This window comes from Python bivittatus, unplaced genomic scaffold, assembly GCF_059951505.1.
Source record: "Python bivittatus isolate LINGU-HERP-01145 unplaced genomic scaffold, Pbiv_v1 ctg000700_np1212, whole genome shotgun sequence".
NCBI classification, from domain to species: domain Eukaryota; kingdom Metazoa; phylum Chordata; class Lepidosauria; order Squamata; family Pythonidae; genus Python; species Python bivittatus.
Window position 1 is genome coordinate 63,046,197 of NW_028277098.1, and position 108,017 is coordinate 63,154,213.

General features: G+C 39.1%; 3 protein-coding genes and 1 long non-coding RNA gene across 9 annotated transcripts; 1 reads left to right on the plus strand and 3 right to left on the minus strand.

The window, feature by feature from the left end:
* Positions 1-14,721: 14,721 nt before the first annotated feature.
* On the minus strand, positions 14,722-39,582 carry RAB7B (RAB7B, member RAS oncogene family). 2 transcript variants are annotated; one of them, XM_025176436.2, is made up of 7 exons: positions 39,452-39,582; positions 33,973-34,036; positions 26,892-26,953; positions 22,994-23,120; positions 21,524-21,739; positions 20,027-20,152; positions 14,722-16,644 (listed from the first exon to the last, which is right to left on the minus strand). In XM_025176436.2, exons 3-7 carry the CDS (start codon positions 26,942-26,944, stop codon positions 16,564-16,566), a joined length of 603 nt encoding a protein of 200 aa, XP_025032204.1. In that variant the 5' UTR covers positions 26,945-26,953; positions 33,973-34,036; positions 39,452-39,582; the 3' UTR covers positions 14,722-16,563. The 2 variants fall into 2 exon arrangements, with proteins under 2 accessions (XP_025032204.1, XP_007422207.1); XM_007422145.3 differs by lacking the exon at positions 33,973-34,036 and having other exon boundaries at positions 39,452-39,581.
* A 97-nt stretch (positions 39,583-39,679) lies between these two features.
* Positions 39,680-54,600, plus strand: LOC148214232 (uncharacterized). 3 transcript variants are annotated; one of them, XR_015798588.1, is made up of 4 exons: positions 39,680-39,814; positions 41,568-41,639; positions 50,330-50,410; positions 52,665-52,803. It is a non-coding gene; the product is annotated as an uncharacterized LOC148214232 (long non-coding RNA). The 3 variants fall into 3 exon arrangements; XR_015798589.1 differs by lacking the exons at positions 50,330-50,410; positions 52,665-52,803 and adding an exon at positions 53,881-54,600; XR_015798590.1 differs by lacking the exon at positions 50,330-50,410 and having other exon boundaries at positions 52,665-52,802.
* On the minus strand, positions 48,952-60,020 carry CTSE (cathepsin E). Of its 3 annotated transcripts, none has more exons than XM_025174272.2 (9): positions 59,820-60,020; positions 58,987-59,176; positions 57,533-57,650; positions 56,272-56,390; positions 54,608-54,807; positions 53,583-53,705; positions 52,609-52,750; positions 51,647-51,745; positions 48,952-49,820 (listed from the first exon to the last, which is right to left on the minus strand). In XM_025174272.2, exons 1-9 carry the CDS (start codon positions 59,873-59,875, stop codon positions 49,656-49,658), a joined length of 1,212 nt encoding a protein of 403 aa, XP_025030040.1. In that variant the 5' UTR covers positions 59,876-60,020; the 3' UTR covers positions 48,952-49,655. The 3 variants fall into 3 exon arrangements, with proteins under 3 accessions (XP_025030040.1, XP_025030042.1, XP_025030041.1); XM_025174273.2 differs by having other exon boundaries at positions 48,953-49,820; positions 58,987-59,143; positions 59,820-60,013; XM_025174274.2 differs by lacking the exon at positions 58,987-59,176 and having other exon boundaries at positions 59,820-60,015.
* A 13,673-nt stretch (positions 60,021-73,693) lies between these two features.
* On the minus strand, positions 73,694-78,189 carry AVPR1B (arginine vasopressin receptor 1B). The gene is made up of 2 exons (XM_007439993.2): positions 77,238-78,189; positions 73,694-74,031 (listed from the first exon to the last, which is right to left on the minus strand). Exons 1-2 carry the CDS (start codon positions 78,187-78,189, stop codon positions 73,712-73,714), a joined length of 1,272 nt encoding a protein of 423 aa, XP_007440055.1. The 3' UTR covers positions 73,694-73,711.
* Between the last annotated feature and the right edge of the window lie 29,828 nt (positions 78,190-108,017).

Below are 108,017 nucleotides of genomic sequence, written 5' to 3' on the forward strand. Positions count from 1 at the left end.
TTATTAGGTGTGTTTTTGCCTCACAACAGATTGGGAGGGGAGAGGGAGAGAACTCAGGTATCATAAGATTTTGGAAGAACGTCATGTATCTTCTGTTAAAATAGAAAAGAACAAAACTAAGAAAGTATGTACCCACAGTCTGGCAGATTTCGGCAGGCTACAGAAACATGGTTACATACCATATGACCAAATATTGCTGCCTTAAAATTTAAAAAGTCTACTTGGCCTTGGCCTTGGGAGACCAAAGCAAAATTCCAGAGGGGATTTATTGCATCCCACAGGGAATATTTATGCCAAGGTCAATGGTACACTTGATGCCAGAACTGACTGCTGATTTCAGCAAATCCCAAACTTGGCCAGAGAAATTGACACATCCTTATAATCCTTATTACATGCTGATTTGCAGAAATGGCATGTAAAATTGTGGTGTTAGTGTAGTCTAGTTCTTTGCTATTCCACAGCTATATGGAAATCAAAGCCTGCTGTTTTGGGCAATGTGTCAATTTGTATAGCAGAGAAAAGCCCTGCATGGAGATTTTTGCAATATACAAATTTTACTTTCAAGGCTATAAATAACTTTTAATAGTGATTACAAACTATTCTTCCTTTTCCTGATCAGGTTTGGATAAAATGGAGTACTTCTTATCAGTGGTTCTCCTGATCCAGCTCAATATGAGATTGATGAAAAAGGTGACTTCAGGAAACCAGGAACTTATCTGGTATAATGGTTATAAATTATTACAAAATGTTGATAAAATGATTATGAATGTTGATCTAGAGAGATCTGTAAATAGCTTTCAAACAAACAAAATGAGAAGACAGAATTACAAACACCAAACTCCATGCAATTCAAAGCACTTGAGATGAAGCCCATTAATCCTTTGATGCTGTGACCACTCTACTCAGGAACAATGACAGAAGAATGATCATCCCAGCTGGATGCTCGACTAGAAAAGTAATTAGAAAAGTCATTGTGTATCCAGTTGATATGGGCTTTAAGTAGCAATATGAATATTTATTGGCAGCATGAGAATATTTCAATGGGATGAGGATTAAGCATGCCACACTTTCTATTTCATCTTAGAAATGAACTACTTTGCATGTCCCCAGGATATTAATACTCATAAATCATACACAATTAACCAGCTTTCTTTGGTTCCTGAGGTTGGATAACCCTGAAGAGACAAGTAAACAAGGGAGGATCCTGATAATAGATGCTGATGAATATAAGCACCTGGTCTCAATGCACAAAAGTGGGATATCCTCTTCAGAACTCTTTACCCATAGGAGAGTGAAATCAAGCACTCTTTATTGTGCTCCTTACCTACATGGAGAGTTAACTTTCATTTATTATTGTACATACAAGTTTCATCCTGTCTGTAAGATCTTTGAGAGTGAGGATCTGTTTGCCATCTCTAAGAGCACTTCCACATCAATAATTGCATCACTTCAGGATCCACTCTGGATGTGATGAATCTCATGATATAATTTGCTTATGGTATTTGAGTTATTTCTCACTTTGATCTATTATATTTGAAACTACAGCAATGCTTGCATTTTCTTTGAAACATCACAGATCTTGTAACTTTCCCATTGGCAGGAACTCTTGCCTTCTGGAACTAAGACTCAAGTCAGCTGTTACTCTCTCAATTACTCTCCCTCTCTTCATAAAAGTTAAACATGTTTCTTCCTAGAAATTGTCTCTTCCTGTATGCATTGTTTATTTCCTTTCCTCCCCAAATCCAGACACTGTAGCAACATGTAACCATGGTCACAGCTGTGGGGAAAAACATCTGCCTGCAAAATTGCTGAGATATTCTCATTTCACTTTCACCACTCAGAGTGGCTTTTAAATAAAACAGAGGAAAGGTGGTGAATAAGCTGCAAAGCCTCTGGAGCAGTGTTTCTCAACCTTCGCTTTTTTAAGTTATGTGGACTTCAACTCCCAGAAACCCCCAGCCAGCATGGCTGGCTGGGGAATTCTGGGAGTTGAAGTCCACATATCTTAAAGTGGCCAAGGTTCAGATACAGTGCTCTGGAGGATTTAAGTGTCTGTCTGTCTGTCTGTCTGTCTGTCTGTCTGTCTGTCTGTCTGTCTGTCTGTCTGTCTATCTATCTATCTATCTATCTATCTATCTATCTATCTATCTATCTATCTATCTATCTATCTATCTATTAAATTTGTATGCCGCCCATCTCCCCTGGAGGGTGAGTGTTCATTTTTTACAATCAATGTTACCATACAGAGTTTCCCATCATAGCAACTTCAGATATTTTGGCAAACTAAGAGATAAATGCATGCAAATGCATGCAGAGAAAACAACGAAGAGCAGAGGGAAGCAAGTCTAGCAACTTTTATTGTGAGTAGAATAGGAATGAGGGGAATTTTGTTACTACATGACTTATGGTAGCTAGGGGTGGGGGTGGGACACTGATTGGACCATATTCTTTGCCCTTTTCTCCTGGCCAGCTGGAGGAAAGAGGATGAGCACTGATTAGCTTATGGGGTTTTCTGTGTTACGAGGTTGTAGTACAGTTATGGGATCAGGAGATGGAAATGCTGGTTCTGTGGAAGCAAAGGCATCTGTGGCTAGCCAGAATGATGCCAAAATGTGCATTGCATAAACAAGCTCTGTCCTTTTGTACTTGTATCACATCATCACACACAACTATTGTATGTCAGGGGCACAGTTTGTGACATGGCAACATATATTTTGTTACTTGTCTGAAGGTTGGTAATAGAGGCTAAGGAGCTTTAAAATCAGAATGGGATTTCTTGGTCACCGTAAAGTTCAATTCACAGTTGTTTGGATAGGATTTCAAATCTTTAAATACCTCAGAAGTATTTTATGCTGTTTCGTATCATCCTAAAATCCTTGGCTCCAGGGTTGAATTTACTTGGAATATCAGCAATTTTCTCCATATAGGGTATAGTAAAAAAAAAAAAAAAAGGCAAGATGGGGGTCATCATGGTGTGATTGAAGGTCCACCCGGTGCAACATACCATCGTGGCTGCCATTTTGTCCTTTTTGAGCACTCCTGATTTTAAGAATGGGGCCATTCATGACTTTAATAAAATCTACTCCTTGCCTGAAGCATGCTTTTTTCCCTCCCCTGAAATCTTTTTGGTTTTTCCTGAAAGAATCAGGACAGGAGAGATGGCAGAAGTGTGTGCTTTTGAGGAAAAAATATTTGAAACTAATTTAACAAATGTATTGGCCTAATGTAGATTTTATAATCCCAGATAAAGCATGTCCTGGCATCGGAGAGAATGAAGCTGCCTCTTTTGATGTGAAAATCTTATCAGCATTAGAGCCATGCAAAGCCATAATTTTGACAAAAGTATTAACCTGCAGAGCTCTATGTAAAAAATGTGTAATGGGCTTAATAAATTAGCGAAGCATCTAGGCAGTGTATATTAATCCTTTATAAGCAATTTATACATTACTGGAACATTTCCAGGGGTGGCTGCTTGCCTTTTGGAATGACGGTTACATTCTTTTGAGATGAATATTGCATTCTTTCCTTGAATCTCAAACGCATAATTCATTTTTTTCTCTTTGATCTATGCAAAAATAAAATGTTCCATATAAGACTTATATTACAGTATTAAACTAACAGTTTCAAATCCACAAAACATACAAGGGAAGTATGTACTTGCACTTAAGTCATTATGAATAGTCAAGGCTTCCCTTTTTTGCAGCCTTTGAGTCCTCTTCTGCTCCTTCTGTCTGATGCTACCTGCTTTCCTATCCTTCCCAAGTGAGTAAACAGAGAGAGGAATAAGGACAAAAAACAGTTATATCCACATACACTCTTCATTCCCTGATATTCCTGTTGAGTCCAGAATCCTGAACACAAGACGGTTAATTTACTACACAATGAAACATGTGAAGTGTTACACAATAACATCTAAAGCAGTCTTCTCCAGCCTGGCCCCCTTCACATGTGTTGGGATACTTTTAGTATCTAGAATGGTCCATAAGTCTAGAGTATACAATTACCTTACTACTGTCATTGATAACACCTTTAGTAACTGTTACTGAAATTACTTATAGTATGTATATAACAACTTTTCATGTAGGAAATGTTAGAATTATGGTAAGCATGCAAGGGACATATATAAACAAATCAATTCTCCCTACAATTCAACATTTAAAAAATTAATATTAATAATATCAATGTGATTATTAAGTTATTATTAACTAAATTAAGTTGATTAACATTGAATTAATGTAATATTTAAAAGCAATAAATTAAAATTGGTTTATTTAATTGGCATTTAATTAATTGGTTATTAAAATTAAATTAATTAATAAATATTTATTAACATAACTCAGTATTATTGCTATTATAAATTAACTTAATATAGCACCTGGTTTGGAATGTAAGGAGAGTAAATGGTAACAAACGTGAATAACAATTCATGAAATGAAATGAAATGAAATGAAAGAAAGAAAAATAGATGTTGCATATTTGTGAAACTAACTAAAAGGGAAAGGATCAATAGATCTAAATGCAGGTGATCTGACTTGTGGCGTGGAGTTGATTAATACATGAAAAGGTGTAGAAAAAGTGACTGAGCCATTTGGAAATGCAAGAATTAGTGAGAATGGTGACTAGGGAATATCTGCTTAGAAAAAGTTATGCTTCAGATACATGGTTTAAGCATAAACTTGTTCATATTTATACATGGCAAACAAATGAATACAAATATAAAAGCATGAATTACTTACTTACTTATGACGAAAGACTCAGAGAATTAATGGAAGATACAAGGATGATGAGAAGTACTGCATGTGGAACAGACGATATTTTGGGGGTGTCAGGAGTAGATCCTGACATGGAAAGAAAGAAGAGAAAAGGTCAGAGTAAAAGTAGCAAGACTGCAGAGAGAGAGAAAGTACTAATCCTGTAAATTTATGCTTTCCATTTTATAAAATGGAAGTAAAAGAAATAAAAGAAATAAGAGTGAAAACGTATTAGAAGATGGATTAATCTCCCAAGAGAATGAATACATGTGAATGTGAGGAAAGAGGATGAGAAAACTGCCTGGAAAATAATTATTAGAATTCAGTTACTGAGTGACACAGAAGTCCGTGGAGTTAGACTAATGGGAAATATGAAAAAAGTTCCTTGGTAGAATGATGAAGTGAAAGAAGCTATGGATGAGAAACACATGCATATAAAATGATGATTGCTACAAAAATGAGGATGAGAGAAAGATTGTGAAATATTATATAATGGAACAAAGAGACCAAAGACTGTTGTGACCAAAAGAGGAAAAGAAAATTCAGAGTGATTTTGAAAAAAATAAAAGTGCTTACTATTTCTTCCTCAGTTTCTAAACTCTGCATTATTATTACTTACTCTGAAAGAGAATAGTGTGATATGTATGTATGTACTATATGTATGACATAACTTAATATTGATGTTCTTATAACAAAGAATGTATATTTATGTGTACGTTCATATGCTTTTACTGTTGTCATTTAACATAGTTAAATGACTGAAGCCTAACAATTGATTCACATATATATCCTGCAATTCTCCTTTGACTTTATTATACTGCATTTTATATTATATTAGGATGTTAGGGTTATATAAGTCTTCAAAGAGACTAGTTCTGGAAGGTCTAGAGAACTCAGTAAATAATCACTTGATGGTAGAAGGTAAGATTCTCTGTCCTCAGCAGGGAACAAAGATGTAGGAATGGGATAATTAAAAAAATATTTATTTATTCATTAGATTTATCATCTGTCTTTCCACCAGGAGCTCGAAGTACTGCATGTGCCTCTCCCACCTCCATTTTTTTCTCATAACAATGATATTGTAGAGTAGGTTGGACTGAGAAAGAGTGACTGGCCCAAAGACATCCAGTGAGCTTCCAAAGCTAAGACTTGAACATATTTAACACTTTAATTACTCTACCACTCCTATATCTATCTTGTATCAATTCTTTATCTTTGCATCTTCATTTTGCAACAAATGGAATTTGAATGGAATGAGTTGCTTAGTTCAGTTTTTTGTTTATTATGAAATAAATGCATTGTGTTATATTACAGTACTATTAGGAAGGGCCATTAATGTTCTAGTGAAGAACATCTAATAAGAAAGGCCTAAAGACAACCCTTTCAAAGGAACACCTAGTTATTTATGCAAACACTGTCCTATTGGAAACTGAATAGGATAGAGGCATATACAGAATAAGAATGGGAATGGGAATGGGAAACCTGGCCAACTAAGGATCTTCCTGTCCTTGTGTAGCCAAGTATACTTGGGATGAGTCAGCTGTGAATGAACTACACCTTCAAACTTGAACCAAACACATATTGATTCAAAAGTATTTCCAGAGGTTGTGGCATAACCAATAGAATGGAGCATGTCCCACAGTCTTTCTTTGCTCCTTCACATGGTTATAATTAAATAGCTGGAGTGCAATGTACAAATTCCCTACAAGTTTCCTGTATCTAGGGAAATGTGGATTGATGGAGGGAGGGGAATCAGAGCTGCTGCAAAGACACAAGTTGGAATACATGCATTTTATCTCCAAGGACTTTCTTAATTAGTTTGGACCCCTTGAACTCTATGTTAAGTTGGGCTGTCCTACGTGGAACATTGAAGATAACGGTAGACACTATTTTTGTAACCAGGGTCTCATTTAATATTTTTGGGGATGTCAAGGGCCACAGAAGATGGGGCCAGTGATAGGCCCAAGATTCTTTTTACAACTGATCAGAATTTGAGGTAACTTTAGTAAGGATTTGAGGGTTTATGCAACTCTCTCTCTCTCTTCTCGCTCTCTCTCTCTGTGCAATTTCTGAATTTTTGTGCAAAAGGTACTGCACTTTTCAGCAGTTGTGTTCCAGGGACTTAGAGACTGTACGCAGACCTGATGTCTCAGATTGACTCCTGATTTAGACACAACTTCTGGGCAAGGAACTGGGCAACTAGTATTTGGAACAGAAAGCAAATAATAGAACTGTTTGGAATGCATGATACAGTTCCAGGAGTATTCTTTCCAGGTCACATGGAACAAGTCTATACTGCTATGCAAGATAATGAAAATTCTGATTGGTGCCAATATGCAGAAAGGCATTGATGAAGCTGATGCTGGCCAAAGAGACTTAAGTAGGGTGCCATACAGATGTGTGCTTACTCAAACTAATTATACATCTGTCTTCATCTACAAAGTGTATCTCATGTTAATAGTGGTTCTTGGCTTTGTGGCAGTTGTTATTCTGCTGGAGGACATTCCCCAGCCCCTTTGTGGTGAAAAATGTAGTGTTAGGAGAGTAGTTGTATAAGGTTACCAAATCCAGGCTGCAAAAATCTATCTAACTATTAGATGGCAGCAAAGAGATTAATACAACTCTTTTCACTGCTGTCTAGTAGTTTTCTGGATTTGGACAATTCAGATACAGTAGCCCTAAGTTATGTTGCTCATTAACAATGATTGGTCAAGGTATAGTTATAATAGACATTCAGGGATGTTCTCTTCCACCAAGAACAGGGACCAAGTTTTATGAAAGAACTAAAAAAAATTATATATAAGGACAGCAGAAGTCATTTACCATTGGCAGAAGCTCAAAAGGGCAGGCCATGATTAATTTCCAATTCTGCAAGCTCTAAAGAATCAATGATACAGCATAGGCTATTCCTTTGCATTTACTTCTCCTAAGTTGGAAACAAAACTGCAAATGATCAGGGCTGGCATTAAGTTATGGCATCCTCTAAAGTCAATCAATTATGCCAACATATAGCTCCACTACTAGCAGGATGAGTTCACACTAACTGGCTGCTTAGTCTTAATTATACCTGTTAGTTTAGAATGGACTGACCTATTTGAAAACACTTTTTATGAGCTGTCTTTAAAGATGTTTTCTAAACTTCATTTAATATAGAATGCATTAAGAAGGTTGTAGGGAAAGTGGTCACACCATTTACTACAGTGTTGTCCAAACTTGGCCACTTTAAGATGAGCATGGCTGGCTGGGGAATTCTGGGAGTTGAAGTCCACTCATCTTAAAGTGGCCAAGTTTGGACAACACTGATTTACTATCTATGCTGTGAACTCAACTACAGAGCCTGCTTAGGGCAGTGCAAAGGAGCCCTGCTTACCATTTGCTGAGGATATGTTCTCTTCACAATGGAGCCTCTGCCTTATAAGTATGAAGCTGGACCCAGCTGGTATGTCATGAAAGTAATGTTTGCCCTGGGAAAACAAAAGAAGACTTCCTGTCTGGACAATCCATGATGTGTGGATGAAGAAGCTTGAGGTGATGTGGTCAGGGATAGCAAGTTGCTCAGCTACAACTGGATTGCTGTGGCCTACTCCCTTCTGCCCTCTCCCTGGGCCTGTTCTGTAATGCTGTTTGGGCTGTGAGGATGACCAGAACCCTGACTTCCATTGCTACTTCTCTCCTCACTTTCTTTTTAAAAAGCTTGGTTGACCAATCCAAGGAGACAGTACAAACTGGGAACCTTGTGCAAAGCTTGAAAGGATTTGGCTGCTTCTATAGCTTCTATAGCTTTCTGGAGAGCTGCTGTTCTCAGGAAAGCCCTTCTCCTCACAGAACGTTCTTTTAAAGAACATTCCCTGTATCACAGAATGGAACCTGGTACAGATACAGCTTCAACATGCAGCCACATTTTTTTCTTCTCTACCCTTTTGGATGGTAGAGATGTAGGTGTGTGATTTCTCAAACTCCAGCTCTTCTACAACTCTTAAGCGGAGCTGCAGCACAGCAGCATGAATCTGGCAACCATTAGCCCAGCCAAGAGACACAAAAACTTCTAAGTTTTTATTGCCACTGAGTAGTCACTAGTGCTTGGTTGACCAGTCAATAGGTCAGTTATCGTTCTGGATAAGTTAGGTGGATATATCCAAGAGCATTCCACAGCTGAACATGTCTCTCATATACCAAAGCTCCTTTCTTGAACTCTGGATCCAATACTTATGTAGCAGTTACATCTGGGTTGCACAAATCCAGGTGACTGGTGTTGTTAAGTAAGATAAGCACTTTATGGCCAGCTAATAGCCATTAGATAATTTTTTTTTTGGAAAAAAGAACAAAATTGATTGATTGCCCAGACCTTACAAGCACTATACCAGCAGGCATTTTATGTAGTAGTTCATGGCAGCTCTTCCTGAAGTTGGTAGCATTTGAATTTCAGCCAGGGAAAATTGCCAATAATTGTAATTACAGTGTCACGTGGAGAAGCCATCCAGCATAGCCCCATTCCAGATGCTCATTAAGATGCTGTGCAGGCAGTGTAATTTATGCTGACATAAGTTTTCACAGCTCTGGGATGGGAGGAAAGCACAATGAAGTGCCCGTGCGGATGAGATCCTTCCACCCTTATCCTTTAAAGCTAGATATTTTGGAACTTGTTAGTTATTAATCACTTGCATTCTGCACATAATCAGATGAAATGTATGTATGTATGTATGTATGTATGTATGTATGTATGTATGTATGTATGTATGTATTCTTACTTTGCAGGTTCCAGGACAGCATGCTGAAATGGGATATATTACTGGGAATAGCCATGCTAAGCCATGGAGAGTCAGCAGGGGGCAATTTCCAAAAAGCATCAGGGGGGCATATCAAGACCATGATTAGAACTGCCCATACACCACTAATGCCAATTCCTTGACTGGGTTTCAGGAATAGGGTAGTACCATATAATATCTTACTCTGTGATGAACTTTTGCAGTTTAGAGCGTGCAGTTTTGGTTAATTGTAACATTAGCATTCTAGAAATTATTTCCTTCCATGTATTAAGTAAACAGCACCACTTTTTTGTGTCTTCTACGTGACTAGTTATTTCCTGAAAAATGGCAACTGTTAACCTGAAGATTTCCTGTAACAAATTAGATAGCTGATAAAAATGACCTAATTTGCATTTCCTTTTGCTTCCTTAGAAAATGGGCTTTTCTTATTATTCTTTGGACAAAGTTTCCTGGTCTTTCCTTCTCAGAAAAAGAAGACAGAAAGGCACTGGGGTGAACATTCAAAGCTCAGCAATCCCTTTAAAACTTGCATCTTTTCCTTGTTGCTACACCAAGGGAAACCAAAACAGAAAAAGGTGGGAGGATTAAGTGTTTTCAGTAATCCAGCCATGGAGTTTCTTGTATTACCATTTCCAGATTAGACAAGCTGACAAGTCACTCTCACAGCTAACCCTGTGACATGGGATCAAAGCAAATCCACAGTTGTTTTTAAAAAATGAAAGGCCAAACAACCCATTACCTCATTGTTCCAAGTGATTTAGGATCAGAATGTAAGATCAGGCTTTCTACGCAGCTATTTGAGGGTGGGCATGGAGCCTGCTTTACAGAGAACAGCTTTCTGTCTATCTTAGGGCAGATCTGCTTGGCCCATTGCCAGCATGGGAAATCCAGGGCTTTCTGATGACGTCTCCATCCTCCCACACCCAGATGATTGCAAATGCACTCCACACCCACGTTTTCCGGCTTAGATTTAACATGGTTGTTTTCCAACCAGAATCATCTTAAGCCATTTATAGAGGATGGTTTCCAGTGCTTAGTTCCAATAGTGCAGTGTTTCTCAACCTTGGCAGCTTGAAGATGTGTGGACTTCAACCCCCAGGATTCCCCAGCCAGCGTGCTGGTTGGGGAATTCTGGGAGTTGAAGTCCTCACATCTTCAAGTTGCCAAGGTTGAGAAACATTGCAATAGTGTATAGTAGCAGCTCCAATTGGCTACAGCATTGGACATGCCCCTCCCCTTTAGTGGCTGGTCCCTGCCCTGTGCAGCCATTCTGTCCTGAGCTGCTGGGTTCCTATCTTCTTCATCTTTTTTTATTTTACAACGTTGCTGTTGATCCACTGATGACCCATTAAGTCTTGAATTATCCTAACCCTTAGAAGCTCATGCTCCACTCAACCCTCCCAATGGACACCTTTCTGGTTTCTACCCAGGCTGCCAAAGGGGGACAGAATGCAGTAATAGACTTAAACACTGAGGCTGCTGTCCCTGAGAGGGGCCCGCCCTGTCTCCCACCATACCTTCTCATGCCTGTCGCCACTGCAGCGCCCTCCCCTACCATCTCCCCTCTCTCACCACCCCACCCACCCCACATCTTCTACCTCCAGCTGAAGGGACACACCCACAAACACAAACAACAGGAGGTAAAATGTTAAATGTTAAAGGAGGGAATGTGGGAAAGCATCCATGTGTGCAAACTTCTGGGACTAGTAAGGAGGGAATGATCCGTAAAAAGGAAAGTCAGACACTGGTAGACTAGTCCACACATGAGCTATCCAGTGAGGCTTGTCTTCCCTGCACAGATGGGAAGGGCAAGAAGCAAGGAACAGTCTGTCTGGTCCAGTGGTGACCATAGTCTGGGCAGAGCACCAGCCCAGTGCTGCTACCAACCCATTGCAATACAGACTGGAATTTCTGACATTGGCTTAAGAAACAGCTGGAAACATTGTGTCAAGAATATTAAAATGAGAGTTGCAGCAAATTTGAAGTCGTCCAACATCAGTGTGCACCTGTTACAATAAGGCACAGTGGATTCTTCTGCATTGTGGAGAGATGGACTATTTTCTCTTTAAAATATAGTAAAAGGTTATGCAAATCAATGCTTTCTTCTCTGTGTGTGGTGGTTTTTTTGGTGATGCCTGATTAGGTAGTGCCACAATATGCAATTTAATCCCATTAACCACTCAAGAAGAGTCCAATGGTGCCCATTCATGACAATTCCTCCTGAGCGTAGGTCAAAGACATCTGGCTGTTTCATGCTGAGTCCAAATGATACCTCTCCAGGCCTCCTAGGGCCAACACTTCATAAAGTCTGATTGCATAAATTCAGACAACACGAAGTTCTTGCATGTCTCTTTTCCCCATAACTGTGCCATCTAAAATAGGTTTCCACACTCCTGACTGGCAGGGCTGGCCTCGTTCCTCCTCAGTATTCAGCAGTGCTAAATCATGTTTTCATGTCAAGATAAATGTCTGCAGCCTAGTATCTGACAGGTTATTGAGTCTAACCCAGGAGAATATGGTACTACCAAGCCAAAAGTAAAAAATTGGTTGGGGAATACTGATGTACTCAGTAAGCACAAGATGTCTTTTAATAACAACTTGCATAATTTATACCACATGTGATCATGTGCATACTGGTTTAGAACTGCAGAAATTTGGGGGGGGGGGTGTTACAATCTGGAGAGTGCTATGTTACAGAAAGGCTAATGTTATTACTCAAAGGGCCAAATCGCTCAGGTTCCCAGGTCAATAGGAATGATTTTAGATTTGGAACCTCTTCCTTGCCTGCAAAGTCAACTTATCTCCGAAGGCGATAAACAGGAGATAGAACTAAAGTTGGTACTACAGCCTTTTTCTATGGAGCCCAATCTGGGTTACCTGGAGTCATGCAAGGCACTAATCTTCTTGCCATCTTAAGTGAATTTTATTTAGGGGCCAGAGGGCTTGCATCTCACTGATGTTTCCATTTTTCCTGATGAAATAAAGAATGATAGGATCCACAAAGCTTCCAACCATTCTTACCCTATGCAGTTAAGAAAAATAGAGTTACACTGGAAGAGTTACTAGTAGTAACAGCAGGACAAAAATCTTTTATGGAAGCCTACTATTGGTTCTCAAAAGGAAGAGGCTAAGTACCAATTCATGAAGGACAATTGCGTTATTAATGGCCAAGCACTATATGCCTGCCTTTTCTTTGATGGTGGGTAAGCCATGAAGATGTGAGCTATTATTGACCTTATGACTGCTATTATATTTCAGTACAAATAATGCACATAGGAGGTCTGGGTGCTGGTAAAATCTCCATAACCCCACTTGACAGTTCTAATCCAACGTGGGTCTTCTGGCACAAGCTATTGGTCACATCCCCAATGCCAAATTCTGATAAAGTCATTCAAGTGCAATGCTAATTTCCTTTTCCCACAGCCCTAAAATTAAAATTTATTAAAGATCTGCATGCTGTTAGTCCAGATTTTGGGCAATAATGGCATGTCCTGGTTGCCCACTGGTTGGGGAAGGAAGGGAAAGAGAAGAGGGGTGGCTTTACTCACTTTGAGGATATGGTCCTTGAGAGGAAAAGGGTTCTCCACCCTGCCAGAGAGCTACCAAAGATCAGACCTGGATACCCTCCAGAAGTGATGCAAGGTGTTTGTATTTAGGCAGACATTTAGTGGTTGGGGATAAGTAAGGGTTGGCATTATATTGTATATGTATTCCAGAAATATCCATCCAGCCTGTATACTGTTTTAAACTTACAGTTGCCTAAACTGACCTTGACTAGAAAGGCAGTTGAGAAACCAAGCAAATCAGTGTTGAAAATATTACTGTCACTGCATTCACTAGCCATCAGCTTTGCTGCCTTCATGATTGGATTTACTTTTGCTGAGCTACAGCTGTACCACAGATGGACCCTTAGATCTAATAACCATGATTAAATAAATGCAATTGCCTTGTTTTGTATAATACACTAAGCCCTAAACCTTGGGTGGGCATCCTGCAACTGAAATGGAACCCAGAATCTCCTCTTTGCAGTCCTGAACTCTTCTTACCAAATTCACATTAAAGCGAAAAACTCACAGCAGTGTTCTGCTATTCTGAGGCAGAAAACACACAAAAAATCTAAGTCTGAAACAGTTTTAAAAAATGAAAACTAACAAGCATCGAGGAAAAAAAAAAGGTAAATTGCAGTTCTGCCCCCTTACATGATGTGGCCCTGCCACTGTGACTGCTGACCTACTCAAATTCAAATTATGTGCTGCCCGTAGTCTCAAAAAGGTTGCCATTCCCACTACAAACCACAGATCACAAATAGCAGTGGCAGGATTCACATAAGATAAGCCACAATCAAACCACATTATGTGAACTTAACACTGACTCTGGAGCTCATCCCTGAGCAGCTTTTCTTTTGTAGTAAATACTGAATACAGTGTTAATTGGTTAATCAAACTGAATACACATTTTATAGAATAATTGTTAGTGGGACAAAGAAATATGCTTGTATGTGCCACTTTTATGAGCTACTCTCCCACAACTGACTTTTTAAAAATGTTTAAGAAAATCTTTTTAAGAAAAACTATTTTTACATGTTCATACCTTTGACCACATGTATTACACAATCTACATTCTGGCTAACTCACTTGTAGTTGCCCACCAAATCTCCAACTTGCAGACATTTATGGATGATTTCAGTATGGGGAACTTTAAAGTACACCATTCCATTCAGCTGACCTGGAAAGCTCTACTCTGTAGTTCAGTATACAGTATGCAGAATATATCAAGTTCACAGAAATATAGACATGGAAGGAGGCATTCAGGCCACTGAGCCCAATCTCCCACTTTTGCTCCCACCCCTGCTCAGTGCAGGAATCCAAATAAAAAATCCCTGATAGATCCAGCCCTACTTGAACACATCCAGTGATATGGGGCTCACCCCTTCTCCTGATAAGTGTTCTTGCCGTTAGGTTTTTTCCTAATGATCAGTTAGACCTGTAATATTCAATGTGGAATATAATAACTGCTATTTATGATTTATTAATGCAGTCCCAAAATACACATTTTGAGACTGCATCAATACTGCTAATATATATACACAATCACACTTATATACAATTTGTATGCTCAATTAAAATTCTAGGATTCATTCACACACACCACCACCAGGTGCAACCATCCTACAATTGTGCATTTGATTTCTTTCTTCCAAATGAACAATTTCACATCTCTGTTAAATTCAATTTTAATTGAGTTGGCAGCACAATATCCAAAAATGAATTTGGCTCTGTCCTCACCAGCCAAACCTGAATTCCAAGGTGTTCAAGAAGTACAGTCAACAAAATATTTCCAGAACAGATTCACAAGATCATGTTTCCCTGCCCAGTTCATTCTGGCTTGCAATGAGATATCAGTTCAGACTCCATTTGGTTCTTTTTATTCTCTCAATAAAAATCCTTCCATTAACTGCATTAACTAATAATTTTATTACAATTGCGGTCTGCACTGGCCGAGCTATATAGTTATTTTAAATATTAGTCTAGCCTCTTTTGTTTGTTTGTTTGAAAGAAGATGACACATTCACTCAATATATGAGCAAGGAACGGATGTTTACATCAGCTAGTCCTGACCTGATCTTTATCTCGTGTGCCAGTTTACTCTGTTCTTCAATCCATATATATGCATCATTAACTTTTATAAGAAGAAAGTATTTTTCCCTAATACCTGCAACTTTCCTTCTTGTAAGTACTGTATATCCAACAAAGAAGTAGACGGCAGGCAGGGAGGGTGCTAATTGGCCTGATTATGCTCCCAGTTTCCACACTGATTCAATGTGAGAACATCTTTTCTGAAAATGGCTTCAGTCTATTATATAAATACAATTCACATCAGGGACTCTTTTCAGTGAAAAACAAGGTCCTTGAACAGCGGCAATAAAATACTAGCCATCCAATGTTTTAAAAAAGAGATCCCTTTTTCAAATGTCTGCTATATATTTCCATGTACAAATTGATTCCATTATATTCCCTTTTTCAATATTTCATTTTTCTTCCATATTTTAAAAAAATTCTCCGCAGAACTGCTTTTTAAGTAAGCGCTATCCCTTTTATAAAGATAAAGACACTGAAGATGGAGTCTACATTTATAGTTTTACAGTATTTTCTTTGTTCAAGGGCATTTGTTTTTATGCAAAAATTGTCATAAATATCTATGTGATATTAGCTTCCAATTCTGTGTAATATTAGTGAACCAATATTAAAAGTTTTGCATTTCTGTTGCAAAATCAATATTCTTAGATTAACATTGTATTTTCAAGGTCAGGAATTGAGAGGGGTAACCCACTGGGTTTGGTCTAGGGGTTCAGTGTTAGACCTAGACTATGCAGACTTATATTCTAGTCAACTCCCTACCATGGAAGTTCACTGGATGATTTGAGGCAAGTTACTCTCTCTCAGCTCAACATACCTCATACAGTGGTTGCTGTGGGAATAAAATGAGGGATAGGCATCTAAGTATCTGGAATGTACCACATATGTATATTATTTAAGCAGCAGTGCCTGAACTATCTAGGTCAGCTTTTCCCAACCCACTCTAGAGCCTTTATCCTTCAGCTGTGCTATCTGGGAATTCCAGGAGTTTAAGCTGTATCATATCTAGAAAACCCCAAGCTGGACCAAGATGATCCAGAGCTTATCTATGCAGTTTTACCAATAGAACATGACAAAATATAGGAGACAGCTTCAAAATAAGATCAAGTCATTCCATGGAGTATTCTGGAACATGGATCTGAACTTCGAAGTGGCATCTTAGAGGGGTCTGACTGATACAGTAAGGTTATCTCTTTCAGCTGGTTAAACATTATCCCGATTCTTGATGCTGATTCCTGAATGTCTGTGTGTTCAGTAACCAGCAGTCTGTTCCATCTTTGCTAGGATGCCAGAGGGCAATACGGTATCAGTTCATCCTCTGCCCCGATGGGCTGAATTCCCAAGCAGCAACAGCTGTTCCATGCGCCAACTTTCAGACTGTGTAAATGTCAAATCATTCCAAATGGGATGTCAGCAACATTTGGTTGTGGGCTGATCTTCTGGACTGAGCTTTATAGATTCCGTTAGGTAGTTCTCAATTATCCCTTTATACTAAGAAAAAAATATAAATCAGTATGAATATAAATCTAAAATTTAAATCTCAAAAACTCTTTTGCTGGATAAGACCAAGTATTTGCTTGGCCAAGCATTTGAAAACTGTATAGACAGAGAACTCCCCTGAAAAATAGACATGTGGGGAATGACCGATGAGGGTTTTACTATGCAACTGCCTGGCTACATTCACGGAATTTATAAAATGTCAAAAATGTTTTTTAATCTACAGTCTCCACTTTGGCTCTAGTGCTGCTATTTTTCTTTTTCTTATTACAGGGAGAGAGTTTAAAACAAAACAAAACAAAAAAAACCCAAAAGGAAAGCTGACTGCGCAATGCCTTTTAATTGATAGTGTTAAGAGCCCTTTGATTGGAAATAGCTTTATTCACTCCTCATTATTTGTCATTTGGATCTTATAAATGTCCATACATTTTTCTGTAATATAGAACCACCCAAATTGGTGGTTCTATATTTCAATTCTCAAAGAAATTGAGATTTCTCTCTCAATTCAAAGCTCTTTCCTAAATGTTTAAGCAATTTGAAGGCCAGGCACTTTGTGCTGCTTGGAGGAAGACAAAACACTCAATGCAATCAAAAGTTACATGTTTAAAAAGGGATAAAACTTCCAGTACCATCACCTGTATTTTAGAAGAGTCCAAGAACATTTCAGCTCAATGTAAGCACAAGGCAAAAAGAAATGTATTATTTAATATAATACAAAATTATTAGTTGCAGGAAAAGGAAAAGGTGGCAGTTTTGGCAACGGTTCAGAGACCCTTTCTTGCCTGAAACAAAGCATCAAAGCCTTCCTACTCACTGCACCTTTTGGTCACAGATTTCTGCTTTTATGAAATCCACTAATCTGAAGCAGTCTGCTCCATGTGCCTGGTCAAAGAAAAAGCTGAGAACTGACTGTGGAAGGGAAATCCTTACATTTTATAGCAAAGTGAGCAAACAGCAACACCATGTGGTCAAACAGAGTTTTCTCAATCAACATCTTTCATTAGACAAAAAAGATTGCTTTTATTGGGCCATGAGAAAAAAAAGGAAGCTAAAATCCACAGCCAGACAATATCTTCATTAAGATCCCTGAAATGCCATAAAGAAATGCAAGCTTTCATGTTTCATACAACTTTTGATAGGGCCAGCTAGTACAAAAAGTATCCAATAAGGGAAGCAATGTACAAACTTTAAGCCAGCTTAAAGTTAATGTTAGCTTTTACATCCTCCCTTAGCTCATAATTTACATGGCAGTCTCCCCAGTTTTATCCTCATTACAATAATCCTGGGAGATATGGCTTCTCCTTTGTAACTTGTATTCTCAGATATACCTAAAGCTATAAACATGTGTAGCAATTTTATATTAAACGGCTTTCATTCCAGCTGCCTTAATTTGTATTAGAATCGGGCACTCTAGAAAAAGTAAACTAAACCATACAGTACTTGGCTTAGATCTTGCAGGTACAAAAATGCTAAAGATTTTAAGATCTACTAAAAATCATATAATAAAAATGGCTTTCTCCAACTTGGTGCGCTTCTGAGCTACAAGCTAGTTCAGTCAGTTGGGAGTTGTAAGCCAACGTATCTGGAGAACTTCAGATTGAGAGGACTACTCAAAGTCAATAAATCGCTTCCTTCTGAGGTTGTTTAAACCATCGTAAGATATTGCTATTTGCTTCACGTGTCCCATCATCATGGGAATGTCTCTGTGCTTGGGAATATACACATGCAATAGGAGAAAAATGTTATTTTCTCCATTTTAAAGCAAAACCCAGACATCAGGAATTCTTTGGTTTATTTTCTATTCTCTTAATTTGCAATTAACTAGGATAAACCTGAGCCCTTCAGGCTGCTCGGCTTCTTCTATCAGGCTAGGACTGGCCAGTTGCCAATGTATTTATGTGGGGGCAGGAGTTTCCACTAAAAATCAAAATGCAGAGTTCTCCAGAGGTTGATAATAGAGAAATACCTTTAAGGTACTACAGCATATTGATTGATTGATTGCGTGCCATCAAGTTGTTGTCGACTCTTAACAACCACAGTTAGATCTTCTTCATGATGATCTGTCCCTAACCTGGTCTTACTATGGCATATAATTCCTTGCTATTTTTTAAAATGTTTTTACATTGTTCTTTGGGTTTACTGGAGCCTTTATCAATAGTTATATCAATTGTTAGATACCTGAAAGCAGTAACACTCCAGATCAAGATGGGTAAGGAAAATCAATATGAACTTGTTGAAAGCAGGCCAAACAAGCTTTGCAAATGCCTGGCTTCCAAACACATCTATCCCTGCTGGAAATAAAGCAAATATCACTTTTTCCACCACTTCTCAATGTTCTGTCATTGCTGTATGGCTTCATCTTAAAAGGGCAATAGCATATGAACAGTCAATACAATATTATTGCCAATAAAGACTACAGATGGGACAAGGTCTTTTTTTTAGCACAGGTAATGGAATACACCATTACAGCAATGGTTGAGATTCTCAAACACCAAGTCTTAAAGAAGTACAGTGGTACCTCGGTTCACGAACTTAATTCGTTCCGCGACTCTGGTCGTGAACCGAATTGGTCGTGAACTGAATCAAATTTTCCCATAAGATTCAATGTAAATACGGTTAATCCGTTCTGACCCCTCCGAATTTGGTCGCCAACCGATTTTTGGTTGCGTCCCGAATCAAATTTCCCCATAAGGTTCAATGTAATTACGGTTAATCCGTTCTGAACCATATGTTTGTTTTTTTTTAACTGCAAAAATATGACACAAAATACAGCACGAAGAGAGAGAACGCTAACCTTGCTTGACACGACTTCTGGTGTGGAGGACAGGAAGGCGGGTGGGGAGGCGGTTATTGCTTGGAGGGAGAGTCCCCCTCCCTACAGGAAGCCGCGACCACGTGTCACGGGAGGGAAAATGGCCGCGGATCCTGTTCGTTAACCCGATCAGGCGTTCGTGAACGGAGGCAAAATTTTGCGAATGGAGCTGTTTGTGAACTGAATTGTTCGTGAACAGAAGCGTTCGTGAACCGAGGTACCACTGTACTTAGGTAGATTTAAATTTAGTTTTAAGAAGAATAAAAATGGTCTAATACCAGACTTGCACTACAGATGTTCATCTTCTAATCTTGGATGGCATTTGCAAAGAGATGAGGGTTCATAGTTATATCAGTCTTCCCTTTCTGAACCTCTTCCATTGTTTTTACTGATTTCCAGAAGTTTGTTGGAAGAAAGCAAATTAGATCTTTAGATCTTTATATGGCATATATTTTTGGAGATTACAGTCTACTATACATGAACTGTTATTCAGAATTGCACGCATGTCTTTGCTGTACAAAAGAGAACAGAATTTCTATTTCTTATAAGCAATATGCTACTTACTCTTGATAGTGCTTGCCTTGTCAGGGTCTCAAAAGCCTGCACCACATTAATATCATTCTTGGCACTAACTTCAAAATATGCAATATCCTTCTTCTTGCACCAGGATGAAGCCATCTCTTTGGACACCTAAAAATAAAAGGAATTTGATTAGCTAGTTTAAATATAATATCTACATGGAAAGTTGTTTCTTTCAAGAGTGAATGAAATGAATGCAATGAAAGTGCTGTTTATATTTGTCATCCCCAAATAAAGGAATGAGAGTTACCTTTAGCTCTTTATATTCTTGGAAGCATCAGAAATATGGACAGAGATTCTTGTTTTCCTTGGAGAAGATAAACTGATGGGTAGGGAATACATGGTACTAGCAGTATCCAAATGAATTGTTACATAGATTTATTTTTGCTTCCTTTTGCAGGTCTTGATTTAGTAGAAGACCAATTTTCATTTAAACTTTAAGAACAATTTCTTAAAAACAGTTGTATGTAAGTTCAGACTTATGCAGAAGAGATTTTTTTATTGAAGGACTTAAGCAGGGGCTGGAGAACCATCTGCTGTAGGCGTTCAACTGTCAGATTTCTTGCATTGTGCAGGAGCCGGACTCAACAGTCAACAAGATCCTATCAATTTTGAGCCAGTATCTGGCAAAAGGAGTGCACAGGAATGCAGATCTTGTGCACAAATACAGTTTAGTCCCAACATTCCAGTATTTCAGGAAAGGTCAAAAGGCATATGAGTGTGTTAAAGCTGCAAATAATTCTTTTTGTTACAGAAGTGTTAGCTTTTTTTTATCTTCACATTATTGTCCTGGAAACAAACTGAAAATTCCCTCTCCTCTCTTGCCCTCACAATCCATTCCATGTGTAATAAGCTGAGTTCTCCAAGTCAGAGAATTTTGGGTTCTAACAGAAATGGACTTGACCGATAGCTCTTATTTTGGTATCCTAATTCATGAACCCAATCACACTGTTAACCTGACTGGTATTTTCAGTTACATAGACCACCAGGAGGCACCATGTTACCAGTTTCATCCTTATTGGGGATTGTCAGACATGGCTAGCCAGCTGTTATTCTATGTGATTCAAACCCCCTACCAGGAAATAAACTCATGATCTTAACCCTTGGATGACTATATACGGTGCATTAGCTTTAGAAGGTATCTGGGTCCTGGTGCTCAGCAGTTTACAGGAAGATATATAAAGAGTCTATATATATCATTCAATAGCCACTGATAACCTAAAGGATCCTTGTTCTAAGTCAGTAGGCAAAATAGTTCATAAGTAGCTGCAGGTTTCCACTGACATTTTATTTTTCATTTTAGAAGGATGGTCAAGTGAAATCTGTGTAACACGTTAGGGAGTGTGGAAGCCATACTATGCTAGAGAGACAGAGTTGTCTAGGATCAAGAATTCTCCCCTCAGACCCTGATTGGCAGACTCTTCAGATACACAGAGAGCTCTATATCCAGCTTCCACCCCCATTTCTACTTCCACCTCTTACTTGTCGATCCTTCAGATCAATTTTATTCCCCAGCACAACCATAGGGAAGCCTTGCTCTGTAGAGTTGACCTTTTGAAGAAAATCTTCCCTCCAATCATCCAAGGACTCAAAAGAATCCATATCTGTGACATCGAAAGCCAGCATGCAGCCATCTGAACCTTTATAGAATGTGGACACAATAGACCGGAATCGTTCCTGGCCTCCAGTGTCCCAAATCTAAAGGAGGAGGAACATACAAGCATTAGTATTTACAGTGTCAAAAACTGTATAATCCCAGTCATATTCTTATTTTATCCCTCTACCTACAGTTCCCAAGGAGCCTTTCTGCACTAACAGTGGCTGCAGCAACCATTGCAGCAAGGATAGGAAACCTTTGGATGTGGGGTGCACATCTGGAAGCCTGAAAGCATGTGATAAGCATACTCATTATGTGACTACCAGAACACACTAGCCTGTTCACAAAGTGACTGCTATAATGGGGACAGACATTTTCAAGATCTCCACATATCAGAATGCAAACTAGCCCTTGGGGTGCTTTTACCATTCCAGTGGGGCTTCTGTGGGTCTCAAAGGCACTCATATAAAAATCATATGGTACCGAAGGTGGATACTTTGCTTTGCAATATGCCTCCTTCCTCCCTAATATTAAGCAAACAATACAGTCAAATGGGGAACTACCTGGGAGGCACACTGAATAACACAGTCAAAGCTGCCGCTCACCTTTCTTGATATTGAGGGAAAGTACTGAATAAGGAGCCAGACCCCAGACTTCAAGGAAGGAAAACAGAGTGTGAATGAATGAGCAGCAGGTTCCATTCCGCAGGGGACAATAATTAAGATTAAATTTGTATGGACTATCAATACTGACTTTGATGGGGTATCATCAATTCAGATTAGCAGGAGAACTGGTGCTCACTGAGATTGGCTAGCAAAAAAACTGATTTGGGACAAATTTGAAGAGGCTGTTACACAAACTGCTATACTGTGCTCACTATTGAACTGCCCCCACCCCCCACAGTCCCAATTGGTCATTGAGATATAGGAAGATGACTCCTCAAAGGAAAACCAAAACACCACTGGGATATACAACACTTTGGGAGGTGACTGTGTGAAAAATAAAGTCCCCATTTTAGTGAGAGGTGCAGTTATAAAGTGATATTCTTAAGCTCTGAAGGAGATAGCTCCTTTTCCACCTAACAAATATTATTAAAAGGCTTATGATTTTGTACGCTGCAGCTCACTTCATCAGATGCATAGCTACCAGACTCCTCCTGATTTTTGCCACCATGACTCTCTTCCTACAATGTCTTAAGCTCTGGTCTCCCTTGGAAATTTGCTGCCAACAACAATATAAACATATGTAAGTATCTCACAATATCTGTCCTTTCGTTATAGTGCATTTGACTGAGCTATAAATATTTGGCTCATCATTAGATAAGTGATCCAATTAAACATTAAAACATCTGTCACCTGCAATTTCAGTGGTGTGCGGTCTACTTCCATAACTTTGGACAAGATACTAGCTCCCAGGGTGGTGCGATAGTCTTCATAAAATGTCTTGTGTATATACTGGTGGAGGAGAGAGGTTTTTCCTACACTGGGGTGAAAGAAGAAGCACATGTACAAATTTCATTTCAGCAGATTTGAACTGAACTCTTTAAAGATTGCCCACTAATGTTTTGTTTTACTTGAACTGATGAAATTAGAGAATCCTTATCAAAGACTTAACAATTATTGCCGATAATCAAATAAATCTGTACAAATGTTAGAACTATTTAGACAGACTTTATGCAATATAGTTGATCAGTATGGCTTGTCTCAGCTCCTGTGTCCACTGCTTTACAATCTGTTCGAGAGACAAACATGAGATCATCTCCTGACTACGTTCTTGTATAATTTGTAGAAGATGCGCCTTTCTTTGCATCTAAGAATATAACGGTCTGGAAGTTTCACTCCATGTACTGATGGTGCTATCATTTAGGTTTGTTCGTTTGATGATGATCCAGGATTTAGGATCTGCACAGCAAGTATTAGATGCGCGAGTTAAATGAATTTTTCAGTACAACATATTTGACTGGCACTGGCCAACAAGAAATGCTTAGAGTTGCCATTTTAATCCCATATTCAGACTGCAACCTGTTCTTGAATTTAGCAGGCTGTCTTTATTGTAATTTTTGTAAGCAGGCACTTTCTTATTTTTACCTAATTTTCCAGAACACCATTTCTATTCTTTGGTTTGTCCCGATTTCCGCTTCTTGTGCTTATGAATTTTCTTACACAACATCCATTTACTATAATTACCCTGGCATATTCTAATTGCTTCATCTGCAAGCAATGAGCAGACAACGGAAGATCTCTGATCAATATACAAGCATTTTGAAAGAAATGTAAACTCAGATGAATACAATAATTCTCATACAGTACTAGATTAGGGGCAGCAAAGCCTATTTTCTTCCCTTGCAGCTTTCCCAACTCCAGAAGAAAAAATGGAAGCTCAAAATGTTATATGGCAAATGGTAAAATGCTGGATTATGAATGGGGAGACCTGGGTTCTAGTCCAACCTCACCCACAGAAATTTGTGGGTGACTTTGGGCCAGTCCCTTTCTCAGCCCTCTCTCCCAACAGGGTTGTTGTTGTGGGAAAAAATAGGAGGAAGAGCTACATACTAATAATATAATGTGATGAAGATGTACCAGCAAGTCTGTGTGGACTCCTAGTGACCATATAAATACATTGTCTCCAGGGAGAAATCATATTCAGTACTACTAATAAATATTTTTATTTTTTTTTCTACTTATATACCACTGCATCAATACACACTCACAGCAGTTTACAAAACAGTAAAAAAAAAATACTCATAACAGTTCATTGGGTCTGGGAATAACTCAAAATCCATTTCAAAATTGCAGTGTGATTCAATTTTTTGATTTGGTTCAACTTTTAATATCCAAATCAATCAATTGTGCCTGCATGTGTGAAATTTGAATGTCCATGTACATTGCATATGCACACATGTACTGAACTGATGTAAAGCCATCCAGTTTCACTCAATGTACCAAATCAATTTGGTGATTCAAATATTCATTTCAAAGAAGTGATTCCATTAAATTAGTTTCAGATCAAATCTTCTAAGTGAATCTTTGTATAGCACATACAGTAGTTGCAAGCATTGATATAAAATGTAATTGACAGAGCAATCCTATGGATTGTTTATTTGGAAGCAAATAGCATGTTCTATTTCCATTACATAAATATACTTATGATGTTTGCAATGTAAGGGTATGATCCATTTCAAAATTCAAAAGCTTTAAGATTCATGTATTATTTTGTCAATCAAATATATTACTGTAACTACAGATAACTTTAAAAAGGAACAAACATTCTGCCTGCCTGCCTGCCTGCCTTGTTATTTATCTGGTTGATGCTCTAGCACATCACTAACAAATTGCTAACTCAATTTGGCCATACTAGTAGCGCAAGGTGGATAGCTATAGTGTGGTATTTCTGTTAAAATCAGCAAGTAGAAATTCCATTTTCTTCTGGACTGACTGACTGTAAATCTGCAGTGAACTCACCTAAGTACTTGGATCTTTTTTTATAACAGGTCAAATACAATGGTCTTATGTCATAGGGCTTTTTTCTAAACTAATATATCTAGATAGTGAAGAAAAGGTTTTGTTTTTTTTTAAGGAGCAACTTTATTAAATCACAAAACCCATCTGTCACATCCATAATTTTGCTTTACTGTATTTATGGTGGTTCTAAAAAATTATTAGGTTTTATCGTAAAAAACCACTGGACATTTTATGATGCACAGTCAGTTGCATTTCATATATCTGTCACCAATCCTTTAAAAAATGATTGCAACAGTTATTATATATTATCTTAGAAAGAGAGAATTAGAAGAACTGAAATAGTATATTAAGTGTTCATGGACATGAAATTCCATTTTCTAAAGGTAATATATATACATTTTCCCCAAATATATGCTTATGACTCATCAATAATGAGGAAGAGAGTGCTTATGAATGAGAATTATCTGGCAGCTAGTCTGCGGAGTCCTTGAACTCCACCTGCCTATTCTTATTTAAAGTTCATCCCATTGACGGGATGCTTCTGCTTCCCCTGGAGAAAAAAATCTGGGTGAGAAAAAAATTAGCCAAGACTCTAACACAGAAACAATGGATACAGATTTGCTTATGAATATTATGCAGCAGATTCAAGCCTGGAATTTCATGTGCTTCCATTCTGCTCACAAATGCCTGAAATTTAAAACCATCAAAGTTCCTCTTCTTCCACTCTAAACTTTACACTAATTAAGTATGTGAATCTACTTTCATTTCTAGTGGAAATACTTTTTTCTCTTTCCAGTGTCAGAAAATAATTACACTATTATTCTCTACAACTTATTTTAAACTTGTTAGTTTGATCAAACTTGCAAGATTCTGTTATTATAGCCTACCTCAATAAAAGTAATTTTAACCTTCTTGTGGAGTTGATTATATTATAGCCTACCTCAATAAAAGTAATTTTAACCTTCTTGTGGAGTTGATTACTTGGTCTGGTCTACCTAGTGGAGCGGACATCAATCTTGCAAGTCCGATTATGTAGTACTCCTCCTCCTCCTTTCAGTAGGAATTAGGCAGGTGTCTGTCTGAGCTGCTTCTGAATATTTTCTGCCTGCTGTGGACTTAAAATGTGTTTAATTCCTTGTTGCCTTAGCAATGGATTTTGCATATCTCTGTCAAAGTCATCTTCCATACTCTCTATATTGCTCCATGAGGTCTAGCAGAGGGCATGTTCCAAGTCCCTTCTATTAAACAATGTCATCTTGTTGCACCCAAGAGTCATGCTTTCTTCTTGGCAGTGCCTGCCCTGGGGAACAACATTTCCCTGGAGATCCAGATGGCCCCAACTCTGTTACCTTTTGTAAGGCTTTGAAGACCTGGCTGTTTCACCAGGCATTTGGGCTAGGAGGTTAGGTGAGCGCTGCTGTTGGTGTGGTTTTACAATTGGGATGTATTATTCCAATTGGGTGTCATGGGTTATTGTTTGTAACTGTTGGTTTTAATCTTTGTATGCCACCAAGAGTCACTGCTGTGAGATGGGCAACCATCTAAAACAAATAAATAAATCAAGCAAGCAAGCAAGCATCACTTCTGGGACAGCCAGTAGAGAGCCAGAGTCAGAATGGGACACCCCAGTTCAAACCAGTCACCAGTCAGCTCTGTGACTTTCAGTCAGTCTCTGTTTTTTCTTTTCTCTGTCTCTTTAACCTATCTCACAAACTTATTATGAGAATAAAATGGGTGCTGGGGATGGGAGAGAAAAATGCATCCATAGAAAAGATTTTAAAAATATGCTTACCCCAAAGCTCCAATGATAATGATTTTCAAATCCACTCTTTTACTTGAACTCATGAATGCAACCTACAGTGTGGGGAGGAGGAGATAAACTATTATTTTGCATCTCAAGCCATCAAAATGATAGAAATCCACCAAGAAACAGATGCACAGCATAGTAGCAGTAATAATCATTAAATCCGAAGCATCTTATTGTTTTACTTACTTTGTTTTACTATAGAAAAAGTATGTTTGTTTTTGGATGAGACTTTTTAATAAACCTGCTCCTGAGGATTATGCTGTGTAGTATTTAATGTCTGTCTGTCACAAAGAGTAGATGGACAGATTTAGCAGGCCTGCTCACGTTTCCAAGCAGTGTCAGTGTCAGGGTTGGGTTTAAATCCTGCCAGCTAGGAAGGAATAAAAAGAAAGAGGGAAGAAGGGAATTTCTTGTTCATACTCATGCCTGGAGAACAACTGAGATTTCCTGAGAAGGACTTCTCTGCTTGGAAATACCCCCCCCCCAAAAAAAAAGATCCTGGAGAATGTCCTCCTTGTAGCATAATGAGACAATTGCTTCTTCCATGCTTTAAACAAGAAGTGGGGTCTGGATGGGTAACCAGTCAATTAAAAAAATTATGCAAAATTTTCTTTCTGACCTCATTCAAGTATTATTCTTTATGGTTCCATTCACCTTGTATTCACTGCCAGTGACTGTGGCTGATTCTTTGCTTCTTCCTGGCTAAGGTAGCTCCTGCTGTTGTTAAATAGCCATCAACTGCTGTGTGGTCAATATGTAACTGCACCTTATCTCAAGCTATTATACGTAGAGCATACACAGTCTGTCATACCATGTTTCCGCATTTATTTTCTGTGGGATCAAAACGCAGGACACAAATGCAGAATAATCAAGGCTTCACTGCAGTGTTTATTGAGCAGTACGTACTGGAGGGGGACCCCACCAGAAGTTAGTGGGAGGCACTCCCCTACAGGCAAAATGGATGTTCTGATATTTATACAGTTCTATAAGAAGGGGAAGGGAAAAAGAACGTATATGCATACATATTCATATGATGATGCAGGCATACATAAATAGGCAATAGTTCTCAAGTTACTCTCTGCCCCTCTGTTATCTGCTAGTAAAACAATAGTGTCACAGAGAAGAAGAAACAAATTAGTTCAAGGTGCCAAATGCCAGGAAGAAGGCATCCTCCCTCAGGGCAGATGCCCAGGTTGCTATGGGAATGTTTGTGATAAGGAGTTTACAACCGGCCTGGTTCACATCAGCTTCAAGGATGCTTCCACATGCCTTTATGTTTCAATCTTATTAAGGCGATCCCATTCATCTGAGGCCTCTAAAAACTTGTCTTTTTCACCCAAAGATTCATTTTTCTCACAATACCATGTAAAAAGTTTTCATAATCACAGTGAGGATGATGATAAATTGAAGGTCTTATGTGATTTCTGCTAATAAATAACATGGCTTACAGCTGGTGATGTACTTATTGAATGAAGAGGAACAAACAGCAGGAGACTAAACTGCTGATCTGGAGCAGGATCCCATCGTAGACCAGCTCCTCCCCAACCCTGTCCAGCCACAGCAATGTCCAGTATGGTGGACTGTATGCTTCTCAGGTAATCCACCTTTTCACCATAATAAATATGCAGCAAATAATAATAATGATAAAAAAATTCTTAGGTTCTTGGTTAGGACTTGAATTATTAAGTTTCCACCAGTCTTAGATGTGAATCTAACTGTAGATTACCTACACATAATAATAAAAATAATAATTTTTTTTTTAATCTGCGCTCAGTCATTACTGACTCTGCAGTGACTGCTTGGATGAGTCCTTGCAGTTTTCAAGGCAAGTGTTTCGGAAGTGGTTTGCCAGAGCCTCCTTCCTAGAGCAGAGCCCAGCTGGCAAGCGCAGGAGGCGGGGTTTCCGTTGCTTCACGCCCTTTTCAGGCAAGCACGGTTTCGCGCTTACCGGCAACTGCTCCCGACTCCTTTTGCAAGGCGCTGCCAGCATTTTTCCTCCCACCGGAGTGAGAGTACCCATTTATCTACTCACGTGGGTTTTCGACCTGTTGGGTTGACAGGAACTGGGGAGGAAACAGGAGCTCACCCTGTTTAACGCGAAGGCTGGACTCGAACCGCTGAAGCGTCAGCCATTTCTGGCCAGCAACTTTCAGCGTCATTAAGCCACTGCGCCACCGTGTCCCTTACAAAATAATAATAGCAGCAGCTAAATATGGCTTGAACAGGAGAATCTGTTTTGCTGATTGTACTGTTCTGCTTATAGTGGCTTATGTTGTTTGGATTAATTTATATGTATGCATTGTATGTATGTATGTATGTATGTACGTATGTTTTAAGTTGCACCAAAAAACTTGAGTATTGAATAAATAGAAATATGTATATACAAATAATAATATGCTTTCATAACTTTAATCCCACCTGCCTTTCCTGCAAATAATTCCCACATTTATGCTGTAGTTTCTGCAGCAGTGAAAGGAGAAAGAACTTGGGGCACCTTCTATATAGAGCTGACAAGGAGGTGATTGTCACTCAAAGGGCTCTAAACAAACCTACCAGTGATGCTGCTACATGCGGGAGATAGCACCACACATCGTCATTTAGCCAAGCCTTGCTCCATGAATATATTACTTCTTCTGTAATAAAAAAGTACCCTCTTGTCTCCTTGGGCTTGACTTTCTATTGGTTTGCCCTCATCCAAGGTTCAATATTGTATAGCCCTAATAAAGAGCCTCCTTTAGAAGTCCCTGTGGGTCCTTAAGTGTTTTTTATCTAATAAAATCATTTGGAGAGTATAGCTTGTTTTGGATAGTTGCAATCTAATACATCAAAATATAGCATGTGTTATACCTGAATGTTATAGTCTCTGAATTCCCATGATTGCTTCAATTGTGATTGATAAGGATTATTATTATTATCATTACTACTACTACTTCAAATTTGTATGCTGCCCATGTCCCAACCACTCTGAGCCACATTATTAGGGAATATTATTATTACTACTACTACTAATACTAGTAATAATAATAAATTACATTATATATAATATCTCATACGTTAGGATTTTAAGGTTAAATTCTTAGGGTATTCAGACACAGTATCAAACTATAGTTCACTGTCAGCTAACAGTAGAAGATTCTAATCTTATTCACAAAGGCAGGGGAAAAGAAAACAAATGAGCTCAAGGCTGCAGTTGCTCATTCTCATCATGGCAGACCATGATTTCATTCATTCATTCATTCATTCATTCATTCAATTTCTATGCCCACCCATCTCAAACAAGTGACTTTGGGTGGCAAACAATCATAAAATCAGTTAAAACCAAGTACAAACTCAACACATAAATAAATAAATATATACAGTAGTTGAGAAAAATTATAACCATAGATGCCAATATAAGGAAACAGGGCCCTTAACACACTTGGAGTCCCAGGACCAGGCACAAAACCAGGTCTTCAAGGCCTTACGAAAGGCCAACAGGGTTGGGGCCATCCTTATCTCTGGAGGAAGAATGTTCCAGAGGGCAGGGGCTATGGCAAGAAAGCACGCCTCCTAGTCTCTGCCAGACGACATTCCTGGCTGACGGGGCCCATAGCATGCCCAGCCTGCTGGACTGAATTGGACAGGTAGAAACAAACAGGAGAAGACAGTCCCTCAGGTAACCCAGTCCCAAGACATGAAGAGCTTTACAGGTGACAACTAGCGTCTTGAATTGCACCTGGAAACATACTGGCAACCAATGTAGCTCATGAAGTAGTGGTGTTACAGGTGGATTGTGGTCACATCTCAGCCAAGTCTACGTGGATTAATTTTGGAGGGATCCTTGATATATATGTAGCATATTTTTTTATTATTACTGATAAATCTCAAGCTACAATTTGGGGGTGGGTCATTGGGTCTTGGTTTGGCATGCTGAGTAAATTTCTCTGCTACACTAGAAGCATCTAAATGTTTCCCTCTGGCCTGCTCTGTTTCTCAGATATTTTCAAAATTTATGTCTTTGATCATTGCAGAATTGCTCAAATGCTGCAGTGATCCTGTTCCTTCCTATTCAATATCAAATTTGCACAGTAAAGATCTAAAAAGCTAATACAAGGAGAACATGCTTGCTGCTGCTGAACACCATCCCCAGTGTAAAATTTACCTTTTGGGTGGCTTTTCAAAAATGAAAAATTCTGATTCTCCATACTTCCTTTCTGTGTGATGGCTTATAAGGGTTGGGGAAGTGCTGAGTACAGTACAGTGACTGCTGTGTCATCAGTTCTTGTTTACATGAGAATTTATAGGGGAGACACTGGCTGGAAGTAATCTTGTATCCCGTGGAATATGTCATCAGCCCTAAGAGTGCTGACAGCTAAGAATAGCATTCTTATCATGTGTTTATTTGTATGCTGATTATCTACCTACCTACCTACCTATCTGCTATACAGCTCATGGATCTACAGTACAAAGGACCAAGAGAAATTTTAAAAAAAAGACATCTAAAGCTTGATCACAGATCATTACCAGCTGTAACAAGAGCTGGAGCCCCATCTTCCTGAGCCAGGTAGAATGAGCATGGATCAAGCTCTTCCAAGACTCAGCCAGATTTCCAGAGAAGAGTAGTAATGGTAACACGGCTGGACAGGATATACAGTGACTGTCATCCTAATTTTAAGTAAAGCTCTCTTATCCATTATATTATGCTACAACAAACACCATGTAAAATGAATGTCACCAGAGGCCCAGAGACCAAAAGTACCATACTTCCAGATCTCACGGTGAAACTTGCCCTCCAAACAAACAGCTGACTCATTTATGTACAATTTTGAAAGAAGTGAGACTCATGAATAATGAGTGGGCAGGGAAACATTTTTGCTACTATTTAATTACGCAGACAGTATTCATTCCCATCACTGCCCAGCAAAGCTGAAAGTCAAGCAAGTAAGCAATTGGCCTTGCTGCTCGGATTTCACCTACCGTCCTTCTTATACATATGATAATGATATCCTGGTCATTTATTAGGTGGGTGGTAGTTCCAACAATGTTCTCTTAAGACATAGTTGCTTGTTTGGGGTTTTCACAACACTAACCTGTTTAAATCCAAAAGGCATCAATCAGCTTTGTTGAAGGGCCTGTTCCTGTCCCTCATACAGGCCACTTCTTTGTAAGATTACCATCTCTTTTTAAAGCAAAGCTATTATGCTTTTCAAAGTTGTGTGACAAGCAGAAGGTTTTCCTTTCCACATAAAATCTGCCACCTCCCACATGATCTACTATAATTTAACCTGCAACCAAGCAACTAGACACAAGCAATTGAAATGAATGCACATTCTTTCCCTGTTTATAACTCCATGCGTTGCTCCTGAACCCGAATTTTAGACCATAAGCACTAATGGCACCATATAAATAATAATAAAAATAAATGGAGATACAATATTGAGGAAAATTTCACTTACTAATCTATTTATTCATTATGCAAGTTTCAAGTTAAAAGAATCCAGGCCAAGAAAAAAACAGCATTACAAGCTATGGAATGCATATTTAGCTTGGATTAATATTTCCAATTGTTCAAATGGTGCAAACTAAACAAAATTAAAGAGTCAAGGCTTTTAAATATGCAACACAATGAGAAAATGATTTAGTTATGCAGCAGATATAATTAAACTGGCTGCATATCCATATGTTTATTCATTTTATTATCTCCTTGTATATGGCTATATAAGTCAGGTTTAAAACTGAAGCAATGACCAGTGATACATTTCATTAAGCTGCTTCGATTTTTGCAAGATATCCCCAATGTATGCCTTAAGCAGGGGTCCCCAAACTCTTCAGATCATCCACCCCCTTCATGAAGTTTCACATTGTTCATTGACCCTCAAACATTTATTATATGAAAATAATTTAATAAATACTATTTTAACTAATAGTACTATGAATAACAACAACAACAACAACAGAGACAACTCAAGGCCACTGTCACTGGCAGCTGACCCTCCAGCCCTGGGTAACACTGTCTTGCCACTAGCCACCTCGCCTTCAGGATTAGAGACTGGCATGGAGCTCCATGGACACCCCAAAAGATTAATTGATCCCCATCAACCTTCCATCATTTATCAACCATCTATTGACTTCCAGACATTTACTGACCCTCAAGACCCCCAGCCATTTGCCGACCCCTTGGACTGTCCCACTGACCCTTGAGGGTCAATATTGATCACTTTGGGAACCCTGCTTTAAAGGAACAGCTTTTTATAATCTATAACATTTATAAAAATAATTCTATGCCTATTACAGGGACATAAGCCCCACTGAATTAAGTTTCATTTTGAAGTAAAAATACACAGTGAAAAGGTGCAGTCATTGTCTTATGTAATATCAATCAGACAGGAATGTGCTGATGGATACCCTAAACTCATATATAAACTTCTTAGAAGCCTATGGATACAGTAAATTCATCATAGTCCATACAGTTCTTTTAAGTATGGTTACATTTCAAACTGAGCCTCATTAATTTCTGGATGATTCACAACCAAGTTAAAAAACAGTATGTGAATATGCTTATTAAAGGGCCTTGGACAAAGATATTAATGTAATGAGCAAATAATAAATGATCTCAAAATCTGGGGGGACCTGGAGATGGGACTACTCTGCTCTGTGCTGTTTCTAGCTTTAAAGGGTCTCACCACCAGCTTGTTGGATGGGAACCACACAAAGGTCTGGAAATGACACTAGACAAACCACAGCAACAATCTCTTTCCCCATGATAGTGTCTACTATTATGTCTTTTAGATACCTATTGAAGATTTCACCCAGGTCTGCCCAGGGTAAATATTATGGATGAAATTCCCTCCTTTTTTAATGAATTTTTTTACATGAACTGTTTTTAACCTATTGCAATTGCACTGTTATGTTTTAATAATTTTAACTGTGCTATTTGTACATTACTTTGAGAGGATTACATAGAAACCATGTAGTATTGTGGTTAAAGTGCTGAAATTGGACTAGGGAGACTGAGGATTAGGTCCTCAGTTGACCACAGAGGTCACTGGTGACTCTGAGCCAGTCATTCTCTATCATCCTGACCTACCTCATCAATTGATTCTTGAGGGAGTAAAATGAGGGGATGCTCCCTGGTGCACTACCTTGAGCTCCTAGAGAAAAAAGATAAAAACCTAAATAAATAAATAAATATCAATATTATTTGGTCATTGATTGCATTGTAGCCAAATATGTTGTTGCTATACCTTTCCTAACTATAAAAGGAACACCATTCCTTCTTTGTTTTTATGTTCTGAGTAAGTGTGTGTGGGTGTGGGTGTGGACAGACAGACACATAGCTAGCAATAGCTTAATTACTTCTGCAGGCTTAAGAACCAAGCAGGAGAAATTAACAGTAATGCAGATGCACATTAGTTTAGCATAATGTTTCTCAACCTTGGCAACTTTAGGCTGTGTGGACTTCAACTCCCAGAATTCCCCAGCCAGTATGCACATCTTGAGAAACACTGGTTTAGCATGACATCTGAAAGCAGCCACTGTGAGAAGTCTCTTGTGAACTGAAGAAAGTTGCTATCTGGGCATGCTAACTTCTATGATTATCAAATGCTTAGTCAACATTCTTAAGTTCAGTTTCTAAAAGACTAATTAATAAAATTCAAGTTTTAGAACAATTAATTTAATTATTGGCATTTGTCTGAATGTTCATATTTCTTGGACATGACTAGAAACATTTACCACTCTTGAATTTAAGCAAATCCTTTAAAAAGTTCATTAAAAATATGGCAACCAGAGTGAGAACTCTAGTCTTCTCATTGAACCTTTTCTAAAGTGACATACATTAGCATTTTGTGCAATGAGCTCCTACAAAAACTAATATAAATTTCTCCTGCATTGACAAGCCAGGAAGAATGGCATCTGCTGCATTTAGACTACTATAGACAGAAAGCTTCCGCAAGGAAAAGAATCTGTCTACCCTGTCCACCTCTGTCCAAAGGATGGGGAAAAAAATATGCTTGCTGAAATCCTCTGAGACCAATACAGTGGTACCTTGGGTCACGAACGCTTCTGTTCACGACCAATTCGGGTCACGAACAGCTCTGTTCGCAAAATTTTGCTTCCGTTCACGAATGCCGGATCGGGTGACAAACAGGATCCGCGGCCATTTTCCCTCCCATGACACGTGGTCGTGGCTTCCTGTAGGGAGGGGGACTCTCCCTCCAAGCAATAACCGCCTCCCCACCCGCCTTCCTGTCCTCCACGCCAGAAGTCGCGTCGAGCAAGGTTAGCGTACTCTCTCTTCGTACTGTACTTTGTGTCATATTTTTGTGGTTTAAAAAAAAAACATATGGTTCAGAACGGATTAACCGTAATTACATTGAACCTTATGGGAAAATTTGATTCGGGTCACAACTAAAATCGGTTGGCAACCAAATTCGGAGGGGTCAGAACGGATTAACCGTATTTACATTGAACCTTATGGGAAAAATTGATTCAGGTTGCGACCAATTCGGGTCATGACCAGAGTCGCGGAACGAATTAAGTTCGTGAACCGAGGTACCACTGTATTCCCAGCTATCAGTAAGATTTAGATCTGTATAAACAAAAGAGACACCATCATATTTCTTACTAGCCAGCATTTTACCCAGAGCTCTGCTTTTTTTTTTGCTATGTGTATGAGAGAAAGAAGAGTGAGACATTTCTGTGTCCTGATTCCTGCACAATAAATAGAAATGAATTTTATTTAAAACAAATTTAACCCATCTTTAAGGGTATAAATCCTCTTAATGCAATTTACAGAACAAACTACACCTAACACATATGTATAAAATGAATGTAATCCATTTCAGGATGCACAATAAAGTGTAGAAGGAAGACAGTCTACCTTATAAACGTCAAGGTAGGTTCAATTCTCCCTGGCATGCTTTGCTTCAAGACAAGTTGTGGGGAGATGGGCAGCATACAAATTTAATAATAAATAAATAAATAAGTAAGTAAGTAAGTTGCTTCGGTGCCTGCCTTGCCTATAGGCAGAAGATGTCTGAAGCAGTAGAAAAGTGGCTGAAGAGAAGTTATGCAAAAGCTCTTATTTGGTAAGTCAAAACATTACTTTATCGATCTGCTTCAATAGAGTGATTTGACTGAATTTTCTTCCCATCAAATCACCCCATAAGAGCTTAGCACAGACCTAACATTTAACCCTAAATAATAAATACAATATTGATCAAAGCCAAGTACAATAAATCAATCTCAAATACTAATATCCAAATCTAAACATAGTTAATATGTATTCATATTTTAACTATCTGAATAGTTAAATAGTTAACTAACAAAGGCACATCAGTCTGGCCAGAAGAAAAACAGAAATGGGAGAATCTATCAAATTCAATTTTACTCTGCTTCTAATTTTCTGGGCCAGTTCCAATTTTCAGACATCTTCGAGGGTTACCTCACATAACATGTATTACAATAATCCAGCCTTCAGGTTACCATTTTATGAATCACTAAACTCAGTCTGCCTCTTTCATGTAAGGACACATTTGATTTCTCAGTTCAAACTTGTCACAGATTTGTACTTGTCCAGCATTTATGTTACATGTGTATCCTTGCCACTAATATTAAGTGGCTGTCCAGTATCATCTTGGATCCAAGAGGACACCAGATTGTGAATATGCTCCTTAATAGGGAATGCAACCTCACCAGAAGGTCTGGATATCTCCATGGAATCAGTAACAATTCTACCCTGTTTGAATTCAGCTTTGCCTAACTATTTTCCCATATCCAGTCCTTTACAGCCTGGACACATGGAGGCTCTGGAAACATCCAACCACGGAAACACATGAGAGAAGCGTAGCTGAGTATCATCATACTGATGACAGTTCCAAACCCGTGGATTATTATTCCCAGTGGAGTCATATAGATGTTAAATAACATGAAAGCCCCTGCAAGACTCTCAGGAAATTTCCCAAGGTGGTCTGACAGCACCCAGAGAAATAGCTGGGAACCACCACAAAACACAGCCTTAAATTCCCTGAATGCTGCAACAAGATCTTGCCATGAGATCCAGGAGTGCCGACAGGGTTCTACTCCCTTATCTTTTTCCCAGTGATGACCTCATCAGTTAGGGCGACCAAGGCCATTTACATGCCAAATCCAGGTTTGAACCACGCTAGAAAGGAGCAAAATAAGCAATTTCACCTAAGAGCTCCTGATAACTGGCTTTCCTGGATTAGGCTCAGCAGTAAATCACAAATCTCCTGACAATTCATGGTTTAGCTCAATTATTTGGCTTGACTTGGCAGAAAACTCACAGACATGGCTTAGCAAGATTAGAATCTTTACTGCAGACACAAATGAGACCATACACAACAGTCGATTGCCCATGCCACACAAAATATATAAATGCCTTTTATACTCCCGGTGATTTAAATTTGTGAGTTCTTTTTCCTATCCTTCTGAATGAATGGATACTTGCTGTGGCACCTGATGACTTTCAAGGGGGCAGATGCATCTTTACACAATGGCCTAGGAATTGCTTATATCACCCATTATACTAGGAGCTATAGCTTCACCACCTCCTCTACAGCTTGGCTAAACATGGAATGCTGGAAACAAGATGCTGGTTGTCACAACTAGTTTGGCCTGAATATGACTTCTAAAGCAAGGTCCTCATCACCACCTCCTTTAATTACTTGAGTGATCACTGGTCATCTTCGCTGAAGGCATAAGACAAACTGGGGAGGCATCTAACATGTACTTCTTCAGTAAGTAAAAAACAAAACCACTTCAGAGGGATGTTATTAGATGGTGCAGTATAGTAGTAGTGCCCAAAGAGACATCAAGTCCAATATGATCCAAATATGTCTTGTCTATAAGGAACTGCCCAAACTGTTTACAATGGAGTTCAGATATGTACATTTTATACCCACTTTACATACGGTGCACATTTCTGCAAGCAAGCTTCCCTACTGTATTTTATTTCTTTGTCCATTTTCCCCTAATGCGTGCAAACTGTTAAAATGTTACCACCAAATTCAGAAAAATGCTGATATGCTAGCAAATGCATAAACGATATTTCAGTTTGTGTGCTGGCTCAGGAAGAGCAAACTGAAAAATGAAATACAAACCCAATCAAGGGCCAGCCACCCCCATCGCTATTTGACAGTCTTTTGCAATCAGAGGCTTCAGGGGGCAGCCGCATAATAAAGCTGGCATTACTGCCGCAGCAACGAGCAGCCTCAGATGATACCTTGGGCAATTCTTTTGTTATAGCTGAAGCATACCCTGCTTTATATTATGGGCTTTTCGTCCCATGAAGCAATTTTTTATATTTCTATTCATATTCAACCTTCCTGTGTTGCTTGCATTTCTCTAAGCTACAGGTTTGGTATCCTACACAATTCATTTCCACTTTCTTAACTGCTGTGGTCCGTGCATCAGGGCAGAATGGTTATTGTTCAGTTTTATCAGGAGACAGGCTGGCATGCAAAATAAAACTACTGCTTGGTGGCCAGTTTTGTTTTTAGCAATCCTGCTTCCAAATTTTTCACAGCCATCCCAAACTGAATCCCAAACCTATCATGATCTCCCTGGGACTAGCCCATTGGAAAAGTTTAACTTGATTATAGTACAAGCTTGTAGTGTCTACTTGCACAGGAAGTCTCTGAAATCAAGTGAATTTGTTTACCTGGAAGCAGGTTCAATGAAACCTAAGTCTTTTTCTCTGAACTCCAATGGAGCTTTCCTTCGCTTAAAGCTGTACAGAATTGTGCTATAAACAAGTCAAACTTTTTCCAACTGCTTGCCTGTGTTTGCTAAGTGCACCGATATTCATTCATGGCCCACGCAGTGATCTAGGCCTACTAAGCCACTCCCAAAGGAAAAGGAGTCCAGCCTACTCTCTAAGTGGAAAACCAGATGAAATCATTCAAATGTCTCTTTTTTCCCCCCTAGCGTGTTTCTCCAAAGCTGTCCATGTCAGACATGGCCCGACCCAGCCTAACTCAAAACACGCTTCAGTGAATCATAACAGATTTCCCTTTCCCCCAGACGCATGGTTTCAAAATGAGTGCTTAGATTATGCCGGCGACTTCAGGAACTTCTTTTTCTTTTCATGGCCTAACGCTGTATCTTGTTATCTTTCTGCCAAAACCCAGTGAAGGAGCTGAAGCAGAGAAATCTCCTCTTTTCCACCCTCGCCATTACGCTTCTTGGACATACCCCTATTCCAACCTTCCCAGCCCCGCGTTCCTTCAAATGTTCCGGAGGGCGTCGCGAGCACGTCACTTGGGTCCCAGATACCGGAGCCGCCCCCAGATGGGACAGGCTGCTGATGCACACCTCTCCAGCCGCGCTCAGGGAATTTGCAAGCTAACTTTTCGCTGCCGCGGCTCTTGGCATGCCGGGACACCTCGCGTTTCGCCAGCTCTGGTTTGGATGCTAAGGCTCAAATCTGCCTCGGCCCCTGGCGAGCTCGGCTGCCACCTCCTCTGCTGCGACGTCTTCCGTCACACCTAACCCACCGGCACAGGCTACACCCGGCTCAAGGAGCCAGCCAGAAAGTAACTTACTGGCGTTGCTCCGGCTGGATGTGGAGTTTTTCTGCCAGCTTGTGCAAAACGGCTGACCGCTCCGGGCAAGTTCGGAGCAGCGCCTCGGAGCCCTCCGCTCCCGAAACCGATCGGAAAGGACCGAGCCTCAGCTAGGAACGAAAGTCAAGCGAAAGTCTGGAGCAGGATGTCACCGCCCGGCAGCTCTCCAGGAACGCGCTTTCCCCTGTTGCAAATCTTTTTTCCCCCCCAGAGTGCAGAGGGCGAGGGCGACACAAAAGACCGCCCATAGATGACGTCGCGCAGCGAGGTTGAGCGAGTTCGGCGTGCAGATTTTTTGCAGCGGGCAAAGCGGAGAGGAAGTGGAATGTTGGCGAATCGCTCGTAAGCTTCTTTATGCCGACCTCGCCGGGAATTCATTGGTTGGGAAATATGATTAGGAGCTCTGGTGCTCGAAAGTAACATTGTCTCCTAAGCGAATAGCCTGGCCCGCAAGGCTGCGACTCCGATGGCACCAGAGCCAAAGCAAAGCCCGCTCTCTGGGGCTGAGCTGATGGCCGGTTTGGGAATTTCGGCCCTTCACAGTCACGCTTTCGCCGGCTGCATTTCGGGTTTTCCTTAAATCTCGGAGGCCGCCGGAAAAGAGTTGGCAGTGCTGTTCCAAATTCTTCAAGAAGTCCGCATGCGAATTATATGCTCTTGGTCAGCATTTGCTGCTGGAGGTGCCAGGTTTGATTTCCAAAGGAATTAAGCCAACCCCATCCAGAAGGCAGCCTTACCCTCCAGTCCCAACCCCCCTATTTTTAGGTTTTCCATATTTAGGAGCCCCAAAGTGCTTGCATGACTTGCTTATTCATGGTTAACTTTCCATGGTTAGTTTAATGCAGATTCCTGGGATCTCAGGAAACACAACCACAACCTAACCATGGTGGGTTAAAACAGTTTCTACTTTCTGCTTGCTCATGTCATACAAACCCAAGGATAGAGACCATGTGCTGCAGTGACCCTAGTTCAAATGCCCAGTCATCTACAAATCTTGATGGTTGATCAGTTTGGCTCAGTTTCTAGAGTCCCATGTATTTTGCTGCCTTAACTGAGAGAGACGAGGCAGAGGGGAAGAGAATTACATATACTCCCTAGAGTTGCTTTAAGGCAGAATTTTACTGAAAAGTCTCCATTGTGCTGTAGTTTCATTTGGAGCCGCCACAATGTGATGAGGAAATCCTTACCTAGCATACAGTTTTACTTATTTGCTATAGCTTTGTCTTCCCTAATTTCATAAACAGATGGAGCAATAAAAAGACTGTTTTGGAGAAATTATTAGTTTAGAGCAACCTTTCTTCCACAACCTGGTGCTCTTCAGCTGAGATTTGGCATCCTCAAATTTCCAGCCAGCACAACAATGTTGCAGGAGACTAAGGCTGGGTTAAAGCACAATAGAATCTTTCTGTTTGTGGCTTAGTATGTTGTATGAACCCAGACATTGTGATTTGTAAACTATGGTTAATAGTTTAGTGTGTTGCAAAACCCAGCTAATTGTCTTTTATTCAATAAATAATTATTAAACTGATTATATGTAAACACAGCCTTAGAGTTATAATTCAGGAATATCTGGTAGGCCACAGATTTTCTTTTCCTGCTTTGGTAGTTTAAATAATAATGCTTATTTGCAGGATTGTTTGCATTTATAATAAAAAAATCCCTAAAGATCACATTTTTTCTTGCTCTTGCTGAAGAGATTTTCTTAAGCTTAGTGTGATAGACTTGCCAAATTGATGTGATTCAATGTATGCATCAGTTTATTCCGAGGTAACACTGAACAGGACTACAGCCCTAACACATGAAGTATGGCTATATTTGCACATTGTATGGCCTTATGTTTGCTTAATTGTGGTTTATTGTTTAAAACAAGATTAGTTCTGTGGTGTGAATCTAGCCACTCAGCTGTGAATTTAGCACTGCATTCCTGCTGCAGTCATAAACTGAAATGAGGTGGTCTGAACAGCAGATAACAGAGGTGCTGTAAGCTTCTGGGTCATTGTTTAATAGGGAAGGAAGAGGGGTGGCTTCATACATGATCATGTTGGGATGATAACAGAAGTGCAGCCTCGCCCTTGTCCTTTCTTTGCTTTGGCAGCTTCCTTTGTCAGAAATTCAGTTCCAGGAAAGCAGTGCCACGTCTCTTCCCGGTGAAGGATGGCTGGCCAAGGTATCTGGAAGAGGAAGTGTTACGTATGCCACCTTGAGCTCCTGAAGGAAAGATGAAACGTACATCTAAAAAAGAAATGAATGAGCCTTGGTTGTCTTAGTTTTTTTAACACACTTATCTGTAAATGTTGCTATACAGAATGTTCTGGTTGTGGTGATATAACATGATAGGCCACATACAAGCCACATTGTATATTGTATGAAAACTCAGAATTCTAGGCAGAAAAAAGATCCTGGATTGCCATGGCATTATAGGCTCTGAATTACTTTAATGATGGGAAGGAATCCAGCTGGTCCCATATTTCTCAATATTTCCAATATGGAAATACCATAATAGAGAAGCATGGTGATTTTCTCATCTCACATAGCCATTGTAATAGCAGAAGAGTGAAGAGGGAAAAGGGACGCAAATATGGGCCTGATCCAGTGTGCTAATTTATTGGTTTAATTCATGAATTTTAAAAGTTAGGGCCTCGGTGCTGCATAAATCTGGATAACTACTAGGTAGTAGGAAAGCAATTAAGAAACAGCTTTTTTTGATGCCATCAAGTAGTTGTCAAGACTTTTGCAGTCAAGCCATATAATGAAATATATAATTAAATGCATCTATTAAACTCTATATGAAATGTCCTTGCAAAAAAGGAACTAAGAAAGTAAGCACAGTGTTTACATATGAATCCTGTGATAAAAAAAATCATAGAAGTGAAGTGAATAAAGCAGTCAGCCTTTCAAAAAGTGTAAGTTTGGTGTAAAACTTGCAAGATTTCTAAAAGAAATAATTCTAGCTAGATTTTTATCTGGCCTTTTATGTATCATTTTGGAACCCTAATTTGGATTTGTTGTATCTGGGTACTTAAAGTGGACTGCAAAGTTAGTCTTCTTTGAGCTGAATTTGATTCCTGATGATTTCATGGCCTTACCCAGAGTCTGTTTGTCCTTGAAACACTGTGACATACATTTATTTATTTGGTTTTTTCATTATTTATTAGATTTATGTCCCATCTTTTTATTATTTGTACACCTCAAGGCAGTGTATAAAATGGCTGGGCTGTGTCAACATAGGGAGTTAAAATGAGAAATTGAATGCTGTTGGTTGACCAATCCTGTCCGTGAACCTGCTGGAATGAGAGACCTATCCAGCCTGCAGAAGGGAACTCTGTTATTGTTGCTGCTCATTTGCAGCAGAATGTTCAGCAGATCGTTCTGATGCAAATGACTCCTTTGTAGCAGTAAGGTCTCCCATTTCTTTGTAAATTATCTTGGGAATACCACTGAAGGGCAGTGTAAACATTGTTTAGCACACTGTTGATAATGTGCAGCTAATACGTGTGGACTTTCAATTTCTAAGAATATTACATTGCAAGTGTTATGAGAGATATTAACTGTATGTGTTATAAGCATTCAGAAGCATATAGAAAGTTCTTTCTGACTGCATCACATCAGAACAAATGTGGAAGGGGCATATGTTGACATTCTTCTCTGTGTGAAAAACATTTGGCATAACAAACTGAAGAAGCGACTTCTTGCTTTTATATGCTAGCTTTGCACGTACAAACTTTCTGACATACATGAAATCTAAACATGCAAAAAATTCCTAATAATTGTTATTTTTTAAAAATGCAAGAATGTCCTGTGTGAGTTTTTAAAATAATTTGGATCTGTTCAGAGACTGTGATATCACATGTTTCACTGTAATTTGCTGAGCTGCACATGTTGCCTAGGGTCAGCTGTTATGAATCATTCACTGCAACAACAGAGTTTGTGGTTGATTATTGAACAGCCATAAAAAAGACAGAAGTTGTGTTTCTGTCAGTTTTCCCTTCAGGTCATTTATCCCATCTAATAAGTTAATTTGAAAAATCTGTATTGATTTATGAATGGTTACTTGGGGAGGATAGTGGCAGAAATACTTCATTCTGTGGCACAGTTGTGTTCCTCTTGAAGAAATGTATATAATTCCATTTTGAAAAATGCCCAATACTCTCCATAATGAAATATGAAAGAGTGTTTTGCAGATTATTTTAAAACATGTTATAATGTCTACCTGCAATATGGATAGGATAGATGCAAATCAAATGTGCTAAATTTTCTTTTCACTTGGCGGACATCCTGCTTGGTGACATTGTTCTCTGATCTTTTCCTGACAAGATTCTGTGACTTGCATCCAGGGTGACTTTGTAGGCCATTCTTCTCCAATCTGGTGGTCTCTATATATGGCAGCTTACAATTCCTAGAATTCCCAACCAAACTCTTTGGAGGCATGAAGTTGGGAAAGGATTTTTTTAGATGAAAGGCAATGATGATTCTTCATATGATATTATATGTAATGAAATACATATACTTAAATGAATATATTAAACTGCTCAGCATAGTGGAATGCAGCTCCAACTCCTAATAAAAACTTGATGAGCCAAAACATTTTACCTTCCCAAATGTTGACAGTGCACATTGGAGAAGTACACTAAAAAATCCTCTGAGATGTAGCAAAGTGCCCTGCGTCCACTTCTCTTGAATATTTCATTGCTCATGTGCCTCCACTTGTAGAAGCAATGTACCATTGGAGGCAAACTCATTAAAAAAACTCTGTTCTGTTACTTGCCTTCATCTATGAATTCTGTCCTCTTCCAATACTGCACCGCTAAGTAGACTTCTCATGTGAACAGTTATGTACATAAAAAACCCAAGTAAAATTAAAATATGTGATTTCATAACTGACAAAGCCAAAATAGGCACAACCAACAGCGAAGAACAATGATTAGGTATCAACTCAGCACACAAAAGTACGTAGACACTCAAGGAAAATGGAAAGATACTAGAGCAAAATAATCCATGATTCTTCTTGGCTGGCCCTCTTGTTTATGAGGTTGTACTAATGGTGAAGTGAGGGAGAAAAAAGACTGGTATTTTCCAGTTTTCCATTCCAAGCCACCAACTCTGGAAGGATCCTTTCAGTCATGTTAGAGTGACCATTAGATGGAAGAATCCTTTCAGTCATGTTAGAGTGACCATTAGATAGAAGCTGATCTAACTGGGGACAGACAAAAAGAACAAAGTTTCCAAATAGTCCTCCGGTCCAGGTTCCATGAGATCTATAGACACATCCTTTGTTTTCCAAGTTATGTATGTGTGTTGCAAGGCTGTAAGCATACATTTTCTTAATCCTATTGGCCTACCATCTCTTATACCATCAGACTGAACATTAAGGCACTGTCATTTTAGGCTTTAGAGATCTATATTGCTTTGTTTTTTTCAATACAGCCCAAAAGTCAATTTATTAGAATTAAGCGCAAAACACTGGCTTAAAGAAACTGCTACACGTAACAAATTGGAGCCCTCCCTTTAGTTTCAAGGAATGGTACCAACAGTATATTTTTTACAATGAAGACCAATATGAGGAAAAAAATGTTTGTAAACCTACAGTTCGTGTTTTTTCACTACTTCTGGCTGAGTTTTTGCTGAGACAGAATGCCTGCCTTTGAAACTGACTCTTTTATAGAGAAAGAACTAATTCTTTAGAAGTTTGGATCCATTCATGAATGGCATTTAGTTATGTGTGATGTCTTTATCAACTTTTGCTTATCTAAAAAGATTAGGTAAAGAATCACCATATCATAAATAGAAAATGGTGGCTGCCTCAGGAAATAAATGCTGGGGGTTGGTCTGAAAACTACATGATTTGAGTCTCCCTTCTCTCTCCCCTGCCAACCCCAACATCTCAGTAACCTGTTTGGTATGGTGGAACGTGCTGTCCTGTTGTTGCTATAGTAAGATACAGCTGCTGGCCCAGTTCTGTTTTCCAGTGTCCTTCATGTCAAGGAGCATCATGTCTGGAACCGGCCTTGTTAAATTCTATACTTTGCTACCATATTTATACACTGTTCTGTGTATCGTGGTAGCTCCATCTTCCCCATTTCTTAGGTGAGGACAGTCTTCCTCAATCTAATCTTTTCACAAGTGTTGGGATTATAATTGCAGAACTCCCAGCCAGTGTGTTATTTAATAAATTTAGTTTACCAAGATCAGTAGAGAATCTGAATGAGTACCGAAGGGTCCATAGATAACATGTTAATTCTTTACCTGTTAAAGGCAAATCCCAATGTTCTCAATGTACACACACATACACACACAGAGCAATATTATCCTTTAGGATAGGGAGAGGTACATTTTTGGTACCTGGGGGCTGCATTTAACATTCTCTAGGAGAAGAGTTGCAGTGGACAGCTGCAGTATGAGTTGGTATAAAGAGGCGGAGGTGTGTAGCCAAGAGCAGGATTTTCTTGCTTTTTCCCTGGAATGTTGGGAGGAGTTGCAGATTTCTTTAATGTTTTTCAATGGTATAATTTATAGCTTTGATGTGTTTCCTTTCTTAAGGTGGCAGGAAATATTGCTGTCAGTTTTCACAGTTGTGGTCCTGGGAAGCTCCAAGGTCTTCCGGAAAGGTTCACGGTAACGATGGCTGGTGTGGGTCTACCGGGCTGTGTGGCCGTGGTCTTGAAGTTTTGTTTCCTAACGTTTCGCCAGCACCTGTGACCGGCATCTTCAGAGTGCAGAAGCACAGACAGGAGCAGTTCTCTCTGTGCCCAGGGTGAAGTGACCCTTCTGTGGGTATTTATAGAGATCTGGGGGTGTGGGTGTGGGTGGGGTTGGGTTACTAGTGGCTGCTTGTTTTGGAGTCAGCATCTGTGTGTATTTTCCTGGGGATTAGGCAGGGTTTTTTCTTCTACTGAATTGTTAACGAGGGGCTGCTGGGGGTGATTAGCAAGTTCATTGTGTGAACTGTTCACATGTCCTGGTGGTTGAGCTGAGTTCGTTGACCTTTTGCAGGCTGTATTTTTCAGGATTGGTAGCCAGGTTTTGTTGATTTTTAGACTCTCCTCTTTTTTATTGAAACTGTGCTGGTGTTTGTGAATCTCAAAGGCTTCCCGGTATAGCCTGGTATAGTGGCTGTTGGTGTTGTCCAGTATCTCTGTGTTTTCAAATAGGATTTTGTGTCCAGTGTGCTTGAGAGCATGTTCAGCTACTGCAGATTTTTCTGGTTGCTGTAGTCTGCAGTGTCTTTCGTGTTTTTTTATCCTGGTATGGATGCTGCGTTTTGTGGTCCCGATGTATACTTGTCCGCAACTGCATGGTATGCGGTATACTCCTGCAGCGGTGAGGGGATCCCTTTTGTCTTTTGCTGATTTTAGCACTTCTTGTACTTTTCTGGTGGGTCTGAAGATTGTTTGGAAATTGTGTTTTTCCATCAGTTTTCCCATGCGGTCTGTGACCCCTTTGATATAGGGCAGAAATACTTTATTGGTGGGTGGCTGTTTTTCTTCTTCAGTCGCATGTTGCTTTCTTGGTTTGATGGCTCTTTTTATTTCATTCTTGGAGTAGCCATTCGCTTGTAGGACCCAATTAAGGTGTTTAAGTTCAGAGTTTAGGAATTGGGTTTCGCAGATCCGATTGGCACGATCCATGAGGGTTTTGATAATGCCTCTTTTCTGACGTGGGTGGTGGTTGGAGTTTTTGTGTAGGTACCGGTCTGTGTGGGTGGGTTTTCTGTAGACTTTGTGTCCTAATTTGAGGTCTGGTTTGTGTATGACCAACGTGTCTAGAAATGGAATTTGGCCGTCCGCTTCTTTTTCCATGGTGAATTGTATATTGGGGTGGATGCTGTTTAGGTGGTTCAGGAATTTCTGTAGGTCTTCTTCATCCTGACTCCAAATTGCGAAGGTGTCATCCACAAATCGGAACCAGACTGTTGGGGTAACGGGTGCGGTTTCTAAAGCCCGTTTTTCTCGATGAAATGTCCTGAGTCTCTGATATGGGCTGGAGTCTGTCCCACGTGGGTCTGTAGAAGGGTGGCCAGATGTTTGGATAATTCATATGTCGGGGAGCCAATGGCGCTTACGATGGGTCTGAGTGGGATCGAGTCTTTGTGGATTTTGGGGAGTCCGTATAGTCTGGGTGTAAGGGCTTCTGTCTTGCATATGTGTTGAAGTGCGTTTCATGCACTACATGGAACATGGACGTTGGTCATACGCAAACCAGACCTCAAATTAGGACACAAAGTCTACAGAAAACCCACCCACACAGACCGGTACCTACACAAAAACTCCAACCACCACCCACGTCAGAAAAGAGGCATTATCAAAACCCTCATGGATCGTGCCAATCGGATCTGCGAAACCCAATTCCTAAACTCTGAACTTAAACACCTTAATTGGGTCCTACAAGCGAATGGCTACTCCAAGAATGAAATAAAAAGAGCCATCAAACCAAGAAAGCAACATGCGACTGAAGAAGAAAAACAGCCACCCACCAATAAAGTATTTCTGCCCTATATCAAAGGGGTCACAGACCGCATGGGAAAACTGATGGAAAAACACAATTTCTAAACAATCTTCAGACCCACCAGAAAAGTACAAGAAGTGCTAAAATCAGCAAAAGACAAAAGGGATCCCCTCACCGCTGCAGGAGTATACCGCATACCATGCAGTTGCGGACAAGTATACATCGAGACCACAAAACACAGCATCCATACCAGGATAAAAGAACACGAAAGACACTGCAGACTACAGCAACCAGAAAAATCTGCAGTAGCTGAACATGCTCTCAAGCACACTGGACACAAAATCCTATTTGAAAACACAGAGATACTGGACAACACCAACAGCCACTATACCAGGCTATACCGGGAAGCCTTTGAGATTCACAAACACCAGCACAGTTTCAATAAAAAAGAGGAGAGTCTAAAAATCAACAAAACCTGGCTACCAATCCTGAAAAATACAGCCTGCAAAAGGTCAACGAACTCAGCTCAACCACCAGGACATGTGAACAGTTCACACAATGAACTTGCTAATCACCCCCAGCAGCCCCTCGTTAACAATTCAGTAGAAGAAAAAACCCTGCCTAATCCCCAGGAAAATACACACAGATGCTGACTCCAAAACAAGCAGCCACTAGTAACCCAACCCCCCCACCCCAGATCTCTATAAATACCCACAGAAGGGTCACTTCACCCTGGGCACAGAGAGAACTGCTCCTGTCTGTGCTCCTGCACTCTGAAGATGCCGGTCATAGGTGCTGGCGAAACGTTAGGAAACAAAACTTCAAGACCACGGCCACACAGCCCGGAAGACCCACACCAGCCATCGTATGCCGGCCGTGAAAGCCTTCGACAATACGTTCACGGTAACATTTGGCACATATTAGTCTGCCCACATCTGCTTTATGGGATTGCTGATGCATTTAGAATGTTGATGCATTGTTCAACCCTTCATGATTCTTCCTTTCCAGAAAATCACACAGAGATATCAAAGCTATAGGCACAAAGTATTATTTTAGGAATACAAAAACTATTTTTATTAAGGGTTTCAGATGATTAAAAAAGATTCTCAGTTAATCATTCATCTGTTTACTTAAGTCATTAATTTTACATACATTTGCAAGTATGCCTTCTTGCTCTGTTGTTGAACAGCAGGGTCTTAAGGAGGCCTTAATCCCTCCCGTTTCCAGGCCAGAATGAGAAAAGTAAACAATTGTGCTGATCAAAGATGCAGACCTGCTTTCTTTTGCAAAGAGAAAATCTCACAATCAGGCTGGATTCACAAGGTATTCAGTCAAAATATATTTTGATTAGTGTGGATAAACAAGTTGTGTAAACCAACCAGTGTGGTTTGTAAATTACGATCAACTTAGACCAGTGCACTTTATTCAATAAATCATGGCTTAGCCAATTGTGTGAACCCAGCTCCAGTCTAGGACTATGACACTGTATTTTGAGTTTGAAGTACTCAAATTTACTTGACAAGAGAAGACAAAATCAGCATAGCTCTTGATACTGAGAACTGACATACCTAAACAGCCCTTCTCCCGGAATCTCAAGGGATTTACATTTGTAGATAAAAGTCATAATCTTGATTGCATTTCACATGGAAAACAAAGAAACAGATAGGGAGTATGATTTTGCTGCTGAAAGGAAGATAAGAATAGGACCTTGGGGCTTACATTTTTCTATTCTCTAAGCCTCTTAAGAGACAACTGGAGCTAATCCCACTCTGTTATTCCCACGATCAAAGACAGAGTAGTACTGGCCAATAAAAACATCTCCCAGAATCCAGAGTGGCCCAGTTGCAGTGTCTATATCTAAACCTTGAAAGCCGCTGGTGCACAGGTTCATCCCATCGCTATTGGCCTATGGGAAAGAGGATGTGTAAACTTGAATTATGAGAACCAATCATGTTCAGATTTGTATGCCAACATTTATGCACATGCAAGAGCAGTTTTAAACACAGAAATTAAAATGCTAGAAGTTGAAGTCCCTATATCTGGAGGATGACCAGGCTGGGGAAGATTGTTGTAGATCTTCCAACACGCAGCTAAGGACTGAGATAGAAGGAAGAAGACAATGACTGGACACTCAGCCAATCACTTTAGCGTAAATTAGAAAAATTCTAATGGTGGCTTGAGGGTATGGAGGAGTCATGGAATCTCTAGCCTGAGGACATGACATGTAACAACTTGTGAGTTTAAAATAAAAATGATGGCAGCACTAGTCCAATGTTTTTGAAGACACCATGTTAAGGAAGAGTATGTTCTTCAGCCTTCCATTTAGTCACCTTCTTGTATCTAAATATTACAGACTCTTCCCATTCATCTCTTTTTCTCCTTTCATGTGCTGATCTATAAAACTGAACCTCAAAGAATGTGAGCAGGGGAGAAGCAGACTTTCTGCACTGCCATCTCCGAAGGATTCTTGTGTCAGTATGAAAAGACAGACTCCTGGTATGCTGCCAACTATATAAGTAATGAAATTAGCTTCACTATAATACATTTTGTAGTACAATAATAGCATCATAAATCAGAGTAATTTCCTACCCTAAAAAGGAAGGAATGCCTGAAAGGTACATGTAAGAATATATATGGGTGCCTTCAAGTCAGTGTTATATGTGTGTATGTTCTTTATGAACTTTGCATATATGTCTTCTCATAATGACTAAGATGTTTGGCAAGAGGGAGTAGCTTGCTTTATTGTGTGGGGTGGGATCACACCCCCAAGATAAAATGCATTGCAAAAAAGAGAAAAAAGGCCACAGATTTATGAATGCTAATATATATGTATAGATGAAGGTTTGTTAAAATGAAAATGTTAGACCTCACAGTTGAATCACCTGACCTAATCTTTTGGATTAGCCCCAGTTTGTTGTGATACCTAATGAAAAGTTCTGGAGAATTCAAAGACTCTGGACCTTTTTATGTCGTAGTCATTTATTCTAATTAGGCTTATAGGGAGGTGGAGGCTTGGGGAACCCATTCTTCTTAAACATTCTTTTACTCCATAAATTGACTTAGCAAGATCAAATAAGCTTCCCCCTATTTTTTGTTGCACCTTAACTTTTAGGTTAGCCACAAAATTAATTCTAATAAAGATTTTGATCTAGTATCTAGGGTTTTTTTTCCCCCCTTCTGGACAAACAAGGCTGTCATTGTGGTAAATATTCCTTTCCCCACTGCACCTTTTCAGCAGCAATAGAACTTGGCAAACACATACGCATTTGCACAACTCCTTCCTTCCTTCCTTCCTTCCTTCCTTCCTTCCTTCCTTCCTTCCTTCCTTCCTTCCTTCCTTCCTTCCTTCCTTCCTTCCTTCCTTCCTCTCCACTTGCCCATAAGCAGTGTATGTTATCAAACGGAATGAAGAAAATCTGTCCTTTCCTCTTTCTTTAGTTTTGTTTATTATGATGATAATTAAAGGTGTTAATAGCTGGCTAATTCTCATTAAGCAACCTTAATATGCATTCTTAGGAAGCCTGCTCTGACCTTTATCTAGCTTGTCTTTTCTGAATCTTAGGCACAAAACACCAGCTGAGCATCTGAACGGGGAAACTCTTACTAATACAACAGTGCTCTTTCCCCATGCCCCATTACCCAGTGCAAAGCTAAAGATAGTACCCCATGCTTTCCCAAGAATGACACATGTTCTGCCATACTGCATAGGAGGAAATGAGTAACAGCACTTACCATGAGGGTATAAGCCTCTGGAGTAAGAGGATAAGGATTTCCATTGATTGTGAAAGTGACAAGAGGCATCGCATTGAGATTGTTGCATTCCACAGTGTACTGCAGAACAATTGATATATGTTTGCAATAGTACAAATCCAGTATTTCAATTTAAAAAACAACCCTAGACAAGAAGATGGACAATATCTATTTTTCACTCCAAACGTTTTCTTTTAAACTCTGTTTCCCTTGTGAGATATTACATGCATATCTGAATCGATGTTTTCAAATATGCTAAGGCATTGAGCCAGGTTTCAGTCCAGAAATAGATATCATGGTATGGTATGGGTTAAGTACCCCCTTTCTTCCTTTACGTATGCTTTGCTCAATCTGTCTCCCTCCAAATGCTGCTTTTTATTTAAGAAAATTTCTGTGAAGGCTGCTTGTGAATATCCTAACACGCAATCTCAGAGTGCTTAAAAAAGACTGATTGCTTGAGGTGGGAAGAGGATCCAGGGCTAACCCCTCTCCCTTGCTCCATGCACTGCCTTCCACGTGTTTCTGCCCAGCAGCAACAGCATCATTTCTCATTCTCTGGCCAGCACCCAACAATTGCTTTAGGGGGTCATATCTATAGGGCAGCTAAAGGACTGGCAGGCCACTCTCAAAAGTTACACAACTTTGAGAGCAAAAGGCAGCTGCTTCAGAAGCTAAGTCAGGAGAGGAACGGGAGGAGGGGTTGGCCCAAATTCACTGCCTCTCCTAAGCCCCCCTTTAAAGCATCTGCTTCACATTTTGCCAAATGGTAGCTTTAGTTTTCTTTAAAGTTTAAAGAAATAGGATGTAACGAAATAGAAAGAAACAAAAAGAGGAAACAAAAGAAAGGATAAACTAGGAATGTAAAGAGACAGCTTTAGATTTAGATTTGTCCTAGATCAGCACCAGTCTTAGGAGGCTGTTACGGTTTCCAAATTGGGACCTACCTCATCATCCATTGGTTGTGCCCCAATTAATGTCTGCATTCGCTTTGTGTCTTCAGAAGGGCCCGTGATGAGAGAAGTTCCTGTGTCCACAATAGCCTGACATCCTTCTGCACAAAATGCAACTATCCCACCAACCTGGATACTGGAAAGAAAGAAGATGAGATAAACTTGAGATTTTTTTTTTCTTTGTTGGTGCTAAGGCAAGGAATCGCCTCTCCGTGATATTTACAGTGGTACCTCTTCTGCCAGCATTATAATAGGATGACTTGATCCTAACACTGTTTTCTTATTTTTGTTTTAATGTCTGCCACTTCTTTACTTGTTCCCCTTCGCAAAGATCTGTGCCTTGTATAGGTGATAGAGGTCAGAAGATTTTAAAGGGTAAATCAGATGCTATGTGTTGTACAACATTTTGGGTTGTGGCATGGGAGAAAAATATCTTTGTTTCCTAAAATGTGGACAGTGGTTGCAAAGCTGAAGAAACTTAGACAATATTCTAAACATCTCTACTTTGCTTTTCCATATATAAAAGAGGTGGGGGGGGGAGGAGAAGGGGGAATAGTCAAGTAATAAGACAGAATTTGTTTCATCCACAAGGAATTATTTACAACATCTGGAGGGCATCACATTGGAAAATACTGTTGTAGAACGATTATTTTCTTTTCTGTTACAGATGATATTTTTAATATACTGTACATCATCACCCAAATCACTTTCCTGGTTTTTAAATCTGTGAAGAATAGCTCTTTAACCTAAAGGATAAATGCATACCACATCCAGCCAAATAGTAAAGAGATGATTACAACTCATTGTAACAGTGGAAGGCTAGGACTCATGAAAAAGATGTGGTGCTTCTGTGAACGATTGGCAAGTCTGAGCCCTAAATGCACAATTACCCTGAATTCTAGCATTCATCAGTGTTAGAAAAGTTGCTATTATCTCAGAGAATCCCCCCCCCAAAACAAGATACGTACTTATCCAGTTGGATCTGCCAATATCCTTGCTTAGTGACTGGAATCCAGTTGAGGTTTCCACTGAAATGAGCTTCATCATAGCCACCAAAAATCAGTTCCCCTCCTACAGAAGAATCAGGGTTTCTGAAGAGAGAAAGAAGAAATAATTCTATTGAACATGTGCCTTTTCTTTGTGAGCTTTTCTATTACTGTATTCACTCTCTTCAAAATTCTAAACTTGAAGGACATAATCAGTGCCCCACGTTCTCTGAAGTAAAACTCCCAGGCTTCTCATGACAATCTTCTGGACTCTCTCCAGATCGTGCTTGTACGTTGGCTGAGTCGGAGAAAGGAAAGTGCACCCATGTAACTAATTAGCCTATCCTGTCCAGCCAGAAATGGTCGACACTTCAGTGGTTCGAGCCCAGCCTTCACATTAGCAGAGTGCTCCTGTTTCCTCCCCCAGTTCCTGTCAACCCAACGGTTCGAAAACTCATGTGAGTAGATAAATGGGTACTCTCCGGTGGGAGGAAAAATGCTGGCGGCACCTTGCAAAAAGGAGTCAGGAGCAGTTGCCAGTAGCGTGGAAGCCGCGCTTGCCCGAAAAAAAAAAAAAGTGCGAAGCAATGGAAACCCCGCCTCCTGCGCTCACCAGCTGGGCTCTGCTCTAGGAAGGAGGCACTGGCAAACCACTTCCGAAACACCTTGCCTTGAAAACTGCAAAGGATTCGTCCAAAAGCAGTCACTGCAGAGTCGGTAACGACTGAGTGCAGAGTTTAAAAAAAAAAAACCCTAAACAAAAATCAGGGTATATCCATAACTTGGCTCACTTTGGACTCTGGTCCCAACTATTCCAATCCTGGGATAAGGAGCCTTTGACTAACTTATACAGAAAGGAAAAGGCTTTCCTGCTGTACAATTGTTTTTTAAATAGCCAACCATGTGCTTGCCTTTGGTATTAGTTTTTACTGATTTTATGTAAAGCAGGCAGTGGTCTGGAAGGAAAAGTTACTAACTATTTGGCATGAAGAATCAACTTCTTCTACCTGTTCATGTAGACTGAGAATATTGGTAGGTCCACCAGGTTTTGGGCCATCATATTATCAAATACGGGGGTGACACCATCCACAGCCAGGGATGGATAGGCCAGACCAAGTATCCCATCAAATTCTGCGTCCAAAAAGGTGTTACCAGGCTCAGAGACACTTTCTGCGAACTGTTGATTGATTATAGTGAGTCCTTCAACCTGAAGAACAAAAGTCCCAGATATAAATTTTGTGGCAAGAAACCAGTCATACTAATGGTCCGTGGAATTCTTTTAAAAGGGAAAGCCAGCTAGCCTGCCTGCCTGCCTGCCTGCCTGCCTGCCTGCCTGCCTTCCCATGAAAAAAGACTGGAATTTGTATTTCACCATGGAGATTTTGGACAGCTAATGCTAGTTTGAATAAACTGTACTGAGATAGATGGAACAGTATTCTGGTTCAAGGTCAGGTTGAATTATATATTCAAAGTATAGGACCTTTCCCCACGATTGAGTTGAAGTGTTCTTTACCCATCCTCAAACTGGCAGAAAATCATACTGGTGTGTAATTTTCTGCCCCCATTCCCAACCCTATCCAGCTTCTGTTCCCAGTCACTGCAGTCAATTGACTTCCCTTCAAAATAATGGGTGACAAAGCTTAACATATTTTGCAAATGTTGGTGCTGCCTTGGATGGTACTGGAATACAAGATAAAATGCTACTTTCACAATGGTACTGCTAAGGGCAATTTAAGGCTATCTCATTGATGGGCTGGGGATGAGATGAAGACAATATGGGTGCAGAAGGAAAAAGATATTGCCAGAGCATGCTTGTGCTCTGGCTAAGTGGCAGTGTGGACATGACTATTGTAAGACTTAGTATATACAAAGTAAAAAAAAAAAAATCTAAACAAACTTCAAAGGTAGTCTGTCATTCTTTCTTGTTCTAAAACAGCCTTTCTCATCTGGGGTTCTGTGGAACTCTAGGGTTCTGCGAGAGGTCGCTAGGGATTCTACAAGAGATGATTGAAAAAGAAGGGGGGGGTGTTAAATTTTGCGCACTGTGCAATGCTAGCTATAAATAACATAATTTTTATGCAGAAGCTCCCTGAGACCTGAAAAACGTTTCAGTGGTTCCTCCAGGGTAAAAGGTTGAGAGAGGCTGTTCTAGAAGAAAGGAAGAACACACGGGAAACAAAGAACATTGTCCAGATAGCCCTTTCCATGATGGGACAGGGACAATTCTCCCTTGCCGCTCCATGCATATCTTTAAAACCTGCTTCAAGGGGTTGGGGGAATGCCCCCTGTGTTCATGTGTGGGGCATGGAAGACCACAGGAGGAAAGAGGGAAAGGGAAGGCCAGTTGCTCAAGTGGAAGATAGATTTAATCAGAGTTCTACTAATGAATTATATGGACACACATAGAAAATGAAAGCAAAGCCTATTAGTGATAACTTGCAACCTGGGTGCATACCACCAAAATATCTTATGGTCCAGTTTTGTAATGTGATGATCACTTTCCCTGAAAGGACATTGAAGCTATAAAGAACTGTGTATTTAGAACTCAGTGATAAACATATATACTGTAGTCCTCTACAGGCTGGATAATGTCTTACTGTAACAGAGAATAATTGGTTAAAGGATAAAGCATCACATTCTTTTTAAAATCACAATAGGATATTTCACTTACAATCACTTGATCCATTCCAATTATTCCTGTCAAGCTACCAGTGCCATAGTGAATGGAAAAAGAAGTACCCACTTCAGTGTAGGTGTTGGACTCTGATGGGTGAAATCTGGAATGTTCAACTGTAATTGAAAAAATAAAAAAGCTGAATGCTTGTATCTCTGACACCCCTTAATTGGCCTATGGACTTTTGCAGTCCATCCCTATGCATATTTACTCAAGTATGTTCAAGATTACAGCCTTATGAATCCACACAGCTATATACAATGAATGGAAAAATAAGTCTATTCTTAGACATAATAAATTATTTAAAATAAAGCAATATAAATGTTCTACTTATAGCATTGGTTACAAGATGACCATTTTGCACATGAGAGTTGCCATCTGATGCCACAGTGATCCGGTAATGAAAATATACTTCATGACTGTAACTATGCTAACCTAAGTTATACAAGCATTCCATATGCTATATGGTCTTATCTCATGTGCATATTTTTTCAAAAATAAGTTGTTTGGCATGCAATAGAGAATACTCATGAAAAAGTATGCAAAGGACAAGAACCTTGGGTTGCCATCCACGCTGTCTTATATTTTATAGTGAAACTTCCTTCTGAATAAACATACTTAGCATTGTGCTGCTAAATTATTATTACAAATCTTAACTTATCCAATTACTTTCAGGTAGGAGTTTCTACCTTTTTTTCATAACAAATCTTTTTTTCTGAATGCAATCTTATTTTAGCATTTATCACTGTAAATGTGTCCCCAAGTGGCGAGATTTGGTTTCTGTTTTGCAGAGTGGACAAAATGTTAGGATCCTACAGTTCAGTACCTAGACTGGAACTACAACAGAATGGTAGCTTACAGTGTTATACTTCTCCTCAATAACTGGATTTACAGTGTTGCACATAAAAAATGTGCTATGCCATGACTATTATGTGCAATTGTTTACCAGGAAATCAGATTACTGCAAATTGCTATACATATGGATTTACTGGAAGCATGAAGAACATTTACTGATATGCATAGTGCTAAGTTCTACAAGTACCTCTAACATTAAAAAATGTTAAGTTTTCACACAGCATAATTTAAAGTAAGTTTCTTATGGTCTCTGCCATGTGCAAATCAGTGTTTGGCATCTAAGAAACCCAACAGGCCTCTCTCTGGGTTTTATTAATGTGTATCCATTTTACATGGAGCAAAAATCAAGGTGATGTATCTAAAATCAGAAACATGCCCCTCTTCCCCCTTGCCCAATCCATACCACAAGCCTTGCTGACACAGTAAACAGATGGTACCCAGAGGTTGGAGGAACCAGTGTCAAAGAGCACAGTGAAATTCTGTGGAGGATTCCCAATGGAGATCTGTCCAAAGTATTCTACCTGCCAGAATAGGAACACAAGCACATTTTTATTTGTCACCCCTAGCATTTAAATGGCAATATTTTCTTGATAAAAATATGTATTTATTTTCCCAGTTGAAGTATCTCCTATTTTATTATCAGTATGCTCCTGGATGTATCCTTTTTGAGGCATAAGAATGTTACATAAATCCAAAGTCTAGAAGAAGAAAAAAGAGACATCTATTAGAATGTAAAGAAGTTGGCTCATTCTTCTGCTTTACCATCACAACCATACAGCAAAAGGAGTGTATTCAGGTATGTGTAAAAGGAAAAAGGATTTTTGGAGTAGATAGAACACTCTACAGGCATTCAGACATATCTAAAAAGGTGAGAAGTAATAGGGCATGGTCATGCATGCAAGCCTGGCCCTACCCTTCCACATTCTTCACACCTTTGCGTGCTAAGGCCTGCAGGGAGTATAATTGTGTCTGTTCACTTATTCACAAACTTTCCCATGATCAGGGACAAATTCAGCTAAGCTTAAGTATGTTCAACTGAGCTTGGTTGTAACTCTCCAGCAGATTTTGAAGCAGGCTGTGAAAGTCTTTGGACACATTTAGTTCTTAGGGAGGATGTGTGTGCTTGTATTATACACCAATTCTGTTTCAACCCACTTTCAGAGTTGACTAAGAGCAAGGAATATCAAGAGGTGGTGGAGTGTAGAATCTATATGTGGCACTCTATTTCTTGTTTGTAGAAGTGCTAAACTGCCAGCCTCCACCTATACTCAGCTTTTATATTTGCAAATGTAGCCAAATATTTCGCAGTCCTCTTAAGTATCCAGTGAAGACTTTGATACCCTTGAAATATCTGATTAAGTGGGAAAGATGTGGGAGTATCATTGTTCTCTCTTTTTTGCTTGGCAGACAGATACATACATCCATGTTTGAGGGATGGTATTTGCTTTGGGCTTTAGCATAATTATGAGGGCTGTGCAGTGCTTTAGAAGTGCCTTGGAGCACATAGGTCTAGAGACATAGCCCATGTTTGCAACTCTTTAAGGCAACTGTATCTTCTCCCCAGATGATAGTGCCCCATATCAGTAGAAATAATGAATATTCATAATGCATACATATAAACTGAATAGAACCCTTTGTCCAATGCCAGCATTGCATTCCTCAATGACCTCATAACATATAATAAACCAGCAATATGTGGCATGCTGTCAAATAATTCCAGGATTTCTATAGGCTGTGTTGTAAGTACAGGCTAAGAGTTTAATAAAACCAAATTCTGACATGGAAAAAATGGTCACTTTGTAGCTAACACATCTCTGCCCCCGTGGCCTCATTCATTCCTTTGGCTTTAAAACTTACATCAAGATAGTTAAGGAGGGGTTCGCTGGTTTCTTGAAATGCTGAGCAGTCTTGGGTGTACTGGATCGTGTCTATCTTATATTTTTTCCAAAACTGAGACAACTGCCCATGTTCCCTCAATATTTGCCGCAAAGATCGGTGTCTTTTCAGGGTAACTCTGGGGACGAAGGAAGGAGCTATATGGCTAATGCTGATTAACAGAAATAAGATAATGCGAAAAGCAATTTTATGAGGCAGTACTAGAATTCCACTGAGTTTAGGGTTTTTAATGTGTTCATATCTTGAAAACTTTGCCCATGGCACACATGAAAGTAATTATGTATCACATCCAACACTTGATTCTTTTTCTGAAAGAAATCCAATTCATCATAGTAGCAAATAGATCTCCTGTGATTCATCTTTCATCTGGCATTCACTGTTGTCCACTATGTGATTCCCACTAGCAACATTTCTTGCAAGGTGTGATTTGATGATTCTTCACCCTTAATATATTTATGAACAGTGGTGTTGGCAGTACAGGTATTTGGGGCAGAATGAACATCAGGATGGACTTGTTATATTTTGAAGAGAGTAAAGTAATACCCATAATTATTTTGGGACCCCTCCCGCCATACAATTAATACATCTAAACTTACCTAAATACACTACTGATTATTCACAAAACATTATTGCTATGTTTCTGCTGATACTGGAACTGTGCTGTATTTGTTTTGTAGGAAGTTCAAAAAGTTTCAAGGGACTGATACCCCCAGTGGAGCCTTGTAACTATGTAATTTCTAATGCTCAATTAGAAGAATTGGCGGGGGGGCAGAACAAGGAAGAAATGTGCTTACCTTTGCAATCCACTGGCCATCCAAATGTAAAACGTTAAGAGGATCAACCATTTCATTCTGGCAGTGGACTTCTGCTCTCCTTGACTTGTAGGTACTGAACAAAAGCTTTGTCCTTATATCCACTAACCAGCCCAGCAACTGAGATAAAACCTCAGGGGAAAATGTACAGTGTGAAAGCCACACCACTTAATGTCAACATGGCCCTTTTAGAAAAGACATTAGTCACTGCACATGATCAGAGATTAGACAGTTCTTTAACAGTGAAGCAGGAAGTGATTGGAGGAATTGACTGGAGGTGACTATAAAGAATGATGTAGATGTTCTTCATTTCATGGAATATGTTCTGTGGTAGGACTCACTTTTGGGCTCCTTTCTGTATATGGGACTGAATATGTACGAATTTACCATTTTTGTTCTAAAGCCCATACAAAAATGTATTGACAGAGAAAAGTATGCATGCAGTTCTTTGTTCAAAAGACCCACTAGCTAAAGAATCTTGATGGTGAAAATAAAGGCATTTTCCCACATTTTCATATTATAAATACTTTTTTTTTTTTTGGTGCCTTCAAGTCAGTTTTTGACTCCTGATGACTTCCTGGACTAGTCCCTGCAGTTTTCTTGGCAAGGTTTTTTTTCTCCTTTTTTTTTGGAAGTGGCTTGCCATTGCCTGCTTCCTAGAGCTGAGGGTGACTGGCCCAAGGTTACCCACCTGGCTTCGTACCTAAGGTGGGACTAGAGTTCACACGCCTGGTTTCTAGCCTGATGCCTTAACCACTATACCAAACTGGCTCTCCCACCAATATAATTAAGTTGAACATTTCTGTTCCTGAAGCATTGCACTTCCCAGATGCTGGGAACCCATATAGGGTGGCCATATATCCTGCTGGTCACATCCATATTTTTATACTTCTCCAGTTATACCATCTGCACTTACGGCCTTACTATGTTTCAACATTTTCACAATATCATTTACTTCCTCTGCATCAATTTTCTTATCATTTATAGCATTCATTTCAATTCCAAATTTCTAAAATACTCCAAGCATTTCTTCACTTCATTCATCCCAAATAATTTTAACACTTTTATTTTTTATTTTATTCACTCTACTGGAGGTTTCTTGTTTAGGTTTTTTTTTCCCACAAACTTCCAAAGTAATTTTTTATTTCCTTCCAAATTAATCTGCATTTTCTCTGCTTATTTTTATCTTAACTACTTCTTGTTCTCTTAGACTATGTCTTTGAAACTATAGTTTTCTCTCTTTACAGATTATATACTCTTTCTCTCATCCTCATTTCTTGCAACCAATTTTCTCATATGCTTCTTTCACTTCATTATTCTGCAATGTATATTTTATCATACTTCCCATTAGTGTATGGGACACTTCCTTCTTTGTATGCAAGACAAGAACTAAGGGAAAATAGAATTTTTCTGTTCTCTATTTGAAGGCCACCTGAAAGAAATGAAAAACTTCTCTTGATATCCATTGCATAGTAATAAAAATTCACATAGAAGGTACAATTCTACTTTATTAAGTGACAGATTAAACACATTAGCATAGTAGCTTCTAGGAGTGGGTGTCACATCTTTTCTGTTAAATCATGTCCCACCCACATTCATTTATTCATTTTAATGTATACCATCTCTGACTGCATTGTAGATTTTTGCTCCACCCGCATAATAAAGTATTGCCTGCAGAGATTCATACCAAAAATGTGTAAATGAAGAGCAATTTTGCTTTTAAAGCTAAGAGCAAGTGTCACTCAGGTTACAACCATTAGGAGTTTTGGTTGCTTGTTTCATAGCAACCTAATAAAGTCAGAATAATTTGCTTTTTAGTTGGGCCTCTTGTGGGTAAAGAAAGTATTTATATACTACTTGGATTTTCCTTCTTATGCTATCTTAACTTAATTTCCTTTGCTCCTTAGCTAGAAGGTTTTACCTATTGTATCTGTGAATTGTTATTTTTCAGGCAGTTTTGTACTACTTATGTATAGTTCAGCAATTTGCAGTTCACTTTGTTGGACCTGGTCTCTTAATTTAGCTAAATTAAACTATACTATAAGCAAGCTTTTGAGTTTTATGTACTCAAAACTTTCAGTGCCAGGAAAACAAGGAAACAAAATCTGAATGCATAGTTTCTTGGTGCAGCTAAGATTGTCCATGGTTCTTCTTTAAGGTGTTTTACTTGCTCAAAAGGCTTTGCATAATGCTTGTTTTGTCATGAGTTAGATCAGAGCAATATTTCAAAGCATATATACAATAAACTAAAATTCGCTGGGACTATGATGTGTTATTATAAAATATAATGTATAGTTATATGTATTTGTGCTTTTATATATATTTGTTCCAAAGCATCTGTTTATAACAAAGAATTCCTCCAAAGTTATTTTGCTGTCTGCAATTAAAATAATGACAGCTAGTTTGGTGTAGTGGTTAAAGGCTCTGGGCTAAAATCAGGAGACTATGAGTTCCAGTCCTGTCTTAGGCACAAAGCTAGCTTGGGGCAGTCACTTTCTCTCAGCCCTAGGAAGGAAGCAATGGCAAACCACTTCTGAAAATGAAAATTAATCCCTTTTCACATGTATGGTGATGTGTTAGAACAGTCTCAAGCGAAAAGACAATGACTTTTTCTGGTTGGCTGATGTATCAACCAGTCAACACTTATGAAACTGAACATATCCAGAGCTTTTCTTTCTGTAGATGTATCAAGCTATGGCAAAACATCATTATCTTTACCTTTGTGATCTATTTCTTACGTTAATAGTAGTCTATTAAGTTCTGCAAGAAAATAAGTAATATGGTCTTCCATAAGTTGCAGTTTACATAAAAATAGACTTGATCTACCTAATCATTGAGCTGTGGTATATTTAATGCTGCTGTTTTAGGTCTTTATAGTCAAGTAATTGATCCCCCTAATACAGGTAGGTCTCAATTAGTGCGGTTAATGAATCCCACGAAATGGTCGTGTTATTCAGATTTGCATTATTCAAAGTGATATTTCCATGGAGAATAAGGTTAGTGGTTCCAGCTTGATGGAAATAGGCAATGAAAATTTTTAAACAAATTTTTATATGTATTTAATGAAATATTACAGTAAAGGATAAAAAGGGCATACTTATAATTTAAATTTATGGTTAACAGAGTCACAGAGTAGTTATAGAAAGCAAAATAAAAACAAAAGAATTCTACCAGAGATTCAGGCATTCCAAAAGCTCATCCTATTTTACTGTAGCTATGACCGTGTTCATGTCATTCAATTACATCAAATTTTTGCTCTAACGTAGTAACAAGCTTCTTCTTTTTTCAACTTGTACTGTTTTCCTCTGACAGAATCTTCTTTTTCTCCATTTTGTACACACGAAGATTAGCAGCATCTAAAATCCCAACCGCAACTGCTCATGTGCTAGCCTCAATTGTGCACGCGCTAGCCTTGCATTAACTGAATTTTGGGTTGCATTAAATACAACCTAGTATCAATTTACAATCCACACTAGAATATTGCATTATTTGAACTTGCACTAATCACAACCTACCTGTATGCTAACCTTTCTCAGCCTGGTGTACTGGGACTATTCAAGAACCTCTGGCGGTTCTAGTCCCATGAGGCTCAGGAAGTCTGCTGATGATACATCATAAACAGCAGCACCAATTACCTGAGCTAATCAACCAACAATGTTACTTGTTAGTTCCTGATATTCTTGAATTCCACGCATAATTCCTCAGATTGGTGGCACTGACTTTCAAGTAAGTTCCACAAGCTCAACTGTATTTGGGTAGAACTATATCTAAATGTTCTTACATTGGCAGAATAATTTAGGGAAATGTAAGGGGAGGAAGGCAGGGTTAACATTTTGGAAACAGCCATGTTGGAGAAAACCTTACCTGATGAATGAAAACTTCCAAGATCAATTCTCACACAGCGATAACAGTCAGGAGATACATAAGTCCCTTTGATTTGTGCTTACTGCTGGCCTGTGGGAAGTGAGCACCACTGTGTGAGTTGCTCATACTGCTCCCTACTGATTACTTTTCCATTGCTGCTCATTTACAAGCCGCCTTCTGCTGGTGTAACTCCAAACAGCCATCTTTGTGCAAACAGACAAGTGACAGAAGCCATCTCTTTTTCTTGTTATTTGCCAGGGCAAATGCTGGAGGGAAGATTACATTGTCAGTCTAATTGGCTTCCATAGTTAGAAAATATAGGGATGAAATCTTGTTTTTCATTTTGCGTATGTTGTAGCCTGATGTGTGTTTACTAAAGGGAAACAAACAGGCACAACTGCAAGGAGCAGGAAGAAGGGGAAACACTTAAGAGAGGGGACTCATGAACTTGATCATGGGCCTAATGGATCCACCTCTGGCCAAGCTTATGCTGTGGTGAAAGAAGAGCTGGATAGGACAGGTAGGTGTAAAATGATATATGTTTAACAGCTTTGAGCACAGGAAACTTCAGCAGCTGTAACTCACTGCAACATCTAGCCAACTATGGCTGATTTTGGAAGATAAGTCAACATGGTTAGCACTTGGATGTTAGGTCATCAGGAAATTCCAGGGTGGTAGACTAGATTGGGAAATTAGAAAGCAAACAAACCACCCCAGAAGAAGGCAATGGTAAACCACGTCCACAGTATTGTCAAGAAAATTACATGGAAGTGTTCATGCAATCACCAGGAATTAAGTTCAATCAAGGAAAGTATAGGAGGACTATTTTGTTTTGTACGTGACCATTTTTTAAAATAGTAATTTTGTTAAAAATTACAATTACAACAATAAAAATGAATACAAACTAAAGAAAAAAGAAAAAAATAGAAGCAAAAAAGAAAAAATAGAAAAATAGAAAAGAAAAAAATATATTAAAAAGAAAAGAAATATATAAAGAAATGACTTCCCTCTTCATCACAAGTATAAACAATTTTAGTAATTTATCACCTTCTCTTAAAATACAACAAATGATCTCTTCTTCCCATATCCCATCTCTTATCTATAAACAAATCCTTAAAAACCTTGTCATTTCAGTCCTGAGTCAGTAAAAGTCCATTAAGGCTTACCAGAGATAACAACATATCTATTTTAACCTTGATCAAATAAACCAACTTTATATTCCTTTATTTCTAATAATCTTGATCTTTAGTCCCTTCAAATAATGTCCTACAACTTGATTTCTTTTCATTTTTTCTTTGTCCCTCCTCACAAAATTCTTCAAAGCTTTAACAAGTCTCTTTCGTAAATCCAATATAGGAAAATTATCCAGGTCACTTTCTTGGTTTGTTATTTGTATATCCCTTTAAATTATTAAGATATTAGCCGGTTTCTTTTGTATGTCCAGTATAACATCTTTTTCCATATTATTCTTGCAGCCTGTCATTTTTAAATCCACTTTCATATCAGTCTCAATCTTGTCAGGTAAAACTTGTTCTTCTTCCATAACATCTTTTAAACACAGTCTATCTATAGAGGCAGACACTCTTAAAATTAATTTCTGGGTCCATTGTTCAAAAATATCCTTCAATATGTCCAATGTTAAAATATTTTGCTTCATTCTGTAATTGTAAGTTGAGTTTGAGTGTTCTTCTTTAATTGTAATCTTTAGTTCCTTCTAGTTCCCTTCTAGTGTCCAATTTTTAAGGTCTTACGTATCTCATTATTTTTTAAAAATAATTCAAAACAAAAATTTTCCCATGCAAAGGATATTTTTATAATTAATTCCAAAATCTTATTTCAAATTTATCTGGACTCCAGATAAAAGTCCATTTGTAACTTTCTAAAAGTTTAATCACCCTTTTGCTGTTTATTCTAAAAAAAAAAGTTAAGTCCTTAAACTTGTATTTAAAATTACTTTCACTAATGATTAAAGGAAACTCACCCACTGCTGTAAAAGGTTTCTAATAGTTGAAAAGCAGTTAACAAGCAATTTCTGAAAGTGATTAGAAAAGGAAGTAGAACGTTCTTGGTTTTTATTGACTTATGAGCTACTTTGGTTTGTATTATCATAGGAATATTCATTTAAACTAAAGGCATAGATACATCCTGGATTCCAGTCAAAATAAGCCAGTAATACCTTAGGTGGAGAGGAACATTTTCTTGAACAAATGCCACCCCCTCAGCAAGAATTTGTATCTCCGTGTTAAAGGAGTGCAGCTAAGCCCAATGGGTACAGATGCTAATTGTACAGATCAACAACTTTCTTGGCGTGAAAGTTAGCTACCCATATCAGAATTAAACTATGCAAATTCTTCCAAGTCTGAATATGCAAGATACTACTATATCCACACCGTAATCTACATTTACGTCAAATTCATTTTCCCACCTGATCTGTGGGACTACAATTTCCAAAACACCCATGTTGCTGGCTTGCTGTGTAGATATCTTGAGAGCTATAGCTCCAAACTGATAATGAAGCTCAAGCTCAGATACTTTGGTCACCTAATGCAAAGAGAGGACTCTTTGGAAAAGACCCTGATGCTGGAAAGATTGAAGGCAAAAGGAGAAGGGGACAGCAGAGGATGAGATGGTTAGATAGCATCACTGAAGCAATGAGCATGAAACTGAGCAAACTCAGGGAGGCAGTGAAGGACAGGAAGGCCTGGTGCGATATGGTTCATGGGGTCACGAAGAGTCGGACATGACTTAACGACTGAACAACAACAAATAGCTCCAAAACATGTCAAAGCCACTAGGTTTGGGTAGGCTACTTCAGAGGAAACATCACTGGACTCATTTATGATTGACTTCAGAATCGCTATGTTGGGAAGGATGCCAGATCCATCCTGTACTCTTAAATATTCTTTAGTCCCTCTCATGCTTGTCTCAGAACAGAGATTGCCAGTAACATCACCAGGATACTAGCGTTATTTTAAAATTAATGATTGGCTAATCAAGTATTTCAGGACCCTACTTTCTATCTTTGTAGCCACAACATTTTTCCATAATACAAGGGATTTTTTCAATGAAAAAAACTTTGAAGAGGTGTTTGGAAATTTTAAAATAAAATTCCCAACCTGATTCCTTCCAACAGCCATTCTAGGACACCAGGCTGCTGAATTGTGTCCAGAACCAAATAAACATGTATGTTTTTTGTAAAAGGTAGGAATGATTTAAACTGGCAAGATTGGTTAAAATCATATTAGCTGAATTCTGCACTATTTGGAGCTTCTGAGTCATCTTCAAGGGCAGATACACATGTGACATATTACAGTAATCTAGTGGAAGGATTACCAGAATATATATCATTGTGGCCAGACTGAAAGTAGCAACATCCACTAAGATATCAAAGTAAGTAAAGTTAAAGATACTGGAAGAACATCTGGGTTTAAATAAGTGAAGGAATGGATAAAAACAATACTACTGTTGATTATTATTGCCGCCCAAACAAGATGATATGGATTATACTTTCTGGAAACAAACTAGATCTTTCAAAGTGGTGTGTAGTAACAGTGATGTGGACCTTTAATTAACCTGACATCAGTTGGGAGACAAATTCTGCTAAGCACGATAGTTTCAGAAAATACCTAATCTATCTTGCTGACAATTTCCTCCTTTAGCAAGTTGAGGAAGCCAAAGAGGATCAGCTATTCATGGCCCGGTAGAAGGGAAGAATAAGTTGGTGAAGTGGTAGGAATAGGAATGTGGTAGAAAAGCTACCATATCATACTGGAGTTGTTGAATGTAAAGGAAACTAGAACTCAGTATAGTCAAATACATTCTCTTGGATTTCAAGAAAGTAGACTCTAATAAACTCAGAGCAATGATAGTAGGGTTTAATAGCAAAAGAAGCTAATGCGAAAAAGAGCTGAAGATGGGTGGAAGTTACAAGAAATAAGGAAATCCTAAAAGCAAAATTACAAACTGTTCCAATGAAGAAAGACAGGAAATAAGCCAGTGGGATCATAAATATCCAGTTCAAATTGTGATGACAAAATATGATGAAACATTGTGTTGTGGCACCACAATGCAAACCCCAGCCTTTCTTACTTGTCTCCTAATATCAGATGCTGGTACGTAAGTCAGTCATATGTTGACTTATGTACCAGCATCGTGACATTGCACTGCATTTTTGTCATTTGCCCCCTCATGTTCTCCTCCCACCCACCACAATGCCTAAGTCAGTAATTGTACAAAAAACTTAGTGAAGAGCTAGAAAAAAGGGCACATCTAGGAGATAGAAAGAAGACCAAGTTATCAGAAATGAGTACACAGAGAGATAGCCCAGAATTGTAGGGATGTGTCAGTGAAAGCAAGGATTAAGTGCAGAATGAAGTGAGGTTGATGAAGGAGGGCTAAGAGTGAGTGACTGGCCCTAACTCACCCAGCTGCTTCATGCCTAAGGCAGGAGTAGAACGCACAGTCTCCCATTTATTCTTGCCAATATTATAGCTGAAAATGTCAGATTTTTTGCAAAATTCTTTTGTACCTTCTGCTAGTGAATGAGATATAGTGTTATACCTTATATGGTATAATGAGCTAAAAGCTAGTTCTTGATGGCTTAGAAAAATCTTCTCTCCAACGATGGGCACACCTTGTTATGATTACACAGAGTATTTATATACATTCTGAATTCTGAAAGAGAAGTGTTAGTAATGGACTACTGAAAATGAATACAGCTTAGTCTATGAAAACATCAGAAAGGATGTAGGATTAGTATGGTTTCTTTTGTGAATAGTGGCATAAAGAGGAAGAAAAGCTGAGTTTCACATATTCATTTGAAATAACCAGCCAGATCTTTGGTTCTATGTCTTCAATATCATAATAAATCCTTTTTTAAAAAAAATCATGTTATCTATCTATCTATCTATCTATCTATCTATCTATCTATATATATATATATATATAAATTGGTATTGCATTCTGTGATCCTTCATCACTGTAAGAGCACACTTTGAGTGTGGCCTTTAAAAAAACTGTTTGTTGTAATCAGAACTGTACTAGCCAAGGAAAGAAGTGGGAAAGCCTACACGGAGAGCCTTCTTTTTATCAACTTACTTGTTCTGGCTACTTAATAGCATGAACTGAGTTCAGAGTTTTGCAAACATGTTTACCTAAGAGCAGGTAACAGTGTATGCATAATTGCAACCTTAATTAGGGATCCTTTTAATGAATGAAGTAGAGGAAATAATTTGTTCCATTAATAATGGAAGGCCTAAATCCCTTTTGTTAAACTGGTTTGATCAGCCTAATTAATGCTGCTTCCCTTTCATCCCACCATACCCCATGTTTATGCCCTGCAGAGTACACAGCAGCTTCTCTGCAGTTAGGATTTGTAGGTAGTTGGAAGCCCTATAGAAGTGATGCAAGGACACCTTCCTGTTTTCTGTGTACTCTTGTACTAGACAGTTTTCTAATTTTTGTTGATCTGGGCCACATACTAGAGGTTTCAAGACTGCCACCCCTTAAAGATGAGGTGGGGTGTTATATATAGCTTTAGATGTTATACTGTATTAGCTAATGAGCAGTAGGAGGCACAACATGACTGGTTTCGCCCTTATTGGAACTCTTTTTAAGTGTTAAAGAACGTAGAACATCTAATATGGAGGATACCTACTCCTAAACAGTCCCAATAAGAATGAAACCAGTTGTGTAGTGACTTCTATTGGTTAGTAGCTAATATAATAGTTGGAAGTCCTATTATGTGGAGGCCTTTAGAGAGAACGGCTTCAAGAATGAAGAACTGGAAAGGAAGGAAAGTTTAGCTTAATTAAAAAGAAACAAGGTTAGGAGAACCCTTAGTTAAAGGAAATATGAGAGACAAACTTTTAGTTTATATTTTAGGTATTAGAATATTTGGGGTTACATTCAGTTCTGTGCACAGTGCTAGAAAGAGATGCTTCACAAAACTGGGAATACAGATGATGTAGCACAGCATTTGCAAGGCTCCTGTGGCTGCTTCTGAAGCTGTTCCCAGTTGTATCTGCACACATACACATACATATACAGTTTGCTTTGCAAGGAGCCTCAGGAGCCTTTCAAAAGACACACCTGCTTGAATGATTCAGAGAAATGCATCGCTCATATTCCTGAGCATTGCAAAACACTTATTTCTCATGCTTTGCCCTGCCCTAGCATGCTGCCTTGGCAAAGACTACTCTAAAAGTTGACAAAGTCCTGAAAGAAAGAAACATTAGCCAAAGCATTCCTAACCTGCTGTGCTCTAGGTGGGTTGGACTGCAAGTTTTCTCTTCTCAGCCACCATGGCCATGCTTCAAAGAGTTGCACATCTGTGACAAAAACAATCACATGACTAGTTCTTGGAAATAATGAGTTTCCACATTTTGGGGGGGGGGTCTGCAGGGTATAGTAAAAAAAAGTAAAGATGGTGGTTGCAACAGTGTGATTGATGCTCTTTTTTTATGCGTCGCATATAAAAACTCACATAAGAAACAGCCTTGATTGGATCTTGGCCACCCTCTTGATTTTTTTCTTACCACACCTTGCAGACACCCCTGACCATTTTAACTAATTCATAGGATTTCACACTACTGTGGCAAAAGGGGATAATCCAGTGCTAACATCTTTCCCCCCCCATTTCCTTATCTAGAAAATGCAAGCATTTACATTTTAAAATTCATCTTAAATTTACATATTTATTTTCATGTTGGAGTATGAACTACCAAAAGTCTGTCCTTTGCCATTTGTCTCACATCCTATACTCTCCCACAGAAATGAAATTCTATTATTATGTTCTTTAGCATTTAAACATGTCATAAACAAATACAACTTAAATCTTCCTTGATGAGTCCATTATTTTTTACTGGAAAGTGGTTTTGTTGCCTTTTTATTTAAAAAAATCAGCAATAAGCAAGTAGCTTTAAAAAGTCAACTGTGAAGTTAAACTCAGTATTTAATAGTTGGATATCCCATTGGTTCTTAAATTGCTTTGCCCAGCCTTGAATGTTGCTTCTCTTTAATTTGAATAGGTGAAGAAACAGATCAGTATTTGATCTAGTTTATACATTACTTTAAGTTGGTTATGTTTAATTGTGGTTTGTTGAATAAGCCACAGTTGGCTGAGTTCACACATAATACTAAGTCAAAACCATAACCATCAAGAGAAAGTCAACAGTTGGGAGAAGGATAGCTACATTACAATAGCTTTTCCTTGGAATAAATCTATAATTTAGAAGCTGTTGCAAGTAATGGAAATAGTGACTGAGATGGGATGTGGTAGGGGACTAAGAAGACCATGTTAGTACCATGTTTCACCCAAGAAGTAAAATTACCATTAACTTCAACATGCCCTCCCTCTCCTCCCTATGACCTCAGGTTCTTCTCTTCACCAGCATAGTAACAAAGATAGGAAGTAGCCGTGATATTTTCTCCTTGAAATTGTATTAGGTCACTTGGCTCTTCAGATGGACACGGTGAAGGAAACTAACATCCAAGAGCAGTCAATTGAGGAGCAGTATCTGTTCTTTGCTATCAGCATCACTCACTTTAGAGAAAGCACATATAGCAGAACCAGGAAGGAATAAGGATGGGTTCACACAACTCACTAAATCATAAACCATAGCTTATAAGCCATAATGGCTGTTCATGTGACATACTAAACCAAAACTAAACAAACCCCACATTATAACTTATTACTTTTTAGCCAGAATCTATGTAGTGGGCCCAATTATTCTACAAGGGTGGAATCTGGTTCTTTTCCAGTCTGAAGCTATTGGGACTGCAGTTCCCAAAATTCCCAGCTGGTGTGGTTGACATAACTGGAGCACGCCAGGCTGGGAAAGGTTCTACTAGGACCTCAGCAGCTGCAACTCCAGGATGCTAAATTCCAAAGGTAGAAAGTGATGTACAGTTTCTTAAAGAAAACATTGGCTCTTTCATCAGATTTAACTGAGCTGCCAGTTTGTACTACTAGCCAGTATCGGCTGAAGTTCAGTTTATTCTTGCAGCTCATTAAAAAGACTGTCAGAAATGAGATATTATCAGAAATCTCTATGGCTGATAATTGGCTTAGTTAACAGCCTGTGAGGAAAAGCAATGATATTTGAGAGTTCATTAATTCATAATGAGTTTATGTAATTTGTCAGTGGCTCAGTGGCAGGTAACAGTCTTTTAGACCTAATAATCACCTTTCACACTCATGGTGTTTTTGTACCCAATAATTTTTGTTGCCAATGTGCCATTTCATACTTGGTCTTAATTGTTCCAAACTGGGATCAAGGATACTTCTGACCTTAAAAACAATTATGGCTTAACAATAATTACTTCATTAATATTGTACCTCAAGGTATACTGATATCAGTTTTAAACTACTTTAATTGCATGCCATACATTTATTTATACCATTAACTTAGATGCTGGGAACTGAAGCCCTTGAGGGGTGTCAGGTATTCCTGACAATTTGCAGCACCCTGAGGCAAGGCTAACTATTTTCTTCCTAATTAGATGGGAAACCAGGTCAGTAAATTGCTAATAATTAATACATATTTTTAGTATAGGCATAGGTAGGGTCTTGTGAGCAAGAAAAGAAGAAAGCTAAGGTTTAAAAAATAAATGGAAAAAGGCTAACTTTGAAAAATAATCCTTACCTTCATATGTTCATTTGTATATTTGAAGTTAGGGTTGTATATTTGAAATAAAGTGGCCCATAAAATGTAATTAAAACATGTAAGATGTTTACTACAATCAATAACAAAACAGCATTGACTGTAAGAATAAAAGACCAGAAATACATAACATGTGTAGCCCACACCAACTAAGTCAAGCTATACTAGTTTAAAATGCCTGACCAAACAGATTTTGACCTGGTGCTGAAGACTATAATTTTGGCACCTCTTGTACTACCAGCAAGCACCATGAAAAGATTAAGAAAATAAAAATACATAGACTTTAGTAAGTATCTTCATCTTTATCTATCTTTAATAATATTAAAACTCTGCTCCCAATAAGCCTGCATCTGCTGCAAAATGAAAGATTAACTCTTAGTTTACTGTATACCCTTTCCATTTTTTCTTCAAATCTAAAACAGCTTCTTCGCCTTCAGATCAGTTTTTGACTGCTGGCAACTGCCTGGACTAGTTCCTGCAGTTTTTTTGGCAAGGTTTTTCAGAAGTGGCTTACCACTGCCTGCTTCCTAGGGCTGAGAGAGAGTGACTGGCCCAAGGTCACCCAGCTGGCTTTGTGCCTAAGGCAGGACTAGAACTCATGGTCTCCCAGTTTCTAGTTTGATGCCTTAACTACACCAGGCTGACTCTCAAAACTTCTATTACACTTAATTGAAGTGGAGTTGACAGCAGGTGGTAGCTGATGTTGGAAGTAAACAGGTTGGCCCTCATTAACTCTTCAGTGGGGTCTGCCTGGGATTCCTCGTTGATATTTGAATGGAAAATTAAGAACATGGGAATAGTATGTGAATTTAGAACATCAGAATAGCTTGCTGAATCATGCCAAGACTCATCTTGGTCCAGTAATTTTTCTGGTCAACCAAATGCTTCTGGTATGCTCACAAGTAGGGAGTAGAAACAATGCAACAATAGTTTCATGCAACAAGTATTTGGGGGCATGCTGCTCTGGACCCTGAGGTAACATTGCGTCTTCAAGACAAGTAGCACTTAATAGACTTATGTAATCCCCCTTCAAAATGAGGGCTCTTGCCTTTACACCCTGATACTGTAATAGCTAATAAAATTAGAAATGGTGCAATGGAGGCATATCAATTTGTAAATCGTCTACTAGATTTGTTTGATTGACGATAGGCTTTAGATAGACGTTGGTCTTAATACAAGATGCAGTTAATTTACAGAAGTCACTGCAATATAACATAATAGCGGCCCTATTGGATATGCTGTGTGGCTATCAGACGTAGCTATGTTATTCTACTATTCCTGCCTGTTTCAAAATACCAGATTATGGGATTAAAGTATCCATCATTAGCATTACACTGGTCCACTATTTTAAAGTGTCCCTGAATCAATTGCTGCGTCTTCATATGGCTGGCAGAACCCTTTCGTGTTTCCAAGTTGCATCTGGATCCCAGCAGCATTTGAAGCCGGGGTGCTCTGGGGGCTGTGGCTCAGGATGGTAGTTTTGTGGCTGCAGAGGCTCCCACTGGACAGCTGCCCCTTGAGATTGGGACGAAGACTCCCGCAGCAAGAGAAGAAGCGGAGGACATCGTAAAAGAGGTGCCCACTGAAAAACATGTAAATCCAGGGATTACAGCAACTGCTGAGGCTGGCCAGCAACATGGTGATGGTGAAAGTCACATCGCTTGACTCTGAAGCAAAGAGAGAGATAAAGTGTAAGACGTTTTCTTTTTCAGATCTGTTTCAACAATAATAAGAACAGTTGAGTGAACTTTGGGGATAATGAATCATGATCAGATGTATCTGTATCCCACTGTATGTGTATCCTGGATACAGTTACTGCATCTTGGTTCATGTGTACAGAGTAAAAATACGCACCTGTGTTAATGATCACATAATCATCAACATGTAAATGTGATCCTTTTTTAAAAACATGAAAATGTTCCTGCTCCCAAAGTATGGTATCCCCTCCCTCCAGAACTCTGCTCAGTTCCTCCCCTTCTGTTTTTAGGAAGGGAGTCAAGTCCTTTCTGCTTTAGCCAAACATGTTCAAGTTGAACTAGTTTATAGTCATGATTTTTAAAATGTTTTTAACAATTGCAGTTAGCTGTCTTAAATGCCCAAAGTACAGAAGGGGTGAATAATAATAGTGTATTAATATGCAAGCTTATGTAAATAGTTGCCATACTGTTCATTTCATTTCACGCTTATTACAGACATGATGAGATAATTTCTCTAGAAAGGTATGGCTCTCAGGGGCCTCCAGCTTCCATTTCAGCTCTAAACTGCACCCCCAAGCTCCCCAAAATGATTTGAAAAGAATGTAATCACACCCATGTGACTCTTGATCTCCTGCAACTCTCTGGGAGGTCCAGAGGCTGCACTGTGGTCTTCAATCACTCAAAGGTTGCCTACTCCCACATTAGTCACATATTTTTAGAACTTCAAAAATAAACACAAATCATAATCAATAAAGGGATTATTGTTCCCGTTATTGTTCCAAGGATTATAGAAGATGGTAAAAAGTATAGAGAAAGGGAAAATTAAAAACTGAAAACAATAGTGCAATTATTTTGCCCTTTTTTACATTTGTAAAGACTGAATTAGTACCTTGAAATATATTCCTGTAATTTTCCTTCATGCTAATTTAAAAAACTTAAGAACTGCCATTTGCTCCATAAAAATCAATGAAAACATTGCTATCAGCTTGAATAGTAGTAAGATTGTTGTAAGAGTTTAATCCAGGGAACATTGCTTAAATTCGATTGATACTAATTAGACTTTATGATAAACAGGGATTTATCTTTTTATTTTACATAGCATTTCTCTTACTTTACATGAAAATCAAAATCAAGGGCATTTATTTTAGTTCCAGTTGGTATATCCAGTTGGTATGACGTACTGATGGTGCTTTGTGGTGAAGCTGCTGTTAATCGTGTTATTCTGAATATTAACATAAAAAGGAAATGAGGGGCCTCTCAAATTCTTACAGTTCAAAATATTGAAAGGTATCACAGGGCTGCTATTACTATAGCAATTTTGGGGGAATGGGACTGGCCTTTGCAGTGATGCAGATCTTACTAACAATGTCTCTTATACCTAGCATTAGCATCAGCAGCCCACTTTCAATTTTAAAGCCCACTAGTTGCGCTTGCCATGTGTTTGATGTGGTACGTCCAGCCCCAGCAATGGGTTGATTTCTAAACATTTCAATGCACAAGCACGTTTGTTTTCCCCCTGGCATTCAGGGAATCTGAAGCTTCTTGGAATCTTTTCGGAGGGGCAAATTTATTCTGGCGCTGCCTATATTGAGTCACTGTTTCTGTTTACCTTGCCTTTCACAGAAAGATAGCAACATGATAGACAAGCTTTTTTTTTAAAAGGGGTTGCCTTCATGCCACAGATCTTCCACTTAGAACTGCAAATGCTGAGAAGAATTTCTTACACCAGAAGTGGGCAAAAGAAAGATAATTGGGTGATTTGGAGTTGGTTGGCAGGGATTTCTGACTTCAGTAGTAGAAACAACAAGAAGAGAGGCTCCTGTCTATCTCCCCATGCTGACTGGAGAATTCTGGGACTTGAAGTCCACACATCTTAAAGTTGCGAAGTTTGAAAAACTCTGAATTATATGAACTGCAAAGATGATATAACTTGGACTGAATAGAAAGACAAGGCTGAGTGGGATATTAGAAGGAAGAGGTACAGAAATCTCCCTTAGTGGTCCATTGTCCTTCCTGCGCACATTGGGAAGGACAGTAAAAGCAGGGCTGTTTTGGATGTGTCTCCTATGCAGGTGACAAAAGCCACCCTGCATCTTAGAGGCATAGGCAGCAGTAGCTGGGACTGGCTTGAATGTTGATATCTGCATAAATAGAGCAAGTGGGCTTCACACGTGCATTTAAAATGTAATGCTAACATGGTGCCTTGCTTGTACGCCTAACAAAGGATTAGAATTCAAGCCTCTGATGGTCTGTAAGCATTGGAGCAATGATTCCTCGCTCCCCACACTTTGCAATTTGGTAAATCTTATTATTTTAAGTTTTAATTTACAACCTTCAGCTAGTGATTATGCTTTTTCTAAAGTGCTTGTTACTTTTAATTATAATCTCCAAACACATTGCTGCTTTTAATGAAAAAATACAGTATTTGATAAAGGGTTGTAGGTAACACAGCTGAGAATAATTTGATTGTAGGTCTATTTAAGGACATTTGTAATATGTACAATCATAACTGCATATTCACTCCTATTTGTAATAGATGTAATCAACTAGATTACAAAAAACACTTTTTTTCTCATTCATGATTTTATTTCAAAGGCACAATTTAGGCACGTGTGGATTTTATAATAATATTGAAATCTTTGGTTTTTAAAAAATAACCAGGAAGGATCAAAATCAACTTACCTGCAATTTTCTTTCTGTTCAAAGTAATTTCAAGTCTGCCTTAATAAAAGATGGGAATATAGAGCAGTGCAAACATTGCAGTACATATTACTGTATGAATGTTTGTGGCAGCTGAAGCACTCTGTATTACCAAGATGGTGCAAGATATGTAGGTAGATGTTAGGAGATCCACTTTTCTTCCCTTCTTGCTGGATATCAAGGCATGGTGAATGGTGCTTTATTTCTCTATCAGCTCACGCACATAAAACAGGAGTGGGTAAAGAGTGTGCATGAGCAAGAGTGATAGAGGATCATTGCAGGTGTTGTATTTAAAAAAATCTGTCCTAATTCCTTTTTTTGTTGAGATGGATTTGAAAGAAAATCCATACTTGTTCCATCTGAAATCCTGACTGAAATCCAGTAATTGCACTGGCTATGAACCCCTATATATGACTCTGGCAGCAAACTGACTTTCTTAAACTGCTACCCTGTCCCTCCAGTTAAAAGTGACTCACCGTCATTTGGTGCATTCTTATCCCACACTGACCACATCTGTACACTGAAGAAAGGTGCCCAACAGGCAACATAAGCCACCACTATGACAAAAGTCATTTTTACGGTGCGGATCTTGGCACGGGAGATGGTACGCACGCTGCTAACCCAGGAGCCCGAGTGGCACCCTTCTGCTCCATTCTGGTCACTGGCTGTGTATGAAATAGCATCCACTGCAGAGGGACCACACCTTTGGGTCTTTCCTCTAAGATTCTTGCAGATCTTATGACAGATGAGGCCGTAACAAACGGAGAGGATGACCACAGGCAGCACAAAGACAGACAAAGTCATCCATGTAATGTACAGCTTTGCACCCCAAGGGTATTTGAAGTCTGCCCAGCAGTCCAGCACACCAGAACCTTGGCGGATCTCCCTTACTGAGAAGATAAAGAACTGAGGTATGCTAAGCAAGCAGCTTAGTAGCCAAGTGACTCCAATCATCAGATATGCCTGACAGGTTGGCTGCTGTAGAGTACGCAGTGGGTGGCACACAGCCATGTAGCGATCCAGTGTCATAGCAATGAGCATGTATGTGGAGGCAAACATGCTTAACACCTGCAGGTACTTGACAACCCTGCAGAGTGGATCAGGACCCTGGAAACGATAGGAAATTTCCCAAATCATCTGGGGAAACACTTGAAAGAGGGCCACCCCAAGGTCCGTCAAGCCCAGGTGGAGGATGAAAAGGTGCATCCGACTCATTTTCTTCCGAAGGCGATACATGGCAAGAAGGACACCCAGGTTTCCCATCACAGTCACCACCAGGATAGCAGCCAGAACCCCAATCTCAGCCTTAGCAAGTTCTTCATCTCGGGTGTGGAGGACAGTCTCGTTGAGCTCCCCATCCCATGGCTTGATGTTCTCCAGCAGAGAGCCATCCATGAAGTTGCTGAAGTATGTAGTGTTCCTCTCCATTGATTAAGGTTCTTCGATGTTTGATGATTTTCCAGAAGTTGATATGGCAATATGATGCTCTGGGTAGCTGAGAAGCTATTTCTCTCTCTCAAAGTTAGATCAGACTGTGAGAATAATAGCAATAGTACTTTTTGGGCTGAATTGCATAGATCTAATTAACTTTTCTATCTTGGATCAGGTCTGTTTTTCTTTTTTACTGATCGTGCCTTTAATATTTGGCGCCATTATTTTTTCATATTTAACTAGCAGTACAATTGTTTCTAAACAGCCTTTTCATGGTTGCTAGAAAATTTGCAAATCTGTAAATATTCAAACTATACAAAATGCCTTGATTAATTTTTGTTTTTCACTTCTGTACCCATCCTTCAGGATAAGCTCCCTCTTGAGATAATACAATTTCTCCTCTTCCACTTTCTTTACTTCTTTATTAATTCCTTACTCACTTCTTACGTCTCCCTGGCTCAGTGCAAAATTCTTCTTCTCTAATCAGCCCTATTATTAACTCCTTCTAGAAAGAAATATTCAAAATACAAAGAATAATCCTAGAATAAATTGACCTAAAACAAGCACTGGAATATAAATGCAAAATCTAAGAAGGTGGATCTCTTTTTGGATGCCGGCAGAAGCCAGGTGCTAAATCTATATGCTGCTGAACTGACTCAGGCTGTTCAAACCGAGTCTGTTGCTTGGATCTGGGTTTTATAGACTGGAGCTGCCCTCTCTGGTTGGTTCCTGCTGTCTGGCTCCACTGTCATCCCTGCTGCTGAGCATGAAGACTGAAGAAAGTCTGCTGCTCGTCCACATGAATACACATCCATGGGTGTGCACACATGTATGCAAACACTAGGACAGATGTACCTTTCTTTCATGAGCAAAGTAATACATACATTCAGCTAGACATCCAACTTTGCAATCTGTTACTCCAGATGAATATTTTCATTGCTGTGTGTGTAAATAGCACACATAGACTTTTTTTCTTTAAGCTTCAAAAGTTTTGCTGTACTTGTCAGCAAATTATGCAGGCGTGTGGAACTGGCAATACTGAAAGCCTTCTTTTACTCTTTTATTTTCTGCCTCAGGGCCGTGAATAATTTGATATTCAGATCTTTTTCCCCCAGCTCACTTTTTTATGTACAAATGTTTCAAGTAATTTGATGATAAATTAACAGAACAGCACAGAAAGCTGTAAACATTTCAGAAAGCCACTGAAATTATTTTGAGACATCCCATTGTCGTCTTTTTCTCCATTCTCTTAAGAGACTGGGTAATAATTCTCATATCACTGATGGATAACTTTGGAATCAGAATCAAATGGAATATAATTTGACTCTATAAAATGTGGTAAGAAAATAATAGGTTTCCTTCTGTAACTAGCAATAAAACTTCCAAGGGTGTCCACAGGGTGTGGTCAAAAAAATTAAGATGGCAGCCACGAAGATGTGATTGACGTTCTGCCTGGTTTATATGTGTCTGCATATAAAAACATGCACATAAAAACCAGATGGAGCTTCAATCACATCATCATGACTGCCATCTTGATTTTTTTTTTTTTTTTACCATATCCTGCAACACTCCTGAGTGGTCTGACAAGTGTATCTTTATTGTGACTAGTTTTTTGCCATGAGGATTGTAATTGTGCTATTCTACCCAGAAGTGCTCATTCTGAATATATATATATAATAAAATCATAAAAGTATATATATAAGATTATATATTATATAATCTTGTAAACTGCCAAGTGACTCTGGGCAGCTTACAAGATTAAAAATATAACCCTCCAGTGCCCATGGATAAACAATTACATATTAACCATCCATAGTAGCAGAGCTCATCTCCACCCTGACCCAAATACCTGCGGGAACAGCCATGTCTTCAATGTCTTGTGAAAGACTAACAGGATTGGGGTCATCCAAATCTCCAGGGGGATGCTGTCCCACAGGGCAGGTGCCACCACTGAGAAGGCATGACTCCAGGGTCCAACAAGATGACATTGTTTAGTAGAAGGGGCCTAGAGCATGCCCTCTCTACTAGTTCTGGTGGGTCAGGCAGAAACAATAGGAGAGAGGTGGTTCTGCATGTAACCTGGCCCTAGGCCATGGAGGGCTTTATAGGTGATGACCAGCACCTTGAATTGCACCCAGAAGCCTACTGGGAGCCAGTGCAGCTCAGAGCAGAAGTGTTACATAAGCATAACAAGAATTGCAAAAACCTGCAGCTTCTGAGTACTCTTCAAGAGCAGCCCCATGTAGAGCATGTTACAATAATCCAAATGGGAGGTGAGGCATGAGTACCATGACCAAGGCCTCCTGGTCCAGGAATGTGCAAAAGCCGCCCTGGCCACAGCTGCCACCTGCTCTTCAAGCAGGAGCTGAGAGTTCAGGAGGACCCCTAAATTGTACACCAACTCTGACTGGGGAAATGCACCCCCATGCAGAGTTAAAGATGGAAAATCCCTGGAACCAGGGGGTGTTAAAACCCACAGCAACTTGGTCTTGCCAGAATTAAGCCAAAGCCTGTTCTCCCCCACCAGACCTTCACAGCCTCCAGGTGCTGGGAAAGGACCTTGAAAGAATCACTTGGTCAGCCCAGGAGGGAGATGTACAACTAGATATCATCAGCATACTGCCCAGCAGCTTCATGTAGATGTTAAATAGGACTGGGGAAAGAGTAGAGCCCTCAGGCACCCCACAAAGCAGGGGCCTCTCCGCCCCCACCACCCGACTGGAACCAGCCTTGGAGAAAGGAGGAGAACAACCGTTAACACAATTTTGTTCAAATGAAGCCCACATATTGCCATGAATAGCTAACTCAGTTGATACCTCTCAGAGGAAAACAAAAGGGAGTTTTCTTCTCCCCATTCTTTTACTTCCTTGCAGTAGATGTTCTCTGCAAATTGCAAGCACTAAAGCAAGGCAGCATTCTCTCCCAACTGGTACCTTCTGAGTGTCTTCAACTTCCATAATTCTTAGTCAACCACCATGCTGACTGAAACACGTAGGAACTGAAACTGAATACAGCTGGAGGTCTTTGGGCTGTGGAAGGTAGTACTGAATCATTGCTGTTTACAGTGCTTGAACTGACTTTTCATTAGGTCAATCCAGATTTAATCATATTTAGAAGAGATTAATTGAAATAAAAATTCAATGATCTGTTTAAGAAATAAGCTAGATCTGTAGGGTATGCCAAGTTAAACACACATGCTGCCTATTTTAGGATTAGGGCTAAATTAGTCCCATTTTACCACCCCCAATGACCCATTATTTTGGTTTCTAGAAACTGGAACTTGTAACCTTTAATGCAGAATACACGTCTCAGTTTCAGAAAATCCAGAATGGCTTCCAGTTCAGATTTAAATAGCTTGTTTAAAGTACTGCACATGACAGAGGGAAATGTTGGTATATATTTACTTCTTAACAAAGCTTGTTAGGTTAATCTGTTTGTGAACAAAGTCCTATTATGACAAAATCTGAGAACAACTCACTTCACTTTGTAACCCTTTATTTAGCATTCAGTAATTGTGCAAATGTTTGAACAAATCACATCAGTCAGGAGCCAGCATGAATGATCTGTTGACTGTAGGAATACCCAGTTTTGTAGAAATATCGACAGCCATGGATGCATTATGAAAGAAAGAAGTATTTGGAACGCTATACTTCCCTGTGTTTTTCTGATTTCCTGGCAAATTACTAAAATATATAATAAAATCAAAGCAGACCTAAAATTCAGATCAAAGAATTTGAATGGAAGAGAGACTATGAAATTCTTAAATCTGATTTTCCTAAATGATTTTCTTAAATGTGCATATTATATATCTGTGATACAACAGTAATATGTAAAATAATAATGAGGTGGGAAGGATTTAATATTGTATCTTGCCTCCTGAATGTTTTATATCAGTCCCTTCGTTAACTCTCTCTTCCATATCAATCTTTTTCATAAAACCCAGATAATTTAATAATACTATCAAAGCAGTAAGAAGTGCCAGGAGAAAGGGTAATTTCCTCTGACAGAGGTAGAAGCCGATTTTTGAAACTCTTAATTTCAAAGCTTTAAAAACCCAGAATCATTGCATAAATAGAGGCAAGCGACAAATTATTCTAATAGGTAAAGCATCTGATTTTTGGAGAGGAACCATGCACCCTCTCATTCAATTCTCATTTAGATAATTCATAGCATTCTCTCTCTCTTTCTTAAAATGACACGTTTATTTCAATCCCAGTAACTCTAACCCTGCTGTTCAGCTGAAGGACCTATTCAGAGAAACAACTACAACCACATGAAGGCTTGTCCAATTTCCTATTCCAGTCAAGAGCTTGATTGATTGATTACGTACCATCAAGTTGGTATCCACTCTTAGCAACCACATTAAGAGAGCTTCTCTGAGGTGATCTGTCCTCAGTCTGGCTCTTGATGTCTTCCATTATCAGTGTAGTCAAGTATATCCACCTACCTTCTGGTCATCCTCTTCCTCTCTTTCCTTCCACCTTTCCCAATATAATGGACTTCTTGAGGGACCTGAGTGAGAATTATGAATTGATTTGTTTTATGATCTATTTGGTTTTGTTGCTGTCCATGGTATTCTTAAGAGTCTTCTCTAACGCCAATATCCCAAAGCTTCAATATCCTTTTTATCCTGCTTCTTTCACATCCATAGAGTGTCTTAGGGGAAACCACTGCCTGCACGATTCTGAGCTTTGCAGGTACAGACACATCACAGCATCTGAATGTCTTTTCCAAGGCCCTCATGGCTGCTCTGCCACAAATTAGCTTGCAGGTATTTCCTGACTGCTGGTTCCTTTCGATAGTTGATCCTAAAAGGCAGTGATGTCAGTGTCAGTTTTAAAGCTGGTTGCTGTACCTGTTATCACTGTTTTCTTCTTCTTCTTTTTATATCTCATCTTAATTCCATTTGTTCACATGCTCCTTGACCTTCATTAATAGAGCTTCCAGATCATTTGCATTTTCAGTTATTACAGTGGTGTCATCAGCATAGTGCAGTTTATTAAAGTTTCTTCCTTTGGTTTTAAAATTGTGCTCGTCTTCTTCCAATCCAGTTTCCATTAAAATATATTCTGTATATAGGCTGAATAAATAAGGGGAGAGTATAACATCTTGTCTCATTCCCTTGCCAACTGGAGCCAGTCTGTTTCACCATGTTCTGTCCAGACTGTGGCTTCCTGTCCTGTGTATAGTTTTGCATTAGGACAATGAGATGTTCTGGGATTCCCATTTTCTTAGGGACATTCCACAGCTTGATACAGTTGACACAATCAAAGGCCTTTCTATAATCAATGAAGCATAGTGACTTCTTTTTAGTACAGTATTCTTTGGCTTTCTTAATTAATCAGGACGATCAGTTCCTTGGCTTTTTCTAAAACTAGTTTGAACATCTGGCATTCCCTTTCCATTTAGGGTTCTAGTCTGCAAACATTATACTCAGAGAGAACTGATATAAGGTGCTTTATCACTGGTATATTATTCCAGTCTTGATTGCTAAAATAAATAATTTTTTACCTATACAATGTTGTAAATGGAATGAGCAGGTTGGATGTGGTGGCAATGCTGTAAAACCCAACAATATTGGAAAATGATTCACGGTATAATGGAACAAGTTTTGAAAGTTGAAAGTGAATACATTATTCACTACTTATAGCTTTTTTTCAATGATTCAAACAATCTTAACCAAGTACTTTTTAGTTTAAAGCTTAAGAAGGATATTTGGACTTTGACTAGAAAATGGATATGAAATATTTCATAATATTATAAGCTTCCAGTGACATAATGGATTGTACTAGTTTTATGATATTTCATATTTTCTGTTTATCCAACTGTTTTTCTTTACCTGTACCTGATTTTCTTATTTGTATTACTTATTTCATGTATTCCTTCAAAATATATAATAAAGAAATGAAAAAGACATAAAATAGCATGTGGTCAGCCTAGGCTTCATGAAGAAGGAAGTGCTAGATTATGGCGAGTACTGGCACAATATCTTGTTTGGGCTCTAATTACAGGTCGGGCAATTGGTTTTTCTCTAAATGAGACAGAGCTACATTTCCCAGCAGTCTCAGTCAACATAATCAATGGTAAAAAAAGAAATTCTGGGAGTTGTAGTTCAGCTATGTATGAAGGCCAATGGTTGTTTAGCCGTGCTCTGATTAGAAAATCCACTGTGGCTCTACCCATCGGATTGTCTTCCAGATGGGCTAGCCTTCAATTCCCATAATAAAAAAATGTCATTGCTAAATGTAGTGAATATTCTCTATTCACTATTTGAATATTAGATGAATTCTTAAATGGTCCCTTGCTTTCCTATTTCTACATAGCCTTTGTCTGGTCAAGAGTTCCCACTTACCCACACCACATTGCACAGCATGTCCAGCCAGAGAGCTTTTTTTTATTATCACATGTTAAATAGATTCTTTTTACCCTGGGTTACTAAATATGTACCTCTCTAACTCAGACTCTATTTAATGGAAATCTGAAAATTGCTGTATAAAAAGTTGTATCAAAGGGGTTGGAGAAGTACTTATTGGCATATGTTAATAGAATAATTCCAAGGGCTAAGTGAACTACATACTATACTGACTAGTACCCTGCCCTTCTTCATCCAAAGGCAGTATTGACCTGCTCCTCTGGTACACTACCCCATTAAGAAGCTATTACTGTGCGGATACAACCATATCTGTTTGCATGGTAAACCATTTGTTTTCCTGTTTTCTTTCCATTGGCTATTTGCAAGTATGTATGTGTTTTTTGTTTTGTTTTGTTTTGTTTTGTTTGTACTACTTACAAAGCCGTGGGTGATGCGCCTGAGACAAAAATAGGTATAATGAAATCAGCTGGACTCCCGAGAGTGCATTCACATTGATCTGTTTATTTATCAGCCAGCTGTACAGTATTTGTTATAGCTCCAGGAAGGTCCCTAGATTGAATGATATCCAATCATTTATAATTCTTACCTCTTAATCTCCCTTGGTCTGTTTTTAGTATGAGGTCTAATTAAACCAGGAACTAAAAATTAGATGAAAGGGCCTGTATGTGCTGGCTTGCTTTTAAGATGACCACCAGATGTCAGCAAAGAGTTAGAGTTTTCTGTACTTCCTTGCTGACATCTACTGGTCAGCTGGAAGTTTTCAGTCCAGATTTGGTAGCCTTAAATCAGAAGAATGACAACAATGTTTGAATTTGGGGTTTGCATCTCTATCGTAGCAGGGATTTTTACTGTCCAGGGGCCAAAGCAGGTGTGATTGGAGAGAGATTAAACTTCTTGTAGTTTGGGGTGTCCTGATCATTTGTTACTATGATCTACTATGCCCACGCCTATCCTTCTTTGCAAAGGTCTTTTGTATTGAGGAAAGGACCGGTTTGTACTGCAGTTATATTATGAAGAAGGGCATAACATATATATTCATAGGTTCACTAGGAAAAAACATGAACTTTTAAAATTTGTGCATCACGCCTGGATCTGAGCAATAAAATGACATGAGACAAAATGCTGTCTGGGAACATAAACTTCCCTGAATTGTGGTGGTTTAATTTAAACCACTGGTTTTGATAATCAATAATAAGTGATCATACATGTTTCTATGAAGATAACATGGCAAAAGAACAGTAAAAACAAAAACAAAAAACCACACACACACACACGATCCCAAACTTCCAGGATGTATCAATTTAAAGCAAGATTTAATGGTTCTTTTTACTTCACTTTGCACTTGAGATCTTGATGGAGCCATCAACAATTTATGGCAATGTGAGGAACTGCTGGAAATCTAATTAAATAGATGGTGGGATTGGATAAGGTGACTCCTAGTGTCTTGCTTTTACTGCATTGCCTGAATTCAGAAACGTTTAGTATTGACAAAACTGTTTCACCTTTCCATTTCTATTTTGTTACATTAATTAGGGATAACAATTTAGCAGGGCTAGATTTACAGAGTGTTGTGCACGCCTATAATCATATGCCTAATTATCAGAGAGCAAATCCAAGTATATCTAATGGGATTTACTTCTGAATAGAGATATATAAGGATTTCAAATTTAAACATAGAGGTCCCTCTACAGAGGGACTCTATAAGGGGACTCCCTTACCGACTGCCTCATGCAGCAACCATTTGAAATTACAACTGTTGAAAAAAATAATTTTGCAACCAAAGTGCACATTTATGACCTTTGCAGCATCTCTCTCTCAGTCATGTGTTTGCCATTATGGTCAGTTAGTACACGTTACCCTATGCCTGACCTGTTTCCCCCCCCCTTTTTTTCCCACCTCGGAGAGTGGAGAGATTGTTTAAAGAGGTGATCTCCTTAGGCAATCTCTCCTGTGCCTGACATGTTTTTTTTCTTCCCCTCCCCTCAGAGCCGAGAGATTGGAAAGGAAGGGATTATGAGAGAGTAAAGAGGCACACAATGGGGAATACAGATCAAAAGGAAAGTGCTAGCACCAGCTGGGAGCTGGAAGTGCTGTAGACAAACAGCGGGCATTAGTGTATTCCTTTCAATGTGTATTCCCCATTGTGTGCCTGCTTTCTCTCTTGTAATCCCTTCCTCTCCAACGGATGTAAATATAAATATTAATTCCTTTCTTGCTAATTATCCCAGTGCCAGGGTGAGCATTCTAAAGGGTGGGGGAATGGGGAAAAAGAAATCTGAAGTAAAATTGTAAGCATAGTTGTGGTCATGTGATTTTCCACTTAGCAACCATGTTGCCAGTCCCAATTGTAGTCGCTAAACAAGGACTACCTGTACACACAATTCATAATATGCCTCTCAAATTAGGAATATACAATTTGCTTCCTCAAATTTTAGACACAAAATACAGCTTTGCTGTGAAAGAACTATCAGCTCTCTTCATGATCTGATATGATAATTTCATGACCTATACCTTATAATATTGCAGTATTATAAATATACAACAAAATATCATCTGGAAATGGATTCTGGAAAATATTCTAACAGGTTGCATAGGCAACCAGAATGAACACAACTTTATTAGTACTACGGCTTGCATTTAGTCTCAAGCCAGCTAAGAGCAAAACCTAAAATAATGTGCTTTTTTAAAATGTTTTCCCCATCATTTTAAAAATACTAGTCATGGACATACTTATTAATTTTAATTGACTTCACCTTCTGTAAAAAAAAAAAAAAAAGTGGTATCAGGAAGGTGTGTAACTGGATGAATGACCATAATCCCATCCTCCACAATCAAAAAGAACAGGGAGAATTGTTATCATGCAACATAGCACTTATTATGACACCCGACGATCAGTGAGACACTTCTCTGCCCAGAGCATTCTGTGTTCTTTTAGAAAGAAAGTAGATGAAGTCAAAGATGTACAGAAAACTCAGGGCTGGCTTAAGATATTATTCCTATCAATACATCAGGATGAGAAATAAGGACATGGTACTGTAGGATATAAATGTTATTTATTTGTGCTTTACTCCTTTCTACATGCAGTTTGCTTATTACTAAACCAGTAATAAAAGCTCACAATACCCTTATGAGACAGGATTGCAATCTAATAAATACTTACTTGGGAGTAAGCACCATTGAATTTAATCATGTTTACTTCTGAATATAATTTCTACTTTAAAGCACACTGAACTTCAACAAAAGATCTTCAGGCAGCTGAAATATAGCCTCCAGCTTGGCATTAAAAATGGAACCAACTTTCAAAATAGTGCCGTCATTTATACTGCTGGAATGAAGGAACCCAATTAAACAACAACGAGCAGTATCCATTTATTATTTTTCTGTTTCCATGATTTCCTTGATGCTAATCTGTCATAGTCAGTGTTAAGTCATATCTTGTTGCTCATCCTTCACAGAAAAGGTTGGTGGGCTGCAGGTTTGTCAATTGCACCTGCCTAGGAAGAATCCTGGAACTGCATTATTCCACTTTCCAAATCCCTAATTTTAATGCTTTTGGCACTAGGTACATGAATGGCATGTGGGCTGAAGTGGGAAGTGAAAAAGATATCCCAGAAGAAGGCAATTACAAACCATTTCTGGGCAACACCAATAAAATCCTATAATTTTATTAAGAATTCTGATTATAATAGTAAAATCTAATACAATCTAAACTTAAAGAAAGAGGATAGAAAATATAAAAGGTGCAGGGAAAAAGAAAAAAGAGAGAAGAAAGAAAAAGATAAGAATATAATAAAGGGAAAAGAAATATATAAAGAAGTGACTTCCAACCTTCATCACAAGAAGTATAAACAAATTTAGAGACTTTTCACCCCCTCTAAGGTTACAATTATTTCTTCATCCCATATCACATTCTCTTATCTATGAACAATTCCATAAAACATCATCCTTTCAGTCCTGGTATCAGCAGAAAGTCCATAAAGGGTTGCCAGAAGTAACAACATTTATTTATTTATTTATTTATTTATTATTAAATTTATATGCCACCCATCTCCCCCAGAGGGTGACTCTGAGTGGCTTACAATTAAAAACCAAGACAATAAAAACAATAAAAATATAAATACTCCCCAATTAAAATCACAAGTAACACATCTATAAAAGCCAGCGTACAATTCAAGAAATGGGAGAAGCAGTATCAGTCATCCCACTAGCCAGTTTCAGCAACGCGAGCCCCCATCAAGCCCCCAGGCCATCTGGCATAGCCATGTTTTTATACCTTTTTAGAAGGCCAGGAGAGCGGGGGCAGCCCACACCTCAGCTGGCAAGCTGTTCCACAGGGCAGGGGCCATGGCAGAAAAGGCCCTATCATATCTTGTTTTAACCTTAATCAAATAAACCAACTTTATATTCCTTCCTTTTACTTCTAACAGTCTTAAACTTTAGTTCATTCAAATATTATAGGATTTTATTTCTCTTCATTTCTTTTTTGTCCCATCTCATATTCAAGACTTTAACAAGCATCTTTTGTAAACCCAGTAGGAAAAAATTGTCCAGATCAATCTCTTGGTTCATCATTTGCATTTTCCTTTTGAATTTTAAAACATCAGTCAATTTTTTTTGTAGATCCAGTAAAACTTCCTTTTCCAAGTCCTCTTGCCCTGTCAGCTGTAAATCTACTTTTGATACCATCTCTATCTTGTCAGCTAAAATTTATTCTACATCTGCCATTTCTTCAATAACGTCTTTTGGACATAGTCTATCCATAGAAGCAGACATCATTACTGACATTGTTGATATTGTGGCTGCTAATTTCTGACTCCATTTTTCAAAAGTCTCCAGTATTTTCATTGTTAAAACATTTTGCATTTTATAGGGTTGTATTCTTTTCCTTTACCTAAAATCTTTAATCCCCTCTAGTGTCCAGTTTTTAAATCATGAAATTACTTATCTTAGTTATGTCTTCCAAAAACTAAAACAGATCTATTTCTCACAAGAAGCTGTTTGTTCTTTATAATTAATTCCAAAATCTTATTGTAAAAGTTTCAATATTCCAAGTTTATCTGGACCTTAGTCCATTTATAAGTTTCTAAGATCAAAATCTTATTTAGTTTTTTGCTGTTTATTTCATATTCTTTAAGTTCTCAAGCTTATAATTAATTTTTCTTTTGTTCAGAGTTGAAGATAAACTCACCCAATGAAGACTTTTAAAACCTGTTGTTCCAAAAGTCTCTAATAGCTTTAAGATGGATAATAGGCAATTTCAGAAAGTGATTAGAAAGTGAGGTTTGCAAACTTAGTGTCCTTTAAAAGGCTGCGCCACAGTTGCTAGCAAGATGGCTAATCCCTTCATCTCCTGGTGCTCAAACTCATGGAAAACCATTGTCCTGCAGTCTCCTTGTGAGGAACAGCCATCCAGAGCACATGTGGGTGATCTCCTGTCCTTTCCTTATCCAAGTAGACCAGCGAATAGACTGGTTTCTTGATCTTTGCTGTGATCATTAGCTCCTCTTTCACAGAGCTGCCTTCAGTTCACCATATCTCCCCCAGAAGTCTCAATCTCAGTCTCTCTCTCTCTCCTTCCCTCCCTCCTAAAGTCATTTGGAGTTGGGTGGCCTAGAAATCTAATAGATAAATAAATAAACATATACGTCTCAGGCTTATTGATCACTTCAATCAGTGACTTACATTCTAGTTACAGTAAAAGGATTAAAACAAGCAACAAAAAATAACAGCAATTCTCACATCTCATAGCACTATTATCATAGAAAATGGTGAGTTGCTTTTGTCTTCTGGAGTTATCCACCCATTGATGAACTGATATAACAGTGATTAGGACAGAAATTATATTGCTTCACCAATGGTTGGGTGATATTATGCTGTAAGTCACTGATGAGGCAATGGCCATATTGCTTTATTTAGAAATGGAATTTATTTGAAAGATCACTATTCCAAATTCATAGCCATTACTATCAGAATCAATTTACCACAAAGATTTTAAGACCTATAATGATGTTGGATTGTGGTGAATGTGTTCTTTTGCTACATGAGAACATTTGGGGTCTTTTGTCTGATAAATTCCCCTCTGCTTTTTTAAATTTCCAAGTTATAAAGTGATAAGATGTAAGTCCTATGAAATCCAACACCTTTTTTTTTTAAGCACGCAAGTTGTTTTTGTTCAATGTACCATCACTCTCATCTAGCTTGGTCCTTAAATGGCTCCCCAGATGCCTCTCCAGAATCTCAAACAGGGCCTCAGCCAAAATTGCTTGACAATCCCTTCTTTATATTTAAAGGCTTATCTTGAATGAGTGAAGATTCATCACAGAATACAGGACTCATTTCTAGAGATTCTCTGTTTTATGAGGCAGAGCTTATACAGCTTGGGGAACCATTCTCATGGGCCTGTGCTGGCTATCAAATTCCCTTGATGGAACATCTCATGACCTGGTACAAGAGTGGAAGGCAGCACTGGGGAGATTTGCAGTTACCTGCTAGCTGAGGCAAATATACAAACAAGCAACACTTAAGCCCTTCATCACCTTCAAACCAACAAAGCCAGGAAAACAAAGGCTTCTGCTTATACCATCTGTACTCCCAGGTATTCTGAGTTCACTGGCTCTGTTGATGCAATTTATAATTATTTTCAGGTAAGTGAAATATTAATTTAATTCTTCTGGTACAATGTGTGTAATAGATGATATAACTAAATTCATGGATAGAGCCAAACAGTGATGTGATAAACATATAGCACTAAACAAAAGGAGATTGATTCTGTTTTGGCTCAGTGTGTTGTGTGAACACAACCATTGTGCTTTATTGAATAGACCATGGTTAAACAAGGCATAACTTAGAAAAAGTGTGAACCAAGTCAATGGCTGAATCAAATGTAAGAATATTTTGAATATATCAGACTTTAAATCAGCCTTTGCTTTAGTCAGTTTTCTATTTTTTAAAAAAATTTTTAAACATCTTCTAAAACTTTAATTATATAGGAAATATAACACAGAGAATAATAAAACAGTAATAAAAAATAGAAAATAAATGAAGGCTACTGATGGACCCAGATGGGTTTCAGAGGGAGCTGAGCACTGCTGCACAGGCCATATGAAGCCTTGGTCACTGCTTGGAATGCGGGGGTGGGGAGTGCTGAGGCTTTGGATCAGATCATGCCCATATGACCTCTCCCCTCTTGTGGATCCCGTCACTCCCTATGGCTTACAGAGGAGTTGAGGGAGATGAAATGAGAGAAGAGGCATCTAGAACATCATTGGGGTTCAACAGGGATGCTCGACCAAACACGGGTTAGAGCCGCTATTAAGGCCTACCTTGTGGCAGTAAGGATGGTAAAATGCCAGTACTTCTCTACCCTTATTGCATCTGCAGATAGCTGTTCCACAGCCCTGTTTCGGATGACACATGTCCTCTTGGGTAGAGGGGGCTCGGAGAACTTCCTGTAGGTGTGTGCAGAAGAATTTGTTCAGCATCTGTTGGACAAATTCGCTCAAATTTGCTTGGAGTTGGATGCTGTCCTTGTTGCAGGTCTGGAGGGGAGTCTTGCCCAGTTATCCAGGAATGGTTTGAACCTGTTGGGCCTGAGGAAGTGGACAGGGCCCTTAGGATTTTGAGTTCAGCCACCTGCTCTTTAGAACCTTGCCCCTCCTGCCTTGTTAAAGCGGCCCGTGAGGGGTGTCAGGTGAGTAGGTTCTAGTGGTGGTGAATTCTTCCTTGAGTCAGGGAATTGTTCCTTTACCTTTTAAAGAGGCCTTGGTTTGCCCCTCCTCAAGAAGCAGTCACTGGACCCGAATATACTGGACAATGTTCATCCAGTATCTAACCTCCCCTTTCTGAGGAAGGTGGTTGAGAAGGTGGTTGCTTAGCAGCTTCAGAGGACTTTGGATGAACTGGATTATCTGGATCCCTTTCAGTCGGGGGTCAGACCTGGGTATGGGATGGAAATGGCAATGGTCACATTTTTGGATGATCTCTGGCAAGGACGGGATGGGGGTTGTGCATCCATCCTTGCTCTACTTGACCTCTCTGCAGCTTTCAATACCTGGATTGACTCAGAGGATTGGGAGTGGGTGGCACTGTATTGTGCTGGTTTGCCTCCTTTCTCTGAGGTCGATTCCAGTTGGTGGTGATTGGGGAAGAGAGATCCTGCCCTCATGTCAGGCCTAGCCCAGAGAACTCCTGGAGACCATGTAGGTTCAATCAGCAAGGTTTATTTGCCAGCACCTGTTTACAGAAATCTTCTCAGACTGACCAGCAGTTCCCAGGCACAAGTTTCTACTATCTTCTGGAATGTTTAGGGATGCGCCAGCTTTCTCCGCTTATCTCCAGAGCGTTGCTCTGGAGACGAGAGCACCGTTTTCACCCCCCTTCCTCCATCCCAGTCCATTACACCTTGGCCCCTACTATGTGGGATGCTGCAGAGTTCGGTGCTCTTTCCACTCTCATTCAACATCTACATGAGGCTGCTGGCAAGCTCATCTGTTGCCATGGGATGAGGTATCAATCAGTATGCTGATGATACCCAGCTATATATCTCTGCCCCTGACAAATTAAGCAATGCTGTGAACATCTTAGCCTGGTGTCTGGAGGGTCTGGATGGGGAACGACAGGCTTCAGCTGAACTGTGGCAAGACTGAGTGGCTTTGGGTTTTGGGGCCTGCTGGTTCTAGGACTATCCCATCGTTTGTGCTGGATGGGGTTGTATTGCCCCAGACAGACCTAGTGCACAATCTGGGGATCCTCCTGGACTCACAACTACTGCTAAAAGAGCAGGTGACAGTCATGGCTAGGAGGGCCTTCACACAGCTTAGTGTTATGCGTCAGTTGCACCTGTTCCTAGATTGGGGGGCTCTGCACATAGTCACTCATGCCCTAGTCACCTCTCAACTGGATTACTGTAATGTGCTTGACATGGGGCTGCCCTTGAAGTGTATCTGGAAGCTTCAGCTGGTGCAAAATGCAGTGGCACAAGCAGTTATGTGTGCTTCTAGAACAGCACATGTTATATCTCTGTTCCATGAGCTGCTTTGGTTGCCAGTTTGCTTCTGGGTCTAATTCAAGGTGCTGGTTTTGACCTTTAAAGCCCTACATGGTATGGGGCCAGGTTATTTGATGGACCATCTCTCCCCAATTACATCTGCCAATCCCAACAGAACCGGCAGAAGAGGCATGATGCAGGTCCCATCTAACAGATGCAGCCCATGGGGCGGTGTCAGGTGAGTGGGTTCTAGTGTGGAACTATACTTGGTGGTTCCGCCCTATGGAACATTGTCCCTCCCCCTCCAAAGTGAGGTTAGCACCATCTCTACTTATTTTCTGGAAGACCCTCAAGACCTTGCTATGTCATCAGGCCTGGGGGTCCCAGAGGACTGGTGAGATCTTGAGGTGGCTCCATTATTGCTGTTAACATCTCATCTCCTGTAAGTCTTATGTTTTTTAAAGTTTTTAATTAATGACTGTTTTATACACACACACACACACACACACACACACACACACACTGTATATACAGTCAGGTCCAGAAATATTGGGACATTGACACAATTCTAACATCTATACACCACCACAATGGATTTGGAATGAAACAAACACAATGTGCCTTAACTGCAAACTGTCAGCTTTAATCTGAGGGTATGTACATCCAACTCAGGTGAATGGTGTAGGAATTACAACAGTTTGCATATGTGCCTCCCACTTGTTAAGGGACCAAAAGTAATGGGACAATTGGCTTCTCAGCTGTTCCATGGCCAGGTGTGTGATATTCCCTCAGTACCCCAATTACAATGTGCAGATAAAAGGCCCAGAGTTCATTTCAAGTGTGCTATTTGCATTTGGAATCTGTAGCTGTCAACTCTCAAGATGAGATCCAAAGAGCTGTCACTATCAGTGAAGCAAGCCATCTAATGATGGCTGAAGAAACAAAACAAACCCATCAGAGAGATAGCAAGAACATTAGGCGTGGCCAAAACAACTGTTTGGAACATTCTCAAAAAGAAGGAATGCACCGGTGAGCTCAGCAACACCAAAAGACCCGGGAGACAACGGAAAACAACTGTGGTGGATGACCGAAGAATCCTTTCCCTGGTGAAGAAAACACCCTTCACAACAGTTGGCCAGATCAAGAACACTCTCCAGGAGGTAGGTGTGTGTGTGTCAAAGTCAACAATCAAAAGAAGACTTCACCAGAGTGAATACAGAGGGTTCACCACAAGATGTAAACCATTGGTGAGCCTCAAAAACAGAAAGGCCAGATTAGAGTTTGCCAAACAACATCTAAAAAAGCCTTCACAGTTCTGGAACAACATCCTATGGACAGATGAGACCAAGATCAACTTGTACCAGAGTGATGGGAAGAGAAGAGTATGGAGAAGGAAAGGAACTGCTCATGATCCTAAGCATACCACCTCATCAGTGAAGCATGGTGGTGGTAGTGTCATGGCGTGGGCATGTATGGCTGCCAATGGAACTGGTTCTCTTGTATTTATTGATGATGTGACTGCTGACAAAAGCAGCAGGGTGAATTCTGCAGTGTTTTGGGCAATATTATCTGCTCACATTCAGCCAAATGCTGCAGAACTCATTGGACGGCGCTTCACAGTACAGATGGACAATGACCCAAAGCATACTGCAAAAGCAACCAAAGAGTGTTTGAAGGGACAGAAGTGGAATGTTATGCAATGGCCAAGTCAATCACCTGACCTGAATCCCATTGAGCATGCATTTCACTTGCTGAAGACAAAACTGAAGGGAAAATGCCCCAAGGACAAGCAGGAACTGAAGACAGTTGCAGTAGAGGCCTGGCAGAGCATCACCAGGGATGAAACCCAGCGTCTGGTGATGTCTATGCATTCCAGGCTTCAGGCTGTGATTGACTGCAACGGATTTGCAACCAAGTATTAAAAAGGGAAAGTTTGATTTATGATTATTATTCTGCCCCATTACTTTTGGTCCCTTAACAAGTGGGAGGCACATATGCAAACTGTTGTAATTCCTACACCGTTCACCTGAGTTGGATGTACATACCCTCAAATTAAAGCTGACAGTCTGCAGTTAAGGCACATTGTGTTTGTTTCATCCCAAATCCATTGTGGTGGTGTATAGAGCCAAGGTGGTGTTAGAATTGTGTCGATGTCCCAATATTTCTGGACCTGACTGTATAAAATATTTTGTTGTAAGCTGCCCAGAGTCACTTTTTGTAAGATGGGCAGCTATATAAATTTGATATATAAATGAATAAATGGATAAAATAAAATAAAATAAAATATACATATGAAAACCATTCATATTAATAGTTTATCCTTTCAACATTTTATATACTGTATGTTGCCTTAAGTGCTTATTAAGCAAATAAGTGATCTAAAATAGTTAAAAATAAATTTTTAAAGATTAGTTGTGTTCAGATTCCAGAAATATGCCTAGAATTTCAAAGGATTATAGCAAGTAGTAGGAATAAAATTATTATAGCAGGAAAAGTGCATGAAATAATCACACAAATTTGAAATGTAAACATCTCCAAGAACAGATACTTTCCACTCAGTTATATCTCCAGGGGCATGTTAATTTCATGCTAAATTTAAAGAATGTGTTCCCCTGGATCCTGGGAAATCGTCAATTCCCAATGCTCCCAAAGAGCTGGAGGCTTGTCCCTGAGCATTGTTTCCTAATTAACCAATAGTCACTCATTCAATGAGTGTCACAAAGGAGATTGAGAAGAGACATGGATTTCCTTCCCTAAAGCCAAACCACTCCTCTAAAGAAAGCCAGACGGGGGGACACAGAGATAGAGGAATGTATCAGAAAGGCCCATCAAAAAGAGTTCTCATTCTCCAACTTCAGCATAAATTCCAGGGCCTCCTTGTTGAAGTTATTAAGGACTCCTGGATGAGAAGGAACTGCCACAAACCTCAGGAACTAAGAAGTCATTGTAAGAATGACTGTCTAACTTTTAAGAATCTCAGCCTAAATTTGCTATCTTCACTTCCCAGTTTTCCTTATATATTCTATCTTTTGGTTTCTAAGCCTGCAAGGAACTGCCACAAACCTCAGGAACTAAGAAGTCATTGTAAGAATGACTATCCAACTTTTAAGAATCTCAGCCTAAATTTGCTATCTTCACTTCCCAGTTTTCCTTTTGTATTCTATCTTTTGGTTTCTAAGCCTGCAAGCAAGCATGGTCTTGTTTATATTGATCATTCCTAAGCTCCTCTAGAAGCTGCACTTTCAGCCGCAGGATAAAAAAGCTTTGAATAAATAAGCATTAATCTGTTGATAATGAAGAAACTTGATTCGATTTCTGCTGCTTATCGCTTGCTTGTCTTTTGAAAGCTTAACACTGAAAGCAGAATGCCTCTTATGTTTGCAGATTGGATTCTTAGAAGTTGAGATATTGATTTATTTAAATTATCTATTTGACTTCTGTGTTTCAATGTGCACCTGAAAACTGAAAGAATCAGAGCTCAAAGCATAGTACAGCATCAATCTTGCTGTACAGGCAGTCCTTGTTTAGTGACTGCCTCATTTAGTGACCTTTTGCAGTTATGACAGTGATGAAAAAGTAACTTTACAACCATTGCTCACATTTATGACCTTCACAGATCTGTAAAGCAAAGGAAAGCTGAAGTAAGATTGTAATCACAGTTGTGGTTTCACTTAGCAACCACTTCGTTTAACAACCTAGTTGCTGGTCCCTACTGTGGTCACTGAACAAGGACTACCTGTACAATGGCTTTCTTCCTTGACTTAGGTTTCTGTTGCTTTCACTGCACTTCAGTACCAAGCAAATCAGCCAAATGTGGAGGTGGGAAAAGAATAGTGATTCTTATTGGCTTCTGGGAATTTGTTTGGTTTCAGTAATAGCAACAAGAGTATTAGAAATTAGTTTTCCATAACAGATAAAATAACTTTGCTCAAGACAGAAAATAGGAATGGAGACACAAGAATAATTTTTGGTATCATACAAATGATACAAGGATTTTTTTTTAATGTTAGAAATTGCCAATTTATTCTCTTTACAATGGAAAGGCCGCTAACGTATTTGAGCCAAAATTGCAATAGTAGGCAACTGCAATAAGTAGTTCTCAGCCTTTCATCCAAATCCAGAGAAAGATATTTTGAAGTTTGCCATATCTTTTCACATCCAGACAAAGAGGTGGAAAGCTAGACATTGCAGGTAGTCTGTCCATGCCATCCATGCCCTTTTGTTGGTGGTATAACTCTATCAGTAAAGGAGACAAAAGAGGTAATGCTGGGATGAAAGCGATCCTTCCATGCCAGTGCTGTCTAGATGAACTGGACTTCAACTCCCACAATTCCTCATCAGCATGCTCATTGCCTTCCCCCCAGTCTGCCTTTCCATCTATAAGATTATACTCTGGAAAGGCACTGATGATGTTACCTGGTTGGGCAATGAAACGTCTGCAAGCAAACAACCAAGCTCAGAGAGCACCAAGGACTCCACAGTTCAACCATGAGCTACGGAAATTCTCTTCCTAGTTAACACCCATAAATGGTACTGTCATGAGATCATTCTGGACAGGTTTGGGTATAATGGGAGTACTGTTGATGTGTAACACCCAGGGCCAGCCTTATCATTGGAGAGAGTGAAGCCGGAAGCCAGGCAGCAGACGCCAGGGGGTTGTAGCAAGTATTAAAGGAAAGAGCAATGCACTCTGTGACCTGTTCTGTATCCCCTAAACTAGTTTGCTGCTTTTGGACGAGGCTGCTGCTGATCTCCCATTGTGAGAAATCTACAGTTGCTGGTTGGTGTACTTTGAATGCAAAACAGTTTGGTTAATGAGAGGGAACAACAAAAGAACCTAACCGCTGCTGCCAACGTGGCTTATCTCTTTAGCTGGACATTATAATTTGATTAATAGTTTGACAGACATGCTTCAGAGGAGACTGTATTTATTTCTGTTTTTGTGACCTGTCCTGAGAGCTTAAAGGGGCAGAGGTAGATACATTAATGAATCTGCCAACTTTTTTGTTGCGCACCGTTTGTCTTCTGACACTTGCAATTGTTTGTCTGCTCCCCACACCTCTATATAAAGGGATCACAGACAGAATACGTACTAATGTTACCATGAGACTGAAGCATGAGTTGCTATTTGAACTGGTTTCTTGTGTACGGTGGCAGCATTGCAGGATCAGGGGATTAGATTCAAGCAAGAAAATGTCATTGATCTTTTCCTGAATTCTCTCCTCCAAACATTTGAGTAAAACATTAATATTCTAGGTAAAGATTTACTATCCTCCTCCTGACCCCACTGGTTATATTTGAAATAACAGGAATTGTCCAGATGGATGAGTTTTAACAAAATTTTAATATTTAAAATATTCCTTTTGTTAAAAGGAAAGGAAGATAAGGAAGAAAGAGGTTACTATGGCAATTTTTCTCTATAATAATGTTTCTCGGCTTTGGCAACTTTAAGAATGTCTGGACTTCAACTCCCAGAATTCCCCAGCTAGTAAGCTGGCTGGAGAATTCTGAAAGTTGAAGTTCAGACATCTTAAAGTTGCCGAGGTTGAGGAACACTGCTCTGTATTCTGTGGTTCTGTACTAAACTGAAATTTGATAACAGTTCCTGAGGGACAAGAATAAGAAAGTCCAGCTGGACCCTTGGTCATATCCAGCAGGGCAGTTCTTAAGTTCTCAGGCTGCTATAACTCTAAGCCCAAAAAACCTTCTTTCCCTTATGACTGAAGAAATAAGAGAAAGGTTTGTACATGTTTTCTGTGTTGTTGCTCAGATTTGCCATTTTGTTCTTTATTTTTACTTGTTCTTTATTGATCTTGGCTTTTTTATTCATATTTTATTTTCTGTTACATTGTGAATTGCCCAGAGTCATTCTGGAGTCTGACAGCACCTAAACCGAAGTAATTAAACTAAATTGATTTAATTTAAATTATTAAATTAAATTAACTTGTAAGTGTGTGGGCTGTACTTGGCAAAATCCAAGAGCCAGAAGAACAGGTTCCCAGTGGCCAGGGACTGAGGTACCATCATAAGGGCTCCAATCCAACCTAATTACTTGTAGCTTTACAACCATTATGAGGCTCAAGCCCATAATATGTTCTAGAAAACAGTTTTCTGCCACTGTTTTATATGTCAGGTTTGCATTTATTAATAATGCTTAGAAAATAATTATTTCTTGAAATAATTGACAAAAGATCTATTCAAATCAAATTCGGTTGCCCATAAATAGGATATGATTATATCTTGCAAGTAAAGATTTATCTTGTTATTAATAACAAATAAACCTTTAAAGTATAACATTGCCCTCTGGTGGAAGAAGCTCATTCTACAGAATTAACATTTATCTAATGAGCAAATTTCCTTGCAGAATGTGCATACCATTAAGTCACCTATTCCCACCCTGAAACTGCCCAATTGTTAAAAATTCTACCAGAGGATCTGCTACCTCATTTTCCGCAAATACAGCCTAGCCATTCTGATTGATTATAAATGAAATATTCAAAAACCATAGTAGGCTGCTAATTTATCTAGGCCAGTTAAAATAACACAAAAATTGTGCAGATTCTCCATAATTTTTTATCAGAGTTCTCTGTAGTCCTTTACTAGAACTTTGACATGAAATGGGAGAAGGAAGTAGATATTTGCATTCTCAAAACACATTAAGCCTTATTTAGTATTAACCATGAATAAGAAATTTACTTATGGGTGCCACACTGTACTCCTTTGGCAAGATGAATATGAGTTTTTTGGAATAACTTTTAACTTCTCACCCACAACATTTAATGCAGTGCAAATACTGGAACAGAAATATATTAGATTTGCTTTCTGGTTAAAATGGCCTTTCAATCAATGTGCAGATATGAAATATTCAATCGGCAATACTAACATTGTGATAGCATTCCAATTCTTTTCCTTGCATATTACGTCTTCAACTAAGATGTAGTCTTCATGTATGGCAGCAGATGGTGTTATAGTGTTGGTTTCCAAATCAGGGTGTAAGAAGGGAAGAAGATGAAGGGAACCTGAACCAGACAAATATGAAAAGGATAGATTTAACATTTAATATTCATTATTTTTGAAATAAGTCTGGCTCACTGTCAGGGTGACCATTCATGCACCACCGTCATCATCATCATCATCGTCGTCATAAAAAAAGAAGGCAAAATTGGGTGTATATTCACATTGAATGTGCATATGTCAATTTATATGTATATCAATATTTTTATATTAATGTTTATGAGAGGTTAAATTATTATTATGGTTGGTTGCACAATCAGCCAGATATTTAGACTGGATTTGGCATTTTTATCCACCTATTGAGTTCTTCCCAAGGACCTGGGATAGGCAGATGTTGTTGTTTGATGGTGTTAAAGGTATTGTCACAGGATGTAAGCTGTTCCAAGTAAAGCTGCCTTTTGCAATTGACTGATGGTGATTTTGTCAATGTCAATGGTGTTCAAGTGGTGCTCCAGATGTTTTGGGATTGCACCCAAAGTGCCTATAACTATTGGTACTATCTTTGCTTTCTTTTGCCACAGTTCTATTTCTATTTGCAGGTGTTTATATTTTGTGATTTCTCCTGTTCTTTCTCTTCTATTCTGTTGTCTCCAGCTATTGCAATGGCCACTATCCAGACTTTTTTGTCTTTCTTATCAACAGTTGTTAAGTCTGGGGTGTTATGTAGCAGGTGCTTGTCTGTCTGAATTCTAAAGTTCCAGAGCACTTCTTCATTTGCTATTATTTTGTCTGTTTTGTGGTCCCACCAGTTCTTGCTTGCAGGTAAATGGTATTTCTTGCAGATGATGATGATGATGATGATGATGATGATGATGATGATTACATTTATTGGCTGCCCAACTCCAGTGGACTCTGGGCAGCGTACAAAACTACAAAACAGGTAGCTAAAAATACAGTCTTGGCCTAGCCAGGACCACCCATCAATAGAAGATTGTTTTTGAAAGTTTCAGCCAGAGAACTTCTTCAAATAGAGAATAGTCCTCAGTAAAGGATGTGTGACCATCCTGTCCATTAAACATTATAAAATATAGTATATGGAGAAAGTTAAAACAATCAGTCATGAAGATAGGAACATTAAGATAGAAAATAAACAAGGATGAATGAAGGGTGTTAAGTGAAGAGACAGCTGATCTTGCCATTTTCAGGCACAACGGATCTATTCCAGATCCACCGGATCTTTCATTTCCACCATTAATGATCAGAGAATTCTCTTTGACCAGCTGTAACCACCATGCCAGAAATGTTGGTGTTCGAAAATGGCTTTACCAGACTGCAGAAGCAGAGAAAACATGCAATGTAGGTTTGCTATAAAGGTGGTAGGAAAAGGAAAAAGGAAACAAAATTTCAAAAAATGTTTTGAACCTTTCTTAAGAAAACAGAATAAAATATCAATCCATGCACCTTGTACAAATGAGGATTACATTCTTACATTTCTTTAAGTATTTTTATTCAGGAATAAGCATATAGTAGGAACTTACTTCTGAGTAAATACACAAGGATTCAATGGCAAAGGCCATTCTACACATAACAAACGTGACAGGAAACTAATTTTTGCAATAAACTATGCACTTTACTGGACAATGCTGCTGACTGGGACTTTCTGTGTTGTAAGTCATGCAAATATAAATCTACCATTTTCACATTTGACATTTTCGACTGCCTGAAAAATTGTGATGCATACTTAAAAATGAAATATTGCTATGGTTGATAATATTTAGACAGGTTGGTCATTGGAAAGTATTATTTATTGTAATTGGTTAATTAAGAATGCCAAGGATTTGGCATGGTTGCTTGGCCTGCCTATATGTATTGTAATCTTACAGACTCTGTGGATTTGATTCTTCTAAAAGGATCAGTAAACCAAATGGCAGAAAAACCTGCCCTTGACTTACATGTCTACTGCTTGATTGGCAGAAAAGACATTCACACACACCAGCTCAATGAAGATTTAATGGAGAAGATTGCAAAAAATGCAATAAAATGAGCAATATTCAGAGACCCAGAATTCAGAATTATAACTCAAAACTCATGCTGGAGAAAAGATCCCTCCCATTGGAATGATCCCCCAAAATACAGTAACCATCAAGGTGCATTGGACCTGCATGTTGTGAAAACAGGTGGGCTAGCACTCTGGGGTCATGATTGGCTGAGGAAGCTGCCATTGGATTAGAGTCCTATCAATAATCTGCATGCTTCACTTCCTATCATGAAGACTATGAAGAGTAACTTTATATTCTGTTCTTATGTTCAAAGATGATATTGGCACACTCAAGCACATCACAGGCAAAATAACAGGAGAAGGCTACAACTAAGTTTCACAAAGCATGACCAGTTGCATTTGTCATACATAAAAAGGTAAAAACTGAACTGAATTGAATGGAAACTGAAGTAATTTTTTCAAAAGTTGATTGGACCCCATGGATTTACACTTCTGGTTCCAATATAAATAAAAATAATGAAACTATCAGGTTCTGTAATGATTTTAAAGTTATCATTAATCCACTATTACAACTAATCCCTCGCCTAGAATTGAGGACATTTTTACTTATCTCCCTGGAAGGCAACATTTCAGTAAAATAGCTAAAACAGAGGCTTACTAACAGCTGGAAATAGAGGAAGATTCCCAAGTTTTTCTCACCAAGATACCCACAAAGGATTATATCATTATAATAGACTTGCTTTTTTGAGTAGCAAGGATTAAGTGCTACCCAATGCTATTTAGCATCATTGTCACAAGAGAAAATAATGTGAAAACTCAGGATGGTGTTGAAGAAACTAGCAGACTATGGCTTTCAAATGTAATGTAGCTAAGTTGAGTTCTTTAAACCCAGTATTACATATTATGGTCACACCATTCACATACAAAGCAACAAGTGTGCAGAGAACATTCAAGCAGCTACAAATTGTTATAGCTACAATCCTTGTCAGGACTTATTTCTGCCAAACTGAGCTACCATGCTCCAACAATCAAACAAGAGGGGAGACTGGGGCAGTGAACAAAACTGTGTGAATAACAAGCAACTAAATACCATGATCACACATTATAACCCACTCTTACCAGTGAATTTGGCTTGTGATCCAATATAAAATTGGCACAATTATGTCACAAATCCTGAAAGATGGTGGGATGTCTGATCTTTGCATCATGCATACTCCCAGCTGCAGTGAAAAATGATTCCCAGTTAGACGGGAAGCCCTGGGTTTACTTTGGGAAGTTAAATGCTTCGGCCAATACTTGCATTGGAGGAGGTTTACCCTCAGCACTGAACATTAGTGATTACTGTCAGTCTTCAGTTCACCAAAAGGAGATTCCACTTACAGCAGCTGCTTGAATTCAGCATCAGTTTTGTTCCTTTGAAAGCACAGTTATATTTAACTCAAAAGGACACACAGACAGATGGTCTAGTTTACCTCTACAAGGTAAACAATCTGAAAAATCCACACGAGATGGAAATTTCTTTGACAGCTGAAGTGATTCAGAGAGAAACTAGGAGAGAATTAACACTGTTTCAAGCCTATAGAACACTCCGAATGGTTGGGACTTCTTTTGCTGGAAACAACAACAAAATCTTAGTTTATGGAGTTTTACAAGTGCCATGATGAATTTAAACTTGACAGTGGTTGTATAATGTGGGGATGAAGAATCATCATACTGTGGAGTTCTTGGTGGTCTCTGAGCTTGTTTGCTTGTTTGCAGATGTTTCATTACCCAACTAGGTAACATCATCAAGGGCACTAATGTTGGGTAATGAAACATCTGCAAATAACCAACCAAGCTCAGAGACCACCAGGAACTCCATTGTTCAACCCTGAGCTACAGATATTCTGTTCTATTGGAATCATCATACCATCCAAGCTGACAGATTGACTGTTGGAGGGGCTATCTGCTGGACATCTTAGAGTAGTAATGATGTTAACTCATAGTTTCCTTGGTGGCTAATAGACCCAAAACTGAACAGTTTTTAATGTATTGTTCAGGCTGCTAACTTATCCAAAATATACCAAAAATAGCACCACTTCACCCATAGTAATGGCCTGCTATGCTATGGCAAGGAATTCATGTAAACTTTGGAGGATTATCTATGTGGTGGATGTGTGTTCCAAGTGGCTAGAGGTATTTCTAATGTCTTCAACAACAGCTGTGCATATCATAGGGAAAATTCTTTGCAAGAACAGATATTCCCAAACAGCAAGCTACAATGGTCAACAATTTGTAGCGGAACAGTTTCAAATACCCCTGGAAAAGAACAGAATCAGATATATAACATCAGCATCACATCTCCCCGCTATAAATTGACTGGCTGAAAAGTTTGTTCGAAGTTTCAAGAATGCTTTGTTAGCAGTGTCTGGAAAAAACATCCCATTGAATGAAAAAGCTTGCAAACTTTCTAATTGCAGTGCATACAACAATAAATCAAACGTCAGTGATGCTGTTCTTAGGTCATATCTTACTTACCTACTTACTTACTTATGACATTTGTAGGCCACCCCAATCTATCACTGCTCTGGGCAGTTTACAAAATAAAACAATAAGCAACAAAAGTATACCTAGCCTAAAAAAGAAAAAATATAGAAAAACAAACACAAATGAATAGACAGAATATCACACAAGGGGCCTGTCACCCACTCTAGACCAAGACCTGGGGGAAGAGCCAGGTTTGAAGGGCTCTTTTAAATAAGGTCAAGGTGGGAGCCTTCAAATCTCAGGGGGAATATTGTTCCAAAGTGCAGGCTTGCTTCCAGGCAACACTGTTTAATCAAGGGGACCTGGAGCATAAAGGACAGGCAGAAACTATGGAAAATAAGTGGTCCCTCAAAAAACCAGACCCTATACTATAAAACCAGGACTTTGAATTGCACCTGAAAGCCTACTGGTAACTAGCACAGCTCACAAAATAGAGGTTATACATGAGCATACAATTGCATGCCCATAATTACCTGTGCCACTGCAGTCTGGACCAACTGCAGCTTTTGAGTGGTCTTCAAGGGCAGCCCATGTACAATGCATTGCAGTAGTCCAACCACAAGGTGACCAAAGCTTGAATGACTGTCTTAATAGTTTCCCAGCCTAGTTAAGGTTGCAACTGGCACACTCAATGAATTTCCACAAAGACCTTGCTGGCCACAGCTGACACCTGCTGCTTGAGCATGAGCTGTGAGTCCAGGAATCCCTAAACTGTGCACCAATCCTGAAGGGGCAAGTGCAACCCCATTCAAGACTAAGAATGCAATCACTCCAGATTCAGGAGGACCAATCATCCACAGCTATTCAGTCTTGTCAGGCTGAGCCTGTTCCACCCACACAGCCTTCAGACCCTGGGACAATATTTTGACAGCATCATGTGGGTGGTCTGGGGGCCAAGATGTATAGCTGAATATCATCAGTGTAGTGATGATACTGGACCCTGAACTGACAGATGACTTCTATAATTTTGCAGACTCTGTAGACTTAGTTCTTCTAGAATAGTATTTCTCAGCCTTGGGAACTTTAAGATGTGTGGACTTCAGTTCCCAGAATTATACTGGGAATTGAAGTCCACACATCTTAAAGTTCCCAAGGCTGAGAAACACTGTTCTAGAAGTTTCAGAAATGCAAGAAGAAGAAAAATCTACTCCTGACTCTAGTGATTTGTATGATTAGCAAGACAGAAACAACAGAAAGGACTATATATTTAGGAAAAAACCTTTTGACTCCTCAGTCATAAATGCAAAACAAAAGAGGTGCCCCCCCCCCGCCCATTGTACACGATTCTATAGTAACTGCTTTTACTTTGGCTTTTTATCATGTTTAAATATATATACTGTATGTGTGTTTGTGTGTGTGTGTGTGTGTGTGTGAGAGAGAGAGAGAGAGAGGAGAGAGAGAGAGAGAGAGAGACATTATTTTAACATAGACTTTAAAACAATATGACAACCCCCTGTTGTGTTAGAGGAAACTTCAGCTCACAGTCCTTAGGTAGTACTGTGTGAAATTATGTGTTTGTTACCCCAAACACATCTGAAAGCACCAGACTGGGGAATGTTGCTATACAGTATAATCAAAAGCTATTTAAGATCCTCTCTTAAAGTTATTTTTTAAATGCCTGCTGAATCTTGAGGAAGTCAACCCCCTTTGAATAGAAGCATCTGAGGCAATTATAAGAAAGGGATATGTTTTACTCTTTAGACCTATGATAGAGACCAATGGCCATGCTGGTTGAAGAGCATGAGCATTTCAGTCCAAAGCATCTGGAGGGCACCAGCGTATGGAACATTGTTCTAGTGGACAGGATCTGGCTTATCTAATTTTTGGCAGTGTTTTTATTGATGGAGAAAATATTCCCATTATGGTGATTTTTATCAGGCTTCTGTGGCCAGGACCTGGATGTAAATCACAGCTCTCCTAAGACTTCACAGTGTATCTCAATTCCTTGATGTGACTTGGTTGAAGACTTGCAGACATGGCTCAGCTAGTTCAGAATTTTTGTTGCCAACAAGAATGAAGCCAAACACAGCAGCTGACTGCCTACTGATGTACAACAATGACAGGGACTATTTTATCTTATTTTATTTTATTTTATTTTATTATTTATTTATTTATTAAATTTATATGCTGCCCATCTCCCCCAGATTTTATACATTTCAAGGGTTTAAACTTGACGTTTTTTCCTTCCACCTTTCTGAATTAAGAGATACTTGACATGTTGTTTGGTAATGTTGAAGAAGGGGGTGGTTGTGGTTCCTGCCTCCCCAACCTCAGCTCTTACAACTCCAAAACTTTATCTCATCAAAGTTACTAATCATAGCTAGCTTATCCTAAATTGGAAGAATATGCCAATAATTAATGGGGGGAATATGTTTCAAGGCCCTAGAAAAATAACAAGTTTCTTTCCTCTGCTCAGGAAGCATGTTAGTTTGCACAGGAATCACTATCTAGCTCAGTTAACTTATATATACAGTAGGTACTGGACTAGGAGCAGGAAGCCTCAGGTTCCAGTCCTTCCTTAGGCACAGAAACATTAGGGTGGCTAAGTCTCTCTGTCAGCCCTAGACTGAGAAGTTGGAAAACGTGTATTGACCAGTCTGCACTGGACCAGCATGGTAGATTGTGGTCCGTAACCTTCAACGAAGAGGCCTTTATCCTTCAGTGAATTGATTTAGGCTGATAAAATGATGAGAAATTATTCTGTGCCTTTACAAGGGACTTTCTATCAAGGCAACATAGTTTGAACAGGACATGATATAATCATATTGTGCATCTCTATGTCCTACTATTAATCCTATCTTCTCTAACCTAATGCCCTCTAAATATACTGGGACAGCCTCAGCACACCCAGCAGGCATCAGGCTGAGGAAGGCTGTACTAATCACTCTCCTCAGTAAATGCCAAAAAGTCATTGTCTCTGACTAGGAATGCTTGATCCTTGTTTTGACAGTGTGAAAGATGTGCAATCTCCAAATGTCTTTTGCCTC

Coding starts and splice junctions, on each gene's coding strand:
- RAB7B (XM_025176436.2), bottom strand. CDS start 26,944: ATGAGTTCAAGTAAAAGAGTGGATTTGAAAATCATTATCATTGGAGCT. Junction 23,121..26,891: donor ATTATCATTGGAGCTTTGGG/GTAAGCATATTT, acceptor CTTTCACCCCAG/TGTAGGAAAAACCTCTCTCC. Junction 20,153..21,523: donor TTGATCTGAAGGATCGACAA/GTAAGAGGTGGA, acceptor TTTTATTTTTAG/GTGTCCAAAGAGATGGCTTC.
- CTSE (XM_025174272.2), bottom strand. CDS start 59,875: ATGAAATGGTTGATCCTCTTAACGTTTTACATTTGGATGGCCAGTGGA. Junction 57,651..58,986: donor CCCTCCTTAACTATCTTGAT/GTAAGTTTTAAA, acceptor CTATTCTGGCAG/GTAGAATACTTTGGACAGAT. Junction 56,391..57,532: donor CTGTGTCAGCAAGGCTTGTG/GTATGGATTGGG, acceptor TTTCAATTACAG/TTGAACATTCCAGATTTCAC.
- AVPR1B (XM_007439993.2), bottom strand. CDS start 78,189: ATGGAGAGGAACACTACATACTTCAGCAACTTCATGGATGGCTCTCTG. Junction 74,032..77,237: donor TAAGAATGCACCAAATGACG/GTGAGTCACTTT, acceptor TCTTTGCTTCAG/AGTCAAGCGATGTGACTTTC.